Consider the following 143536-nt stretch of genomic DNA (forward strand, 5'->3'; position numbering starts at 1 on the left):
GTCTTGTTGCCAAGTTACCTCATTGGCATCTGGTGCCATGGTGATGGTTGTCATGGTTACGTCTTCAGGAAGGTGGAAGTTCTGATAAGCTCTGACGCATTCTGGAATCTTCACCACTGAACCAGTCCAATAACTCGAGAGCTTGAGACCGTGGCAACATGAAACCGTACCCCGCCCTTATCCAATTAAAAAACCTTATCTTATCACCTCAGATGAAGTTAGACAGATTAAACAGCTCTGTGAAATGCATCAACTTAAACTTAATACAGCCTCAAGTTTGTGTTTTCACTTCCTCTCCAGATCCCTCCCCAGCCCACGGCCCCGCAGGCAGACTGCTCCTCTACACCTCTAAAAGACTACGACACGTTCCCTCCATCCCTTCCTCCATCCTTCCCTCCTCCGCAGAACCCCGGCCGCATGCTGGACGACTCCTTCTTCGAGCCTCCGGACCAGCCCCTCCCCCAGCCCCCGTCTCAGGCCGCCACGGACCTCCGGATGCACCTGGGCCTTAAGTCCACTGGCAACTATGTGGACTTCTACTCTGCATCCCGGCCCTACTCCGAACTCAACTACGAGACCAGCCACTACCCGGCTTCACCTGACTCCTGGGTCTAAAGACAGGAGTCACAACTTAACCCGGGTCCTGGAGAGATACAGGCTGGTGTAGGGTTTAGCTCCAGCCCAACACTAACATACAGCACACCTGATGTAAGGTGTAATGAACCGTTGATTTGAGGATATCAGGTTTATTAGTGCTGGGCTGGAATAAAAGCCTGCACAGTCCTGTAGCTCTCCAGGATTGAGAGTGAAGAACACTGGTGTAGAGTAAGTTAGGGGTGCGAGGTTAATGTTAGTAACCAATGGCAACAGGGATTGAGGGGGGTAGTGGAGGGGGGGTGCCAGGGGGTTGTGAGGGGTTGAGGTGTAAAGAGAGACTGTGCATGTGCATGAATACCACAAAACATTTTTCTGCCAGTTCAGTTTGTTCAAAGCTTGTTCCACTGGGAAAGTGAGTGGATGGATGAGAGAGAGAGAGAGAGAGAGAGAGAGAGAGAGAGAGAGAGAGAGAGAGAGAGAGAGAGAGAGAGAGAGAGAGAGAGAGAGAGAGAGAGAGAGAGAGAGAGAGAGAGAGAGAGAGAGAGAGAGAGAGAGAGAGAGAGAGAGAGAGAGAGAGAGAGAGAGAGAGAGAGAGAGAGAGAGAGAGAGAGAGAGAGAGAGAGAGAGAGAGAGAGAGAGAGAGAGAGAGAGAGAGAGAGAGAGAGAGAGAGAGAGAGAGAGAGAGAGAGAGAGAGTCCTTGAAGAGAAGAAGCGAATGATGACGGAGGGCTCTTACCTCTGGAGGTGGAACGCTTGACTTTCAAAAAAGAGGAGAGGAGAGGAGGAGTGGAGAAATGGAGGAGAGGAAGAGTGGTGAGGGTTTCTTGGCAAGTGGGATGAAAAGCAACAGAACAGAGAAGGGAGAGAGGGATGAGTGGAATCCATCAAGCATAAGACAGGACTGGATGTTTACAGGATAAACAAAGGGGGCAGCTTTCCACCCGTTCATTACATTGACTTCTGACTTTCAACGTCAATCAGAGCTTCTACCTTTCTATTGAATGTCCTCTGTTCAAGAAGACTCTTCCAGACTTTTAAGTTTTTATTTTCACATCTTTTTAATTTGTACTTTTTGAAGTTGTGGATGTATAGTATTTTGGTGTACAGTACAGTACAGTGACAGTTGACCTGGGTGGTATTGTGTATAATACACATCTTGTCACTACCGACCGAACGACTGACCGGCCACTGGATGTTTATAGTAACAGAATAGAGACTGAGAAGAAAACACTTCCCACTGGGCACACCACGTCATTTCAATGTGGATATTTGGTTAAGACATTGATCAATGAGATTACAACCCATATTCACCCACTCAAAAAGACAGCCAAAAGTTAGTTGAATGTCCAATGTGTTATTACTGTGCTTTCAAACATCTAAATTCACAACCAAATTCCAATGGAAAAACAATGTCTGATTTTTGGTTTAGTTGTCACCCAAATGTCCATCAATGCGGTTTCAACCATTTTAAAGCACAGCAAAGTTCAAATGGGAATACAATGTCAGATATTTTGTTTATTTATACAACAAATTAATGTGTTATCACTTATCACTGTGCTTCATCTAATTACATTAAAAGTACGTGTGCAAGTGATCAATGCCGATCGAGATTCTACCAGATTATTACAACAACTGTGAAGATCTCCGCAGACCTGCGACCAGCTATGCATGCTATCTTGAACACGCACGCTTTATATGATGACATAAGAAGACATGTATAGTTACAGTAACCTCAAAATGTGGCCATGGATGTGTTACTACTTTTAAGGTTAAATGTTACATTAGTTTGTAAGATAGCCTTATCTTAAGGCTATTTACTGTTTTATAAAAGTAATATTGAATTATGTTTGGTTGACCAAGCAACCAAATATCAACATTTAAAGGAGATGTATCTACTTGCTTGGATAGTTCCATCTGAACCACTGGCTTAATCTTTAACTTTTTATTTTCGGTTGAGTTGATGACTTGAATCCAACATATAATTTGTAACTTGTCGACAAGTTAATAGGCTATTTATTGTATTTCAAAAGTGATATTTAATTGTGTTTGGTTGTTAACGCAACCAAATATCAACATTTGAAGATTTATCTTCTGCTTCGATAGTTCCATCTGTGCCACTGGGACTGCATTTAATCGGATCAGCTGTGAAAAAATAAGAACGTGAAAAGATCTGACGTGATTGGTCATAAGACCAATTAGTGGAAAACAGATCAGAATTGGGATGCCTGTGTATTTTTTTTTTTACATTTCAGTAATTCTTATCCAGAGCAACTTACAGTTAGTGAGTGCATACATATTTATTTTTTCATACTGGCCCCCCATGGGAATCGAACCCACAACGCTGGCGTTGCAAGCACCACACTCTACCAGCTAAGCTACATGCAGCCTGACTTAGTCTGGCTTTAACAATTAATAACTGTTGGATTCACGTCTCCACCTCAACCATAAATCAAAGTTTACAGAATAGGGGTAAATAAATAAAGTTTGATTTGATTTAGTCCTATTCTTTAACTTAGATTTTTGGTTGAGATGGAGACGTGAATCCAACATATCAATTATTAATTTGTAGATCAACCGGAATTAAAGACAGACTATGTCAGTGGCACAGATGGAACTATCCAAATAGAAGATACATCTCCTTCAAATGTTCATGGTTGCGTTGACAACCAAACACAATTCAATATCATTACATTTTAAATCAACCAGACCTTGAAACCCTAGGCCTATTGTATATTTTTAGTTGAATTCTGAGTTGAATTGAAACAATAGTTGTTGATGACTTTGCAAATGCTATATAGGCCTAAATAGCATTATTGATGATATATTAGTGATTAAGTATGGTCACATTTCAACTGTTACGTCAAACCTACCCTTTGGAATGACTTCGCTACCAACAGTGAATCTATTTAGTTTTTAAGTGGAGATTTCTCAACAATCATTCTCACGATAGCACATTGGTAATAGTCAGTGACAAATATTGTAGCTAAGCAGGGACGGGCTTGCTTAAAACCCTGGATGAGAGACCAACGGGTAGCTGTAGATAGATAAATTCTCCAGTAGGAGGTGCTGCCCTGCCTGTTTTTTTTTTCTGATAGTGAATATAACGTTGAAGATCTGATGTTGTTTTAAAAGTAAAAATGTTATACAAGGTTTGTCTATGTTGACATTTGGGTACCTGATGATCTAATTCTGTGGATGAAATTTCAGCCTCAAAACAACAGTAATATTGATACTGTATTTTCCACGTAGATTCCACGTCACAATATGTTGACAAATTACGTCGAAACAACGTTGATTCAACCAGTTTGTGCCCAGTGGGTTTGAAACAATGTTCAATGATCACTGTCTCCCCTTTCCAACCCACGTCTGTTCCAACAGCCAGAGAGATGTTGGTCTGTTCTAACAGCCAGAGAGATGCTGGTCTGTTCTAACAGCCAGAGAGATGTGAGTCTGTTCTAACAGCCAGAGAGATGTTGGTCTGTTCTAACAGCCAGAGAGATGTTGGTCTGTTCTAACAGCCAGAGAGATGCTGGTCTGTTCTAACAGCCAGAGGGATGTGAGTCTGTTCTAACAGCCAGAGAGATGTTGGTCTGTTCTAACAGCCAGAGGGATGTGAGTCTGTTCTAACAGCCAGAGAGATGTTGGTCTGTTCTAACAGCCAGGGAGATGTGAGTCTGTTCTAACAGCCAGAGGGATGTTGGTCTGTTCTAACAGCCAGAGAGATGCTGGTCTGTTCTAACAGCCAGAGAGATGTTGGTCTGTTCTAACAGCCAGAGAGATGCTGGTCTGTTCTAACAGCCAGAGAGATGTGAGTCTGTTCTAACAGCCAGAGAGATGTGAGTCTGTTCTAACAGCCAGAGAGATGTTGGTCTGTTCTAACAGCCAGAGAGATGTGAGTCTGTTCTAACAGCCAGAGAGTTGTTGGTCTGTTCTAACAGCCAGAGAGATGTGAGTCTGTTCTAACAGCCAGAGAGATGCTGGTCTGTTCTAACAGCCAGAGAGATGTGAGTCTGTTCTAACAGCCAGAGAGATGCTGGTCTGTTCTAACAGCCAGAGAGATGTGAGTCTGTTCTAACAGCCAGAGAGATGCTGGTCTGTTCTAACAGCCAGAGGGATGTGAGTCTGTTCTAACAGCCAGAGAGATGTTGGTCTGTTCTAACAGCCAGAGAGATGTGAGTCTGTTCTAACAGCCAGAGAGATGTGAGTCTGTTCTAACAGCCAGAGAGATGTTGGTCTGTTCTAACAGCCAGAGAGATGCTGGTCTGTTCTAACAGCCAGAGAGATGTTGGTCTGTTCTAACAGCCAGAGAGATGCTGGTCTGTTCTAACAGCCAGAGAGATGTGGGTCTGTTCTAACAGCCAGAGAGATGCTGAGTCTGTTCTAACAGCCAGAGAGATGCTGGTCTGTTCTAACAGCCAGAGAGATGTGAGTCTGTTCTAACAGCCAGAGAGATGTTGGTCTGTTCTAACAGCCAGAGAGATGTTGGTCTGTTCTAACAGCCAGAGATGCTGGTCTGTTCTAACAGCCAGAGGGATGTGAGTCTGTTCTAACAGCCAGAGAGATGTTGGTCTGTTCTAACAGCCAGAGGGATGTGAGTCTGTTCCTAACAGCCAGAGAGATGTGAGTCTGTTCTAACAGCCAGAGAGATGTTGGTCTGTTCTAACAGCCAGAGAGATGCTGGTCTGTTCTAACAGCCAGAGAGATGTTGGTCTGTTCTAACAGCCAGAGAGATGCTGGTCTGTTCTAACAGCCAGAGAGATGTTGGTCTGTTCTAACAGCCAGAGAGATGCTGGTATGTTCTAACAGCCAGAGAGATGTGAGTCTGTTCTAACAGCCAGAGAGATGTGAGTCTGTTCTAACAGCCAGAGAGATGTTGGTCTGTTCTAACAGCCAGAGAGATGTGAGTCTGTTCTAACAGCCAGAGAGTTGTTGGTCTGTTCTAACAGCCAGAGAGATGTGAGTCTGTTCTAACAGCCAGAGAGATGCTGGTCTGTTCTAACAGCCAGAGAGATGTGAGTCTGTTCTAACAGCCAGAGAGATGCTGGTCTGTTCTAACAGCCAGAGAGATGTGAGTCTGTTCTAACAGCCAGAGGGATGTTGGTCTGTTCTAACAGCCAGAGGGATGTTGGTCTGTTCTAACAGCCAGAGAGATGTTGGTCTGTTCTAACAGCCAGAGAGATGCTGGTCTGTTCTAACAGCCAGAGAGATGTGAGTCTGTTCTAACAGCCAGAGAGATGTTGGTCTGTTCTAACAGCCAGAGAGATGTTGGTCTGTTCTAACAGCCAGAGAGATGTTGGTCTGTTCTAACAGCCAGAGAGATGCTGGTCTGTTCTAACAGCCAGAGGGATGTGAGTCTGTTCTAACAGCCAGAGAGATGTTGGTCTGTTCTAACAGCCAGAGAGATGTTGGTCTGTTCTAACAGCCAGAGAGATGTTGGTCTGTTCTAACAGCCAGAGAGATGTTGGTCTGTTCTAACAGCCAGAGAGATGTTGGTCTGTTCTAACAGCCAGAGAGATGCTGGTCTGTTCTAACAGCCAGAGAGATGCTGGTCTGTTCTAACAGCCAGAGAGATGTTGGTCTGTTCTAACAGCCAGAGAGATGTGAGTCTGTTCTAACAGCCAGAGAGATGCTGGTCTGTTCTAACAGCCAGAGAGATGTTGGTCTGTTATAACAGCCAGAGAGATGTGAGTCTGTTCTAACAGCCAGAGAGATGTGAGTCTGTTCTAACAGCCAGAGAGATGCTGGTCTGTTCTAACAGCCAGAGAGATGCTGGTCTGTTCTAACAGCCAGAGAGATGTTGTTCTGTTCTAACAGCCAGAGAGATGTGAGTCTGTTCTAACAGCCAGAGATATGTTGGTCTGTTCTAACATCCAAAGGGATGTGAGTCTGTTCTAACAGCCAGAGATATGTTGGTCTGTTCTAACAGCCAGTGAGATGCTGGTCTGTTCTAACAGCCAGAGGGATGTGAGTCTGTTCTAACAGCCAGAGAGATGTTGGTCTGTTCTAACAGCCAGAGGGATGTGAGTCTGTTCTAACAGCCAGAGAGATGTTGGTCTGTTCTAACAGCCAGAGAGATGTTGGTCTGTTCTAACAGCCAGAGAGATGTTGGTCTGTTCTAACAGCCAGAGAGATGTTGGTCTGTTCTAACAGCCAAAGGGATGTGAGTCTGTTCTAACAGCCAGAGAGATGTTGGTCTGTTCTAACAGCCAGAGAGATGTTGGTCTGTTCTAACAGCCAGAGAGATGTTGGTCTGTTCTAACAGCCAGAGAGATGCTGGTCTGTTCTAACAGCCAGAGAGATGCTGGTCTGTTCTAACAGCCAGAGAGATGTTGGTCTGTTCTAACAGCCAGAGAGATGTGAGTCTGTTCTAACAGCCAGAGAGATGCTGGTCTGTTCTAACAGCCAGAGAGATGCTGGTCTGTTCCAACAGCCAGAGAGATGTTGGTCTGTTCTAACAGCCAGAGAGATGTTGGTCTGTTCTAACAGCCAGAGAGATGTGAGTCTGTTCTAACAGCCAGAGAGATGCTGGTCTGTTCTAACAGCCAGAGAGATGCTGGTCTGTTCCAACAGCCAGAGAGATGTTGGTCTGTTCTAACAGCCAGAGAGATGTGAGTCTGTTCTAACAGCCAGAGAGATGTTGGTCTGTTCTAACAGCCAGAGAGATGTTGGTCTGTTCTAACAGCCAGAGAGATGTTGGTCTGTTCTAACAGCCAGAGAGATGTGAGTCTGTTCTAACAGCCAGAGAGATGTTGGTCTGTTCTAACAGCCAGAGAGATGTTGGTCTGTTCTAACAGCCAGAGAGATGTTGGTCTGTTCTAACAGCCAGAGGGATGTGAGTCTGTTCTAACAGCCAGAGAGATGTTGGTCTGTTCTAACAGCCAGAGAGATGTTGGTCTGTTCTAACAGCCAGAGAGATGTTGGTCTGTTCTAACAGCCAGAGGGATGTTGGTCTGTTCTAACAGCCAGAGGGATGTTGGTCTGTTCTAACAGCCAGAGAGATGTTGGTCTGTTCTAACAGCCAGAGAGATGTTGGTCTGTTCTAACAGCCAGAGAGATGTGAGTCTGTTCTAACAGCCAGAGAGATGTTGGTCTGTTCTAACAGCCAGAGAGATGTTGGTCTGTTCTAACAGCCAGAGAGTTGTTGGTCTGTTCTAACAGCCAGAGAGATGCTGGTCTGTTCTAACAGCCAGAGAGATGCTGGTCTGTTCTAACAGCCAGAGAGATGTTGGTCTGTTCTAACAGCCAAAGGGATGTGAGTGACTAGCAGTATGGTCTGTTCTCTGAGCATGTGAAGTTGTTTTGTGGAAACTAAATAAAAAATGTCAGTCCGAAGCGGTTCAAGACCGATTACAAGACCGATTACATCATTCCACACTCCTTACTGACAAAGTGCTTTTTCACTGCCTAAACAATAAGATGTAGATATTTCAAATAGATGTTTTTGATTCTCCGTTTCCACACTTTATTTTGAAGATATAGTGTTTAAAAGGTTCTGAATGAAAACATATTTTACACCTTTACATGATACAACCAGTCCGTTCTACAATAATCAACGTTCTGCATTCTAAGATGCGTCAGGTAGCCTGGCGGTTAAGAGCGTTGGGCCTGTAACTGAAATGTTGCTGGTTCGAATCCCTGAGCTGTCTATGTGAAAAAATCTGCAATTCTGCCCTTGAGCAAGGCACTTAACAACAACTGCTCCCCGGGCGCTGATGATGTCGATTAAGGCAGCCCCCTGCACCTCTCTGATTCAGAGGGGTTGGCTTAAATGCAGAAGACACATTTCAGTTAAACGCATTCAGTTGTACAGCTGACTAGGTATCCTTTTTCCCTACCAGGTTCTACGTACCACTGCTGTACATTAGAGAGAGAAGTGACATTGTGCCAATCTTTGCCCTCTCTGGTTCCAGTCCTGGACTGGAGGATGTATGGGACTCTCAGTTTACAGACGACCATGACCACTGGCCCATCATTCCCTCTCATGTTTGTAACTGTGTTTTGATGGGAGTAAGCTATACAGTACAAAGAGGTATCACTATAGAAATGGGTACGTACGTCCCCTTCTCAAATGTACAGATCTGCCTAGGTTAGTTGAGCGTATACTGTATGTGTGCGTGCGTGTGTGTGTGTGTGTGTGCATGTGTGCGTTTGTGTGTGTGTGTCTCTCGATCATTGTCTGAAGGAAGAGGCATCCCTCCAGATAAGTCAGATTTCCCAAGGTAAAAATCACTTGACTGACATATCCATAGAGAATGTATGACAAATCTATATATAGATATTATAGAATTTTTATGTGCAGGTGTCGGTGTCATTAAAAGCAACAACATTTTAAGGAGAAAAGACTTGTACGATATGACTCTGTTCACTTGACTGTACTGATGATGATGATGATGATGATGATAATAATGATGAAGATCAAACCCCTTGTTTTGAGAAGACTGCTTTGCTCCAATATCCACACTAGCATATCAGTCATTGGCGATGTATTGGCCATGGATTCTAAGTAGGTTGCTAGCTAGTGTGGCTATTGGAACGTATCCTAACAGAACCCAGCTGATGATAATGATGATGTTGACACTATGGTGTGAGGTGTGTTGTCGTGTGTCCTGGCTTATTAGAAGACCCTACTAAGTATAGAGGCTACCTTTAACACCATGTAAATAAAATACTATTTGCAATCTATTGTACCTATTCAACCTTTATTTCACCAGGTATGTCATGGAGAACATTTTGAATGAATCACATTTTATTCATTATTTGAGTGCTATTTCAAAGTCATATGTCACTGAGCTTTCAAGAGAACTTGAAAAGCCAAGGTCAACAGTGACAATAAAAAACTACCTTGATGTTAGAAGAACCATTGAGTTGCCAGGGCATAAGTACAGAGGATGATTTGACAGTTATTTCATCATTTTAACCCAACCTGGGCGTATCCTTTTTTTTTAAATCACATCCTACCATGTTAGCCTGGCTGACGTGACTCACAGCGAAGGAGCGCTGTGACACTGCCCACTGGACACAGACGTAAATTCAACATCTATTTCATTGAAATGACATGGAAACAACGTTGATTCAACCAGTGTGTGCCCAGTGGGTGGTCTGGACAGGAGGCCGTTGTAAATGCAGTATTTGTGCATAAATGTGCCCCTGAATGTGCTGAACATTGATTGGTTCTCTCAAACATTTATTTATTTCATGGGGTTTTTGACCTCACGTTGTTTGGATTTGAAAATTCAACAGTTGTATTGGAAGGGGGTGGCGCTCGGGGGTTGTGTGTGATTGTCCATGTGGATGTTTGAGTGAGAAAGACAGCGAGGAGAACCAATCAGTATAAAAGCACATCCCCTTCATTATCAACATATCGTGCTGACAACATCAACATAGCCTTTCCAGACTGAAGTCAGGAGGACTTCGAGTTCTGTGTTAGCCAGACTAACCACATGAACCCAGATCCAATAGTTATGTGTTAGCCAGACTAACCACATGAACCCAGATCTAAGAGTTCTGTGTTAGCCAGACTAACCACATGAACCCATATCTAAGAGTTCTGTGTTAGCCAGACTAACCACATGAACCCAGATCTATAGTTATGTGTTAGCCAGACTAACCACATGAACCCAGATCTAAGAGTTCTGTGTTAGCCAGACTAACCACATGAACCCATATCTAAGAGTTCTGTGTTAGCCAGACTAACCACATGAACCCAGATCTAAGAGTTATGTGTTAGCCAGACTAACCACATGAACCCAGATCTAAGAGTTCTGTGTTAGCCAGACTAACCACATGAACCCAGATCCAATAGTTATGTGTTAGCCAGACTAACCACATGAACCCAGATCTAAGAGTTCTGTGTTAGCCAGACTAACCACATGAACCCAGATCTAAGAGTTCTGTGTTAGCCAGACTAACCACATGAACCCAGATCTAAGAGTTCTGTGTTAGCCAGACTAACCACATGAACCCAGATCTAAGAGTTCTGTGTTAGCCAGACTAACCACATGAACCCAGATCTAAGAGTTCTGTGTTAGCCAGACTAACCACATGAACCCAGATCTAAGAGTTCTGTGTTAGCCAGACTAACCACATGAACCCAGATCCAATAGTTATGTGTTAGCCAGACTAACCACATGAACCCAGATCTAAGAGTTCTGTGTTAGCCAGACTAACCACATGAACCCATATCTAAGAGTTCTGTGTTAGCCAGACTAACCACATGAACCCAGATCTAAGAGTTCTGTGTTAGCCAGACTAACCACATGAACCCAGATCTAAGAGTTCTGTGTTAGCCAGACTAACCACATGAACCCAGATCTAAGAGTTCTGTGTTAGCCAGACTAACCACATGAACCCAGATCTAAGATTATGTTGTAGATCCTCATCATTAAAGCTGCGGTATTTCTCTGCTACCTCTGTGTGTGTGCATTCGTGCACCTGCCTGTGCATGTGTTCTTGTCTGCGTGTGCGCATGCGTGCATGTGTGTGTGTGTGTGTTGCAAACAAAATCTCATAGTTTCCCTTCGAATTTTGATGTATTATGGATGAACGTCTATTTTTGAGATGTATCCAGCTGAAAATAGCTGCCAGGTCAGTATACGACGTCCATCCATGTCTGAGGAGATGAAGTGGAAACCAGTCACTAGGGGCAACAGTGAGCGCTGTTACCTTTAAGTAGGGTTCGGTTTTGCTATGGTGTTGTGGACAAGGATGGCGGATGGGCACTCAATAACTGTAAGTGGCTCTGGATAAGAGCGTCTGCTAAATGACTAAAAATGTAAAAATGCTATAGACAACCCCTCTAACTATCCTTCTACTCCTCCATGCTGTCACCTTTGATTCCTTTCATCATAGAGGTACAGATGTATGACATTAATTTGACCCGTGTTGTCAAAGCAGAATAATCCTGCAGCAACAGGATTTGAATGTTTAGTCCATAATGTTGCTTGATCGGTGGTTAGACTATTATCTGGCCAAAATTAGGCTACATAAAAAGTGCAATACTGTTAATATAATTGTGTGTTAGTGAGGGGTTTTCAGTGAATCTATTCAAGTCCTGCGGCTCAGGAAAATTGTAATTGACAACAGAGTGATCAAATTAAGATCCTACACCTGTAGGTTCCCGTTCACAAAGCCAGCCTGGACAAGTGAAATAAGGATGTAGTGACAATTGACTGGAACTAATTTCCTCAGGCTGTGTGAAATGTAGTGCTTTGTAATAACTCTATTATCACGATTATTACCCTTCACAATAAGTAGAAAAGTTAGACTCTACCAGAGAAAAAAGTCCCACAGTGGATGGGTGGTGGTACGTAATGTGGCATGAAATAGCTTTTCAATTTCACCTCCATTTATGCCTCCGTTCTAATATGGCAGAGACAGACATAGCTGGGGACGTGGTACTGCACCGTTCTGTTCCTCTCTGCTCTGCTCGGCCGCCTTTGTCCATCCAGACGTGGTAAAAACCTTGGGCATAGAGGTATGTGTGGGTGTGCGTGCGTGCGCGTGCATGTGTGTGAGTGGTGGTTCACTCTGGAGGGTTTGGCACGAAAATCTATTTCTGATTAAACAAAGATGAGCATTCAGCAGTGTGCCTCAGATACAGACAGACAGACAGATCTCAGACAGACCCAACACAATGATGTACGAGGAACATACATCTCATCCGCTTTAGGAGCGAGGGAGGGAGAAAGATAGATAGATACATAGAGAGAGAGCGTCAGGGAGGGTGCAAGATGGAGGGAGGCAGAGAGAGAGAGAAGGGGGAGAGAGGAAGAGGTAAAGAGCGTGTGAGAGAGAGAAAGAGAGAAGAGAGGGTAGCTGAGAGAAGGGAGACGAAAGGGGAGAAGATGGGAGAGAGAGAGAGAGAGAGAGAGAGAGAGAGAGCGAGAGAGAGCGAGAGAGAGAGAGGAGCCCAGACTGCTCTGAGTGATTTATTTAGGGCCGTGTTAGAAACCCTGACAGTTCAATTTGAGCTCTGCCTAGGTACCTGGCGTTGGGCGGATACAAGGGGAATGATTAATGTTGCTGATGAGCTAAATTCAAAACCTCCAGTGTGTGGAACAGCAACATGAATGGAACAGGATAAATAGTGGTAAACAACCCTGCTATGCACCGCACCTAACCTGAGTAACCTGTGACTGGCAGGGAATGGTTTGGACCTAAACAGCCGTTGTAGACACATAGTAGGCCTACTGTGTCTCATACGTCTATTGCCTTGTGAATATAACACAATGAATATGACTCCATTTCATCATTGTGTCCCTCCCTCCCTCTCCTCCTCCCTCCCTCTCCTCCTCCATCCCTCTCCTCCTCCTCCCTCCCTCTCCTCCTCCTCCCTCCCTCTCCTCCTCCCTCCCTCTCCTCCTCCTCCCTCCCTCTCCTCCTCCTCCCTCCCTCTCCTCCCTCCCTCTCCTCCTCCTCCTCCCTCCCTCTCCTCCTCCTTCCTCCCTCTCCTCCTCCTCCCTCCCTCTCCTCCTCCTCCCCTCCCTCCCTCTCCTCCTCCCTCCCTCTCCTCCTCCTCCATCCCTCTCCTCCTCCTCCCTTCCTCTCCTCCTCCTCCCTCCCTCTCCTCCTCCTCCCTCCCTCTCCTCCTCCCTCCCTCTCCTCCTCCTCCCTCCCTCTCCTCCTCCTCCCTCCCTCTCCTCCCTCCCTCTCCTCCTCCTCCTCCCTCCCTCTCCTCCTCCTTCCTCCCTCTCCTCCTCCTCCCTCCCTCTCCTCCTCCTCCCTCCCTCTCCTCCCTCCCTCTCCTCCTCCTCCTCCCTCCCTCTCCTCCTCCTTCCTCCCTCTCCTCCTCCCCTCCCTCTCCTCCTCCCTCCCTCCCTCCCCTCCCTCTCCTCCTCCTCCCTCCTCTCCCCCTCCCTCCCTCTCCTCCTCCTTCCTCCCTCTCCTCCTCCTCCCTCCCTCCTCCTCCTCCTCCCTCCCTCCCTCCCTCCCTCCTCTCCTCCCTCCCTCTCCTCCCTCCCTCTCCTCCTCTCCTCCTCTCCTCCTCCTCCTCCCTCCCTCTCCTCCTCCTCCCTCCCTCCTCCTCCCTCCCTCCTCCTCCTCCCCTCTCTCTCCTCCTCCCTCCCTCTCCCTCCCTCCCTCCCTCTCTCCCTCCCTCCTCCTCCCTCCCTCTCCTCCTCCTCCTCCCTCCCTCTCCTCCCTCCCTCCCTCCCTCCCTCCCTCCCTCCCTCCCTCCCTCCCTCCCTCCCTCCCTCCCTCCCTCCTCCCTCCCTCTCCTCCTCCTCCTCCCTCCCTCCTCCTCCTCCTCCCTCCCTCTCCTCCTCCTTCCTCCCTCTCCTCCTCCTCCCTCCCTCTCCTCCTCCCCCTGCTGCTCTTCCTGCTGGAACACACAGAGGCACACACCATGAGGTGTCCTGTCAGGTAGAATCCCCTCACCCTGAATGAGGCATGGCAGTACAGTAGAGTGTTACCCAGCGGAGACAAGGATAGACAGTTATTCTTTAGTGTTGTAGCAGCCGCTGTCTTCGGTTTTAGCCTGCAGAGGGAGGGAGAAAACCTCATCTCCCTCCTCCAGAGAAAGAGAGCGAGAGAGAAAGCATGTGTTCTTGTCAGAAGCAGCATATCACTCACCAGTGACATCCCCATTCTGTCTCTCTGTAAACTTAACCGTCACAGAGAGATCTCAGAGGCACATGCACAAACACACACACAGTAATAGCAATAGTTCTAGGACTTTTTCTTTAGCTGTGGTCGGAAACCCCCAGACACAGAGAGACCTCTTATTACCTCACATTATATATGTTTATAAACTGGGTGGTTCGAGCCCTGAATGCTGATTGGCTGACAGCCGTGGTATACCACGGGTATGACAAAACATGTATTTTTAATGCTCTGATTATGTTGGTAACCAGTTTATAATAGCAATAAGGCACCTCTGGGGTTTGTGATATATTGCCAATATACCACGGCTAAGGGCTGTATCCAGGCATGTTGCGTCGTACGTAAGAACAGCCCTTAGCCGTGGTATATTGGCCATATACCACACCTCCTCGGGCCTTATTGCTTAAATATATATACAGTATATACACTACATGATCAAAAGTATATGGACACCTGCTTGTCGAACATCTCATTCCAAAATCATGGGCCTTAATATGGAGTTGGTCCCCCCTTTGCTGCTATAACAGCCTCCACTCTTCTGGGAAGACTTTCCACTAGACGTTGGAACATTGCTGTGGGGACTTGTTTCCATTCAGCCACAGGAGCATTAGTGAGGTCGGCACTGATATTGGGCGATTAGGCCTGGCTCACAGTCGACGTTCCAATTCATGCCAAAGGTGTTTGATGGGGTTGAGGTTAAGGCTCTGTGCAGGCCAGTCAAGTTCTTCCACATCGATCTCGACAAACCATTTCTGTATGGACCTCGCTTTGAGCACGGGGGCATTGTCATACTGAAACAGGAAACGGCCTTCCCCAAACTGTTGCCACAAAGTTGGAAGCACAGAATCATCTAGAATGTAATTGTATGCTGTAGCCTGAACCATGTAAGACAGCCCCAGACCATTATTCCTCCTCCACCAAACTTTACAGTTGGCACTATGCATTGGGGCAGGTGGCGTTCTCCTGGCATCCACCAAACCCAGATTCATCCGTCGGACTGCCAGATGGTATAGTCTGATTCATCACTCCAGAGAACGCGTTTCCACTGCACCAGAGTCCAATCGCAGTGAGCTTTAAACCACTCCAGCTGACGCTTAGCATTGCGCATGGTAGTCTTAGGCTTGTGTGCAGCTGCTCGGCCATTAAAACTCATTTCATGACGCTCTTGACAAACAGTTATTGTGCTGACGTTGCTTCCAGAGGCAGTTTGGAACTCAGTAGTGCGTGTTGCAACCGAGGACAGACGACTTTTACGCTACGCGCTTCAGCACTCGGCGGTCCCGTTCTGTGAGCTTGTGTGGCCTACCACTTCGCAGCTGAGCCGTTGTTGCTCCTAGATGTGTCCACTTCACAATAACAGCACTTACAGTTGACTGGGGCAGCTCTAGCAGGGCAGAAATTTGACGAACTGACTTGTTGGAAAGGTGGCATCCTATGACGGAGCCACGTTGAAAGTCACTGAGCTCTTCAGTAAGGCCATTCTACTGCCAATGTTAGACTATGGAGATTGCATGGCTGTGTGCTCTATTTTATACACGCGTCAGCAACGGGTGTGGCTGAAATAGCCGAATCCACTCATTTGAAGGGCTGTCTACATACTTTTGTATATGTATATATATATATATATACTGTTGGATAGAGATAACATAGTGTTTTCGACTGATAGGTCCTTCTACACACACACATTGTTGGATAGAGATAATGTTTAGATGAGCACTCACCCACACGACTCTTTATAGAAAACAGGGTTTACACAAGGTATTTCTCAAGGCTGCATTCCACCCTCTGGTGGCCATATGCAAGCACACATACTCTATACCAGGACGGCTCATAATGGCTGGAATGGAGCAAATGGAATGGCATCAAACACATGTAAACCATGTGTTTGATGTATTTGATACCATTCCACCCCAAACCACTCCAGCCATTACCATGAGCCTGTCCTCCCCAATTAAGGTGCCACCAACCTCCTGTGGTATACACACACATTATACACACATATACACACTCATATATATATATATATATATATATATATATATATATATATATATATACACACACACACAAGTGACTTTTTCCACATTTTGTTGTGTTACAGCCTGAATTTAAAATTGATTAAGTTTAGATTTTTTGTCACTGGCCTACACACAATCCCCCATAATGTCAAAGTGGAATTATGTTTTTAGAAAATGTTTACAAATTCATTAGAAATGAAAAGCTGAAATGTCTTGAGTCAAGGATTTAACCCCTTTGTTATGGCAAGCCTAAATAAGTTCAGGAGTACAAATTTGCTTAACAAGTCACATAATAAGTTGCATGGACTAATAGTGTTTAACATGATTTTTGAATGACTACTTCATCTCTGTACTCCACACATACAATTATCTTGAAGGTCCCTCAGTCAAGCAGTGAATTTCAAACACAGATTCAACCACAAAGACCAGGGAGGTTTTCCAATGCCTGGAAAAGAAGGACACCTAATGGTAGATGGGTAAAAATAAAACATTGAATATCCTTTTGAGAATGGTGAAGTTATTAATAACACTTTGAATGCTGTATCAATACACCAAGTCACTACAAAGATACAGGCGTCCTTCCTTCCTCAGTTGCCGGAGAGGAAGGAAACCGCTCAGGGATTTCACCATGAGGCCAATGGTGACTTTAAAACAGTTACAAAGTTTATTGGCTGTGATAGGAGTAAACTGAGGATGGATCAACAACATTGTAGTTACTCCACAATACTAACCTAATTGACAGAGTGAAAAGAAGGAAGCCTGACTCAGGAGGTTGGTGGCTCCTTAATTGGGGAGGACAGGCTTGTGTTAATGGCTGGAGCGGAATCAGTGGAATGGTATCAAATACATCAAACACATGGTTTCCATATGTTTGATGACATTCCATTCGCACCGTTCCAGCCATTATTATGAGCCGTCCTCCCCTCAGCAGCCTCCACTGAAGCCTCTACAGAATAAAAATATTCCAAAACATGCATCCTGTTTGCAACAAGGCACTAAAGTAATACTGCCAAAAAAATTTGCAAAGCAATTAACTTTTTGTCCTGAATACGAAGTTTTATGTTTGGGGCAATTCCAATACAACACATTACTGAATATCACTCTTCATGTTTTCAAGCATAGTGGTGGCTGCATCATGTTATGGGTATTCACCTTTCAGCAGGACAATAACCTAAAACACAAGGCCAAATCTATGCTGGAGTTGCTTACCAAGAAGTGACGGAGTTACAGTTTTGACTTAAATCTACTTGAAAATCAATGGCAAGACCTGAAAATGGTTGTCTAGCAATGATCAACAACCAATTTGACAGAGCTTGAAGAATTTCTAAAATAAGAATGGGCCAATGTTGCACAATCCAGGTGTGGAAAGCTCTTAGAGACTTACCCAGAAAGACTCACAGCTGTAATCGTGGCCAAAGGTGCTTCTAAAAAGTATTGACTTGGGTGTGAATACTTATGTTAATTAGATATTTCTGTATTTCATTTTTTATAAATTTGCAAAAATATATATAGAGAGAGAGAGACAGAGAGAGAGAGAGAGTGTGAGAGAGAGAGAGAGAGAGAGAGAGAGAGAGAGAGAGAGAGAGAGAGAGAGAGAGAGAGAGAGAGAGAGAGAGAGAGCGAGAGCGACAGAGAGACAGAGAGAGAGCGAGAGAGAGAGAGAGAGAGAGAGAGAGAGAGCAAGAGAGAGAGAGAGAGAGAGAGAGGGAGAGGACATGCTATGTGCACACTGCCCACAAAATGAAGTGGAAACTTCCTGCCAAATGTATGACCATATTAGAGACACATACTTCCCTCAGATTACACAGACCCACAAAGAATTCAAAAACAAATCCTAGTAGGATAAACTCCCATATCTATTGGGTGAAATACCACAGTGTGCAATCACAGCAGCGAGATGTGTGACCTGTTGCCACAAGAAAAGGGCAACCAGTGAAGAACAAACACCATCGTAAATACAACCCATATTTATGCTGATTTATTTTCCCTTTTGTACTTTAACTAATTGCACATAATATGACATTTGAAATGTCTTTATTCTGTGTAATGTTTACTGTTAATTTTTTTGTTTATTTCACTTTTGCTTATTATCTATTTCACTTGCTTTGGCAATGTAAACATATGTTTCCCATGCCAATAAAGCCCTTAAATTGAAATTGAATTGAATTGAATTGAGAGCGAGAGAGACGATTGCCTGCTTGTATCTAACCATGGGGAAATCTTTATTCTGGCACCTGCCCCATCCCCTACCACGCTCCCGACGTCAGACTAAACTTTACTTTCCTATTGGTCTGATATTTTCTCTGTCGTCATCACGCACCGTTGCCAAACAAGAAGCCACGTTGACGAACTGGACTGACTGCTGTTTACCGTAGAAAAGAAGAGGAATATCTATCTATCTAAACGAGTGTTTTCACGCCTCCGATAGACATTGGTTAGATATGTCTTCGCCGCCGAAGGAAAAAATCGAGACCAAAGGAGGACACCTCCCGGCTGGTATTGAACATTATGTTGCTTTTTTACAGCACAAGCAACATCGCTTGTGTTTTCACGGTTCAACCGACGTATCACTGTATCTGCATTAGGCCTTTGTCAATAATTGCATTTGACAACGTTAGTTAGATACACACTATCCAAGTAGACTAACGTGTGTACTCTAACGTGCTGCTGTTGAACAAAATATTATAGTTTAGCTACTAAATCAATATGTTTTCCTGTTGTTAGGTCCTATTTCCCGGATGACGTGCAATATTGTAGTTAAACGGATACATGTGGTATATGGCTTAATCTTGCAAGACAATTTGATACACGTTGCCAATGCTAGAATGACTTAGTGCCATTAAAGCTATATCTTTGATTATAGCCTAGTATCGAGGAAGCTACCGTTTAAAGTCTATGTGGGGGAATCTGATAACGCATAAGGAGTACGTGGACACAAAGTATGGCACAATAGTATGTCATAATTGCCAGAAGATACCGATTACACAGCTGCACTGGGGTCGGAACGCAATCATGGTTACATTAAGACACCATGGAGCCGGTGCAAGATATGGGTCGAAAAACATACCTCAATGCAGGAATTTAATTAGCCCTTGATCATGACTCTCAATTCCATTACATTACACATAAGAGTCATTGGACAAAGGTGTCTTCTGTACAGGGGAGTTTTGTTAAGAGCCGTGACTCTCTGAACATTAACACGGGTACGGTTTTGGAAGCATACGTACCTTATCTTACATATCAGCTTGAAATAATTATCAAAAAAACCAAAGGTTAAATTGATAGACACCTTTTTAAAATGTTAGGGTTCCCACATGGCCACATTTCCATGTTACAGCGCTTGTTTACGGAAAACAGAAGGAAGACAGAGTGGATTACCTGTGCTAATTAGCTATGTGTGTCTCCGAACACCTGTGCTGTGTGTAAACGAAGGCAGACAGCACAAATGTGTTGTCACTGAAAAAATACTGTAGACCACGACTGTGTTAAAAGACACTACAGTAAGTGTGTATTTTGCATTTGTAGAAAATATTTTGATGTGATATGAAAGTAGAGGGATTTATGTTTCTAGAACCGTATTGAGAATCGATTCACGTTTAGATGGAGTATTTGGGTTCGATTCCCAAGGGGGACCAGTACGAAAAATGTAAGCCTATGCACACACTAGTGTAAAGGCATCCGCATGCTTCCCAGCCGAAACATTTCGGAAGAGTTTGTGCATATACTATCACGACAATTTCTGACGTTGTTGTTCGTTTTGGACTTAAGCAAAGTTTTTTTTTGGGGGGGGGGTTGTTCGGGCACACACGTTTTTTTTCTTGAGGCCGAAGTCAGTAACCGAAGTCTACGCCCCTTAGTCAGTGATTGGTCAACAGTAGGGATTCTTCAATACATTTTTTATTTATTTATTTAATTCTTATTTTACCAGGTAAGTTGACTGAGAACACGTTCTCGTTTACAACAACGCCCCGAGTCTTTGTCATTCAATGAGAGATGACTCGCTTTCATACAATTTTTTAAATTGAGAAATACTTCACCAAACATCTTAGATGTAAAATTGCGTGACTAAGATCTTCTCTGCAAAAACATCAAAATTAATGACAGATTTATTGAGTTATCTTAAATTCATTTGGACTATTTTGAGGAAGTGTATACTGGCTACGGCGTCTCAAAATGGACAAACAATACTATTGCTGCTTTTTTCTCGTTTTTCAAACGAAGGTATTTTAAGGGAGTATGCGAGCACACTCGTTCGGTTCGCCTAAGGCGCCAGCCGAGTTCGGCTAGGCTCCAGCCGAACTGAAGCATGCTGACGCCTTAAATCGCTCTGGATTAGAGCGTCTGCTAAATGACCAACAAATAATGTATTTTAGCATGATATGACTGCAATCTACTGTATGTCCTTATATAACACTGTAATAGATTACACTGATTAGCCTGTAGCTTAGGCTATCTGATTATCTGTCTGTCTGTGGTTTATTTAACTGCTTTGGTGAAGGATCCTTTTATCTACGCTGTACCCTAATGCAGCGCTTCCCAAACTCAGTCCTCTGGACGGTTTTGCCTAGAAGGGAGACAGCTTTTGTCAAAATTGACTTTTCATAGCAGGTGTAGGAGAATTTACGCAGCAGGTTAGGAAAATTAACGTAGCTGTATGCCATCTAGACATGACCCCAAGGGGTGGACATTTTTGTGTTTTGAGTTGATTATTTCAAACAGCTGTGTAGTGCTAGGACAAAAAACTAAATGTGCACCCTCTGGGGTCCCCAGGACCGAGTTTGGGAAAGGTAACTGCTATCAGGGATCCTTGGGACGTCCCTACCCTAAACCCGAACCTTAACCCTTACCTAACACTTACCTAACCCTTAACTTAACCATTTAAAATGTCAACTTCAATGGGGTAGGGACGTCCCAAGAGTCCCGGATAGCATGGACCGTTTGGGAGATGCTGCCCTAATGTGTGTCAACGTGTATGTGGTGTGTGTTTGTTTAAAATGCAGCAGTGATGGTGTGTTAATGTGTAACCGTGCTAATTGTGTGTGTGTGTGTGTGTGTGTGTGTGTGTGACAGTGAAGGCAGGGGGGATGAGGATAGTGCAGAAGCACCAGGGAGCGGCTCCACCTGAGACCCCTCCAATCAAAGACGAGGACGAGGACTTTGTGGAGGAGCCCAGGTAACACACACACTGAACTTTGACCAGTGGCCTCTGCACAGGCCTCTGAACAGCATGCCAGAATACTCTTGCTCCTTTTATTATCAGGACTCACACAGTCCTTGTACCGAATAATGTTTCATTTTTAGAACTGGTGAGAACATTCTACAAACAACCCAATTACCCTCTAATTCACCAAATAACCCGTGATGGGCCGGTAGCGGTACTAGAAGGGAAAACAACCAGATCTGATACTATCTGTTTATTTTCATCCCTTCACTGCCAGTTGTTAACCTGAGGTCCATCTTGTTTTTCTTAGATGGTTGTTATGGCCTACTCTTTAGTGGTTTTTCTGAGCGTGTTTGAGGCTTCATTAATGTCTTCTGTCTGTCTGACGCTATACTGCCTGTTGGATACGCACCCACTAAGTTCCGCTCTGCGTCTCCACTCTTGAGCAATGTCTGTTTATACAGGTGAAATATTCCCACCACGCTACCCGCTCTGTGTGTGTGTGTGTGTGCGTGCGCGTTTCTTTGTGCGTATGTGCACGCGTGTGAGTGTACTCTGCAAAGACAACTGAACGGTTCAACAACCTGTTGAGTTTTGTGGAATCATTCAAACTCAGCTTGTCTAGTATTTTATTAGGATCACCATTAGTTCCTGCCAAGGCTGCCGCTACTCTTCCTGGGGTCCAGACGGGAACACAACAAAACAATAGTCTACATCATTAATACAATCATACAACACACAAGACATTGTGCACTATACAAATTAGGGCCTGCTCTGCTCCTTCCACCATTACAAATGTACACTGCTCCACCATTACAAATGTACGCTGCTCCACCATTACAAATGTACAATATAAAATGTACAATATTACAACAATAGAATATTGCGGTGTGTGCTGATGTTGAAGATCCTCTCTTAAGGCCCTTTTAGGCCGGTCCTTAGGAGCAAACAGGATCTGTCGTTAGGTCAGGAAAAGTAAAGAAGGCAATTGTTTTAGAGTATTGGAATGCACTCAGCAGGGTGTGACCTCAACTGAGCCTGTCTGGAGAAGACTTCCCTATTCGGGAGAGTAGTAGTCACATGATTCTCTTGACTCTGCAGTGGTCTGACAAACAACAAACTCTCTGTGATCTATTTTTACTGTACCATGTAAAGGAATTACAGTACATACTGTATAATTCTCTATAGTACTCTGGGGGAACTTTTCTCAGAGCGAGACAGACAGACAGAGAGACAGATGGTGGTAGAGGAGGAGAGTGGTTGCTGTGTGATAGCTGGATCACAGAGAGAGGCTTACCTTCCATCCTGGCCTGAAGAGGGAGGCAGCCATAATGGCTCCGGGTCCTCTCTGGAGAGATCGGAGGCGGTTGTGAAAGTGCCCGTGTGAAATGCAGTAGAAACTTGGCTCTAACCCTGGTTCTGGCTCAAGCTGTCACTCATTAATGAGCTAGTTTAGAGTGTGTGCATGTATATCCGTGTGTGTTCACCTGCTCTCGACAGTGGGCAGGTGGATTCTGTGTAGATGTGGAGCGAGGTCGCCAAGGGAACGCCTGTCACATACAATTTAGACATAAGATGGGTGGAGGGATGTGAGTAGAGATGGACAGACCGAGAGGGGGGTAGATGCACTGGGAGAGTGAACCAAGTCAATCTTCACTGTTGAAGCCAGTCAGGAAGTTGACAGTAAAGTTAACAGAGCGTTGTGTCCATGGTCAACTATGCTCTGCCACAAACACTTCCTGGTCTTCTACGACCGGTTGTACCAGTTGGGCGTAAAAAAGTTGGCCTTAAATGCTTGGTCAACATTTTTTGCACGTTCATAAAGTTTACACTGCCCGTAATGTTCACACTGGCCGTAAAGTGTACACTTCCCGTAAAGCTTACACTTCACCCATCACTTTATAAAGTCCACCATATGCATGTTTTCTAAACCAACTGGATGAATCAATAAATGATTACTGTGGGAATGAATATCACTGAATGACCAAAATATTCAAATAAAGTAGTCTAATGCCATTGAAGGCATGTATCACATTTTTTACTTACTGAAACTCCTAAAGTCATCCGTTTTAAAATTATTTAAATAATTTTGCTGCGTGTGGTCAACTATAATTTCAGCACCGTTTTGATTGGAACAGCGCCATCGCTCTGATTTGAGACAAGCATGGGGACTCGTCTCAATAGCTCAATCAATGGCAGATTTTTTTGTTTTCACTGAATCTCCATTTTGATATTTGGTTACAACTACGCTGGAAAAAGTCTGGTCTGCTCATCATTTTTAGTTAATTTTTTACCTTTATTTAACTAGGCAAGTCAGTTAGTCTCTGTGCCACTAGAGATCCTGTTTCGAATCCAGGCTCTGTCGCAGCCGGCCGCGACCGGGAGACTCATGGTCGGCGCACAATTGGCCCAGCGTCGTCCAGGGTAGGGGAGGGAATGGCCGGCAGGGATGTAGCTCAGTTGATAGAGCATGGTGTTTGCAACACCAGGGTTGTGTGTTCGATTCCCATGGGGGGCCAGTATAAAAAAAATATGTATTCACTAACTGTAAGTCGCTCTGGATAAGAGCGTCTGCTAAATGACTAAAATGTAATGTAAATGTTAAGAACAAATACCTATTTACACAATGACGGCCTACCAAAAGGCAAAAGGCCTCCTGCGGAGATACACTACATGGTCAAAAGTATGTGGATTCGGCTATTTCAGCCACACCCGTTGCTGACGTGTATAAAATCGCGCACACAGCCATGCAATCTCCATAGCCTAACATTGGCAGGAGAATGGCCCGTACTGAAGAGCTCAGTGACTTTCAATGTGGCACCGTCATAGGATGCCACCTTTCCAACAAGTCAGTTCGTCAAATTTCTGCCCTGCTAAAGCTGACCCGGTCAACTGTAACTGCTGTTATTGTGAAGTGGAAACATCTAGGAGCAACAACGGCTCAGCCGTGAAGTGGTAGGCCACACAAGCTCACAGAACGGGACCGCCAAGTGCAGAAGCGTGTAGCACGTAAAAATCGTCTGTCCTCGGTTGCAACACTCACTACAGTGTTCCAAACTGCCTCTGGAAGCAACGTCCGCACAATAACTGTTTGTCGGGAGCTTCATGAAATGGGTTTGAATTGGAATGCCGACTGCGAGCCAGGCCTAATCACCCAACATCCGTGCCTTAGATCACTAATGCTCTTGTGGCTGAATGGAAGCAAGTCCCCGCAGCAATATTCCAACATCTAGTGGAAAGCCTTCCCAGAAGACTGCTGTTATAGCAGCAAAGGGAGGATCAACTCCATATTAATGCCCAGATTTTGGAATGAGATGTTCGACAAGCAGGTGTCCGCATACCTTTGGCCATGTAGTGTATGTGGTTGTCCCGCCTCGCTAGCTTAAGATGAATGCACTAACTGTAAGTCGCTCTGGATAAGAGCGTCTGCTAAATGACTAAAATGTGAAAATGTAGTGGATTATTTTGCTCTTCACTCGCTTGGCTAACAGTAGCTTATATCCTAGCAAAAAGCCATTGAGTTGTCTGTTAATCAATCAATGTGATTTTGTTTCACCGAATCTCCTTCTGTGGGCTATATTTGGTTATTTGATCTCTGGGTGGGCACATAAGTGGAGGTGGTAGCTCATCTATCACCGATCGGACACATGTAGCATGCTATAATGTAGCATAAATCAATTGTATTATTTTGCTATTGACTCACGCATAGGCAACTCCAAAAGCCTGCTGAGGTTGTGAAATATGAACACAAACATCTCTCTCTCACTCTCTCAAAAGATACATAACTATTTATATATCATATTTTTAAGTTTAAGTAATAATAAATTAAATATATACAGGAAAATAAAAGAAAAAAGAAGTGGACCGTCGATCACTTCTCTTGCTGCTCTCTGGTTAGTCCACGTAGGCCAGAGTGGATTGCTGTTCTTCATTCACAATTAGCGATTACAGAATTATGCATCGTTCACTTCCTCTCGCTCATCAACTCGCCCAGTCTCCCACATCATACTTTACTTCATTATTTTTCTGTTATGTGTCAAATTAGTTTTGGGATGGTTTAGTTTCGAGGCAGTTATCAGGGTGATTATCAACTGGGCACGGCACGTACAACTGTCGGGAGAAGGAGCAGAGCAGGCCCTACTGTCGGGAGAAGGAGGGCAACGGGGGAAAACCATTCCAAAAAATAACATGCCCTCCTAAAAGTGGTTATAACTCCAGTTCTGTTTGTGATATTAAGATTCTATCACCGACAGTGTGTTACATAGACTTATTTAAGAAAGGTCAAGCACTGAGGGGGGCATGACTTTAACAATGGCAGAGTAATACCTTTTATATTTTTTATTTATGAGCAGTCCAAATGACCTCTTTAGCGGTTCTAGTGTTAAAGCAACTGGGATGTTATTCCATCTACTGAGGTCGGATTGAATTGATTTGAGCGTTCTGTTAAAATATTTGAAATGGGAAACGATTGGGATTCCATAAATAGAGAGAGAGTCCTCCATCTGGGTCTTGAGAGACAGTAGGGCTGATTTGGTTAGATTAATTTTATAATTTGAGATTAAGCTGGATTTATCTATGATCTTCAATGCATTTGGTAGCAATTGCGATACATTGTCTAGATATAGTAAAATATTGTCTGCGTATAATGAGATGAAGTGATCAGTAGATTTGAGGGAAACTGGTGTTATTTCCTTCCATTGATTAATTGCCTGTGCCAGGGGCACCATGGATATTAAAAATAGTAAAGGAATTTTGATCGCCTTGTCTGCTGCTTCTAGTGAGAAGTCTCCAGACTCTTCTTCTCTCTGTCGTAGCTGCGCTCCAGTTGACTGACTCAGCGTCTCAATCCCCTAATCTCAGATGAACTAGTCTTCTCACTGACCCCAGATTAACTAGTCTCCTCATTAAACTGAGTGCCTATCAGCGGACTAACACTCCTCATCTGTCTGACTGTCTGTCCCTCTCTCCAAAGATATTTCTCAGAAGTTAAGCTTCTTTTCAAAAGTGATGCCCATCCACTTTAAATGAAGTTGCGCTCATACCAGTGTAGTTACATTGTAATTACTCTAGTAATCACATGTTAACATTACTTGAAGATATGTGTAGGTACTCCAATACCAGTATACTTCAGTGAAGTGGGTCTTTGTCTGTCAGTCATTAGCCTTTGCCGAGTCCCCAACAACCAGTTGTTCCAGTATTCAGTGAAAATGGAAAGAGAGCCTGTGACGACTGTCCCCTCTAAGCTGCTCGAGGGCGCCCAGCTCCCCCCGGGACTGCCCTGCAGAAGAATTATCAGCCCAAGAGAAGCACGAGATTGAACCTCACTCAACTTTCTAGAGTTTTCCCCCTTAGTTAACACTATCAACGTTTCCCTTTTACTGTGGGAATTGTGATAGAACCAACGCAATATTAGCCACTTTCAATGCAACATACCGAAAAACAAAACGAACTATGCAAGATATTTTGTTGTAGGCAGAACGCATCGGAGTAGGATTCTATTGCATTGACAGGCATGACTCAGCCCGTACTCTACACAGACCGGTGCAGCATAAACAATCAGAGCTGCAGTAGGCCTATATGCAAATAGACCATTGCCCTATATGGATCTGTGCCATTCACTTTGAGCTGGACTGTGTTTACAGCATGAGCGATCGTGAGTAGATGCGCTTGTTTTGAGATCAAAGCGAGAGTTGCATGTAGCCACGTGTGCACGTTTGTTCATATCCTTTGCTAGTTAGTGAGTTATTAGCCCAGTTATAGATCATTTGCAGTCAGCAATGGGGGAGTGATTGCCAATAGGCAGAGGGTAGCAAAATGTGTCTAATTCTATGTAATAATGGAATGGGAATAATAATGCGTTTTATTTTGTAAAGTGGTTTCTTGCATCAAAAACAACAGCATTTTCAGTCACGTCCACGTCTGAAGGACAAGTGGTTAAAGAGCTTAATGTCAAGCCCACATGTTTTTTGAAAAGTCTCATGGAATGTAGGCCTACATTGAACAACACATTGGCTGCTACTGTAGGCTGAATGGTAGAACAGCTATTTCCATGTAAAAATGTTATGGGATGCATTTTCTCCATCGTTTTTTGATGGTCGGCCACTCTGGGAACCCTACGTTATGATCAAATAGCCACAGTAGCCAACTTGACCACTGTCTGAAACTGTAACTTCAAGCGGGTACAGCCTCAGTGTTCACAGTAAACGCACACTGGAAGTTGCACAGCATTTTCACAACGTTCAAGTTTGTGCTCAGCAGACCTGAAATTTGAGGGAACACTGCCTGTGGAATTGGAAAGAGAGCCTGTGACGCGACTTCCTCTTTTGGACGTTAACAAGGCGACACTCCATCTTAACAACTCCTCCACATTTCTGGATTGATTGAACAGTGCAGAAGAGACCGTTTCTTTTATGCCTGTTAGGTTAGTCGGTCATTAACGTCTTGACAAGGTCGCTGGTGTTGTACCAAGGACGCTAGCTACAATATGTAGGCTACCTTAAGTCTCCCTGTAGCCCTGCCCAAACTTCCAGAGGTGGAGGCTGAGGACAGCATTTTACCTCCGGTAATAGTTCTGCTGTTACACTAGACCGGACTCGTTTCTCATGTCAAGGTCCATGTCCACCTCGGGATAATTCTCTCTCTCTGTGTCTCTCTCTCTCTCTGTGTCTCTCTCTCTCTCTCTGTGTCTCTGTCTCTGTCTCTCATATCCTCCCTCTTCCCTCCCCTCTGCTGTGTGAGTTGCAGTGTAGAGCCAGACCAGTATTAATGGTAGTCATTTAGCAGGTTGGCAGGCAGGTCCACAGCACTGTGGCTGAGCTCTCTCTCTCTAGCTGCAATCTCTCCCTCTGGAGTTTATACTAGGCCAGGGTGTTCCTTTCCTTAAAACACACACTCACTGTTCAATGGGATCAAACAGAAGCGATTTCTGTTCCTGTCTTTGTAACATCCTGAAAGAGAAACTCCAAAGTCGCTGGTCAGTGTTTTGACATTGACACTGGCATACATTCATTTGGCATTTCATCTCAACAAAATGTGATTTTGTCTCGTCAAAGTATTGACATTGAGATAGAGGTTTGTTTTTGAACCCCTCTCTCTTTCTGTCTCCCTCTAGCCCACCAAAGCCCACCGTGGTCGTTTCGGGAGTGGTTACAAAGGTAAGGGGTTACAAAGGTGGGACCTTGACAGGGTCAGATAGGACGGGGTGGTTCCTAATGTCATGTTAACTCTGGACACACAGATTGTTGCAGAGAGATCCCAGATATCACCTCAGGCAAAATTCGTATTAAACCCCCCCCCACCAACACACACACACACACACACATATACACACACATATACACACACACCTTAGCCTACCCTACCCCCCTAGAATATTCTCATTTACCCCCCTGCCCCACCCCTTGCCACTCACACGCCATACTTACCCCCCATCTAAGCTCACCCCCCTGGGGTTCCTACGTACTATCTGTACCATTTATCCTCTATCTGTGTGTTATCACACCCGCAGACTGCGAAGGCCCTTTACCTCTCTAGCTCTACCCCCAGTCTTGCCATTTATCCTCCAACACACCTGCAGGCTGCGACAGGCCTTAAATAAAGCCTGGTGAACCAGTGAGCAGCTGAAGAGATTACTTTATATTCTCCTACTGAGATGACCTTGGAGAGGGGAGCTACATCTCCCTGATAAAGGCTAGCCTTACCGCATCTGTTGAGGTTTGGTAAACTAGGGGTTAACACTGTCTAAATTCCACTCAATAATATTGCATTCCTTTGGTGAGAGATCTCTCTCTCTCTTTCTCTCAAACCCTAATTTTCTCTCTTTCTCCCTGCTTTACTTGCTTTTCTGGTTGCCAGCTAATTTAATTCTGCGTCATTAAAGTGGCAATATGTAACTTTTTGGGCAACCCAACCAAATTCACATAGAAATCGGAGTTATAGATCTGTCATTCTACTTGAAAGCAAGTCTAAGAAGCGGTAGATCTGTTCTATGTGCGCTATTTCTATGCTTCCCGTTCTCAAGTTTTTTACTTTCGGTTTTGTATACCAAACAGCTGAAACAACAATATTTTTGCTTATGGAAAATATATTTCACAGCGGTTTAGATGGTACAATGATTCTCTACACTATACTATACTGAACAAAAATATAAATGCAACATGTAAAGTGTTGGTCCCATGTTTCATGAGCTGTAATAAAATATCAAAGAAATGTCCCATACGCACAAAAAGCTTATTTCTCTCAAATTTTGTGCACAAATTTGTTTACGTCCCTGTTAGTGATAATTTCTCCTTTGCCAAGATAATCCATCCACCTGACAGGTGTGGCATATCAAGAAGCTGATTGAACAGCATGATAATTCCGACTTCTTCACCTGCGGGATTTTCTGAGACCAGCCACCCGGACAGCTGATGAAACAGAAGAATTACTGTCAGAAACCGTTTTAGGGAAGCTCATCGGTGTGCTCGTCGTCCTCACCAGGGTCTTGACCTGAATGCAGTTGGGCGTCGTAACTGACTTCAGTGGGCAAATGATCACCTTCGATGGCCACTGGTACACTGGAGAAGTGTGCTCTTCACAGATGAATCCCGGTGTATGGCGTTGTGTGGGCGAGCGGTTTGCTGATGTCAACGTTGTAAACAGAGTGCCCCATGGTGGTGGTGGGGTTATGATATGGGCAGGCATAAGCTACAGACAACGAACACAGTCACATTTTATCTATGTCCATTTTTTGTTTGTTTTTCCTTTTGTATTGTACCCCCTTTTTACCCCCAATTTCAATCTTGTCTCATCGCTGCAAATCCCCAACGGGCTCGGGAGACGAAGGTCGAGTCATGCGTCCTCCGAAACATGACCGCCTTACCGCGCTTCTTAACACCAGACCGCGTAACACGGAAGCCAGCCGCACCAATGTGTCGCAGGAAACACTGTTCAACTGACGATCGAGGTCAGCCTGCAGGAGCCCGACCCACCACAAGGAGTTGCTAGAGCGTGATGAGTCAAGTAAAGCCCCCCTGGCCAAACCCTCCCCTAACCCGGATGATGCTGGGCCAATTGTGCGCCCCCCTATTGGACTCCCGATCACGGCCGGTTGTGATGTTTCCCGGGATTGGGATGCTCTGGATCGACGTGTACAACATTGTGTTCCAGTTCCCGCTAATATCTTGCAACTTCGCACAGCATTGAAGAGGAGTGGGACAACATTCCACAGGCCACAATCAACAGCCTGATCAACTCTATGCAAAGCAGATGTGTTGCGCTGCATGAGGCAAATGGTGGTCACCAGATACCTACTGGTTTTCTGATCCACGCGCCTAGCTTGTTTTTAAGGTATCTGTGAACAACAGATGCATATCTGTATTCCCAGTCATGTAAAATCCATAGATTAGGACCTAATTTATTTATTTTAATTGACTGATTTCCTTATATGAACTATACAGTGCCTTCTGAAAGTATTCAGACCCCTAGACTTTTTTCGCATTTTGTTATGTTACAGCCTTATTCTAAAATGGATTTAAAAAATAATCTTCATCAATCTAAACACAATACCCCATAATGACGAAGTGAAACAGGTTTCTATACATTTTTGCAAATGTATTAAAAATAAACAACAGAAAGACATTTACATAAGTATTCAGACCCTTTGCTATGAGACTTAGGGAGGTGACCAAGAACCCGATGGTCACTCTGACAGAGCTCCAGAGTTCCTCTGTGGAGATGGGAGAACCCCCCACGCTGACCCTCAACACAGGGGTGTGTGCTTAGTCCCCTCCTGTACTCCCTCTTCACCCACGACTCCAACACCATCAAGTTTACTGACGACACAACGGTGGTATGCCTGATCACCGGCGACGATGAGACGGCCTACAGGGATGAGGTCTGTGACCTGGTAGTGTGGCACCAGAACGAAAACCTCTCCCTCAACATCACTAAGACCAAGGAGATGGACTACAGGAAACAAGGGGCGAGCTTGAAGAATTCTTTAAAGAATAATGTGCAAATATTGTACAATCCAGGTGTGCAATGCTCTTTGAGACTTACCCAGAAAGACTCACAGCTGTGATCGCCACCAAAGGTGATTCTAACATGTATTGACTCAGGGGTGTGAATACGTATGTACATTTCTGTATTTCATTTCAATCAAATTGCAAAAAAATCAAAAAACATGTTTTCACTTTGTCATTATGGGGTATTGTGTGTCGATGGGTGTGAATTTTTTTGTTTTTATCCATTTTGAATACAGGCTGTAAAAACAAAATGTACACTGTCTCTACACAAAAGCACACCCACTCACATACAATTATAATATACGCTTCTGCTACTCTGTTTATCATATATCCTGATGCCTAGTGCCTTGCAAAAGTATTCATCCCCCTTGGTGTTTTTCCTATTTTGTTGCATTACAACCTGTAATTTTAAATGGATTTTTATTTGGATTTCATGTAATGGACATACACAAAATAGTCCAAATTGGTTAAATGAAAAAATAACTTGTTTCAAAAAATTCAAAAAAATTAAATAACGGGAAAGTGGTGCGTGCATATGTATTCACCCCCCTTTGCTATGAAGCCCCTAAATAAGATCTGGTGCAACCGATTTACCTTCAGAAGTCACATAATTAGTTAGATTGCACACAGGTGGACTTTATTTAAGTGTCACATGATCTGTCACATGATCTCAGTATATATGCACCTGTTCTGAAAGGCCCCAGAGTCTGCAACACCACTAAGAAAGGGGCAAAACAAAGCAAGCGGCACCATGAAGACCAAGGAGCTCTACAAACAGGTCAGGGACAAAGTTGTGGAGAAGTACAGATCAGGTTTGGGTTATAAAAAAATATCAGAAACTTTGAACATCCCACGGACCAGGCAAGGAGGGCATTAATCAGAGAGGCAACAAAGAGACCAAAGATAACCCTGAAGGAGCTGCAAAGCTCCACAGCGGAGATTGGACCACTTTAAGCCGTACGCTCCACAGAGCTGGGCTTTACGGAAGAGTGGCCAGAAAAAAGCAATTACTTAAAGAAAAAAATAAGCAAACACGTTTGGTGTTCACCAAAAGCCATCATGGGAAAATCTAAAGAAATCAGCCAACACCTCAGAAAAAATAATTGTAGACCTCCACAAGTCTGGATCATCCTTGGGAGCAATTTCCAAACGCCTGAAGGTACCACGTTCATCTGTTCAAACAATAGTACGCAAGTATAAACACCATGGGACCACGCAGACGTCATACCGCTCAGGAAGGAGATGAATGTACTTTGGTGCGAAAAGTGCAAATCAATCCCAGAACAACAGCAAAGGACCTTGTGAAGATGCTGGAGGAAACGGGTACAAAAGTATCTATATCCACAGTAAAACGAGTCCTATATTGACATAACCTGAAAGGCCGCTCAGCAAGGAAGAAGCCACTGCTCCAAAACCGCCATAAAAAAGCCAGACTACGGTTTGCAACTGCACATGGGGACAAAGATCGTACTTTTTGGAGAATTGTCCTCTGGTCTGATGAAACAAAAATAGAACTGTTTGGCCATAATGACCATCGTTATGTTTGGAGGAAAAAGGGGGGTGCTTGCAAGCCGGAGAACACCATCCCAACCGTGAAGCACAGGGGTGGCAGCATCATGCTGTGGGGGTACTTTGCTGCAGGAGGGCCTGGTGCACTTCACAAAATAGATGGCATCATGAGGAAGGAAAATTATGTGGATATATTGGAGCAACATCTCAAGACATCAGTCAGGAAGTTAAAGCTTGGTTGCAAATGGGTCTTCTAAATGGACAATGACCACAAGCATACTTCCAAAGTTGTGGCAAAATGGTTTAAGGACAACAAAGTCAAGGTATTGGAGTGGCCATCACAAAGCCCTGACCTCAATCCTATAGAAAATGTGTGAGCAGAACTGAAAAAGCGTGTGCGAGCAAGGAGGCCTACAAACCTGACTCAGTTACACCAGCTCTGTCAAGAGGAATGGGCTTAAATTCACCCAACTTATTGTGGGAAGCTTGTGGAAGGCTACCTGAAACGTTTGACCCAAGTTAAACAATTTAAAGGCAATGCTACCAAATACTAATTGAGTGTATGTAAACTTCTGACCCACTGGGAATGTGATGAAAGAAATAAAAGCTGAAATAAATCATTCTCTCTACTATTATTCTGACATTTCACATTCTTAAAATAAAGTGGTGATCCTAATTGACCTAAAACCGGGAATTTGTACTAGGATTAAATGTCAGGAATTGTGAAAAACTGAGTTTAAATGTATTTGGCTAAGGTGTATGTAAACTTCCGACTTCCGTTTGGTTTTCGCCAGGCGTAATGGGACCCATCTCGTCCAAAAAGTTGACTCAAGTTTGCCAAAAAGCACCTGGATGATCATCAAGACTCTTGAAAGAACCTTCTATGGACAGATTATTCAAAAGTATATCTTTTTGGACGACATGGTTCCAGTAATGCCTGGCGAAAACCAAACTCTGCATTCCACAGTAAGAACATCATACCAAACGTCAAGCATGGTGGTGTGGGGATGCTTTGCTGCCTCAGGACTTGCCTTAATAGATTTACATTTAACATTTTAGTTATTTAGCAGACGCTCTTATCCAGAGCGACTTACGGGAGCAATTAGGGTTAATTGCCTTGCTCAAGGGCACATCGACAGATTTTTCACCTAGTCGGCTTGGGGATTAGAACCAGCGACCTTTCGGTTACTGGCACAACGCTCTTAACCACTAAGCTACCTGCCGCCCCATAATAGAAGGAGCCATAAATTCTGCTCTGTATCAGAGAATTCTACAGGAGAATGTCAGACCATCCGTCTGTGAGCTGAAGCTGAAGTGCAGCTGGGTCATGCAGCAAGACAATGATCCAAAACACACAATCAAGTCTACATGAAAATTGCTAAAAAAAACTACAAATTGGAAGTTTTGGAATGGCCTAGTCAAAGTCCAGACCTAATCCCAATTGAGATGTTGTGGCAGGACTTGAAACGAGCAGTTCATGCTTGAAAACCCACACGTCACAGAGTTAAAGCAGTTCTGCATGGAAGAGTGGGCCAAAATTCCTCCACAGCGACGGGAGAGACTGATCAACAACTACAGGAAGCATTTGGTTGGAGTCATTGCAGCTAAAGGTGGCACAACCAGTTATTGAGTGTAAGGGGGCAATTACTTTTTCACACAGGGGAATTGGGTGTTGTATAACTTTGTTTATGAAATAAATGAAATAAATATGTAATTGTTGTGTTATTACTTTATCCAGATGTCTATGAAATATGATCTATAATTAAGCAACAAGGCCAGAGGGGTTGTGGTGTATGGCCAATATATCACGGCTAAGGGCTGTTCTAATGCACGACGCAACGCGGAGGTGCCTTATTGCTATTATAAACTGGTTACCAACGTAATTATAAAAAAAATTGTCATACCCGTGGTATACGGTCTGATATACCACGGCTGTCAGCCAATCAGCATTCAGGGCTCGAACCACCCAGTTTATAATTTACAATATGAGTGAAATATCTTTCCTTCCAAATGTTTTTTTTTATTATTAAGTATGTTAAAAATCAGCTTTTCTGTGTTGGAATGGTGTGGGCGTACCCCAACAACAGAATGGTGTGGGCGTATACCGGTCATTAAAAATATTCATGCGAGTAGACCACCGATTGGCCAGCTCATCCTCTCTTTGAGATACAAGTTTGAGGTGGGTTTTTTTTAAAGTGTTTTTTTTCTCCAATTAATGCTTTGGCCACAAATACGAATATGGGATGGGTCAACAACATTATTTGGGTATGAGTTAACAGAGTATGAGATTTTCACTGGACAGTTACATTATGACTTTCCGGAACAAACACAACATAGACCATCAACACAGATTTCCCTATAGAGTTTAGACTGTACGCTAGTGACCTGGAGAATTGATACAGACATTTTATCGTACCAGCTCCAGTTGAGTATAAGGGGGTTCAGAGTGATGAGATGCCCAGATATAGGCTTCCTAACCTGGGTAATGAGGTGTCTGTCATCCCCCTGGCTCCCTGGCTCCTAGGTCTAATAGATCATCTGTCTAAACTGTTTTCAATAGGAGTTGTGGTCATAAACTGCATCCATTATCTGACCAAAAAAGAGATGGCCTTCATAAACATGGTAAAACACAGACATGGCACGTAAATAAGAGCGTCTGCTAAATGACGTAAATGTAAAACACTGCAGTTTTGCCTGTTGTGTTTGCGTGTGTTTGAGTGTGTGTGTGTCTGCCTGCCTGCCTGTGTGTGTGTCTGCCTGCCTGTGTGTGTCTACCTGCCTGTGTGTGTGTGTGTGTGTGTCTGCCTGCCTGTGTGTCTGCCTGTGTGTGTGTGTCTACCTGCCTGTGTGTGTGTGTGTATGTCTGCCTGTGTGTGTCTACCTGCCTGTGTGTGTGTGTGTGTGTGTGTCTATCTGCCTGTGTGTGTCTACCTGCCTGTGTGTGTGTGTGTGTCTGCCTGCCTGTGTGTGTGTGTGTGTGTGTGTGTGTGTTCTCTATATTGCCCTGTTAATCCTTCCTAGGGATTTGAAGCTGGTGAGTCACTCCGAGGCCAGCACAACTCTGTTCTCTATAACCTCAGATAATCTGACTTCACTACTGTAACTACACAACTCTGTTCTCTATAACCTCAGATAATCTGACTTCACTACTGTAACTACACAACTCTGTTCTCTATAACCTCAGATAATCTGACTTCACTACTGTAACTACACAACTCTGTTCTCTATAACCTCAGATAATCTGACTTCACTACTGTAACTACACAACTCTGTTCTCGATCGCCTCATGCATATTCTAATCTGTTATTTGACCTATACGTACAAGTGATAGACACTACATGGAGGAGCACTAAGGACAGTATCATGTAAACAGCATCTATAGGGCTCTGGATAAAAACTCTGGAATCAGATTGAGGAAAATATGAAGATTAGAGGTTTAAAAAAAAAAAATGCATTTCAAGGAATTCTGAGAGATTGTGCTGTGTGCACGTGTGTGTGTGTGTGTGTGTGTGTGTGTGTGTGTGTGTGTGTGTGTGTGTGTGTGTGTGTGTGTGTGTGTGTGAACGCCTGTATTCTGTAACACAGCTGTACTTAGGGTCTGTGTGGTTGTGTTCCCAGGGTGATAAGGACTTCACCCCGGCTGCAGCCCAGGTAGCTCACCAGAAGCCCCAGCCGTCTATCACCAAGATGCCACAGAACCAGCACCTCACTCAGCACATCCATCAGCCCCGCAAGTGAGGCTACCGCCAAGCTTACCCTCCCTCCACTAACTCTGCTACCACTGGCCCTGCAAGTAATCACCCCAAACACAGATCTACGATCAGTTTTGTGTTTAGTCCCGCCAACGCTTAAGTAAAGATTTGAGGAAGGGAAGTTGATCCTAGATCTGTGCCTAAGGGAAAGCCAACGCAATGTCCTCAATGGACCACAGCAGCCTACCGACCAACCAATCACAAGCCAGAGATGAGCTCAAGCTCCCGCCTTCCCGCCACAATTGTCCTCACAGACCAAAGTAGCCAGAAAGCAGCTTCTTAAGCCTGCAACCCACCAATTATGTGCCAGAAAGCAAACTGAAGGAAACCGTGTGGAACCATAGAAACAGAAATCAACTAATCAAAGAACTACATAACCCAATCAATCAAGCATGCACCCAATCACCATAAGTGCTCAGGTTACCAGGGCAACCCCTGTTAAGCATTCCATATGATTTCATCTCTTCCTCGTTCTGAGGTTCTTAGTTCATAGAAGGTTGTCATCATAGAGAATGACAGAGGCCTCTAGGGGCCAAAAGGCTGTATTAACATGGGCAGAGCCATTGAGGGCTTCCACCATTTTAATGTAGTCAACTGGGTGGGACTTCCAACTTCATTGGTTGATCCCTCCTGGTGACCATGTTGGAGTCATGTCCAACCGCGTCATCAGGAGGGATCAGCCAATCGTGAAGAAGAAGAAAATTGAGACCCCCACACACACACACACACACACACCATTCCCTTTTATGTCAAGTGTCGTTCATGTCAGCACTACATTTCAGGGTTCCAGGTAAAGAAACTGTTTGCCAAGAAAGAGTAAAGAGTTTATTTAATGAAGTTTAAAGAAGGATTTTTAGTTTATAAAGTGTACAAATCCTTCGTCTGTGACTGGACTTAGGCATTAGGTGTGGTTGTCATAATAAATAAAGATGTAACTTTAAAGTCATTGTTTTATGTCTTCAATGTTACTGCATGTATTATGTCATTTTGTATTGTCCATGAACAAACGTTGTATATTAACCTTAGTGATCTGCATATACACTAATATTATACACATACCATAATATTATACTACACACACCATAATATTATACTACACACCATAATATTATACTACACACCATAATATTATACTACACACCATAATATTATACTACACACACCATAATATTATACTACACACCATAATATTATACTACACACCATAATATTATACTACACACACCATAATATTATACTACACACCATAATATTATACTACACACACCATAATATTATACTACACACCATAATATTATACTACACACCATAATATTATACTACACACCATAATATTATACTACACACACCATAATATTATACTACACACCATAATATTATACTACACACCATAATATTATACTACACACCATAATATTATACTACTACACACCATAATATTATACTACACACCATATTATTATCTCCCCCTCCCCTCTCTCTACTCTCCCCTGCTTCCCCCCTCCCTCTCTCTACTCTCCCCCTCCCTCCCCTCTCTACTCTCCCCTGCCTCCCCCTTCCCCACCCTCTCTCTACTCTCCCCTGCCTCCCCCTTCCCCTCCCGCTCTCTGCCCTACTTTACCTCAACCACATTGCCTATAGCTGTCCAGTCCTCTCACATCTACATAAGGTGCTAAGTAGCTAGAGGTTGTGGGAAAGAAGTGCAGGAAAGAGAGGTGTTTAGAAGGAAAGGGAGAAGTGTTGTGTCTGTTCTTGCTCCCCCTCCCCCCTTGACCCCTCACTGTCTCTGGACCAGGAGTTAGCACACATATTGTTGTGTCAGACAGCATTAGCTCACTAGACCAGGTGAGTCCTGGGATGATACGATACAAGCTAGCAAAAGCATTACACTACCAGATCAGCTGTGCTATTATAATTCCCCAAATAATACATTTCAAATGTATATTTTGTCGTGCACGTTTTGACATGTCCTTGTAGGGTTTATGTATGATTGAGTGCTTCTGTTGATTTGAACAATAATACCCTACTTTTGAACTAATTATATGATGTTGTTTTAGCTAGTGTTACCATCAGCCCTCCAGGCTCTATGCCAGTTTATTGTATACATGTTAGCTTCTATCACCTGGTGGTGTGCTACGTGACATTAGCATCTGCCTGTGCATGGGATCTCTAGTCAGGTACACGCATGTTCGCGCTCATACACACACACACACAGACGCGCATGGGCTCAGGTAAACACAAAAACACACTTGTGGTCCTCTATCATCTCTATCATATCTCTATCATCGCTCTACAAGCCAGTTTATATTGTTGGTGAACACATAGGATCCAAAATGGCATCAGGACTCCTCAGACTTCCCGCTGTTAACCCCCTAATCCAAACTCTAGCTTCATCTCTACATCCCGGTTCAACCCTAACCCTAACCCTTAGCTTCATGTCCACATCACGGTTCAACCCTAACCCTAACCTCAACCCTAACCTTGCCTTTGACCCTAGCCGTGAAAGCGATTACAACAGTCTCTCTGGTCAAGGCCTGCATGTTTCTTTCCACAGGGCTATCTGATAGGGTGACTGTAGGTGACCTCGACACAGACCTCTGATACTGATACTATGTCCTAATACTCTTCTTTCCCTTCATGAGCACTGATACTGAAGGACTAAATACTGGATAAAATAGTTGTCATGCTTATTTCTAAAGCCTTATCATGGCCATTTTCTAAATCAGTGATTATATGTTTGTCTTTTTATAGTGAGAGTGAATTTTGCCTGGTCTGCAGTACCCCTGTCCCCCAGCAGAGTGTGCCAGTCTGAGTTTCCCAGCCCTGCTATGCGTTTGGGAATGGTTAAGGATTGGGTTTTGGCTAATCTCATCCTAGATATGCGGTTAGGAGGTGGATTTGCAGAGGGAGATTTGCCAGGCTGACAGAATTGCTGACCACGTCGCAGGGTTTATAATCTCAGGTGATTATCTCAGACCGCTTCTGTTCATAACAGTGATCTCAATATTATTTTATGGCTCTCTGTCTACAGCCTATCCCTCTCCCTTCATAACAATGGGTTTTACATGACTGTTTTCACTGGTACTTCCAGTGCCTTCAGAAAGTATTTATACCCCTTGAGTTATTCTTTTTTTTTTTCAAGTGTTACAGCCTGAATTAAAATGGATTAACTGTTTTAAAGTCACCATTAGCCTCATGGTGAAATCCCTGAGCTAGGAAGAGCGTCTGTATATTTGTAGTGACTGTGTGTATTGATAAAACATCCAAAGTGTAATTAATAACTTCACCATGCTGAAAGGCATATTCAGGCTGTTTATTTTTTACCCATCTTCCAATAGCTGCCCTTCTTTGCGAGGCATTGGAAAACCTCCCTGGTCTTTGTGGTTAAATTTGTGTTTGAAATTCTTTGCTCGGCTGAGGTACAGAGTGTACAGAGCAGGGGCGGTGTGTTCAATAGGGCGATATGGGCGACGCACTGCCAAACGGGAAAAGGAAGGGATTTTTTTTCTAATCAATTATATCACGGCAACAGTAGTTATCAGTGTTGTAATGTCCAATCAGGCTAAAGTCGTGCTTCAAATGGCTCCCCCCCCTTTTGGGGCGATTTCAGTCAGGTTGAAAATCGCCCAGAAGTCTGTCATAGACTCCCATGTAAAATCTATTTTTTTCAAATTTCAGAGCTTTCAATACAATCTCTATGGGTGTCTGAGGGCTTGCACTTACGCGCTTTCGTCATACGTAACGTAACCATGAACGTAACTAAGAAAAGAGCGGATTGTGTCTTTGAAAGAAGTTCCTTTTTGTCGGCAAACAAATGAAGATAAATTGGCAACGAAACAATTAGGACCTCCCAGACCAAATTTAATAATTCAACAGGTTTCTACTAAAGGCGGAAAGTCCTACACCCGAGGATTTTCCAAAAATTGGTACGAACGAAAAAATAACATTGCCACTCAACTGGATGAGGGATACAGGCTAGCTGTCCGCCACCACAACGATGAGGTTAGTGTTGATAATCACAAGTTTACTGGAGAACTGAGACCAAGTAGAGACTTTGGACAGGGTGGATATGGTATAATAAAGGCAGTTTATTCAGAGGTAAAGATATCTGGAATCGCGTGCACGGACCCGTTCGTCAAACTCTTAGGGAGCTATACATTAAGCCCCATTACTTACCATATCAGATAAGAGAAATTGCTGCAGCTACATATATTTTACATCCTGGCCCTACATAGTTCACTATTTGCATCACTTACCAAAATATTACATGTGGTCATATATGCTTGGAAAGTGGAGATGCCATAGAACGTCAAAAAAGTAAACATTGCTGGAGACACATTGCCGTTTTGGAGAAGACATCGCGTTTGCTAGCGAAGAGATTTGTTGTGGCAAATGAACTTGGGCTGGGAATTGCCAGGAACCTCACGATAAGATATATGCATTGCGAGTCTCATGATTCTATACGTATTGCGATTCGATACTGTGATTTTATTGCGCACCATATGTCTGTTGCAGAGGGATCAGAAAGCCATGAGAACGAGTTTTGATCAGTCATGGAAATAAAAGTGCTGAAAACAAATTGTCTCCCAATGTGAAAAGATTGAGAACAAGCTATGAAGGAACAATAATGGTGTTTTGGTGCAGGTACAGCCAACTAGCGCTAAAATATTGCGATATTGTCAATACAGTATATCGTAAAGTATCACTATGTAACTCGATTTCTTTCACCCCAATCCCTCAAATTAACGGTAAATAACTGAATTGTTTGCCCCACATTTAGCTAAGATGATTAGCTAGCCAGCTAAAATGTTTTATTTAGTTAGCAGTCGCATCTACAATAGTTTACTGTCAATAACATGTCTCCAAAAATGACGTGGTGTCTCCAATTGTGTTGACATTTTACAATTGCGATGCGCATCCATGAGTATCCACTTTCTGTAGCTCAGCTGGTAGAGCACGGCGCTTGTAACGCCAAGGTAGTGGGTTCGATCCCGGGACCACCCATACACAAAAATGTATGCACGCATGACTGTAAGTCGCTTTGGATAAAAGCGTCTGCTAAATGGCATATTATTATTATTATTATTATTATCTGAAGAGAGCCCCGAAACATTGTGTGCAGACATTTTATGCAATAAATGAAGTAGGTTGAATCTAGTAGTTCTGATCTTCTGATTGGTCCTGATGAGTTGGGCGAGGTCCCCTCCAGGCTACTGTCACTGTTGCATTGGCTCTGAGTCGGGTTCTCTGTCTTCAAATGTTCAGCCTAAGAGAGGGGATTTTTGTGTGTGTGTGTGTGTGTGTGTGTGTGTTTAACAGTGATGATGTGTGTGTGTGTGTGTGTGTGTGTGTGTGTGTGTGTGTGTGTGTGTGTGTGTGTGTGTGTGTTTAACAGTGATGATGTGTGTGTGTGTGTTTGTGTGTGTGTGTGTGTGTGTCCTCAGAGCAAGAACTCGTGAGTTGGAAGAACTGAGAGGCCTATGGCGTGGGTGTTGTCCTTGGCCACCTGCTGACAAGGCTGACAAGATAGGACCCTTTTGTCCATTGTTATTGGATAGGAACAGAACTTATAACCAGCTCCTGACCTAAATAGATCTTAGCACAACATTTTACTCAACATATCATATTCCATATTCACTATAACAAATATATTTACTACGACATTAGCAAGAACCGCCACATCCTCAGCCGGCTAATCCAGGTGTGTGAAGTTTTGCGGAGTGTTTGAGTTAGCTTTGCGAGGCAAAGATGAAACTGAGGGCTCCACCAACCCTGGTAAGCCAACACTTTTGAGATCAGTCAATAAATGCTTCTGGTATTGACTTATATGCTGCCCCTGTCTTCATGTTGTTGCTGGACATATCTTTTTTAAAATGTGTGTAGGTCACCTAAATCATCAGAAAAATTGCCCCCCCTGAGAATTTTTTCAGGAGCCGCCACTGGTACAGAGATGAGGTAGTCATTCAAAAATCATGTTAAGCACTATTATTGCACACAGAGTGAGTCCATCCAATTTATTATGTGACTTGTTAAGCAAATTCTTACTCTTGAACTTATTTATGCTTGCCATAACAAAGGGGTTGAATACTTATTGACTCAAGACATTTCAGCTTTTCATTTTTAAATAATTTAAAAAATATATCAAAAAACAATCATTCCACTTGGACATAATGGGGTATTGTGTGTAGGCCAGTGACACAAAATCTCAATTTAATCTATTTTAAATTCACGCTGTAACGCAACAAAATGTGGAAAAAGTAAAATGGTGTGAACACTTTCTGAAGGCCTGCATCAGGAAACTTTGCAGCTGGTACTTATGCAGCTGGTACATATCAGGAAACTATGCACCTGGTACTTATCAGTAAGCTATGCACCTGGTACTTATCGGGAAACTATGCACCTGGTACTTATCAGTAAACTATGCACCTGATAGTTATCGGGAAACTATGCACCTGGTACTTATCGGGAAACTATGCACCTGGTACTTATCGGGAAACTATGCACCTGGTACTTATCGGGAAACTATGCACCTGGTACTTATCGGGAAACTATGCACCTGGTACTTATCGGGAAACTATGCACCTGGTACTTATCAGGAAACTATGCACCTGGTACTTATCAGGAAACTATGCACCTGGTACTTATCAGGAAACTATGTGATACATTTTTTACGTTTCAGAAAGAGTCACTCACCCTCACAGACACAAACAGTAGAGCGCATTGCAATCCAGTTGTGTTTTTATTCACCATAAACAAGAACATTGTAGAATACATGACCTGGATATTGCTGGTCCCCTTGTGGTTCCATTACCACTCAAACAAACATACATACAAACCATGTGAATCCGTTTTGTGAATTCGTACAACAGTGTGGCTTCCTGAGAGAAGTGTACACTTGTTCAATAAATATATATATTTTTTAATTACTCGTATAAGCAGAGAGTTTAGAGAGTTTCATCCATATTCAGTCCATTCCTTTTAAATCCATGAGGGGCAGCGAACCAGTGCATACTTGGGCAGACACAGAATTGACCTGGAGTGTTTGTGATATGTCTGGGGGCGAGTCGAAATATGCACTTCCAAATGTTCCGTTTCAGAATACCTCCCTTGAGGCAGCATTTTAGTTTTACACTCCTGCTGCCTAGCTTGCTCCATTTATTTACATAAAATATTTTTGGGCCAACCACTGCCCCCCGGTAACTCCATAGCAACTTATCACCATGGCTATTAGACACGTTTAAAGATGGCACCTAAAGCCTGTATTGTCTTTGGGGTTCTCACTGTGAAATTGTCTTCTCTTCAATCCCTACCATAATAATATTATATTATATTATATCAAGGCTTTCCAGTTGCTATTTGTGTTCCTACCTCCTGGCTATTATTTTCATCGATTATATTCTATTCAATTTCTCAACCAAGAATACACATAAGTGTTTGTAATAAGCGCACGATGAAGGTGCTCATTGATGCTGATCTGAGGTCAGTGTAGCAATACTTTGATCTCATTCATAACATGTAAACGTTTCAGGATATAGTTCCAGTTTTCCCCCATATGATAGATAATATTGCTCTAAGACTTTTTTTCATTCACATTCTCAAAATATGCCTACTTTAGTAGAAAATAAAAAGTTTATGTATAGTATACTCATAATAAAAAATACCTGATGAGGTACAATCTATATGCAAAATACATTCACAGAATTAAAAAAGCTTTCAAAAAGCCAATATAAAGTAGCCGCCATTTCAACATATCAAAGCACAGTGCCTATCTAAAAATAAACATATTGTTCAGTCAAATGCCTTTGGTTACAAAATAAAGCTTATCATATGTGTATCTCTGACGATAAGTCAGTTTGACTTGCTGGTAGGCTTACTCAATGGTTTTATAGGATCCACAATATTTTAACCCTTTATATTTGTCCCATTCTAACCCTTCCCGAAGCGTATAGTGTCGTCATTTTAGGCAATAACGTTTCAATTTGTGATGTGTAAGATATATTAGTGAGACATGATCTGTCCACAGTCAGGTCATATGGGTTTGTAACCTGGGTGAGTGCCAGGTAATACAGAAATCACACTATAAAAATACTGCAGATTTTATAAATAAAATGCATTACAAAATAAAGCACTGTGACTTACTCCCCCCAAAAGCTAATAAATAGGAAAATAAGACATCAAACATTTCAAGTATCAAACCCCCTCTGAACTGCTACCTAGGCAACAGTGGAGGACAGGGTGGAGTGACATCACTTCCTCCTGTGATGTCATTTCCTCTTCCTGGCAGCCAGGTGCCGTTTCGTGGCCACCTCCACCCTCCTCCTCTCTGCCTCCTCCGCTCTCTTCCTCTCCTCCTTCAGTTCTTTATACCTCCACTTGGGGAGCTGCAGGAAGTTGCCCCCTCCGTCTTTAAAGCTGCTCTTCCTGTGGACCCTCTCAGGTTCATAGGTTGGCGTTGGGGCCTTAGAGATTCTCACCTTGGGAATGGACAGCCCCGGCCGCACACTGCTACGCCTCACCATACCCAGGGGCAGCAGGCTAGTCTTCCGCAGGGCCATGGAGGAAGAGGCCCCAGCCCCAGACACCGTACCCAGGGTAGGGTTAGCCGTGGTGGGGTTTTTGTTCTGCTGCGGCAGGCTGGACCGCCGGCCCTTTGGAGGTTTGGGCACCAGAGTGACCCGTGAGTTCTGGAAGAGTTTGCGGTGGTTGTCGAGCCTCTCAGGGTTCTGGGTTTTCAGTTCTTTGGTCCGTTGGCGTCGGAGGATCTCTGGGACGGAGTAGCGACGTTTACCCACGCAGGGCGGGCTTGCCGGACACACCTGAAGAGCAAGTACAAACAGGTATATATAAGAGGGAGTGGGGGTGAGCAATGAGAACATAAAGACAGAGAGAGAGAATGAGAGAGAAAGAGGTTAAATACAGTAGAAGTGAGAGGAATGTTTCTAACTCACCGTGGAACAAGCCATCGCCACGAAGGGGCTCCCCAGAGCTGTTGTCACGGTGACTAGGTGATCTAAGACTCCTTCGTCGTCAGGCTCTGTGATGTTAGCGAATGTCAGAGCATTCCGTATGGTGTCTGATATATACTGCATACAGCCTCGAGGCTCCCGGGCCTTAGATACTAAAGAAGCCAGCTGGGGCCACTCTGAACTGGAATACAATACAATTACATGAATATAATGATTTAGCTAGTAATAGTAGTAGTACTGTATGAAGTATGTCTAGCTACCACAGCCTCAGGGCTCTGGGCCTTAGCTATTAGAGACACCAGCTGGGACCACTCTGGACTGGAACAATTATATCAGATTAGGAAATAATACGATTGGAAGAATAACAATATTAAATTATATCGATGACATCGTATAATGATAATTAGAGTCGTTTTCATCATCACCACCATCATCATCATCACCATCATCATCATCATCATCAAGTTTAGTCCACCTGTATGCGTCACACAGTTGATAAGGACAGGGTCTGGAGTGGAGGCGTGTCATGGCCCAGGCGGTGTCGTAGCGTCCTGTGAAAAACGCCCACTCTCTGGAGGTCAGCTGACGACCAAAGTCCCTCGCCTCCATGTCAGCTCCTTACAGAGGAGACAGAGAGGAGGAGATGGAGGAGAGAGGAGGGGAGAGAGGAGAGGGAGGAGAGAGGAGGATAGAGAGGAAAGGAGAAAAATGTATGACGACATCCTTCAGATGTCACATTGCACCCTACTGGTAGATGTCATTTCTGCTTTAAGTTACTGTTTGAAGTTAAATATTATTGAAATATAAATGATCAAATATATGTTAAAGTTAGTTAAATATAAACAACATGAATTTGTTTGTCCATCTGTGTAATTACCTGCTAGCATCAGGGCTCGTACACACTCCACCCTGCCCTGCATAGCAGCCTTCATCAGAGCAGTGAAGCCATGGCAGTTCCTCCTCTCTATGTCCAGACCAGGGAAGTAGTTCAACAGGTAGTTACTGATCATTATGTGACCTGGAGGGAGGGAGGGGGAGAGAGGGGAGGGGGAGAGAGGGAGGGGGGGGAGAGAGGGGGGAGAGAGGGAGGGGGGAGAGGGGGAGAGAGAGGGGGGAGAGGGGGGTGGGAGAGAGAGGGGGGGAGAGAGGGAGGGGGAGATGGGGGGGAGAGGGGGAGGGGGAGAGAGAGGGGGGAGAGGGGGTGAGAGAGAGGGGGAGAGAGGGAGGGGAGATGGGGGGGAGAGAGGGGAGGGGGGAGAGAGAGGGGGGGAGAGGGGGAGAGAGAGAGAGAGAGAGAGAGAGAGAGAGAGAGAAGAGAGAGCGAGAAAGAGAGAGAGAAAGAGAGAGAGAGAGAGAGAGAAAGAGAGAGAAAGAGAGAGAGAGAGAGAGAGAGAGCCTTGTGAACCTTTTTGAAATGGCAGTGTCTGTGTGTTTGCATGCGTGTGTGTGTATATCTGTGGGTTTGTGTGTGTCCTACCTGCCTGTGCAGCTGTGATGAGGGCGGTATTCCCCTCCGTGTCCTGCCAGTTGACATCCAGGTGACAACACTGAGCCAACGCTATGACAACGTCAACATAACCCTGGTAACACGCTACCATCAACCCCGTCTGAGAGAGAGAGAGAGAGAGAGAGAGAGAGAGAGAGAGAGAGAGAGAGAGAGAGAGAGAGAGAGAGAGAGAGAGAGAGAGAGAGAGGGAGAGAGAGAGAGAGAGAGAGAGAGAGAGAGAGAGAGAGAGAGAGAGAGAGAGAGAGAGAGAGAGAGAGAGAGAGAGAGAGAGAGAGAGAGACTGTTTAAAAGGCTACCTCAGACACGGACGGTCACAAGTGTTTTACTGTTCTGTCTTCTACAGCTCTGATTCTCCCTCCCACCCTGTAGCACTGGGGTGGTTACTCCTGTTCTGGGAAGGCCTGTGTGTGTGTGTGTGTGTGTGTGTGTGTGCGCGTGCGTACATGCTTTCAGGCGTTTGTGTGCCTCCATGCCTGCCTGCATGTAAAAGGTGGTTCCTGAATAGACCCATCTAGTTGACAGTACTAGGAGATGTATGAAGATGGCTGAATGAGAAGTTCTGTTCTGATGCTTAACTGGGGAAACATCATATGAGATCCAAGCCAGTGTCAATGAGGTTAGACAACAACGGGAGGCCTGTATGTACGGTCCAAAACCAATATCATACAGTCAACATTAAATCAGTTTTGTTTGCTGTTAAAAGATGAGTGGAGAGAGACAAAGGAGAGGAGAGGAGATGGAGAAAGAGAAAGGATAGAAGAGGTATTGGGAACAAAGGAGAGGGGTAAAGGACAGCAGAAGGGCAGCAGGTAGCCTAGCGGTTAGAGAGGCGAGCCAGCAACCGGAGGGTTGTCAGTTTGAATCCTGGGTCTGACTGTGGAAATAATCTGTTGGGAAGTGAGCTGGCAACTGGAGGGTTGTCAGTTTGAATCCTGGGTCTGACTGTGGAAATAATCTGTTGGGAAGTGAGCTGGCTGCTGGTGTCAAATCCTAGATGCCATCGACTGCCATTGTGCCCTTGAGCAAGGGACTTAACCCCCCACACCAACTGCTTTATGGGCACCCAGTGTGGCAGTCCTCTGCTCCAACCTCTATATGTATGTAACAGTCTCCTGCTCCAACCTTTATATGTATGTAACAGTCCCCAGCTCCAACCTCTATATGTATGTAACAGTCCCCAGCTCCAACCTCTATATGTATGTAACAGTCCCCTGCTCCAACCTCTATATGTATGTAACAGTCCCCTGCTCCAACCTCTATATGTATGTAACAGTCCCCTGCTCCAACCTCTATATGTATGTAACAGTCCCCTGCTCCAACCTCTATATGTATGTAACAGTCCCTGCTCTAACCTCTATATGTATGTAACAGTCCCCTGCTCCAACCTCTATATGTATGTAACAGTCCCCTGCTCCAACCTCTATATGTACAGTGGGGAAAAAAAGTATTTAGTCAGCCACCAATTGTGCAAGTTCTCCCACTTAAAAAGATGAGAGAGGCCTGTAATTTTCATCATAGGTACACGTCAACTATGACAGACAAAATGAGAAAAAAAAATCCAGAAAATCACATTGTAGGATTTTTAATGAATTTATTTGCAAATTATGGTGGAAAATAAGTATTTGGTCAATAACAAAAGTTTCTCAATACTTTGTTATATACCCTTTGTTGGCAATGACACAGGTCAAACGTTTTCTGTAAGTCTTCACAAGGTTTTCACACACTGTTGCTGGTATTTTGGCCCATTCCTCCATGCAGATCTCCTCTAGAGCAGTGATGTTTTGGGGCTGTCGCTGGGCAACACAGACTTTCAACTCCCTCCAAAGATTTTCTATGGGGTTGAGATCAGGAGACTGGCTAGGCCACTCCAGGACCTTGAAATGCTTCTTACGAAGCCACTCCTTCATTGCCCGGGCGGTGTGTTTGGGATCATTGTCATGCTGAAAGACCCAGCCACGTTTCATCTTCAATGCCCTTGCTGATGGAAGGAGGTTTTCACTCAAAATCTCACGATACATGGCCCCATTCATTCGTTCCTTTACACGGATCAGTCGTCCTGGTCCCTTTGCAGAAAAACAGCCCCAAAGCATGATGTTTCCACCCCCATGCTTCACAGTAGGTATGGTGTTCTTTGGATGCAACTCAGCATTCTTTGTCCTCCAAACACGACCGAGTTGAGTTTTTACCAAAAAAGTTCTATTTTGGTTTCATCTGACCATATGACATTCTCCCAATCCTCTTCTGGATCATCCAAATGCACTCTAGCAAACTTCAGACAGGCCTGGACATTTACTGGCTTAAGCAGGCGGACACGTCTTGCACTGCAGGATTTGAGTCCCTGGCGGCGTAGTGTGTTACTGATGGTAGGCTTTGTTACTTTGGTCCCAGCTCTCTGCAGGTCATTCACTAGGTCCCCCCGTGTGGTTCTGGGATTTTTGCTCACCGTTCTTGTGATCATTTTGACCCCTACGGGGTGAGATCTTGCGTGGAGCCCCAGATCGGGGGAGATTATCAGTGGTCTTGTATGTCTTCCATTTCTAATAATTGCTCCCACAGTTGATTTCTTCAAACCAAGCTGCTTACCTATTGCAGATTCAGTCTTCCCAGCCTGGTGCAGGTCTACAATTTTGTTTCTGGTGTCCTTTGTCAGCTCTTTGGTCTTGGCCATAGTGGAGTTTGGAGTGTGACTGTTTGAGGTTGTGGACAGGTGTCTTTTATACTGATAACAAGTTCAAACAGATGCCATTAATACAGGTAACGAGTGGAGGACAGAGGAGCCTCTTAAAGAAGAAGTTACAGGTCTGTGAGAGCCAGAAATCTTGCTTGTTTGTAGGTGACCAAATACTTATTTTCCACCATAATTTGCAAAGAAATTCATAAAAAATCCTACAATGTGATTTTCTGGAATTTTTTTCCTCAATTTGTCTTTCATAGTTGACGTGTACCTATGATGAATATTACAGGCCTCTCTCATCTTTTTAAGTGGGAGAACTTGCACAAATAGTGGCTGACTAAATACTTTTTTGCCCCACTGTATGTAACAGTCCCCTGCTCCAACCTCTATATGTATGTAACAGTCCCCTGCTCCAACCTCTATATGTATGTAACAGTCCCCTGCTCCAACCTCTATATGTATGTAACAGTCCCCTGCTCCAACCTCTATATGTATGTAACAGTCCCCTGCTCCAACCTCTATATGTATGTAAGAGTCCCCTGCTCCAACCTCTATATGTATGTAACAGTCCCCTGCTCCAACCTCTATATGTATGTAACAGTCCCCAGCTCCAACCTCTATATGTATGTAACAGTCCCCTGCTCCAACCTCTATATGTATGTAACAGTCCCCTGCTCCAACCTCTGTATGTATGTAACAGTCCCCAGCTCCAACCTCTATATGTATGTAACAGTCCCCTGCTCCAACCTCTATATGTATGTAACAGTCCCCAGCTCCAACCTCTATATGTATGTAACAGTCCCCTGCTCCAACCTCTATATGTATGTAACAGTCCCCTGCTCCAACCTCTATATTTAGGTGCGTCTTTTGGCGGTTGGGATAAAGCAGTAGTCACATTTTGGTTGGTCACTGTTTACAATTTACGAATAAAGTCTCCTCTTAATCTTAGTCTTAAAAGAAAACCAGAAGGAGTGCAGCTCCCGAGGGCCTGTCTAACAGCTATAATCCTGACTGAGATGGAGCGTGCGTTAGCCTGTATTAACTTGCAATCAAGATTAATGAGAGGTGATGGTTTAAAACAACAGGTCAAGCGTTTGCATGTATGTATGTACGTGTGTGTGTGTGTGTGTGTGTGTGTGTGTGTGTGTGTGTGTGTGTGTGTGTGTGTGTGTGTGTGTGTGTGTGTGTGTGTGTGTGTGTGGAGGGAGGGAGGGAGGGTATGAGACAAGCCTATAGAGTGCTGAGCTAAAAATAACGCCAGACATGGCTCAACCCTGAACCAATCAGCCTGAGAGGTACTTCCAGGGAACCACTGTGTGGCTGATTTAAGTGATTTGTGTGGCGTATAATCAGGAATTCATGGCATAAGAGAGCAGTGAAATTGTTCACTGGTGTCTAAGTTCTACGTGAGACGATGGCTGTGTGTGTGAAATATTGCCTTTGCACATACAGTACCTGGCCATACAAATAGCTGAAGTTTTGATGTTTTAAATGTAAGGCACAGGTGCAGGCTTGTTCTTAAAGCAGATTAATTTGTGTGTCCTTCCCAAATCCTAATCTGTTCTGTAGTGGATTGAAGTTGCCCCCAGCTCTCGCACTATGTTCTGCATAACTGTGTAGCGGCTTCAAAAGGATCTGAATGTTTTTTTGTTTTTTTTAATGCACTTAAAACTGTTATAAATAGATTCATAATAATAATACATTTTATTTTAAGTGCTTTTCAAGACACCCAAAGTAACTTAACATACAAGATAATCAGCAGGTTTAAAAGCTATAAAATCACACATTAAAATAAGTAAGTATATAACAGAACACTAAACATGATGACAGACTAACCATGGAGAACACTAAACATAAGGACAGACTAACCATGGAGAACACTAAACATGATGACAGACTAACCATGGAGAACACTAAACATGATGACAGACTAACCATGGAGAACACTAAACATGATGACAGACTAACCATGGAGAACACTAAACATGATGACAGACTAACTATGGAGAACACTAAACATGATGACAGACTAGGCATGGAGAACACTAAACATGATGACAGACTAACCATGGAGAACACTAAACATGATGACAGACTAACCATGGAGAACACTAAACATGATGACAGACTAACCATGGAGAACACTAAACATGATGACAGACTAACCAGGGAGAACACTAAACATGATGACAGACTAACCATGGAGAACACTAAACATGATGACAGACTAACCATGGAGAACACTAAACATGATGACAGACTAACCATGGAGAACACTAAACATGATGACAGACTAACCATGGAGAACACTAAACATGATGACAGACTAACCATGGAGAACACTAAACATGATGACAGACTAACCAGGGAGAACACTAAACATGATGACAGACTAACCATGGAGAACACTAAACATGATGACAGACTGACCATGGAGAACACTAAACATGATGACAGACTAACCATGGAGAACATTAAACATGATGACAGACTAACCATGGAGAACACTAAACATGATGACAGACTAACCATGGAGAACACTAAACATGATGACAGACTAACCAGTGAGAACACTAAACATGATGACAGACTAACCATGGACAACACTAAACATGATGACAGATTAACCATGGAGAACACTAAACATGATGACAGACTAACCAGTGAGAACACTAAACATGATGACAGACTAACCATGGAGAACACTAAACATGATGACAGACTAACCATGGAGAACACTAAACATGATGACAGACTAACCATGGAGAACACTAAACATGATGACAGACTGACCATGGAGAACACTAAACATAAGGACAGACTAACCATGGAGAACACTAAACATGATGACAGACTAACCATGGAGAACACTAAACATGATGACAGACTAACCATGGAGAACACTAAACATGATGACAGACTAGCCATGGAGAACACTAAACATGATGACAGACTAACCATGGAGAACACTAAACATGATGACAGACTAACCAGGGAGAACACTAAACATGATGACAGACTAACCAGTGAGAACACTAAACATGATGACAGACTAACCATGGAGAACACTAAACATGATGACAGACTAACCAGGGAGAACACTAAACATGATGACAGACTAACCAGGGAGAACACTAAACATGATGACAGACTAACCAGTGAGAACACTAAACATGATGACAGACTAACCATGGAGAACACTAAACATGATGACAGACTAACCAGGGAGAACACTAAACATGATGACAGACTAACCAGTGAGAACACTAAACATGATGACAGACTAACCATGGAGAACACTAAACATGATGACAGACTAACCAGGGAGAACACTAAACATGATGACAGACTAACCATGGAGAACACTAAACATGATGACAGACTAACCATGGAGAACACTAAACATGATGACAGACTGACCATGGAGAACACTAAACATGATGACAGACTAACCAGGGAAGTGAACTAGACAGAGGATGGAAAGCTAAGGCAACAGAGAATCTGGGTAAGCCTGTGTGAAGAGGTGTGTCTTTAGTGTGGATGACATTATTTTATAAAGTGCATGTGTCACAGGTTTCCATATCCAAGGTTGTTGGATCATGTTTTAAATGTTGTAAGATTTGGCTTTATTTGTTAGCAACAGTGCAAATCCTTCATCCACAGAACAAATTCAAGGTCTAAATCGGCTAATTTTGAAGATATGCGTTGATTAAAAGACAGCAGTCTCGTGTTCATACTGTTTTGCCTGGAGCAACGCCCTTATCCCAACCCTGTTGTGGAAACATTTAGTTTATTCCCTGTTTTACCCTCAATTGTTATACAAGTTACAAATGTTTGCTGTTTTTGAGACAGATAACATCTATTTGATGAGCAGGTGGTAAAACAACATGTCTAATCATACATTTCCTAGAACAAAAAATTACAGGTGGCCAAAATGCCAGAACACGGGAATTAAAAAAAGTATAATTACAAAACACAAATCACGACTAGAGAGACACCACAACACTACAAAAAGAGAGACCGTGTCAGCAACACATGACAACACAGCATGGTAGCAACACAACATAGTAGCAACACAACATGACAACACAGCATGGTAGCAACAACAACACAGCATGGTAGCAACACAACATGACAACACAGCATGGTAGCAACACAACAACACAACATGGTAGCAACACAACATGACAACACAGCATGGTAGCAACACAACATGACAACACAGCATGGTAGCAACACAACATGACAACACAGCATGGTAGCAACACAACATGACAACAGCATGGTAGCAACACAACATGACAACACAGCATGATAGCAGCTCAACATGACAACACAGCATGGTAGCAGCACAACATGACAACATAGCATGGTAGCAACACAACATGCCAACACAGCATGGTAGCAACACAACATGACAACAACATGGTAGCAACACAACATGGCAGCAGCACAACATAGTAGCAGCACAAAACATGGTACAAACATTATTGGGCACAGACAACAGCACAAAGGGCAAGAAGGTAGAGACAACAATACATCACACGAAGCAGCCACAAGTGTCCGTCAGAGTGTCCATGACTGAGTCTTTAAATGTAGAGATGGACATAAAACTGTCCAGTTTGAGTGTTTTTTGCAGCTTGTTCCAGTCGCTAGCTGCAGCGAACTGAAAAGAGGAGTGACCCAGAGATGTGTGTGCTTTGGGGACCTTTAACAGAATGTGACCGGCAGAACAGGTGTTGTATGTGGAGGATGAGGGTTGCAGTAGGTATCTCAAATAGGGGGGAGTGAGGCCTAAGAGGGTTTTATAAATAAGCATCAACCAGTGGGTCTTGTGCCAGGTATACAGAGGAGTATAGAGTGCACTGAAATCTGCCCTATAAGGCGCATTGGTGGCAAATCTGATGGCCGAATGGTAAAGAACATCTGGTCGCTCGAGAGCACCCTTACCTGCCGATCTATAAATTACGTCTCTAATCTAGCATGGGTAGGATGGTCATCTGAATTAGGGTTAGTTTGGCAGCTGGGGTGAAAGAGGAGCGATTACGATAGAGGAAACCAAGTCTAGATTTAACCTTAGCCTGCAGCTTGGATATGTGCTGAGAGAAGGACAGTGTACCGTCTAGCCATACTCCCAAGTACTTGTATGAGGTGACTACCTCAAGCTCTAAACCAGGGATCATCAACTAGATTCAGCCACGGGCCGATTTTGTCTTGAGCGGATGGTGGGGCCCAAACAGATTTAATGTTTGACTAAAACATGCAAATGAAACCACCCGCGGGCAAAATTCGGCCCGCATGCCACCAGTTCGGGAACCCTGCGAGAACCCTCAGAGGTAGTAATCACACTGGTGCCAAGATCTACCGCTCATATTTTTTTTTTAAACATCACTTCAAAAACATAAGCCAATGCAACATTAACCTATTAAAAACAGTGAGGTTTGTGCAGTAGGCTATAGGCCCAGTACATTATCACTGCATACACTTGAATTGCCCTGCCAATGTTGTTCATAGTCCATTTGGAAATTATATTTCAAAATGTTAGGTATATGATCACACTGGTAATATATCATTTGTTGTATTACTTGTGAGGCACAGCTGAGTGAGCATAATAGTTTGCTTTTTAACATTTTACCGGACTTATGGCCTGCATCTGATTGGTCAGTCTGAGGGGAGGGAGGGAGCTGCCTCTCACCCGACTCACCGTCCCTCCTCTCTCCCTCCGCTGAGAAAAGGGGACACAGTCTTCCAGCTGATGACGAAACTCAAGTGGCACTGCATTATTTCTGCCTATGCACCAATTCATGTTGCTAATCCTATGACCAGAGAAAGTAAAATATTCCACGATATAAAAAAAAGACACAAGCCGCAAATAATAACAACGCAAGCTTATCGAAACGCGCATTTTATGGCTTATAAAACTGTTGAACAATGTGTTGACAGTGCTGAATAACAACTTAAAGATGAACTTACTCATAAAAACAGCAGCTCTTTGATGTATTCGTTGAGTCTCTCTCTAGCCATAGTTTTAAACGTTTTGTGGGTTCAAGGTTTCTTTTTACAGTCTATGTCGCGAGGAAACTGAGCAGACTCTGTGATCTCAGCTATCTGATTGGCCAGCGGTAGATTTATAGGTGCACTCGAATTGCTCTCTGGGCCTACCGGGTAGGCAGAATTCTACCTTCAGACACATGAAATGGTTCAAAATGGGAACACTTTGTCTTCCCGGCGATAGGGCTGCTGAATCAAGTGCACCTACCGTCAACAGCGTGAAACGAATAAAAACCATAGGAACGCAAGGCTTATCGTTGGGTTTTTTACAGAAATGTTTGGTGATCAACTAGGAATGGCTACCGTTTTAAAAGCTTTGGCCAAGTCAATACAAAATAGCAGCACATCATGGCTTAGAGTCAAGGGCAGTGGTGACATCATTTAGGACCTTTAAGGTTGCAGTGACACATCCATAAACCAGATTGCATACCAGAGAGAATACTATAGACATCAAGAAAGCCAGTCAGTTTTTCCCAACACTTTTGATAAACAGGACAAGATAGAAATTGGCCTATAACAGTTAGGATCAGCTTGATCTCCCCCTTTAAATAAAGGACGCACTGTGGCTGCCTTCCAAGCGCTGGGATCCTCACCAGAGAGGAGAGACAGGTTAAAAAGGTCAGAGACAGGCTCTGCGGTGATAGGGGCAGCAACCTTAAAGAAGAAAGGAGCTAAACCATCTGACCCAGATGGGGTTTTTTGGGTCAAGTTTAAGGAGCTCTTTTAGCACCTCAGTGCTACGCCTGCAGGGAGAAGCTGTGTAGCGGGGTAGGGGAAACGAGGGAGGAGCATCAGGGCTAGTCACATTAGATACACTACCAGTCAAAAGTTTGGACACACCTACTCATTCAAGGGTTTTTCTTTATTTTTGCTATTTTCTACATTGTAGAATAATAGTGAAGACATCAAAACTATGAAATAACACATTTGGAATCATGTAGTAACCAAAAAATTGTTAAACAAATCAAAATACATTTTATATTTGAGATTCTTCAAAGTAGCCACCCTTTGCCTTGATGAAAGCTTTGAACACTCTTGGCATTCTCTCAACCAGCTTCATGAGGTAGTCACCTGGAATACATTTCAATTAACAGGTGTGCCTTGTTAAAAGTTAATTTGAGGAATTTCTTTCCTTCTTAATGCATTTGAGCCAATCAGTTGTGTTGTGACAAGGTAGGGTTGGTATACAGAAGATACCCCTAATTGGTAAAAGACCAAGTCCATATTATGGCAAGAACAGCTCAAATAAGCAAAGAGAAACGACAGTCCATCATTACTTTAAGACATGAAGGTCAGTCAATAAAGAAAAACCCTTGAATGAGTAGGTGTGTCCAACCTTTTGACTGGTACTGTATTTAGGTGATATATAGGTGGAGGTCTTAAGGTCAATAGGGTCACTGAGTGAAACTACTCCGCTCTCAGCCCCACAGGTACACACACACACACACACACACACACACCCAAGACGCTGATACACACACACACACACACACCCAAGACGCTGATACACACACACACACAGAGAGCTGGCGAGAGAGAGAGACCCAGTGCCAGGGAGTAATCTGGGAATATAGAGAGCCAGAAATAGAAAAGCTTAGCCCTATCAGAGAGAGAGAGAGAGAGAGAGAGAGAGAGAGAGAGAGAGAGAGAGAGAGAGAGAGAGAGAGAGAGAGAGAGAGAGAGAGAGAGAGAGAGAGAGAGAGAGAGAGAGGGAGCGTAGGAGAGACTAAACCGAGACAGAAGGAGAGAGGGACTGCCACTGCAGACACACACAAACACATACACACGCACACACACTACTCTGTCAAGAAACAGCCCGGTGTTGAGACATCCACAGGTCACTGAGGTGTGTTTGTGTTTAAGGCATACAGTGTGTTTAACTTTGAAGCCTGTCCTCTAAAAAAATGTATTATGTTGATTGTTAAGAAACGTCCCATTGTCCCTCCTGTCAGTCTGTCAGTCTCTAGGGGTTTAGAGCAGTGGCGGTCGGTGCCGTTTAAGATGAGGGAGAATTATTAATTTTTTCTATGAGCATGGCCTTATTTCTATTACAGCATATTGGATGACTGTCATTCATATTCCATTCACCCAGCTCAATGTAACATCGATAGGTTTAGGTTATTACATGATACTCAAATTGTCCCTGTACCCATCATGAGGTTGCTACAACCTAGCCAATGAATGAAAGTTTACAACGCAGGTGCACATGTCGAGAGAATTTTGAGTAATCAAGGTGACAGACAGTGACACATTCAATACCGCCTTGCACACTCTTGCCTGCATCTAGCTGATATTGGGTGTAATCATTAGTTAAACAGTTGCAAACGAGGTCTTCTATCGGACAAATTCAGGTATGTTTATCCCTGTTTCGTTCCATTTGCTTCTGTTTAAGAAAAGTTCTAGCGTTGGATAGCCATAGCCAGCTAGCTAACATAGCATCCCTCTCTGTTTGAGCCAGTGTTTGAGTAGGCTAAACTAGCTAGCTGCATTTGCTAGCTAAGTGAAAGTGAAAGTAAAAAAACTTACAACCAAATATCTCTCTCGCTCTCTCCTGCTTCTCCTTAAGTTTGGAAGAAATTAATTTGTTGAAAACTGTTCAACTATTGTTTTTCTCTCTCTTTGAGCCAAGTACTCACCACATTTTATGCACTGCAGTGCTAGCTAGCTGTAGCTTATGCTTTCAGTACTAGATTCATTCTCTGATCCTTTGATTGGGTGGACAACATGTCAGTTCATGCTGCAAAAGCTCTGATAGGTTGGAGGACGTCCTCCGGAAGTTGTCTTACTGTGTAAGTCTATGGAAGGGGGTGAGAACAAGGAGCCTCCTAGGTTTTGTGTCAATATACCCAGAGGAGGACAGAAGCTAGCGGTCCTCTGGCTACACCATGGTGCTAATGTTGAGGGTACTATAGACCTTCATTGCAAAAAAGTGTGTTTTAATAAATTATTTGGTGACGTGAATATATTTTGTATAGTTTTATCTAAAAATGATTACTTTTTTAATGTTTCACTATTTTTGTTTTTATGAAATTCACTGAGGATGTCCTCCCCTTCCTCTTCTGAAGAGCCTCCTCTGGTTTAGAGGTTATCTCTGTCATCAGGGTTGTGTCCAGTCCAGAGGATGACCTTTAACCCCCTAGACAGGATGTTGACTGTGTACTGTTCCTGTATGGTACCATATTACTGTACCATGTGGCCTGTTCATTGTTCCTTGTCTTCAACTGACCAGATTCCAATGTTCAATTGTACAACTTCTAAACTACAGCAATAGCAAACAGAATTCTATATGTGTTACTCGTTCCTTTAATATTTAAACTGTTTAAAAATATTAAACAGATTGTTGCTGAGAGCCTCACTCTGGCCTTGGTAACACCAGAGGACATGAGATGGGAAGTACGTCACACAGAGAAACACAAACCCAAAACAGAGCATTGTTGACAGTATGACAGATAGCTAAGGTCATCATTACTGATCTAAGAGATCATTTCACAGATGAAAAAATGGTCCCTTGTTTCTATGACTAAGCAAACTGAAAGCACATCTCAAACCCTAACCCCTAACCTACACACTCAAATAGTACAACTGATGCACAACCATTGTGATAAAACAGTTTTTCTGTACAAAACTAATCACACAAGCATTACTGTGTAAACATATTTGTGTAGACATTCTCTCAATTGAATCACAAAAATATCAGTTGTATCACAAACATTGTGTGCAAATGCGTTGTACATCAGTTTTACAACCTGAGTGTCTAAGGGGCCTCTGTGTGACAGGAACAGGAAGAATAGTATTTGTGTCTTACAGAACAGCAGGCAGGAGACAGGAGTGTGTCCCAGTGTAATGAACAGGAGACAGGAGACAGGAGTGTGTCCCAGTGTAATGAACAGGAGACAGGAGTCTGTCCCAGTGTAATGAACATGAGACAGGACTGTGTCCCAGTGTAATGAACAGGAGACAGGAGACAGGGTGTGTCCCAGTGTAATGAACAGGAGACAGGAGACAGGAGTCTGTCCCAGTGTAATGAACAGGAGACAGGAGTGTGTCCCAGTGTAATGAACAGGAGACAGGAGACAGGATTGTGTCCCAGTGTAATGAACAGGAGACAGGAGACAGGATTGTGTCCCAGTGTAATGAACAGGAGACAGGAGACAGGAGTGTGTCCCAGTGTAATGAACAGGAGACAGGATTGTGTCCCAGTGTAATGAACAGGAGACAGGAGACAGGATTGTGTCCCAGTGTAATGAACAGGAGACAGGAGACAGGAGTGTGTCCCAGTGTAATGAACAGGAGACAGGAGTGTGTCCCAGTGTAATGAACAGCAGGCAGGAGACAGGAGTGTGTCCCAGTGTAATGAACAGGAGACAGGAGACAGGAGTGTGTCCCAGTGTAATGAACAGGAGACAGGATTGTGTCCCAGTGTAATGAACAGGAGACAGGAGACAGGATTGTGTCCCAGTGTAATGAACAGGAGACAGGATTGTGTCCCAATGTAATGAACAGGAGACAGGATTGTGTCCCAGTGTAATGAACAGGAGACAGGATTGTGTCCCAGTGTAATGAACAGGAGACAGGATTGTGTCCCAGTGTAATGAACAGGAGACAGGATTGTGTCCCAGTGTAATGAACAGGAGACAGGATTGTGTCCCAGTGTAATGAGTTTATCATACACTCTTAAAACTAAGACTGTCTTCCTCCATCCATTTCTCTCTTCCCCCCTCTCCCCCCTCTCCCCCCTCTCTCTCTCTCTCTCTCTCTCTCTCTCTCTCTCTCTCTCTCTTCCAACTGTATATATCCACACACACTCCTCTCCTCACATACAGTCCTGAGTGCTGTAATTCCCATGAGAATTCTTCCACATGCAGCATTGATGAGGAATTCAGGCACAATGCCACCAACACACTCTCACACACACCAACACACACACTCACACTCACACACACACCCACAAACACAAGGAGCATTGATGGGGAATGCTATACAGAATGGGGTGAGATGGGGTAGCAGGCACAGGGCCAGGCTGAGAGACACATCCAGTCGGCATCATTCCGATTCCGATGATGTAGTTCCCGCTCTTCCTCCCTCAGGCCCTGTGACCTCATCATTGATTACACACAGAGAGAGGACTGCATGAACACTTCACTGTACAATCTGATAAAGGCCCCGATACAGCGCACTGACAGAACAAGTGTGTGTGAGTGTGTGTGTGTGTGTGTGTGTGTGTGTGTGTGTGTGTGTGTGTGTGTGTGTGTGTGTGGTTGTGGTTATCTGTGTCTGTTTATGCAACTGTCCTTTGCATTAAAAAGCAAAACAACATACAGAGGTGAAGACTTAAAGGGTAGTTTGTCTTTAGTGGCTTTGAGTGTCTGAGTGTGAAAGGCAGGAGGGCCCCACTGCTTGTTTCCAGCCAGTTCGTCTTAGGTCTCTGTGTTGTGTAGGCTGTGGTTAGAAAACATCTGGTGAGTCATAATGACAGTTAAAACACCAGGTGGATCGTAACATGGATAAACATTGATAAACAGCTTGGTATGCTAGCTGTCTCTTTGCTTTGCATTGTCTAATCAAATGTACAGTATTACTATGATTTATATAAAGCAGTTATTGAGTTGTAATGTGTCGCCAGACAGCCTGTAGGCCTAAATGATAAAACTCTTCTCATAAGTCTCTCTAAAATACGGTCTTAACAGGCCCTTCATTTGACAGTAGATTCATATGAGAAAGTCAGTAAGCAAACCTATATTACACTGACTCTCTCACAATTACCATAAATCCATCCACACACACAAACACATCCACACACACACACATACATACATACAAGACTAGCTGTTCTGCTGACTGTGAGAGACTCAGTGTTTTCCTGTTGCTGTAATTATGACTAGCAGAGCTCCAGGCACCTCTCTCTAAACCCATAAACCCTGGGCAGACACACACACACACACACACACACACACACACACACACACACACACACACAAGTCACACACACACGGACGTGAGAGGAAATGAAATTAATATGGGCATTATATCAAATAACTTGAATAAAACAAGGAACTGGGTAACATACAGTATGCCCATGTAATGTTTCAACCCTTTCCATTAACAGGCAACCAGCTTAATAACAAAACAAACCCGTAATGCTCCAGCCCGTGCCCCAGGCACCAAGGGAAACACAGCACTTCCTCCTAGATGTGGGCCTGACTCGGATTCTCCTTTGGAACAAACTACATTAGCAACTCAGCTCAGCTGGGATGGAAGGATAGGTTTAACTTTGGGATACAAAGTTCCTCATGACTCTGAAAGTTTGAATATCTGCCACAGTGGTCAAGATATATGGATAATCTGAATACTGTTGTAGTGGCTGACATGTTCTTTAAATTTCTCTAAAATGTTATGTTTAACCACTGTGACATAAATGTGCGAAATGCCCAAGTGTTCCTCCAACAGACGTGCAACAGTTGATCACTTTGGATACGCACTTTGACCGTGCGTAATTACGCACAGATGAGTTCGCACCTCACGCACCATTGTGTCCAAAACTATTGTGTCCAAACGACCTAATTATATCTTCCTAATCTCCAAACGCACAACAAGAGGAGCAGCCACTGGATATAAATGCATTAGAACAGAACACTTTCCAAGGAAACTATTTGACACTGACCATATGGGCACATTGAACTCGACTTACCCTGTTGTTTTTATCCGTCTCCCTCACCTCCGCCTCCCTCACACCTTGTCGGATCATGATCCGGACTATCGTGGCGTTGTTGGTGCAGCACGCCTGGAAGAACGACAGCGGCTCGGGGCTCTGCGGAGAGGGGGTCCGCTCGTTGTCCGCGAACGCATCGTCAGGTGGGTAGAATGAGTCGTCCGAGGCGATACTCTTGGTGTCCGGTAATAACGAGAAATCGTCGTATTCCTCATAGTTATCCTCCCCGTCTCCCTCAGACTCACAGGACCCGAGGTATGAGTCGTCGTCTGATAAGGAAGGCGGTTCGTCGGTAATGGTCGGGTGTACCTGGGCGAAAGGGCTGGCGCCTTTGGGGCTCTGCTGCTGCTGGTGCTGTTTGACACGGGCCGTAGTAGAGGAGCCACCTCCGTCTCTCTCGTCCGTGATCAGAACCATCTAACCCCCAAGGTGGCTGTCCTCCTCTGGGGGAAGAACGATGAATGTGGGCTGGCGCACTTGGACGTTTTTGCCAACATCAACGCGGATTATGAGTTTAACTTTGTAAAGAGCCTGGAAATGGAATGAAAGTGAAGGTTTAGCAACTAGTTTTGACGTAATCCAACAGGCCAACTGCTGCTCCTACTCCGTTGGGGAATATTTCCCGGTTAATATTGCAACTCCATCATCCCGCATTCCGTGAGAAATGAACATCAAATCATATTTCTGCGCTCTCCCTGGAATACCAACCTAGGCTACACGGGGTTGTAGCCCACATCCGACATTAGAAGATTATTGTTTTTGTTCATTTTAATTCAACAGTCAAACGTCCTCCTTGCCTAAGCAAATCAAACCGAGAGAGTTCCGCCGATTTGTAATGTCATCATCGAGATGAGAAAAAATTGCGGTCCTCATTTAGGGCAGAAAACAGACACGCAGTACAGAAATTAAAAGTACCACACACACCAAGCCAATGTAGAATAGAGAAACAGGCACACCATAAACTTTCCCAAAATCCGATTAGTTTCGTAGCGTACAACCCCCCCCTCTCTCTCCAACTCTCTCTCTCTCTCTCTCTCTCTCTCTCTCTCCCCCCATCCCTCCCTCCCTCCCTCTCATTTCGTTTGAGCAGATTAAAATGGGGCAAATCCATCGCGAGCATCAGAGCCAGGGGCGTTTCTAGGATTTGAAGACATTCCGGGTTTAGCCCAAAGCCCGTCCTGAGGCATTTTGATTTGATTAACACTTTTTTGGTTACTACATGATTCAATGTGTGTTATTTTATAGTTTCGATGTCTTCACTATTATTCTACAATGTAGAAAATTTTAAAAAATAAAGAAAAACCCTTGAATGAGTAGATGTGTCCAAACTTTGGACCAGTACTGTATATTCTAAAATTATATTATACAACAGGCTACATGTTGGTACCAACATTCATGCAGAAATGATCATGAAATAATAAAAAAATTGTGCTTCGGTAGGCTACCTAAAAAAACATAGCACTACACCACTTCTTATAATACATGTAAAACAATTGCCGTGTGTCGTCTACTGATAATTTCAGCACCGTTTTGACAGTGTCATTGCACTACTTTGAGACAAGCGTTGGGGACACATTTTGGATAAATTGAGGCGAGTGCTCATCATTCGTCTAGCAATTGAAAGCAATGCAGATCTTCTCTACACACACACACAATACATTAGGCCTATAGCCTACCTGATGAGCTTCCCTGATGTTTTCCTGAACTTTCCAATACTTTTCTGATGCATTTCAGTCACTTAGCTTACTGATGCGATTACACATTTTTACACTTTTCCCATAGGCTATTCAGGTAATTTGACATATTTTCTTATTAGCCTTATGAACATTGAAACTGTGCTACAATGGTTAAAAAGGTCATTAGGCCTACATCGTTTCTATAACAATATAGCTGAAACCACTATTGGTGTCATTGACTTAGCCTACTGAATGTATTTTATTTTAACTGTAGGCTACTGGCTGATAGATTATTTTAAATATTATTGTAACAGTAGACCTAGCTATGCAATAACCTCATATGGGGTTACTGAACACAATCCATGGAAGAAAGCATAGCCAAGGAAGGGGTGCTGGAAGTCCTGCAGATAAATTGAAATAAATTAGCAAAATTGCAGTATATAATTACTCCTGTCTATACAGAAATAAATGAAATCATTGAAAATACTACACCAGAGAGAATAATTTTGCCACAGAGGCTCAATGGCTTCTTATTTTTTTTAATGCTGTGGATTGTGTTTTGTCACATCAAGAAGGAGAATCCCGTAATTGGGCAGCCTGCGCTGAAAATATCAAACAGATTATTTTTGAGTTGTGGGCAGCTGTCATTATGGCTGTCAATGAACAGCAGGCAGCAGCTAAAATGTATTTCGCAATATTTCAAAATACAATAACACTTTGGATAAGTAAGTGCCACTGGAAAGTTGGTGGACAATAATTTCCTCATTTAAGACATGGGCCGTTTGCTTTATTGATCTCAATATGTCAATGTCAGAGTATCCTGTCATTTTGGTAATTTGTGTGGTATGAAAAAATATTATTGTAATGTTTCCAGTCATGTCCCTACCTTCAGGCTATGCTCAAACCCTACACCCCAACCCGAGTGCTCCGTTCTGCCACCTCAGGTCTCTTGGCCCTCACACCCCTACGGGAGAGCAGCTCCTGCTCAGGCCAGTCCAAGCTCTTCTCTGTCCTGGCACCCCAATAGTGGAACCAGCTTCACCCTTAAATTAGGACAGCTGAGTCGCTGCCCATCCTCTGAAAACATCTGTAACTCTAACTCTTGAAACAGTATCTTAAATAAACCTCCTCCTCACCGCCAAATAAAATAATATACGTGTTCTGTCATTGTTAGGATGATTCATACTGCGAAAGAAAAAGCACAACTTCTGAGCAGTCATTCTAAAGTAAAAAATAAAATAAAAAGATTCCAGAAAGAACACCCATTTTCTCTTTCTTGGAAACGCAAATGAGATGACTTGTAAAGTTTTGGTGATGTAATCACAACCATAGAAGTTCCTCTTTCATGGAATCCCCTACATGATCTCAGTGCTGACTGACTCAGCCATTCAATCAAAACAGTTACAACAGTTCGGCGGTCCTCTGTAGCTCAGCTGGCAGAGCATGGCGCTTGTAACGCCAAGGTAGTGGGTTCAATCCCCGGGACCAACCATACACAAAAATGTATGCACGCATGACTGTAAGTCGCTTTGGATAAAAGCGTCTGCTAAATGGCATATTATATTATTATTATTATTAGTTCAACCAATATCCTTCCTTGATTCAACCACACATTTTTCACATTTCCACACTTGCAGAACAATAAATGTGAGCAGGCCATTATTCTAGCTAGTCCACCAAACTGACTATTGATTCACAGACCTATCCAGGGCTGCTTACCAAACACTATCATGTTTAATATGGTCCCATCCCACTGGGCACACACTGGTTGAATCAACATTGTTTCCACGTAATTTCAACAAAGTTGATCATGGAATAGATGTCTGTGCCCAGTGGGATCCTCTCATGATGTCAGTCCCAGGGCCAGCCAGTGGTGTTGTGATTTTTAAATGGCCTCTGGATCTGTGCATCTGCTAGAGAGTCTCTCCTCTCTCGGTGTGTGTCTGACCCTAATCAGTCCCTGGCCGGCCCCAGCAGCCTCTCAGTCGGTCTGCAATGTAGCAGTACATAGCTAATCAGATGAATGGCAAGGCTGTTAAGTGTTCAGTTCAGCAGGCCTGTTTTCTCCTGATGCACAACAACAGTATCCAACCTGGGATTTAAACAAGTCTATACATGCTCTTTCTCCCTGCAGACCTCTCAATTCATTTATTTGACCACAGAGCCTACACAACACCTTAAAAGGTATAGAGCTGGCCAAAGTTCAGATGTCTGGAAAAACCCTTTAACCAACCATTCCCTTCCCTGAAATACCCTGTGATGCAGTGTGTATCTGTGTGTTTGTACAGGTCTCTATGAGTGGTTTCCCCTTTTACCATAAAGCACCAATCTGCTGAGTATTAATAGGTTGATTAGCAGCTCTTGAACCGAAAGGTCAATCATTTAATTGGCCAGAGCAGAGGACACGAGGTAGACACTAAAGGAGGGAGGGAGGGAGAGAGAGCAAGAGAGAGGTGGAAAGAGAGAGTGCTTGTTAAATCGGGTGAATTAAATAGCATTTATTTAGCCTTCCGAGTAGCAAAAAGCAAATTCTAATCACAGAGCAACTCCCCTTCATTAACACAAGTTGTTTGTATGTGTGCGTACTCGCTCACATCCATGCTGTGTGTGTACCATTTATTAAAAGACAGCCTTCAAATACTATAAAACAACTTTATTCAGGCTAAGTGGATTGATAATGCCCGGAACCAAAGTGCAAGTAAATAAATAGTCCTTAAGAGGGGACATGGATACAGACACACACATACTGTCGTATCATAGACAGGCAAAAGGCAGACAGGTCTTTGAATGAGTCCTCCTGTCCTGGGTCCTACTCAGTGCAGTCTGTGGGTCTGGAAAAAGTCATGTCCACAATACAGAAAACATTATAATTCAGGACAGGGAAAATGGGATATTGCTCTTGGGGGTATAAGTCATCAATTCCAATGCTGTTGGAATGGAGGATGATGACAGAAAAGCAGGAATGACTGGTTTCAGGAAAAATCACATTTCAGGAAAAATCACATCCCTGAAGTTAGATGGCTGCACCATCCCTCCTTGGCATTCCCTAGATGAAAGAGAGAAAGAGGGGAGAGGTCTTAATAAAAAATTAAAATAATGTTGCTATAGAGGAGAAAGAGGGACCTTGCTGTATTGTTAGCTGGGACCTACCCTGACAGCATGTTGCCAGGGACAAAAGCTGTTTTCCCTCATCTTTCCCTCTCTCTTCTGGTCCAACTCTTTCTTTGTTACTGCAATCCCTTTCTCTCCTCCTGTTCAATCTCCCTCGTTTCTCACTCCATCTCTTCTCCCCGAGGGCTTTGTGTTATCTATGTCCACTTGTTCTCTCTCCCTTTCTTTCTTTCTTTCCCTCCCTCCCTCCACACTATTATGTGATAGCATCACCTCTCTAGAGATGTTATTTCCCAGAGTCAGGCTGCAGTTAAGTAGAGGCTGCTGTTGTGCAACACATTCTTCTCCAGGCCCACAGCATCAACACAGCTACACACATAGACTGGCACTGAGGTCTATGGGGCCTTGTGAACAAGCTACCTAAGGATGATGAAGAGACTAGCATAGCATAGAAGGGAAAAGTGGATTACCAGTCCATTTGAAAACAAAATAAAAAAGTCCTGGTCACGAAATAACGTATACAACTTTCCGTAGCCCACAGTCCTAGCCTGGACCCCATAGATGGGGGCTGAAGGGGGGGTTTAGTTAGGAGAAGAAGGATTCTGGTGTCCCCCCCCCCCCTCCCCCGCCAAACACTCCAGGAAACATAAAATCCCCCTGATCTTATTTCCTGACCTGACTTGTGTCCTGGCTATGTCGCTCCAACTCACACAGCATGGCCCCCTCATGTTTTACAACTGGACCTATCCAGAGTTAGCTGAACACACACACTACCACCGGTTAGGACCTATAGTACAGTGACTACACACTACTACTGGTTAGGACCTATACTACAGTGTATTATGGTTACATCCCTTCATTTGGGAAGATAAAGAGGAAAACCCTACTCTGCTTTGTCCTAGCTGTGCTACTGTGTGTTTGTAAACTTGTTCTCTGATGGTGTGTGTTTGTGTGCATGTAAAGTGTTCCCTGTCAGAGGTTTGTGTGTGTGTGTGTACTGTCAGAGTTGCAGTGCGTGTGTTAGGGATTTAGAGATTTCCTCTCAGTGAGTTGGCTGCTGTTCAGGTTTGGCATCATACTGCATTCTGTCTCAGAAGCCAGCCAGCCAGCCATCACCTCACTACGAGGTGAGTGTGCTCCCCAACAATGTGTGTACCTTTGGCATCATGATGAGGTTTTTTGGCATCATGATGAGGTTTGTAAGCAGCACGCTAAAGGCGTCCGCATACATAGGTTTTGTTTGCTCCTAGCAGAACTCGGCTAGAGGAAGTGAACGTCTGTGCTCGCATACTCCCTAAAGACATTCGCCGTATCAACAACATATCCAGAAATCTGCCATTCATTTTGACGTTTGTGCCGAGGAGGACTTAGTCGCGCAATTTTGCATCTAACTACGATGTTTTTATGCAGTATTTGTGAAAAAATGTGCATGGAAAGTAGTCATCTCTCGTTTACTGACAACAAACACTTCATTGAAGAATCCCTACTGTTGACCAATCACCGACGAAGGGGCGTAGACTTCGGCTACTGAATTTTGGCTTGCCTCAAGAAGAAAAATGGTGTGCTCGAACACCCAAAAAAAATAACTGCCGAACGCAGCCGAACACCAAAACAAACAAAAACGTTACAAAATGTCGGCATAATATATGCGCGAAGCCGCAAACTGTTTCGACTGGGATGCATACGGTAAACTTTACCCAAACCTCCCCATAACCTAGCATCTAGAGGTCAGAACCACAGCTGTATGATGAAATCACCCTATCCCCAAATCCTAACCTTAACCAATAGGGGTAACATTTACCAATACCCTTTTCTGCTCCTTCACTCCATCATTGTCAAGAGCCAATCAGATCAAATTAGTACTTTACCTAAAAGAGCCAGCAGCCAATTAAATCACAGGATTACCTAACCAATCACTGCAAGGAACACATCAGATTACAGAGTTCATCAAGCGCTGCCAGATCATAGGTTTATTAAGCTGCGCTGCCAATAGCCAATCGGATGACAGGGTGTTGTGAGGTAGGGCGTTCATTACATTAGCGTCAGGGAAAGGCTAGCCAGGGAACTAGATTAACCCAATGAAACCCTGGCACAGATTCAAGAAACACTTTGTCTGGCACGAACACCCCACATAGGTTGCGACATGCTAGAAAGGCGATCTAACTAGAGTGCCAGACAGGCTGATAAACAACTCAAACACGGGCACATTCTCCAGAGTCACCCATCGCTCAAAGACTTTGCGTCTAACCCTCCCCTGATATGCTCTAGGAGGGGTTGCAATATCAGAGACCGCGTCGTGCACAATGTGTTCCTGAATCCTGCGCCCTCTACCTGGCTCCCAGGTGTCGTAGTAAATATATAATGTTATAGCTTGGTCTGACTAAAATCTTGTGCATGACCCATCTTGTGTTGGGCCTTTGTATTTAATACAATGCACAAAGACTTCTATCTTGTCGGCCTTATCAGCAGGTGGCTATGGACAACACCCACGCCATAGGTCTCTCAGTTCTCCCAACTCACGACTTCTTGCTCTGAGGACATACACACACACACCCCCACACACACACACATATACACACACACACACACACATCATCATTGTTAAACATACACACACATACACACACACACACACACACACACACATACACACACGCACACACACACACACATCATCATTGTTAAACATACACACACACACACACACACACACACACACACACATACACACACGCACACACACACACACACACACATCATCATTGTTAAGCACACACACACACAAAAACCCCCTTCTCTTAGGCTGAACATCTGAAGACAGAGAACCCGACTCAGAGCCAATGCAATGGAGGTGACCTCGACCAACTCATCAGGACCAATCAGAAGATCAGAACTACTAGAATCAACCTACTTTATTTTATTGTATAAAATGTCAGCACACAATGTTTAGGGGCTCGCTCTCTCAGACATCTCCCTACGAGATTGACGAACGGGTCCGTGCACGCGATTTACAGATATCTTTACCTCTGAATAAACTGCCTTATATTATACAATTATCCACCTTGTCCGAAAGTCTCTACTTGGTCTCCGTTCTCCAGTAAACTTGTGATCATCAACACAGGTCCCCTTAAATGGGTTCTACCGCTGCGGTCATTGTACACATTGTTCCAACTCAAGTGACAAAAGTATTCTATCACCCACGCTCAGTTAAAGAATACAAGATAAAAGACTTCATAAATTGTACAGTAGTACAACATGTTTTTTACATGCCCAAATGCACGTGGGCTTGTTTACATTGGTCAGACGAAACACACGCACTAAATAAGAATAGCTGAACACAAAACAGCACCATAAATATGGACTGCGCGGCATTACGCAAATGCCAATCATGGCTCAGCTTCTACCTTGAAATTCTGGGGAATTGAGAAAGTTCCTTTCCTCCAGAGGTGGCAAGATAGTGAGGAAATTGTTAGAGGAACTTTGGATCGACTGCTTAGATTGCGTCGAGACAAAACGTCTGAATGAACAGCTCTTTCTGATATTTTTTGTAAATATATTTTTCTTTGTTTATTTCTGTCTTTTGTTATTCAACTGGAATGTAGGTGTAGGAATCTTGAATGATGATCATACTCTTGTTTGAATAACCTGTGTAGTTGCTACTACTACTGACATTATTGACTGACATGACGATATGCTAAATGACGTAAATGTAAAATGTAAATGAATAGAACACTCCCCTGCGAGGGTATATAGGTGCCTCCCACATTTTTACAACTCAAGGTTCTGATGAAGGTGATTCATGCTGAAATGTAAACCTATTGGTTGTTTCTTCCAGATTTACCCGGCAACAGAGTGCTCCTTTTTTATTTATTCTCCTGGATAGTCACCGGTTGAAGTATCCTGGGGTAAGGAATGATAGTCACCAGTTGAAGTATCCTGGGGTAAGGAATGATAGTCACCAGTTGAAGTACCCTGGGGTAAGGAATGATAGTCACCAGTTGAAGTACCCTGGGGTAAGGAATGATAGTCACCAGTTGAAGTACCCTGGGGTAAGGAATGATAGTCACCAGTTGAAGTATCCTGGGGTAAGGAATGATAGTCACCAGTTGAAGTACCCTGGGGTAAGGAATGATAGTCACCAGTTGAAGTACCCTGGGGTAAGGGAATGATAGTCACCAGTTGAAGTACCCTGGGGTAAGGAATGATAGTCACCAGTTGAAGTACCCTGGGGTAAGGAATGATAGTCACCAGTTGAAGTACCCTGGGGTAAGGAATGATAGTCACCAGTTGAAGTATCCTGGGGTAAGGAATGATAGTCACCAGTTGAAGTATCCTGGGGTAAGGAATGATAGTCACCAGTTGAAGTACCCTGGGGTAAGGAATGATAGTCACCAGTTGAAGTACCCTGGGGTAAGGAATGATAGTCACCAGTTGAAGTACCCTGGGGTAAGGAATGATAGTCACCAGTTGAAGTACCCTGGGGTAAGGAATGATAGTCACCAGTTGAAGTATCCTGGGGTAAGGAATGATAGTCACCAGTTGAAGTATCCTGGGGTAAGGAATGATAGTCACCAGTTGAAGTACCCTGGGGGTAAGGAATGATAGTCACCAGTTGAAGTACCCTGGGGTAAGGAATGATAGTCACCAGTTGAAGTACCCTGGGGTAAGGAATGATAGTCACCAGTTGAAGTACCCTGGGGGTAAGGAATGATAGTCACCAGTTGAAGTACCCTGGGGTAAGGAATGATAGTCACCAGTTGAAGTATCCTGGGGTAAGGAATGATAGTCACCAGTTGAAGTACCCTGGGGTAAGGAATGATAGTCACCAGTTGAAGTATCCTGGGGTAAGGAATGATAGTCACCAGTTGAAGTATCCTGGGGTAAGGAATGATAGTCACCAGTTGAAGTACCCTGGGGTAAGGAATGATAGTCACCAGTTGAAGTATCCTGGGGTAAGGAATGATAGTCACCAGTTGAAGTATCCTGGGGTAAGGAATGATAGTCACCAGTTGAAGTATCCTGGGGTAAGGAAAGTTTTTTTGGATTTTCAAGTCCGTCAGTCGAGCAACTGGGCAGATGTAATCTGGGCTGCAGCGCGTTTGGGTATACCTTTTTTCCATTGTTCTAACTACAGTGCCCTCAGTAATTATTGGGATTTTGAATAATTGTTTCTTCTTTTGGCTCTACACTTCAAAACTTTGGAAATCAAGCAATGACTATGGGGTTAAAGTGCAGACTGTCAGCTTTAATTTGAGGGTATTTTCATCCATATCGGGTGAACCGTTTAGAAATTAGAGCACTTTTTGTACATAGTCCCCTCATTTTAGGGGAGTAAAAGTATTGGGACAAATTCACTTATGTGTGTATTAAAGTAGTAAAAAGTATTTGGTCCCATATTCATAGCACACAATGACTATATCAAGCTTGTGACTCTACACATTTGTTGGATGCATTTTCTGTTTGTTTTGGTTGGGTTGGGTTTCAGATTATTTTGTGCCGAATAGAAATGAATAGTCAATAATGTATTCTGTCATTTTGGGGTCACTTTTATAGAAGCACAAATATCATACCCCCAAGACATCACCATTACAATAACAGGGTAGGTTAGCATTTATATGTACTTTAATACACATAAGTGAATTTGTCCTAATACTTTTGCTCCCCTAATACGGGGGGGACTATGTACAAAAAGTTATGACATTTCTAAACGCTTCACCTGATATGAATACCCTAAAATTAAAGTTGACAGTCTGCACTTTAACCTCATAGTCATTGTTTGATTTCAAATCCAACCTTTTGGAGTATAGAGCCAAAAGAAGAAAACATGATTCACTGTCCCAGTAATTATGGAGGACACTGTATGTAATCCACTACATGTGTAATGAGAGCGTTTCGATACATTGTAAAACTGAGAGATGTAGTAATATTTCCTCATCATACATGACGACTGTATGGGAAAGAGAGAGAGAGAGATTAGTCTGTTTTGATTCCTGTGTTCCACCACTGTACTGATGTGTTCTCTGGCTTTCACTACCACAGACAGGAAATACGCTGTGTCTTACAGCATGTGTTACTGTGTACTAGTCTACTAGTGTGTGTTTTAACTAGGCCCCAGAGCATCTGTTCAGAGCTGTCTCATTCACTAGCCTTATCAGTGTTGTATTGCTGAGAAGACCAATGATACAAACACTTTATCTCCATTTCACAAGAGCTGACAATCTCTGTCTCTCTCTCTCAGACCATCTCACTGGCTAAATGAATATGCCAAGTGGAAAGAGAATGCAACAGGCCCTTCGTTGATAAGCCATGAGAATGACGAATTAACTATCGACTAACCTGTCAGGGCAGGAGTGGTTCTCATTGGATCCAGTGATACTAACCTACATCCACACGCAGTACAGTCCACCTTCCATGTTATATCACAGCAACTCTCCGTCCCATATAACAATAAGATATGAACCTGGAGAGGATTCCGTTTGGGGAAATAATTAAAGCAACTGGGTATCACTACTGTACATATCTGAGCTTTAACAGGAAATACAACTACTGATCCCATGGGGATTTAGAGAAGACCATTTATTTGTAGAATAAGTAGTAAAGCCAATTTCTTCCTGCTACTCTGTTTCTTCCTCCTCTTCCTGTCCCTTTCGTCTCTCCCTCTCTCATTATCTACATTTTTTGCGGCTGTAGAAGTTGGCCAGCTGAATCATGCCATTCTGCTTGGTGCTGTAGACCACAAGAAACACACATAGTAAAGCAGAGAGAGAGGTAGAGAGAGGTAGAGGTCGAAAGAGAGAGAGGTAGAGAGAGGTAGAGGTAGAGAGAGGTAGAGGTAGAGGTAGAGAGAGAGGTAGAGAGAGGTAGAGGGAGGTAGAGGGTTAGAGGTAGAGAGAGGTAGAGGTAGAGGTAGAGAGAGAGGTAGAGGGAGGTAGAGGGAGGTAGAGGGTTAGAGGTAGAGAGAGGTAGAGGTAGAGAGAGGTAGAGAGGTAGAGGGGTAGAGAGAGGTAGAGAGGTAGAGAGGTAGAGAGGTCGAGAGAATGAACAGAATCATCTAGAATGTCATTGCATGCTGTAGCGTTAAGATTTCCCTTCACCTGGCGTTTTCTTATTTATTTATTCAATTTAATTGCACAGGTCTGTCAGGTTGGGGAGGTAGCAAGGGGCATTGCTGATGTTCATCTCACATTAAGCATATACAGTGCCTTGCAAAGTATTCATCCCGCTTGGCGTTTTTCCTATTTTGTTGCATTACAACCTGTAATTTAAATGGATTTTTATTTGGACTTCATGTAATGGACATACACAAAATAGTACAAATTGGTGAAGTGAAAATAAATAAATAAACGTATTAAAAAATACATCTAAAAAATAAATAATGGAAAAGTGGTGCGTGCATATGTATTCCCCCCCCTTTGCTATGAAGCCCCTAAATAAGATCTGGTGCAACCAATTAGCTTCAGAAGTCACATAATTTGTTAAATAAAGTCCACCTGTGTGCAATCTAAGCGTCACATGAGCTCAGTATATGTACACCTGTTCTGAAAGGCCCCAGAGTCTGCAACACCACTAAGCAAGGGGCACCACCAAGCAAGCGGCACCATGAAGACCAAGGAGCTCTCCAAACAGGTCAGGGACAAAGTTGTGGAGAAGTACAGATCAGGGTTGGGTTATAAAAAAATATCCGAAACTTTGAACATCCCACGGAGTACCATTAAATCCATTATTAAAAAATGGAAAGAATATGGCACCACAACAAACCTGCCAAGAGAGGGCCGCCCACCAAAACTCACGGACCAGGCAAGGCGGGCATTAATCAGAGAGGCAACAAAGAGACCAAAGATAACCCTGAAGGAGCTGCAAAGCGCCACAGCGGAGATTGGATTATCTGTCCATAGCACCACTTTAAGCCGTACACTCCACAGAGCTGGGCTTTACGGAAGAGTGGCCAGAAAAAAGCCATTGCTTTAAGAATAAAATAAGCAAACACGTTTGGTGTTCGCCAAAAGGCATGTGGGAGACTCCCCAAACATATGGAAGAAGGTACTCTGGTCAGATGAGACTAATATTGAGCTTTTTGGCCATCAAGGAAAACGCTATGTCTGGCGTAAACCCAACACCTCTCGTCACCCAGAGAACACCATCCCCACAGTGAAGCATGGTGGTGGCAGCACCATGCTGTGGGGATGTTTTTCCCATCGGCAGGGACTGGGAAACTGGTCAGAATTGAAGGATTGTTGGATGGCGCTAAATACAGGGAAATTCTTGAGGGAAACCTGTTTCAGTCTTCCAGAGATTTGAGACTGGGACGGAGGTTCACCTTCCAGCAGGACAATGACCCTAAGCATACTGCTAAAGCAACACTTGAGTGGTTTAAAGGGAAACATTTAAATGTCTTGGAATGGCCTAGTCAAAGCCCAGACCTCAATCCAATTGACAATCTGTGGTATGACTTAAAGATTGCTGTACACCAGCGGAACCCATCCAACTTGAAGGAGCTGGAGCAGTTTTGCCTTGAAGAATGGGCATAAATCCCAGTGGCTAGATGTGCCAAGCTTATAGAGAGCCCAAGAGACTTGCAGCTGTAATTGCTGCAAAAGGTGGCTCTACAAATTATTGACGTTGGGGGGGGTGAATAGTTATGCACGCTCAAGTTCTGTTTTTTTTGTCTAATTTCTTGTTTGTTTCACCCAAAAAATATTTTGCATCTTCAAAGTGGTAGGCATGTTGTGTAAATGTTGTGTTGTTGTTTTTAATCGCACTGCTTTACTTTATCTTGGTCAGGTCGCAGTTGTAAATGAGAACTTGTTCTCAACTGGCTTACCTGGTTAAATAAAGGTGAAATAAATAAATAAAATAAAATAAAAAATGATACAAACCCCGAAAAAAATCCATTTTAATTCCAGGTTGTAAGGCAACAAAATAGGAAAAATGCCAAGGGGGTGAATACTTTCGCAAGCCACTGTAGGGCTTTCACATGTTATAGTTCCTCTTTAGAGCGAGGTAGAGAGAGGTAGAGAGAGGTAGAGAGAGGTAGAGAGAGAGAGAGGTAGAGAGAAAGGTAGAGAGAGAGGTAGAGAGAGGTAGAGGTAGAGAGAAAGAGGTAGAGAGAAAGGTAGAGAGAAAGAGAGAGAAAGGGGAGGTAGAGAGAAAGGTAGAGAGAAAGATCAGCAGTTTCTCTTGTTATGTCAGTCACTCAATTAGCCCATGTCAGCTAACGTGCCCAGGGGCCCTGACCTCCAGGGGGCCCCAATTGATTTTGTTAGCCACTCTCACTCAGATATCATATTAACATGGCATAAGTCATGGCAAAATGTGTAGAATTGTAGGAAATTAGCGAGAGTGTAGATCAATAGAGAGAGTGTAGGGTAGTGTACCACTCACACAGGCTCCTGCAGGCTGCTTAGGAAGCTGTCTATCTGGTCCTGGGGGATCTCTCCATCCAGGTGGGCCAGGTAAGTGTACAGCCCTACGAACGTATCAAAGGGGATCCTCGCCGCTCCACCCTCCTCATTCTCCGTCAGGATCTCACACGCATACTTCAGGGCACTGATGATGGTCTGAACACACATACAGGGCGCACACACACACAGGGAGCACGCACGCGCATTCACACACAGGGAGCTCACGCACACACACACACACACACACACACACTTCAGAAAAGCCTGGGCCATCAAGACAGTACAATACTGCCATCATGTGGAATTTGCAAGAACTACACCACAGTTTCTCTCTGGAGACTGAGACAGATATCGGAGCCAGGCACTCACCCCTCCCAGAGCGCTGCAGCCCAGGGCGAAGAACTGCATCCAGTGGATGTTGTCGCTGAAGTTCCCCAGGGCCAGCAGAGTGTCCAGCTGCTCTGAGGGCAGACACAGACCCTTCCACTTCTGCTGCAGCTCCTCCTTACCGATCGTCTCCTTAGGGGCCAGCTACATTCACATGGACAGAGAGGAGGGAGAAAGAGGCGGGAGACAGATTTATTTTTACAACAATAGAAGCCAGCGACATACAGGGAGCGAGAGAGGTACCTTAATATCCTACCATAGAGGAGGAGAGGATGGGAAGGTTTGTGCAGGACTTTCAGCACACCTGGGATCAATGTGTCAGTCAGTGAGTACCTGTTTGTGTAGGACCTTAAGCAGGCCTGGAGTCAATCCAGTATCAGTCTTCTGTGTGGCGACAGGCATCTCCAGCCTATCCTTGGCTGGCAGAGTGTCTCCTTTGGACAGGGCAGAGAAGTACCTGATAGAACAGAAACATTTCAACGGAACAATAATTGTACTTTACCCTGGCCATTATCCCTGCTCAGCAACTGGGTAGTTACAAGCACCTGAACCATACAAGCTGGCCTCTCTTGGTAGTACAGTCACATCCAGGGAGGCTGTACTTACGCTGCAGACCACTGTAGTATGTCATTGGGTTGAGTTCTGATTGCAGCTTTGGTGAACTGTTTGAGAATGTCTGGTAGTTCTGGGGGGATGTTGATTTGCTGTGCACAGTACATAGTATCTGGAGGAGGCATTGCTGGGAAATATAGTGGATATTAAATGTTATTCATAGTTTTCAAGATGTGATAATCAATCTAACATTAGTATAAACTATAGCCAATGTTTTGTGCCCATCATTACAGCAGACAATATTGTAAAAGACGAGCTAACGTTAGCTAGCCAACCACAAAAATGAGATGACAGCCTAACGTTTAGCAGACATAAAAGATGGCTGACAAAGTCGTATCATCAATTTAGTTACTACAAAAACTCTTACCTGAATACTGAATCGAGTATCTTGCTTGGTGATAAAAAATAAATAAACAAGAGAGTTAATTTGCTAAAACGATATAAAAAGTTGATTTGGTTTAGGGACCGGACAACTTCATTTTCAATCCATAGCAATTTAACGTTTGCTGCCAACGTCACATAGCAACAGGAACCCTCGATGATTGGACCAGAAAGATGTAATTACTTTGTTCAACCACTGGTTGGCATTGCAAACAAAGGCAAACAGCAGAGCATCTTTCCAAACAGTGTTGCCAATTTAGCGACTTTGTCGCTATATTTAGCGAGTTTTCAGACCACTCTAGCGACACATTTTCAAAAAAGCGACTAGTGACAAATCTAGCGACTTTTTCTGGTGTTATTGGAGACTCTGACTTGAAAGCACGTATCGTTCTTACTCTTCTCAACGAGCAGCGAGTGCTGCCGTGGGGCCCGTCCCCGTCCCCGTCCCAGTCCCAAAGCACTCCCCACCCCAGTCCCAAAGCACTCCCCACCCCAGTCCCAAAGCACTCCCTACCCCAGTCCCAAAGTACTCCCCACCCCATCCCAAAGCACTCCCCACCCCAGTCCCAAAGTACTCCCCACCCCATCCCAAAGCACTCCCCACCCCATCCCAAAGCACTCCCCACCCCATCCCAAAGCACTCCCCATCCCCGTCCCCACCCCAGTCCCAAAGCACTCCCCATCCCCGTCCCAAAGCACTCACAGGCTGCCCAGTTCTCGCGCAGCAGTCCCTCCCAGCTGCAGTCAGAGCAGGAGATGTTCACCCCTCCACATATGAATCCTGCATGCAGGAAGCCGCAGCTGGCTGATCCCGCCCTGGCTTATATTCATGGCGGGATGTAAATGTAGGGTGTTTTTTACTCACGTTTTGTCTCTCCCACGACATTACTCCTCTCTCCTACAGCGTCCATCACAATTACATGCACATGGCCAATTATGCAAATTATTTCTATGTGGAAACTGAAATGGTCTATTCATTCCTTTTCCATTTTAGCAGACGCTCTTATCCAGAGCAATTTACAGTAGTGAGTGAATACATTTTCATACTTTTTCGTACTGGTCCCCTTTGGGAATCCAACCCACAACCCTAGCAACTGAGTCACATCATCACATCACATCGTCACAAACCACTTGATGTCTTAATGTACTCAATTACTGTATTGTGCATTGTTTTTCTTCATGGTGATAGAAGGTCTACAGGTACAAACCTAGATGACCAGCCTATGTACATTTACATTAAGTGGTTTGTAGGGATGGTAAATTAATACAGCACAAGTGGTTGTTTTCCATGTTTTTTGATCAAGAAAAATATTTAATTTGATGTGGATGTTTTATCTTAGCCCATAACTTTGCACCTTTTTATGTAAATGTTTGAGGACAGGGTTTTGTTCTTTCTGGATTCTATTAGAATGACAATTGCAGAGAAAGGGACAGGGCAACTATTAAAATTCCAACTATTGAATCCTGCAAGAGACTATTCTTAATTATATAACTACCTTTTTTGCCAAAGTGGAGATGCAGTTTTTTTTGTTTGCGCTCCAGAAGTCTATAATCGGTCCGCTAATACTAGTAAAGGCCCAGTGCACTACTTTTGTGAACAAATATTTTCAAAAATTACTATTTTTTCCTTCTTCTGATTTTTGCTGCGGCTATGGCCTTATGGCTTGGGGGTAGAAGCTGTTCAGGGTCCTGTTGGTTCTAGACTTAGTGCACTGGTACCGCTTGACATGGGGTAGCAGAGAGAATAGTCTATGGCTTGGGTGGCTGGAGTCTGAATTTCTTGGGCCTTCCTCTGACACCGCCTGGTATAGAGGTCCTGGATGGCAGGGTGCTTGGCCCCAGTGATGTACTGGGCCGTACTCACCACCCTCTGTAGTGCATTGTGGTCGGGTGCCTTGCAGTTGCTGTACCAAGCGTTGATGCAGCCAGTCAAAATGCTCTTAATTGTGAAGCTGTATAACTTTTTGAGGATCTGAGGGCCCATGCCAAATCTTTTCAGCCTCCTGAGGGGGATAAGGTGTTGTCGTGCCCTCTTCACGACTATGTTGGTGTGTGTGGACCATGATAGGTCCTTAGTGATGTGGACACCGAGGAACTTGAAGATCTCGACAAGCTCCACCACAGCCCCATCGATGTGGAGGGGGGCGTGCTCGCATTGTCTTTTTGACATTGAGGGAGAGGTGGTTGTCCTGGCACCACACTGCCAGGTCTGTGACATCCCTATAGGCTGCCTCATCGTCATCTGTTCAGGCCTACCAATGTTGTGCAATCCGGGGTCCTTGGGACTTACCTACCCTAAACCCTAACCAAATACATTTATAACTAACCCTTGTTCCTTGTTTATTTATAACTAATATATTATTTTTTATAACTAACCATAGCTTCTTGTTCCATCTGTGCCCTAACCCTAACCTTTTACATTTAAACATCAACGGGTTGACATCCCAAGGATACCGTTTACCCTTGATACATGGACATCCTCTGTCTGCTCAGAAGAGAAACATTTAAACAAAAACACAGACATACAAAGGCAAAGAATCATCAACATCAATACTTTTATTATTAAACTGCTGTTTGAAAATACAAGTTTACCCTTATCACCTCAGATGAATAGAAAATATAATGGCATCACTATTTGGTAACAGAGAATCAGAATAGACAACTGAAAAGCAGACCGCAATAGAATCATCCTCCACCCACCCTACAACAAGACAATGGTCTATTGACTGAGACGCACACACAATTCAGTTCTGGTACAGAGGTTATTTCCAATTATGGTTATGAACAATCCCTTTCAGGTTCTAACTTGTACGGAGGGCCATGTGGGACATTCAGCATGGCCAAGTTCTCTCCCTTACATGCACGCACACACACACACACACACACACACACACACACACACACGTCGCACACGCAACAAACACACTTACAGAGTGTATAAAAAAACGAAAACAAACAATCATGATGAAACAATAATGAGGTTTAAAAATAAAACACAGGCAATGAAACTTCTCCAAATGTGCTGATCGGTTTCAACTGTTTGTTGAAACTAGTTACTAGCTAGTTATACCTCTCTACTCCCTCCATCCTGCTCCTACCTCACCCCCTCCCTCGAACCCTACGCTCCCCGTCTGATATAAACATAGAGATCTGGGACAGACTGTTACCCCCGCCACCACCACCTCCCCTGGACAGCTCTAGAAGTCGCCCTTAGGCACAGATCTAGAGTAAACGTACCCTCCCCAAAACCATCTAAGATGGACCCATTATACAAACCTGGACAGTTCTGGAAGTCACAGATCTAGGATCAGCTTACCCTCCCCAAATCCTAACCGTAACCCCACCGTCCCCTTTGCTCCTCAGTCTATCTCTTGCCCCTCTTGTTTCCCACCGGGGGCTTCTTGAGCTGCAGCAGTGGACCTCCCGTGCCGAAGCCCGTGGCGGGAGGGTTGGAGACGCCAAACGTCAGGCCTGCAGACGCGTTGAGGCCGGGGTTACTGAAGTTAAACCCTGAACTACTACTGCTGCTACCAAAACCTGGAGAGAGAGAGAGAGAGAGTGAGTATGCTCACAGGGTGTGTCTGCTGAGACTCCCTCAAGAGAGCTTGCACGAGGTGAGGTGAGGTGTGGTGTGGTGAGGTGACGTGTGGTGAGATGTGGTGTGGCGAGTGTGTGTACCTGCGCTCAGGCTCCCTCCCGAGGGCTTGCTGGCGGAGGAGAAACCAAATGAGCCCCCCGTCGCAACCCCCCCGAAACCTGGACCCCCACCAAACACTGCAGGAGAGAGAGAGAGAGAGAGGGGGAGGGAGCCAAACTTTAGTAAGACACACACTAACTCTGCTTCTACTACATGACAGAGGGGGAGAGTTTAGCTTCATGGACACACACACACACTAACTGCAAGGGTGTGTGAGAAAGAGAGGGAGTTAAGCCTCTGTAATGACTCACTCACAAACAGGGTATACTGAGAGTAGACCAATGAGGAAAGAGCAGCTGGTATCCAAACAGGGTATACTGAGAGTAGACCAATGAGGAAAGAGCAGCTGGTATCCAAACAGGGTATACTGAGAGTAGACCAATGAGGAAAGAGCAGCTGGTATCCAAACAGGGTATACTGAGAGTAGACCAATGAGGAAAGAGCAGCTGGTATCCAAACGGGGTATACTGACAGTAGACCAATGAGGAAAGAGCAGCTGGTATCCAAACGGGGTATACTGACAGTAGACCAATGAGGAAAGAGCAGCTGGTATCCAAACAGGGTATACTGAGAGTAGACCAATGAGGAAAGAGCAGCTGGTATCCAAACAGGGTATACTGAGAGTAGACCAATGAGGAAAGAGCAGCTGGTATCCAAACAGGGTATACTGAGAGTAGACCAATGAGGAAAGAGCAGCTGGTATCCAAACAGGGTATACTGAGAGTAGACCAATGAGGAAAGAGCAGCTGGTATCCAAACAGGGTATACTGATAGTAGACCAATGAGGAAAGAGCAGCTGGTATCCAAACGGGGTATACTGAGAGTAGACCAATGAGGAAAGAGCAGCTGGTATCCAAACAGGGTATACTGAGAGTAGACCAATGAGGAAAGAGCAGCTGGTATCCAAACAGGGTATACTGATAGTAGACCAATGAGGAAAGAGCAGCAGGTATCCAATGAAGAGAGTAAAGCATAGAGACCCACACCACACCACAGCTACAGGCAGACTGTTTCAGCCCTAGATGGTGAAGAGCTTAAAAACTCAACACATCCATTCCCTAATACTGCCACCAGTCCTACACACGAGGAGGGGGAAGAGAGGGTGAGGAACAGAGGGAAGAGAGGGTGAGGAACAGAGGGAAGAGAGGGTGAGGAACAGAGGGAAGAGAGGGTGAGGAACAGAGGGAAGAGAGGGTGAGGAACAGAGGGAAGAGAGGGTGAGGAACAGAGGAAGTTAGAGAGAGAAAAAGAAAGAGATCAAGAGATGGTGAGAAACAGGGGGATAGTAAAAAGCAGGAGGAAGAGATAGATGGATGGGGATGAGAGGTAGTACCTCCGAGGCCTGATGAGCCCAAGCTAGAGCCCACTCCCGAGGCAAAGGGGTTTCCCAAGCCAGACCCCAGGGGCGCCTGGCTCCCTGAGACAGACAGAGAGAACACAGCTTACTCCTCTGTACTAAGAGACTGTCTGTTACTGAAGTCAAGTTCCCCCTCTCCTCTGCAATGTCAAGTGGTGGTATTGGCTGAGAGTGTGAACAGGACCCTGTGGATTAGTGCTTCTATATTACAGTTCATAAGACTACGGTAGTCTTCTCAGACTTCACTAAGCCCAAACTCATCTCCTCCCAACACTAACCTTATGATCACATCTAAGTTGTACCTCTTGATGTACCTAATCACTACAGATAGGCTATTTATTAGTGATAATGTAACTATGCGACTGTGGATAAATTTTCACAGATCAAATGGTAAAGGGCAATTCCACGGTAACAGAGTGATGCTGAGACTCAGATTTTTCTAAATGGATGTCAAACAAAAAACAATGATAGCAAAGTTAAACAAACCATACAACTCTATGCACACGGACGACTTTTAACCATTTCCACTAAACATTTTACAAAAAGGCATTGACAGTGCATTCGGAAAGTATTCAGACCCCTTCCCTTTTTCCACATTTTGTTACGTTACAGCCTTATTCGAAAATTGATTAAATTAATTTTTTGCCTCATCAATCTACACACAATACCCCATAATGAGAAAGCAAACAGGTTTTTTGAAAACTTTGCAATTAAAAAACTAAAACACTGAAATACCTTAACAAAAGTATTCAGACCCTTTGCTATGAGACTCAAAATTGAGCTGATCTGGAATGGCACACACCTGTCTATATAAGGTCCCACAGTTGACAGTGCATGTCAGAGCAAAAATCAAGCCATGAGGTCGAAGGAATTGTCCGTAGAGCTCCGAGACAGGATTGTGTCAAGGCACAGATCTGGGGAAGGGTACCAAAACATTTCTGCAGCATTGAAGGTCCCCAAGAACATTCTTAAATGGAAGAAGTTTGCAACCACCAAGACTTCTTAGAGCTGGCCGCCCGGCCAAACTGAGCAATCGGGGGAGAAGGGCCTTGGTCAGGGAGGTGAACAAGAACCTGATGGTCACTCTGACAGAGCGCCAGAGTTCCTCTGTGGAGATGGGAGAACCTCCCAGAAAGACAACCATCTGCAGCACTCCACCAATCAGGCCTTTATGGTAGAGTGGCCAGACGGAAGCCACTCCTCAGTAAAAAGGCACATGACAGCCCATTTTGAGTTTGCCAAAAGGCACCTAAAGGACTCTCAGACCATGAGTAACAAGGTTTTTTGGTCTGATGAAACCAAGATTAAACTCTTTGGCCTGAATGCCAAGCGTCACGTCTGGAGGAAACCTGGCACCATCCCTATGGTGAAGCATGGTGGTGGCAGCATCATGCTGTGGTGATCTTTATCAGCGGCAGGGACTGGGAGACTAGTCAGGATCAAGGGTAAGATGAACGGAGCAAAGTACAGAGAGATCCTTGATGAAAACCTGCTCCAGAGCACTCAGGACCTCAGACTTGGGCGAAGGTTCACCTTCCAACAGGACAACGACCCTAAGCACACAGCCAAGACAATGCAGGAGTGGCTTTGGGACAAGTCTTTGAATGTCCTTGAGTGGCCCAGCCAGAGCCAGGACTTGAACCCAATCGAACATCTCTGGAGAGACCTGAAAATAGCTGTGCAGCGACGCTCACCATCCAACCTGACAGAGCTTGAGAGGATCTGCAGAGAAGAATCTCCCCAAATACAGGTGTACCAAAGTTGTAGCGTCAAACCCAAGAAGACGAGCTGCCAAAGGTGCTTCAACAAAGTACTGAGTAAAGGGTCTGAATACTTATGTAAATGTGATTTCAGTTATTTATTTATTTTTAAATTAGCACACATTTCTACAAATCTGTTTTTGCTTTGTCATTATGGGGTATTGTGTGTAGATTAATGAGGGGAAAAAACAATGTAATCAATTTTAGAATAGGGCTGTAACAGAACAAAATGTGGAAAAAGTAAAAGGGTCTGAATACTTTCCGGATGCACTGTACTTGAACAGTTCAGAAGCAGTGGAAATTGTCAAGTCGTCCTTGTGCATAGAGCTGTATGGTTTGTTTAACTTTGCAATCATTGGTTTTTGTTTGACATCCATTTTGGAAGAATCGGAGTCTCAGCATCACTCTGGTGTGGTAGAAACATGGCTGCTAGTACTTTCACTCTGAACCTCAGGGCACCAGTCTTGTTTCTTTTTAGCGGTTCTCAAATTTGATTTTAGAGTTGCAGCCTCAGCTATCGTATTAGTTAATTATCTTAGATCTAATTGGGTTTTCTAAAATCTGTGATTTACCAGTCAAAAAGAAACAAGGACAAGGTCGCTCCTTTAAAAACTGATTTATTGTCAAATGAAAGTAATTCCACTTACATAAAACAGACACAGTTAAAGGACACAACCGATTGTTATTCCTAGCTGCTATGGTTGTATTTGATACGTTTTCAAGGTTCAAGATTCCAAGAGTGAAGGAACTAGCATGTGCCAGAAAAAAAATGCATCGCAAACAATTATTAATATGTCAAGTTTCAAAAAGGCACACAGTATTATATAGTGTCAGATATATGCATCATCAACAACAACAAGCATTGGAGATATATATACAGTGGGGAGAACAAGTATTTGATACACTGCCGATTCTGCAGGTTTTCCTACTTACAAAGCATGTAGAGGTCTGTAATTTTTATCATAGGTACACTTCAATTGTGAGAGACGGAATCTAAAACTAAAATCCAGAAAATCACATTGTATGATTTTTAAGTAATTAATTTGCATTTTATTGCATGACATAAGTATTTGATCACCTACCAACCAGTAAGAATTCCAGCTCTCACAGACCTGTTAGTTTTTCTTTAAGAAGCCATCCTGTTCTCCACTCATTACCTGTATTAACTGCACCTGTTTGAACTCGTTACCTGTATAAAAGACACCTGTCCACACACTCAATCAAACAGACTCCAACCTCTCCACAATGGCCAAGACCAGAGAGCTGTGTAAGGACATCAGGGATAAAATTGTAGACCTGCACAAGGCTGGGATGGGCTACAGGACAATAGGCAAGCAGCTTGGTGAGAAGGCAACAACTGTTGGCGCAATTATTAGAAAATGGAAGAAGTTCAAGATGACGGTCAATCACCCTCGGTCTGGGGCTCCATGCAAGATCTCACCTCGTGGGGCATCAATGATCATGAGGAAGGTGAGGGATCAGCCCAGAACTACACGGCAGGACCTGGTCAATGACCTGAAGAGAGCTGGGACCACAGTCTCAAAGAAAACCATTAGTAACACACTACGCCGTCATGGATTAAAATTCTGCAGCGCACGTAAGGTCCCCCTGCTCAAGCCAGCGCATGTCCAGGCCCGTCTGAAGTTTGCCAATGACCATCTGGATGATCCAGAGGAGGAATGGGAGAAGGTCATGTGGTCTGATGAGACAAAAATATAGCTTTTTGGTCTAAACTCCACTCGCCGTGTTTGGAGGAAGAAGAAGGATGAGTACAACCCCAAGAACACCATCCCAACCGTGAAGCATGGAGGTGGAAACATCATTCTTTGGGGATGCTTTTCTGCAAAGGGGACAGGACGACTGCACCGTATTGAGGGGAGGATGGCTGGGGCCATGAATCGCGAGATCTTGGCCAACAACCTCCTTCACTCAGTAAAAGCATTGAAGATGGGTCGTGGCTGGGTCTTCCAGCATGACAACGACCCGAAACACACAGCCAGGGCAACTAAGGAGTGGCTCCGTAAGAAGCATCTCAAGGTCCTGGAGTGGCCTAGCCAGTCTCCAGACCTGAACCCAATAGAAAATCTTTGGAGGGAGCTGAAGGTCCGTATTGCCCAGCGACAGCCCCGAAACCTGAAGAATCTGGAGAAGGTCTGTATGGAGGAGTGGGCCAAAATCCCTGCTGCAGTGTGTGCAAACCTGGTCAAGACCTACAGGAAACGTATGATCTCTGTAATTGCAAACAAAGGTTTCTGTACCAAATATTAAGTTATGCTTTTCTGATGTATCAAATACTTATGTCATGCAATAAAATGCAAATTAATTACTTAAAAATCATACAATGTGATTTTATGGATTTTTGTTTTAGATTCCGTCTCTCACAGTTGAAGTGTACCTATGATAAAAATTACAGACCTCTACATGCTTTGTAAGTAGGAAAACCTGCAAAATCGGCAGTGTATCAAATACTTGTTCTCCCCACTGTGTGTGTATATATATATATATACACACACACACACACACACACACACACACAACCGGTCAAAAGTTTTAGAACACCTACTCAGGGTTTTTCTTTATTTTTTACTATTTTCTACATTGTAGAATAATAGAAAACATCAAAACTATGAAATAACACATATGGAATCATGTAGCAACCAAAGTAAAAAATATATATATTTTATAGTTGCGATTCTTCAAATAGCCACCCTTTGCCTTGATGACAGCTTTGCACACTCTTGGCATTCTCTCAACCAGCTTCATGAGGAATGCTTTTCCAACAGTCTTGAAGGAGTTCCCACATACGCTAAGCACTTGTTGGCTGCTTTTCCTTCACTCTGCAGTCCGACTCATCCCAAACCATCTCAATTTGGTTGAGGTCGGGGGATTGTGGAGGCCAGGTCATCTGATGCAGCACTCCATCACTCTCCTTCTTGAAAAAATAGCCCTTACACAGCCTGGAGGTGTGTTGGGTCATTGTCCTGTTGAAAAACAAATGATAGTCCCACTAAGCCCAAACCAGATGGGATGGCGTATCGCTGCAGAATGCTGTGGTAGCCATGCTGGTTAAGTGTGCCTTGAATTCTAAATATATCACAGACAGTGTCACCAGCAACGCACCCCCACACCATAACACCTCCTCCTCTATGCTTTATGGTGGGAAATACACCACATCGCGTCTCACAAAGACATGGCGGTTTGAACCAAAGATCTCCAATTTGGACTCCAGACCAAAGGACAGATTTCCACCAGTCTAATGTCCATTGCTCGTGTTTCATGGCCCAAGCAAGTATCTTCTTATTATTGGTGTCCTTTAGTAGTGGTTTCTTTGCAGCAATTCGACCATGAAGGCCTGATTCACACGGTTTCCTCTGAACAGTTGATGTTGAGATGTGTATGTTACTTGAACTCTGTGAAGCATTTATTTGGGCTGCAATTTCTGAGGCTGGTAACTCTAATAAACGTATCCTCTGCAGCAGAGGTAACTCTGGGTCTTCCATTCCTGTGGCGGTCCCCATGAGAGCCAGTTTCATCATTGCGCTGGAGGGCTTTTGCGACTGCACTTGAAGAAACGTTCAAAGTTCTTGAGATTTTCCGGATTGACTGACCTTCATGTCTTAAAGTAATGATGGACTGTCGTTTCTCTTTGCTTATTTGAGCTGTTCTTGCCATAATATGGACTTGGTCTTTTACCAAATAGGGCTATCTTCTGTATACCCCCCCTACCTTGTCACAACACAACTGATTGGCTCAAACGCATTAAGAAGGAAAGAAATTCCACAAATTAACTTTTAACAAGGCACACCTGTTAATTGAAATGCATTCCAGGTGACTACCTAATGAAGCTGGTTGAGAGAATGCCAAGAGTGTGCAAAGCTGTCATCAAGGCAAAGGGTGACTACTTTGAAGAATCTCAAATATATTTTGATTTGTTTAACACTTTTTTTGGTTACAACATGATTCCATATGTGTTATTTCATAGTTTTGATGTCTTCACTATTATTCTACAACATAGAAAATAGTAAAAAGAAAAGAAAAATCCTTGAATGAGTAGGTTTGTCCAAACCTTTGACTGGTGAAATATATATATATATATATATATATATATATATATATATATATATATATATATATATATATATATATATATAGAGTAAACACATTGTTCTAAACAAATGCACTCTGAATCAGAGTGAAGATGAGGGGTGTGTTCAGTGATGTGACGTGTTCTATAAGTTGCAGATAGAAATGTAATGAATAGAGCCTACATGATTCCCTATTCTACATGAGAATCATATCACCTCTAAACAGAACACATTTCTATCTGAACATTCTGTAACGTCAAACCCTCCAGAACAGGCATCTGTGTTAGTAAACTGATCCAGTAGGGAAACTACACCCCCCCAGTCAATACCACCAGTGTTGAACATACTACATCCCAGAGCACCTCCCCTGGCTCTATGTAGCTAGCCCTGAGTCTGAACACCGAGTGGAGGGACAGTCTCTCAGCCAGTCAGTCCAACCACTACCAGTCTTCTGACCTCATAGAAGCCCTCAAAAAGTCCCAAGATTCATCAGTCCAGTTAGCCATCACTGTTACACTAATGGAAGTCTGCCATCTGCAGCAGCCCTATGAGTTTCAGAACCAATCACAGAGTTCCAGAACTAATCTACGAGTTCCAGTTCCACATTATCTACTCATTCTAGAATATTCAGAGTTCCAGAGTGGTTCTGGAACGTTAGCGTGAGATGGTGGACAGACAGACAGGTCAGTCCAGAGCAGCAGTTGGTTAATCTCAGAGCACAAATTGTCACTCGGAATACAGAAAAATTCTGATTCTTGGCACTAATGATCCCACTGCCCTTCCCCAAGCAGTCGGTACGAGCAGCAAGTTCACCGTCTCTCCCCTGCTAAACTAGCGAGTGGTGTATTAACACTGAAGCCCTTCTATTAAATAGAATGGATCATGAAACTAAAGAAAACTAGGTTCCCTCTGTACAGACTGTCATCAGCCCCTCTGCTATCTATTTCCTTGGGCTAGCTAGGCCTACATGGTAGAGCGCCCGCCAGTGTTAAATAGTGTGTGTAGGAAATACTGTTAAAATCACAATCATTATCTCAAAAGGTTATTGTACAATGCATAGTGATAAATTCAAAGTCGGATGGACTGTCAGGTAGAAGTGTGTGTTTAGACCAGGAGTGTCAAATTCCACGGAGGGCCTAGTGTCTGCATGTTTTTGGTTTGTCATTTCAATTAAGACCTAGACAACCAGGTGAGGGGAGTTCCTTACTAATTAGTGACCTTGATTCATCAATCAAGTACAAGGGAGGAGTGAAAACCCGCAGACACTCGGCCCTCCGTGGAATGAGTTTGACACGTGGTTTAGAACAGTGGTTGCCAACCTTTTTCGGTTACTGTACCACCAACTGAATTTTGCTCTGCCCGGAGTACCCCCTCATGTGCATTTTACCAGTAACCCTATGGACTCCGTGGAGTCTTCTCAAGTACCCCCTGTGGATAGTCCAAGTACCCCTGGTTGGGAACCACTGGTTTAGACCAGTGCTGCCCAACCCTCTTCCTGGAGATCTACTGTCCTGTAGGTTTTCAGTCCTACCCTCTTCCTGGAGATCTACTGTCCTGTAGGTTTTCAGTCCAACCCTCTTCCTGGAGATCTACTGTCCTGTAGGTTTTCAGTCCAACCCTCTTCCTGGAGATCTACGGTCCTGTAGGTTTTCAGTCCAACCCTCTTCCTGGAGATCTACTGTCCTGTAGGTTTTCAGTCCAACCCTCTTCCTGGAGATCTACTGTCCTGTAGGTTTTCAGTCCAACCCTCTTCCTGGAGATCTACTGTCCTGTATGTTTTCAGTCCAACCCTCTTCCTGGAGATCTACTGTCCTGTAGGTTTTCAGTCCAACCGTCTTCCTGGAGATCTACTGTCCTGGAGGTTTTCAGTCCAACCCTTTTCCTGGAGATCTACTGTCCTGTAGGTTTTCAGTCCAACCCTCTTCCTGGAGATCTACTGTCCTGTAGGTTTTCAGTCCAACCCTCTTCCTGGAGATCTACTGTCCTGTAGGTTTTCAGTCCAACCCTCTACCTGGAGATCTACTGTCCTGTAGGTTTTCAGTCCAACCCTCTTCCTGGAGAACTACTGTCCTGTAGGTTTTCAGTCCAACCCTCTTCCTGGAGATCTACTGTCCTGTAGGTTTTCAGTCCAACCCTCTTCCTGGAGATCTACTGTCCTGTAGGTTTTCAGTCCAACCCTCTTCCTGGAGATCTACTGTCCTGTAGGTTTTCAGTCCAACCCTCTTCCTGGAGATCTACTGTCCTGTAGGTTTTCAGTCCAACCCTCTTCCTGGAGATCTACTGTCCTGTAGGTTTTCAGTCCAACCCTCTTCCTGGAGATCTACTGTCCTGTAGGTTTTCAGTCCAACCCTCTTCCTGGAGATCTACTGTCCTGTAGGTTTTCAGTCCAACCCTCTTCCTGGAGAACTACTGTCCTGGAGGTTTTCAGTCCAACCCTAACTTAGCGTATCTGATTCAGCTAGTTAAGGTTTTGTTGAGCAGCTAATAAGTAGAATCAGGTGTGTTAAATTAGGGTTGGACTGAAAACCCACAGGACGGTAGATCTCCAGGAAGAGGGTTGGATGGAAAACCCACAGGACGGTAGATCTCCAGGAAGAGGGTTGGATGGAAAACCCACAGGACGGTAGATCTCCAGGAAGAGGGTTGGATGGAAAACCCACAGGACGGTAGCTCTCCAGGAAGAGGGTTGGACTGAAAACCCACAGGACGGTAGCTCTCCAGGAAGAGGGTTGGACTGAAAACCTACAGGACAGTAGATCTCCAGGAAGAGGGTTGGACTGAAAACCCACAGGACGGTAGATCTCCAGGAAGAGGGTTGGACTGAAAACCTACAGGACAGTAGATCTCCAGGAAGAGGGTTGGATGGAAAACCCACAGGACGGTAGCTCTCCAGGAAGAGGGTTGGATGGAAAACCCACAGGACAGTAGCTCTCCAGGAAGAGGGTTGGACTGAAAACCCACAGGACGGTAGATCTCCAGGAAGAGGGTTGGACAGCCCTGGTTAAGACTATACAATGATCATTACCAGCTAAGGCAGTCAATGTTCTGTCTACAATGCAAATGCATTCATACAGACACACACACACACACCTGGCCACTTTAGCAACCAGAGCCTGCTATTATTGCTATGACAACTCCATGGTAATTTAAGATACTGCCATGGTTACAAAAAGGGATTAATTTCTTTAACACTTCAAATCTTCAACTGAAATTAAAACACCAAATGACCTCTTCTGTATGACCTGTACAGTAAGTCAGCGTTCCCCAACTCCGGTCCTCCAGTTTTCCCCAACAGTACATATTTTTCTTATGGCCCCAGACAAGCACACCTGATTCTACTTGTCAACTAATCATCAAGCCCTTGATAAGTTGAATCAGGTGTTTTTGTCCCTGGCTACAACAAAAATGTGTACTGATGGGGATACTGGAGGACCGGAGTTGGGAACCGCTGCAGTATTTGACACTATATTATTTTAACACTAGACAAGGGCTGTCCAACCCTCTTCCTGGAGATCTACTGTCCTGTAGGTTTTCAGTCCAACCCTCTTCCTGGAGATCTACTGTCCTGTAGGTTTTCAGTCCAACCCTCTTCCTGGAGAACTACTGTCCTGTAGGTTTTCAGTCCAACCCTCTTCCTGGAGAACTACTGTCCTGTAGGTTTTCAGTCCAACCGTCTTCCTGGAGATCTACTGTCCTGTAGGTTTTCAGTCCAACCCTCTTCCTGGAGAACTACTGTCCTGGAGGTTTTCAGTCCAACCCTAACTTAGCATATCTGATTCAGCTAGTTAAGGTCTTGTTGAGCAGCTAATAAGTAGAATCAGGTGTGTTAAATTAGGGTTGGACTGAAAACCCACAGGACGGTAGATCGCCAGGAAGAGGTTTGGGCAGCCCTGCACTAGGCTATACACCCCTCAAACTCAACTCTGGACCACGAAGCCAGTTCCACTGTGTTTTCCATTGTTGCCCTCTAATCAGGGACTGATTTAGATCTGGGACACCAGGTGTGTGCAATTAACTATCAGGTAGAACAGAAAACCAGCAGGCTCCGGACCTCGTAGGGTAAGAGTTGAATACCCCTGCTATACACCAGGGGTGTCAAACTCATTCCATGGAGGGCCCAGTGTCTGCAGGTTTTTGGTTTGTCATTTCAATTAAGACCTAGACAACCAGGTGAGGGGAGTTCCTTACTAATTAGTGACCTTAATTCATCAATCAAGTACAAGGGATGTGCGAAAACCTGCAGACACTCGGCCCTCCGTGGAATGAGTTTGACATGTGCGATACACTGTCAGTCTAACTTCTAAGTGTGTATCAAGGCAGACTGCTACCACATAGTGAAAGCAACTTCACTGTTTTAGAAAACACACACTGTGGTCCTCATTTAAACCAGTTTGTACAATCCCCCTAAAAAAACAGTTGACCCAATTTTCGAACTAAACCGATTTTGGACACCTAACGGATGACAGATCACACTCACTTGGCACCACCACATTATACCACTCCATACTAAGATATTTTATTCTCAATAAAACCAAACTATTTCAGCTACACAACAAAGTACCGTCATTAAATATATATTAAAATTGAGACTGAACCCAAAGACATTGCAGCCTCCAGGTTCAGTTATTTAAAGGATTATATTCTAGAGTCTGTCTGGGACAGATCTGAGAGCTGTGAATGAGTACTACCTTTCCGTCTCATCTCCAGTAATCTCCACACGCTTTCATTTTAGTTCCCATCCCTCCTTTTCTCCAGTAGAGGAAAAAGCCCCACTGAGGTAATGCTAAGTGCTTCTCTTGAATTGGAAATGTTTTTTTTTTTTGCATATCCCAACTCTTCTCAAGAGAAGGGTCACGGCCAAGGTATGCCATTATCAAGTAGGGTCCGATTTTTCACCTTTCCAGCTTGGGGATTCAAACTAGCGACCTTTCGGTTACTGGCCCAACGCTCTAACCGCTGGGCTACCTGCCGAATAATGGTTGCTAGGTTTCTGGACAGGCATTTTCAACGAAGAGCCTGCTAGAGACACTCATGATAACTCCACACACCTATAACCTATAGCGCCAAACCACAGGGGAAATAACTGAAAAGGGTTTGGCGCTTGCTATGCTGCTTTCAGATGTTCTTCTTCTGATCCTCCAGCTCTCCGGAGAAAGAAAAGAAACCAAACAAAAAGTTTGGCTACATTGCTTTTCATTCTCCTCTATCCCCCTCAGTCTCCCTCCTCCCCTCCCTCTGTCAGACTGAAGGGTTGGTAAGGTGAAAGGTCAAAGATGAGGGGTCAGGGTTCTAGAACTTGAAGGCGGAGTTCAGACCTGGTCCGGGCTGCTGCTGGCTCAGCGTGGCTGCCATGGCGACCGCTGCCGCGTTAGGGACACTGCTGAACGGGGCGGGGCCGATGGTGATGCGTGGGGCGCTCTTCCACTTCTTACTGGCCACCCGCTTGGACTCAAAAACATCTGTGGAGTCCTCCAGGAAGGCCCGGCGGTATCCCAGGTACTGCTGCTTCAGGATCTACCACAGAGGAAGAACCTCAATCACTTCATCTCCAGACACCACGGAGAATGAACCTCAATCACTTCATTCAAAATACTTTATTTCTGTAGCTCTTGATGATTTGTCACAGAGCAGTCAACAGTGATGTTGTTAGTGACCTGGAGGACTTACCTTGACGTTCTCATGTACTGACTGGAGCTGAGCAGCCAGACACACAAACGTCTGGTACAACTTCTGCATGGCCAGCGACAGATCTATACACACAATACAAAGACAGAAAGACACAAACACACACAGTATGAAGAGTCATGAGTCTATGTGTCTCACCCTGTGGTGTGAAGTGTGATCCACTGCCTTGTGTAGAGAGGTGTGTGTCTCACCCCGTGGTGTGAAGTGTGATCCACTGCCTTGTGTAGAGAGGTGTGTGTCTCACCCTGTGGTGTGAAGTGTGATCCACTGCCTTGTGTAGAGAGGTGTGTGTCTCACCCTGTGGTGTGAAGTGTAATCCACTGCCTTGTGTAGAGAGGTGTGTGTCTCACCCTGTGGTGTGAAGTGTGATCCACTGCCTTGTGTAGAGAGGTGATTCTCCAGTTCCTCTATCTGCTGTCTGTACTGCTGCAGCTGGACCTCAAACTGATCCACTAAACACCGGAAATAACTACACACACACACAGACAGACAGACAGACATAAAGAAAGAGAGACAGAGACAGAAAGACAAACAGAAAGAGAGACAAACAGAGAGAGAGAGAGACAGGATTCAACTTATTAGGGATAAAATGCAGTTCATGAATCTATGTGGTCCTAAAGCAAAAAGGGCTATGGTAAGTTCAGGGGGATATAACAATGATGGTGATGGGAGTTCTCACTCATAGGGAGCTGCGTTTTCGTGTTGGAGTCCAGGGGGAGTCTTCTGAGTCCGCAGAGCTATGTCTGCATTCTTCAACTCCTAGACGGGGGACGGGGGACGGGGAGAAAGAGAAGACCATCAAGACCAGCAACACTAAAAGGGAAAATGTGTTTTGATCCTGAATTCCTCAAAGGACAATGTGACCTCAGTGAGTGTGTACCTGTGCGGTCTCCATCTTCAGTTTGTCTATAGCCAGGGCGTTTCTCTGTAGTCCCGAGGAACTGACAGACAGCAGCTGTTTGAGACTCTTGATGTCATCCTGAACCTTCAGCATGGCTTTAGAAGACATCCTGCTGATCTCCTCATGAACCTCCTTCTGCTCCTTCACAAACTTCCTACAGGACGGTAGAAATGACCAAAGATATTGTTAGAGATGTGCGTAGACACACGCACATGATGACGCACGACTTCTTCACTTACTGAAAGTGGTCTACATCCTGACAGATGACTGGAGGCAAGTTTTCATCTTTCAACGCTTTACTGTCCCTGAAAGAGAGAGCCAGAAACCCATTATGACAACCATAATTAGCAACTACAATCAGTCATTGGTCGCACTGTGGACTCTTATTGGTCCAGACAGGTGTCAGTCAGTAGGACTTACTGTGGGCTGGCCCCTGATGATTTGTCGCTCTTCTTTTCTGAGGAGATGCTGAAGTCAACTCCGCCCAGTCCAAGGCTGGGGGCCGCTGAGACCCCCGTGGAGGTAGAGACCAGGGAACCTAACATCAACCCCCCTGATCCGAGAGTGGTCTGGGCCAGACCTGGAAACACACACAAGGGTTAACACAAATAAACATGCTGACACAAACACACATACAGAAACACAACCACACAAATGTGTTAGTCCCATACAAACCTAACGCTAACCCCAGTCCTCCCAGAGTGGACTGGCCCAGACCTAAGACCAACACATAATACAAAGTGTGACAAACACACCAAAAGTATTAGAAAAAACAGACAGATCATACACTACCTCTAAATAAGGATAGTAGTGACAGATACAGATAAGAGATAGGGGGATGATGAGTGACCCAGAGACAGAGAGAGATGTAGTTAACTAACCAGTAGGAGTCATGTTAGAGGACAGATAGAGATGTAGTTAACTAACCAGTAGGAGTCATGTTAGAGAACAGACAGATAGAGATGTAGCTAACTAACCAGTAGGAGTCATGTTAGAGGACAGACAGATAGAGATGTAGTTAACTAACCAGTAGGAGCCATGTTAGAGAACAGACAGATAGAGATGTAGCTAACTAACCAGTAGGAGTCATGTTAGAGGACAGACAGATAGAGATGTAGTTAACTAACCAGTAGGAGTCATGTTAGAGGACAGATAGAGATGTAGTTAACTAACCAGTAGGAGTCATGTTAGAGGACAGATATAGATGTAGTTAACTAACCAGTAGGAGTCATGTTAGAGGACAGACAGAGAGAGATGTAGTTAACTAACCAGTAGGAGCCATGTTAGAAAACAGACAGAGAGAGATGTAGTTAACTAACCAGTAGGAGTCATGTTAGAGGACAGACAGATAGAGATGTAGTTAACTAACCAGTAGGAGTCATGTTAGAGGACAGACAGAGAGAGATGTAGTTAACTAACCAGTAGGAGTCATGTTAGAGGACAGACAGATAGAGATGTAGTTAACTAACCAGTAGGAGTCATGTTAGAGGACAGACAGATAGAGATGTAGTTAACTAACCAGTAGGAGTCATGTTAGAGAACAGACAGATAGAGATGTAATTAACTAACCAGTAGGAGTCATGTTAGAGGACAGACAGATAGAGATGTAGTTAACTAACCAGTAGGAGCCATGTTAGAGAACAGACAGATAGAGATGTAGTTAACTAACCAGTAGGAGTCATGTTAGAGGACAGACAGAGAGAGATGTAGTTAACTAACCAGTAGGAGCCATGTTAGAAAACAGACAGAGATGTGTAGTTAACTAACCAGTAGGAGTCATGTTAGAAAACAGACAGAGATGTGTAGTTAACTAACCAGTAGGAGCCATGTTAGAGAACAGACAGATAGAGATGTAGTTAACTAACCAGTAGGAGCCATGTTAGAGGACAGACAGAGAGAGATGTAGTTAACTAACCAGTAGGAGTCATGTTAGAGGACAGATAGAGATGTAGTTAACTAACCAGTAGGAGCCATGTTAGAGGACAGACAGATAGAGATGTAGTTAACTAACCAGTAGGAGTCCTGTTAGAGGACAGACAGATAGAGATGTAGTTAACTAACCAGTAGGAGTCATGTTAGAGGACAGACAGAGAGAGATGTAGTTAACTAACCAGTAGGAGTCATGTTAGAGGACAGACAGATAGAGATGTGTAGTTAACTAACCAGTAGGAGTCCTGTTAGAGGACAGACGGATAGAGATGTAGTTAACTAACCAGTAGGAGTCATGTTAGAGAACAGACAGATAGAGATGTAGTTAACTAACCAGTAGGAGTCATGTTAGAGGACAGACAGAGAGAGATGTAGTTAACTAACCAGTAGGAGTCCTGTTAGAGGACAGACAGATAGAGATGTAGTTAACTAACCAGTAGGAGCCATGTTAGAGAACAGACAGATAGAGATGTAGTTAACTAACCAGTAGGAGTCATGTTAGAGGACAGACAGAGAGAGATGTAGTTAACTAACCAGTAGGAGCCATGTTAGAAAACAGACAGAGATGTGTAGTTAACTAACCAGTAGGAGTCATGTTAGAAAACAGACAGAGATGTGTAGTTAACTAACCAGTAGGAGCCATGTTAGAGAACAGACAGATAGAGATGTAGTTAACTAACCAGTAGGAGCCATGTTAGAGGACAGACAGAGAGAGATGTAGTTAACTAACCAGTAGGAGTCATGTTAGAGGACAGATAGAGATGTAGTTAACTAACCAGTAGGAGCCATGTTAGAGGACAGACAGATAGAGATGTAGTTAACTAACCAGTAGGAGTCCTGTTAGAGGACAGACAGATAGAGATGTAGTTAACTAACCAGTAGGAGTCATGTTAGAGGACAGACAGAGAGAGATGTAGTTAACTAACCAGTAGGAGTCATGTTAGAGGACAGACAGATAGAGATGTGTAGTTAACTAACCAGTAGGAGTCCTGTTAGAGGACAGACGGATAGAGATGTAGTTAACTAACCAGTAGGAGTCATGTTAGAGAACAGACAGATAGAGATGTAGTTAACTAACCAGTAGGAGTCATGTTAGAGGACAGACAGAGATGTGTAGTTAACTAACCAGTAGGAGCCATGTTAGAGGACAGACAGAGAGAGATGTAGTTAACTAACCAGTAGGAGTCATGTTAGAGAACAGACAGAGATGTGTAGTTAACTAACCAGTAGGAGCCATGTTAGAGGACAGACAGAGAGAGATGTAGTTAACTAACCAGTAGGAGTCATGTTAGAGGACAGACAGATAGAGATGTAGTTAACTAACCAGTAGGAGCCATGTTAGAGGACAGACAGATAGAGATGTAGTTAACTAACCAGTAGGAGTCATGTTAGAGGACAGACAGAGAGAGATGTAGTTAACTAACCAGTAGGAGCCATGTTAGAGAACAGACAGAGATGTAGTTAACTAACCAGTAGGAGCCATGTTAGAGAACAGACAGAGATGTAGTTAACTAACCAGTAGGAGTCATGTTAGAGGACAGACAGAGAGAGATGTAGTTAACTAACCAGTAGGAGTCATGTTAGAAAACAGACAGAGAGAGATGTAGTTAACTAACCAGTAGGAGTCATGTTAGAGGACAGACAGAGAGAGATGTAGTTAACTAACCAGTAGGAGTCATGTTAGAGAACAGACAGATAGAGATGTAGTTAACTAACCAGTAGGAGTCATGTTAGAGGACAGACAGATAGAGATGTAGTTAACTAACCAGTAGGAGTCATGTTAGAGGACAGACAGATAGAGATGTAGTTAACTAACCAGTAGGAGTCATGTTAGAGGACAGACAGATAGAGATGTAGTTAACTAACCAGTAGGAGTCATGTTAGAGGACAGACAGACAGAGATGTAGTTAACTAACCAGTAGGAGCCATGTTAGAGGACAGACAGATGAGAGATGTAGTTAACTAACCAGTAGGAGCCATGTTAGAGGACAGACAGAGATGTGTAGTTAACTAACCAGTAGGAGTCATGTTAGAGGACAGACAGATAGAGATGTAGTTAACTAACCAGTAGGAGTCATGTTAGAGGACAGACAGAGAGATGTAGTTAACTAACCAGTAGGAGTCATGTTAGAGGACAGACAGATAGAGATGTAGTTAACTAACCAGTAGGAGCCATGTTGAGAGGACAGACAGATAGAGATGTAGTTAACTAACCAGTAGGAGCCATGTTAGAGGACAGACAGATAGAGATGTAGTTAACTAACCAGTAGGAGCCATGTTAGAGGACAGACAGATAGAGATGTAGTTAACTAACCAGTAGGAACCATGTTAGAGAACAGACAGAGAGAGATGTAGTTAACTAACCAGTAGGAGTCATGTTAGAGGACAGACAGATAGAGATGTAGTTAACTAACCAGTAGGAGCCATGTTAGAGGACAGACAGAGATGTGTAGTTAACTAACCAGTAGGAGCCATGTTAGAGAACAGACAGATAGAGATGTAGTTAACTAACCAGTAGGAGTCATGTTAGAAAACAGACAGAGAGAGATGTAGTTAACTAACCAGTAGGAGTCATGTTAGAAAACAGACAGAGAGAGATGTAGTTAACTAACCAGTAGGAGTCATGTTAGAGGACAGACAGAGAGAGATGTAGTTAACTAACCAGTAGGAGTCATGTTAGAGAACAGACAGATAGAGATGTAGTTAACTAACCAGTAGGAGTCATGTTAGAGGACAGACAGATAGAGATGTAGTTAACTAACCAGTAGGAGTCATGTTAGAGGACAGACAGATAGAGATGTAGTTAACTAACCAGTAGGAGTCATGTTAGAGAACAGACAGATAGAGATGTAGTTAACTAACCAGTAGGAGTCATGTTAGAGGACAGACAGAGAGAGATGTGTAGTTAACTAACCAGTAGGAGCCATGTTAGAAAACAGACAGAGATGTGTAGTTAACTAACCAGTAGGAGTCATGTTAGAAAACAGATAGAGATGTGCAGTTAACTAACCAGTAGGAGCCATGTTAGAGAACAGACAGATAGAGATGTAGTTAACTAACCAGTAGGAGCCATGTTAGAGGACAGACAGAGAGAGATGTAGTTAACTAACCAGTAGGAGTCATGTTAGAGGACAGATAGAGATGTGTAGTTAACTAACCAGTAGGAGCCATGTTAGAGGACAGACAGATAGAGATGTAGTTAACTAACCAGTAGGAGTCCTGTTAGAGGACAGACAGATAGAGATGTAGTTAACTAACCAGTAGGAGCCATGTTAGAGGACAGACAGATAGAGATGTAGTTAACTAACAGAGGAGCAGGTGGACAGATAGGTAGTCATGTTAGAGGACAGACGGAGAGAGATGTAGTTAACTAACCAGTAGGAGTCATGTTAGAGAACAGACAGATAGAGATGTAGTTAACTAACCAGTAGGAGCCATGTTAGAGGACAGACAGAGATGTAGTTAACTAACCAGTAGGAGCCATGTTAGAGGACAGACAGAGAGAGATGTAGTTAACTAACCAGTAGGAGTCATGTTAGAAAACAGACAGAGAGAGATGTAGTTAACTAACCAGTAGGAGTCATGTTAGAGGACAGACAGAGAGAGATGTAGTTAACTAACCAGTAGGAGTCATGTTAGAGAACAGACAGATAGAGATGTAGTTAACTAACCAGTAGGAGTCATGTTAGAGGACAGACAGATAGAGATGTAGTTAACTAACCAGTAGGAGTCATGTTAGAGGACAGACAGATAGAGATGTAGTTAACTAACCAGTAGGAGTCATGTTAGAGGACAGACAGATAGAGATGTAGTTAACTAACCAGTAGGAGTCATGTTAGAGGACAGACAGACAGAGATGTAGTTAACTAACCAGTAGGAGCCATGTTAGAGGACAGACAGATAGAGATGTAGTTAACTAACCAGTAGGAGCCATGTTAGAGGACAGACAGAGATGTGTAGTTAACTAACCAGTAGGAGTCATGTTAGAGGACAGACAGATAGAGATGTAGTTAACTAACCAGTAGGAGTCATGTTAGAGGACAGACAGAGAGAGATGTAGTTAACTAACCAGTAGGAGTCATGTTAGAGGACAGACAGATAGAGATGTAGTTAACTAACCAGTAGGAGCCATGTTAGAGGACAGACAGATAGAGATGTAGTTAACTAACCAGTAGGAGCCATGTTAGAGGACAGACAGATAGAGATGTAGTTAACTAACCAGTAGGAGCCATGTTAGAGGACAGACAGATAGAGATGTAGTTAACTAACCAGTAGGAACCATGTTAGAGAACAGACAGAGAGAGATGTAGTTAACTAACCAGTAGGAGTCATGTTAGAGGACAGACAGATAGAGGTGTAGTTAACTAACCAGTAGGAGCCATGTTAGAGGACAGACAGAGATGTGTAGTTAACTAACCAGTAGGAGCCATGTTAGAGAACAGACAGATAGAGATGTAGTTAACTAACCAGTAGGAGTCATGTTAGAAAACAGACAGAGAGAGATGTAGTTAACTAACCAGTAGGAGTCATGTTAGAGGACAGACAGAGAGAGATGTAGTTAACTAACCAGTAGGAGTCATGTTGAGAGAACAGACAGATAGAGATGTAGTTAACTAACCAGTAGGAGTCATGTTAGAGGACAGACAGATAGAGATGTAGTTAACTAACCAGTAGGAGTCATGTTAGAGGACAGACAGATAGAGATGTAGTTAACTAACCAGTAGGAGTCATGTTAGAGGACAGACAGATAGAGATGTAGTTAACTAACCAGTAGGAGTCATGTTAGAAAACAGACAGAGAGAGATGTAGTTAACTAACCAGTAGGAGCCATGTTAGAGGACAGACAGAGAGAGATGTAGTTAACTAACCAGTAGGAGCCATGTTAGAGGACAGACAGAGAGAGATGTAGTTAACTAACCAGTAGGAGTCATGTTAGAAAACAGACAGATAGAGATGTAGTTAACTAACCAGTAGGAGCCATGTTAGAGAACAGACAGATAGAGATGTAGTTAACTAACCAGTAGGAGTCATGTTAGAGAACAGACAGATAGAGATGTGTAGTTAACTAACCAGTAGGAGCCATGTTAGAGGACAGACAGAGAGAGATGTAGTTAACTAACCAGTAGGAGCCATGTTAGAGGACAGACAGAGAGAGATGTAGTTAACTAACCAGTAGGAGTCATGTTAGAAAACAGACAGAGAGAGATGTAGTTAACTAACCAGTAGGAGCCATGTTAGAGGACAGACAGAGAGAGATGTAGTTAACTAACCAGTAGGAGCCATGTTAGAGGACAGACAGAGAGAGATGTAGTTAACTAACCAGTAGGAGTCATGTTAGAAAACAGACAGAGAGAGATGTAGTTAACTAACCAGTAGGAGCCATGTTAGAGGACAGACAGAGAGAGATGTAGTTAACTAACCAGTAGGAGTCATGTTAGAGGACAGACAGAGAGAGATGTAGTTAACTAACCAGTAGGAGCCATGTTAGAGGACAGACAGAGAGAGATGTAGTTAACTAACCAGTAGGAGCCATGTTAGAGAACAGACAGAGATGTGTAGTTAACTAACCAGTAGGAGCCATGTTAGAGGACAGACAGAGATGTGTAGTTAACTAACCAGTAGGAGCCATGTTAGAGAACATACTGGAACCCAACGATAGACCTGTGGAAGGGGCTGTACTCGCGGCTACACCCCCTAGGTTGAGAGCAAATCCTGTAGCTCCTTGATGTGGAGTGGTGGAGGTGAGGACGGAGCCTAGCGTCAGTCCTGCCCCTGTGGGGGCCGAGGCTGCTGCAGTGAGGGAGAAGGGTTGGGCCGAGGCAGACGGTTTATTGAAGGCCATACTGAAGCCTGTGGTGGGGGCTGTAGAGGTTGCTGGGACACCTGGGAGAGACAACAGAAAAGAGTGAGGTTAAAGGTAGATTCAACCGTATGACATCATCGCACACAGACATCAACGAGAACAAATTCATCTGCAGAGACTGCAACTATTGGTTTGTCACGCTAAGGCTCAAATTGGGATCAGCCAATGGTAGGCGTGGAAGTCATGACAGATGTGTAGCTACGTTGACAGAAAACTCACCTAACGTAAAGCCTTGGGTGGGTGCCGCAGCTCCTGTAGCAAAACAAGAACAACTCCATAACTACAATAATCACCTACACATAAATCTATGTGATGTCTGTGCATTTCTTTGTGCTTTGGTGGAAGAAACAACAAGCATGAGGCAGGTCTGCAGTGGGAGAGATACAGGCAATATTGAAACGTGTGTGTACATACCTGAGGCAGGAGTATTAAAGGAGAACCCCCCAGTAGGTTTCTGTGCGAACAGGGACCCCCCCAGGCCCAGAGAAGAGGTGGTGGTGGTGGAGGCTGGGGTGGGGGCTGCAGTACCCAGAGCTCCACCCAGAGTAAACCCACCCATACCTGCTGTAGCTGGAGTACTAGGAGAGAGTGAGGAGACAATAAGAGGGAATGAGAGGGAGGAGAGAAGTACAAAACATTACATGACTATGCAGTATGCCTCACCTTTTACTGACATATTACAGATGTTATGTCACTGTCACAAACAATGTCTATCTGCGCTGATGTTGAATGGGTATAGTAAGGATGGCATAGCAAAGCCCCAAGTCTAAAACCCACACTGATAATAAACAATCACACAGACTCTCTCTCTCACAAACACACACACTTTCAGATGAGAAACACAACAAGTAGTTGACGTATCCATAACACGTGGTAGTTAGCCGTTGATCAAGACTCTCAGTTCCATTACACATAAGAGTCATTGGAGGAAGGAGTCTTCTGTAGGGGGGTGTTTTGCGGTACGGTTTTGATAGTATAAGGACTTTATCTTTCATATCATCTTGAAATAATTTTCTAAAAAGAAAAGGTTAAATTGATACACCTTTATAGGGTTAGGATTCCCACATAGCCATATTTCCATGTTACAGCGCTTGTTTACGGAAAACGGACGGAAGACAAGAGTGGACTACCTGTACTAATTAGCTATTTGCGTCTCCTAACGTCTGTGGCAACGGAAGACATATGCCACAAATGTTGTCACTGAAAAATACTGTCGCTGCAACTGTTAAAACAGTAAGTGTGTATTTTGCATTTGTGAAATTATTGATATGAAAGTAGAGGGATTTATGTTTCTAGAACCGTACAGCATTTGAGAATAGACTCACGTTTAGATGGAGTATTTGGCTGTTTTGGCTTCCACTCCAGAGCCAATTCGGCATTTAGACAGAACATGGTCCTTGGACTAAGGAGTAACGTTATGCTCTTTTAATCCAATATAGTTAACTAGGAAACTACTTAACGTCACCATTTTGACAGTGGGGTTTATTACTATTGCTCCTGGATAGCTAACGTTAGCTAACTACCTAGTTGGTAACAATCCATGCTGGGTAAGTTAACGACGCTGAGTCGACATAGGTATGTTGGAGATAAAATCAGCTAGTTACGTCAGCCGTGACTAACAATTCTTACCTGGCAGCGGCTCCAAACGAAAACCCTCCGCCAGTGTTCGTGGATCCAGACCCGAAATTAAAGCCTGACATTTTATTTTAACAACAGGCCAATATTTTAATCTAACTTTAGTTAGCCGGTTGTTCGCTAGCTAGCTTTGAGATAAAAACACCCGCGTGGAGGCCCAGTCTGACACTGGTGTTATGAAATCATGGTAAACAAACAAACCACTATACGGCTATTTCAACTCACGCTTAGTAACGTATAACATTTTACCGAGATCTGAAACTTAAATAGTCAGTTATGCACATAAACAGCACTAAAATGTTGAAACGTTCCTTCTCGACAGGTTTTCTTATTTCCGATGCCGCGCTTTACCCCGGAATGTAGCTATATTTTCGGTTACAGTGGCCTGCTAGGATAGTGATGTCTGGAGGATTTAGCAGATTGGACGGTCATGTGGGGACATCTAGCGTTTGAGAGTGGTAATGACCACAATGTAATTTTCTCATAATGTGTGTGAAGTTGTAAAAATGTACTTAGATAATTTGAGAACGGGTTTTTAAATTATTTAGTGTGTTAATAAATATTACAACAAAAATGGGAAAGAACGTCCTCTGACTTGACTCAAAACAACTGGGAACCCGGAAAAATAAGATGTCAAATCATGACGTCAGTCAGTGATCTTCAGGTCGGAGCTCTAGAAAGAGGCCCGAGTTGGATGACGGTTTAAATCGATTTTTCCCAGTCGGAGCTCGTTTTTTCCGAGTTGCCAGTTGTTTTGAACGCGGCATGTCCCATAATGTCTGGTGTGTTTGTAGTCCGTGGCGGAGAAGTACGCCCAAGCAGGAAGCGCTGTGAAGAACCGATAGCTAGCATCTACTGAAAACATACACAATCGTGAACGGTCAACGAATGCCGGTAACAAAGTTTAAAAAAGCGATCAAGTAACATCAGCTTGCCGCACCTTGATAGTCGATGTGCGAGCCATATCACCGGTCAACTGTTTGAATCGTTGCATACACTGACAGCGAAATGGAACATATCCGAACGCCAAAGGTAAGAAACCGAACGTTAACTAGTGTAGCAATTATTTTTTACCACCCAGCAAAACATTTCACATGCATGTTATGTAGTTAGCTAGCTAACTATAATGACTTGCTATGCAATAACGAATGGTCTAACTGTACGTCGCTCTGGATAAGAGCGTCTGCTAAATGACTAAAATGTAAATGTAAAAACGGTGCGTTGACAGTGGTGCCCAAATAGATATAGGGTTATATTGCAGGGCTAGCCAGCCAGCTATCTAACTTGATATTAATTGTAGTCAGTCTTGTTTTGTTTCCAAGAAAAGCGGATTCTGCTGCACGGCCTGGTCTTTAGAATGGCCTATATGATGGTCTTTAGAATGGCCTATATGATGGTCTTTAGAATGGCCTATATGATGGTCTTTAGAATGGCCTATATGATGGTCTTTAGAATGGGCGGAATGGTCAATTAGGCTCGCGTTTTGGGTGGTGATTCAGAACAGGATAGAGAGAGCGACTCGGAGAAGCCACTGTGGACATAGATAACTAAAACACTTCATCACGTAACTCTGTGGAGACTGCCTTCTTGGTATACACTTGGTTATCTCTCTCTATGGCGCTTGACAACTGTGTGATGTGCTGGTCGCTGTGCCAGTGACCTGTTTTTGTAGCGAGCCGCCTCTTGCTTCTGTTTGTCCTCCTTGGCACAAACACGATATTAGATTTATTAGACTAGCTTGCATGTTTCCTGATAATGCATTTAGTGTGACGGATCATGGTGCCACCACTACGTCAAAGGAGCAAGCAAAGTTGACAATGTTTTCTTCATGCTATAGTGAGTGACAGACGTCATCATAGCCACTGTTTTCTTAGGCTCAAAGCTTTCATGTTGATGTCAAAGTATATTTCTGGTGTAACTTAATAAAAAGCCGGGTTGAAGAGCCACCTCAAAGTCCTTTGTAGGGAATTTTTTCCATCAGTAAAGTGCTGCCTGAAGATCAGCGTCTCGTCAACACTTAAAAAAATTACTTCCGGGCCACGGAATTTCAAAATAAAAATCCCCCATGTAATAGTAGAAATGTGTCAATAGCTTGTATTTCTTCATGATATATGAAAAATAATTGTGTGAACATTAACAATGATTCATATTTGTTCATATTTAAGTGACATTTGCATTAAATATGGATTTTAAAACATGTTCCAAGGTCAAATAAATGCCCCCAATGCGAATCAATAGCAAAAACTATTCTGGGTGCAGCAGTAAAAGTGTTGTAGGGAATACTCAGTACAACAAGGTGCTGGGGGCAGAGGCCAAAAGACTGCAGATGGGGAAAAACCCCTGCAGGCAACCACACCCATCCTTTCACCTGAACAAAACAAAGAAGTGTGTCTGTTGAACTGACACTTGTAGGGTGTGGTTGTTTTGTTCAGGTGACACGGTGGGTGTGGTTGCCTGCAGGGGTGTTTCCCATCTGCAGTATTTTGGGCCTCTGCCCCCAGGACCCTGCTTGAACTCTTAAAGCACACAGACAGTCAACCCCTGATTATTTCCAAATATTTGGTTAATTGTTGCGCTAAACTGGATCATGCAGATATCCGGACCGGAGCAAGGAAATATAATGTATTCAGTTGGGATGGCAATGCACTTACTTAAATGGTAAACAGAACACACTGAGTCATCAGCTTGACTTCAGGCCCGTCAACAACCGTTTTTTCCCTCATCCTCTTTTTTCCATCTCCTTCAGTCTAACACACACACACACACACACACACACATTCACACACACACACACACACACACTTCCTGTTCTTCTGTTTTCTGCCAGACCTTGACTGAGCTGACTGATCGCCATCCTGTGGAGTTGCCTAGCGCCACACTGGTTGCTGGGAGACAGAGAGAGACCTTTTCAAAGAGAGGGAGAAAGAGAGAGAATAGGCTACTTGTCTATTCAGTCAAGCAGTTTTCAATGATGTCATTAAAGTGAGACATAACCTACAGGGTGTGAAGACAAAAGGTTACAGAGTTAAGTTAGCCTAGTTATTCATCTTCTAACCAGTCAGTCAATGTTCTACTGACATTCAGGCTGTGGCAGTGTTAGCGAGGACATGGTAGTACGTATTTTCCAATACTAATGCATGGTATACAAAGTGCATGGTATTTTCCAATACTAATGCATGGTATACAAAGTGCATGGTATTTTCCAATACTAAAACCATGTAATTACTACTTTGGAAGGACATTCCATAGAGCAAGTCAAAACATACAACTATCTGGGAGTTTTGGTGGATGAGAAGTTGAGCTTCACCACCCATGTAGAGAACCTTATCAGGAAACTGAGGCTGAATATTGGGTTTTATTACCAGCACAAAGCGTGTTTTTCCTTTACCACCAGAAAGGAGTTGATTCGTTCTTCTTTTCTCTTTGTGTTGGATTATGGTGATACTATTTATGTGCGAGCCTCAAGCTCTACACTGAAGGCTCTTGACTCTGTGTATCATGCAGCCCTTTGTTTTGTCACCAATCAGAGACCATTGTGATCTCTACAGTGCTGTTGGGTGGACATCACTAGCAACACGCAGGCTCAAACACTGGTACATTCTTATTTAACAGGCCATTTTAGGAAAACTGCCATTGCATCTATTCTCTCTTCTAGCTCGAAATGAAAATGCATACAAGCTCAGATCTCAATCTTGTTTTATGCTAACAGTCATGAAAATTTTAACAGAGCATGGAAAAAGGTCCTTTCATTACTCAGCCCCCTGGTGTTGGAATTCCCTTCAAGCCAACCTTAAACTCCAGGACCGGGTGTCCCTGGAGGAATTCAAAGGACAAATGGATGAACAGGTTGTTGAGACATGTAGTTGTTTCTAGTTGTCACCTGATGTCACTAGTTTGCGTTGCCTTCTGGAAGGAAGCGCGTTTTGCTTTACAAACACCATACACTGTTTGTTTGCTGTTGTATTTCTGCTGTTGCCAGTATCTTTTGTCTGTGTTGTCCGTTTTGTCTTACTTGTAAAACATATACAGTTGAAGTCGGAAGTTTACATACACCTTAGCGAAATACATTTAAACTCAGTTTTTCACAATTCCTGACATTTAATCCTAGTAAAAATTCCCTGTCTTAGGATCACCACTTTATTTTAAGAATGTGAAATGTCAGAATAATAGTAGAGATTTGTTTAAGCTTTTATTTCTTTCATCACATTCCCAGTGGGTCAGAAGTTTACATACACTCAATTAGTATTTGGTAGCATTGCCTTTAAATTGTTTAACTTGGGTCAAATGTTTCGGGTAGCCTTCCACAAGCTTCCCACAATAATTTGGGTGAATTTTAGCGCATTCCTCCTGACAGAGCTGGTGTAACTGAGTCAGGTTTGTAGGCCTCCTTGTTCGCACATGCTTTTTCAGTTCTGCCCACACATTTTCTATAGGATTGAGGTCAGGGCTTTGTGATGGCCACTCCAATACCTTTGACTTTGTTGTCCTTAAGCCGTTTTGCCACAACTTTGGAAGTATGCTTGGGGTCATTGTCCATTTGGAATACTTATTTGCGAACAAGCTTTAACTTCCTGACTGATGTCTTGAGATGTTGCTTCAATATATCCACATAATATTCCTTCCTCTTGATGCCATCTATTTTGTGAAGTGCACCAGTCCCTCCTGCAGCAAAGCACCTCCACAGCATGATGCTGCCACCCCCGTGCTTCACGTTGGGATGGTGTTCTTCGGCTTGCAAGCCACCCCCTTTTTCCTCCAAACATAACGATGGTCATTATGGCCAAACAGTTCTATTTTTGTTTCATCAGACCAGAGGACATTTCTCAGAAAAGTACGATATTTGTCCCCATGTGCAGTTGCAAACCGTAGTCTGGCTTTTTTATGGCAGTTTTGGAGCAGTGGCTTCTTCCTTGCTGAGCGGGCTTTCAGGTTATGTCGATATAGGACTCGTTTTACTGTGGATATAGATACTTTTGTACCTGTTTCCTCCAGCATCTTCACAAGTTCCTTTGCTGTTGTTCTGGGATTGATTTGCACTTTTCGCATCAAAGTATGTTCATCTCTAGGAGACAGAACGCGTCTCCTTCCTGAGCGGTATGACGGCTGCGCGGTCCCATGGTATTTATACTTGCGTACTATTGTTTGTACAGATGAACGTGGTACCTTCAGGCGTTTGGAAATTACTCCCAAGGATGAACCAGCATTTTTAAAAGATTTTCCTATGATGTCAAGCAAAGAGGCACTGAGTTTGAAGGTAGGCCTTGAAATACATCCACAGGTACACCTCCAATTGACTCAAATGATGTCAATTAGCCTATCAGAAGCTTCTAAAGCCATGACATCATTTTCTGGAACTTTCCAAGCTGTTTAAAGGCACAGTCAACTTAGTGCATGTAAACTTCTGACACACTGGAATTGTGATGCAGTGAATTATAAGTGAAATAATCTGTCTGTAAACAATTGTTGGAAAAATTACTTGTGTCATGCACAAAGTAGATGTCCTAACCGACTTGCCAAAACTATAGTTTGTTAACAAGAACTTTTTGGAGTGGTTGAAAAACAAGTTTTAATGACTCCACCCTAAGTGTATGTAGACTTCCGACTTCAACTGTATATATTTTTATCTTAGCCCCCGTCCCCACAGGAGGCTTTTTACCGCTTGCCGTCATTGTAAATAAGAATTTGTTCTTAATTGACTTGCCTGGTTAAATAAAGGTTAAATAAATAAAAATAGGGAGAACATTTTCTCTCTGTCTGTGTGTGTGTGTGTGTGAGAGAGACAACAAGTGTACAGTTAAAATGAGCAAAAAACACACATTTCTTTCCACAGGGCCGTGGGGTGAGACAGGAATGCAGTTTAAGCCCCACCCTCTTCAACATATATATCAACGAATTGGCGAGGGCACTAGAACAGTCTGCAGCACATGGCCTCACCCTACTAGAATCTGAAGTAAAATGTCTTCTGTTTGCTGATGATCTGGTGCTTCTGTCACCAACCAAGGAGGGCCTACAGCAGCACCTAGATCTTCTGCACAGATTCTGTCAGACCTGGGCCCTGACAGTAAATCTCAGTAAGACAAAAATAATGGTGTTCCAAAAAAGGTCTAGTTGCCAGGACCACAAATACAAATTCCATCTAGACACCATTGCCCTAGAGCACACAAAAAACGATACATACCTTGGCCTAAACATCAGCGCCACAGGTAACTTCCACAAAGCTGTGAACGATCTGAGAGACAAGGCAAGAAGGGCCTTCTATGCCATCAAAAGGAACATAAAATTCGACATACCAATTAGGGTCTGGCTAAAAATACTTGAATCAGTTATAGAACCCATTTCCCTTTATGGTTGTGAGGTCTGGGGTCCGCTCACCAACCAAGAATTCACAAAATGGGACAAACACCAAATTGAGACTGCATGCAGAATTCTGCAAAAATATCCTCTGTGTACAACGAAAAACACCAAATAATGCATGCAGAGCAGAATTAGGCTGATACCCACTAATTATCAAAATCCAGAAAAGGGCCGTTAAATTCTATAACCACTTAAAAGGAAGCGATTCCCAAACCTTCCATAACAAAGCCATCACCTACAGAGAGATGAACTTGGAGAAGAGTCCCCTAAGCAAGCTGGTCCTGGTGCTCTGTTCACAAACACAAACAGACCCCACAGAGCCCCAGGACAACAACACAATTAGACCCAACCAAATCATGAGAAAACAAAAAGATAATTACTTGACACATTGGAAAGAATTAACAAAAAAACTGAGCAAACTAGAATGCTATTTGGCCCTAAATAGAGTACACAGTGGCAGAATACCTGACCACTGTGACTGACCCAAATTTAAGGAAAGCTTTGACTATGTACAGACTCAGTGAGCATAGCCTTCCTATTGAGAAAGGCCGCCGTAGGCAGACCTGGCTCTCAAGAGAAGACAGGCTATGTGCACACTGCACACAAAATGAGGTGGAAACTGAGCTGCACTTCCTATCCTGCCAAATGTATGACCATATTAGAGACACCTATTTCACTCAGATTACACAGACCCACAAAGAATTAGAAAACAAACCCAATTTTGATCAACTCGCTTATCTACTGGGTGAAATACCACTGTGTGCAATCACAGCAGCAAGATTTGTGACCTGTTGCCACAAGAAAAGGGCAACCAGTGAAGAACAAACACCATTGTAAATGCAACCCATATTTATGTTGATTTATTTTCCCATTTGTACTTTAACTATTTGCACATTGTTACACTGTATATAGACATAATGACATTTGAAATGTCTTTATTCTTTTGGAACTCCTGAGTGTAATGTTTACTGCAAATCACAGCCACTCCAAAGCTCTTTTACATACACAGCTGTAATTATAATTGCCAGCCTTTCTTTCTGGTTGAGTGGCTAATGGTCTGCTTGTTGTATAACTGACAACAAGTACTGTGTCTGATTGACACCTCTATATAGATTGTCAGATGCGTATCCTATTTCATTACTCTGTGGGTGGGGGGGGGGGATCATTGTTTACCTGTGATCTAAACGTTGTTTACCTGTGTGTGTACTTGTACAGGTGGAGCAGGTCCGTCTGTTGGACCGCTTCAGTAACAAGTCGACCAGCGGAACGCTGCACCTGACGGCTACACACCTCATCTTCGTGGAGAGCAATGCCACCGCCGCACAGGAGATCTGGGTGAGAAGGACCTTTTTATTCAATGCAGAACACACCTTATCTCACACAGAGCTCTGAATTCAGAATGTAGGACTTGCTTTAGCTACACCCCATCTACAGCGCACTTTGATACGGAGGTGTTTTGATTGGGTGGGTGTGTTGTCTTGAGTCAGATCTCTGGTTTATGGAGTTACGGTCTACAGTGTGATTTCAACAGAGAAACTGCTGCCAGAGTTCCTACACACTTCCTTCCTCTTCTACTGCTGAGCACAGGGACAGTTTGTGTGTAGGAGTTAATGTGGTAGCTGGCAGTCAGCCAGTCAGAGTGAGGAGCCAGGCACAATTTTCCTCCAGGTCATAAAATATTGAAGAAAGGTTGAAACCGTGTCTGACTCAGATCAGGTGAGATCAGCATTTTAAGTCTCTCTCTCCTCTCTTCGCTCTCTCTCAATTTAAGGGGCTTTATTGGCATGGGAAACGTATGTTAACATTGCCAAAGCAAGTGAAATAGATAGTAAACAAAAGGGAAATAAACAATCAGAAATTAACAGTAAACATTCCAAATATTATATTATTGCTATGTACAGTGTTGTAACAATGTGCAAATAGTTGAAGTATGAAAGGGAAAATAAACAGATACAATAGGTTGTATTTACAATGGTGTTTGTTCTTTACTGGTTGCCCTTTTCTTGTGGCAACAGGTCACAAATCTTGCTGCTGTGGTGGCACACTGGTATCTCACCTAATAGATATGGGAGTTTATCAAGATTGGATTTGTTTTCAAAGTCTTTGTGGGTCTGTGTAATCTGAGGGAAATATGTGTCTCTAACATGGTCATACATTTGACAGGAGGTTAGGAAGTGCAGCTCGGTTTCCACCTCATTTTGTGGGCAGTGTGCACATAGCCTGTCTTCTCTTGAGAGCCAGATCTGCCGATGGCAGCCTCTCTCAATAGCAAGGCTATGCTCATTGAGTCTGTACATAGTCAAAGCTTTACTTAATTTTGAATCAGTCACAGTGGTCAGGTATTCTGCCACTGTGTACTCTCTGTTTAGGGCAAAATAACATTCCAGTTTGCATTTTTTTTGTTGATTCTTTCCAATGTGTGAAGTAATTATTTTTTAGTTTTCTCATGATTTGGTTGGGTCTAATTGTGTTGCTGTTGTGGGGCTCTGTGGGGTCTGTTTGTGTTTGTGAACAGAGCCCCAGGACCAGCTGGCTGAGGGAACACTTTTCCAGGTTCATTTATCTGTAGGTGACGGCTTTGTTATGGAAGGTTTGGGAATCACTTATTTTAGCAGATTTTTTTTCTGGATTTTGATAATTAGCGTGAATTGTCCTAATTTTGCTCTGCGTGCATTATTTGGTGTTTTACATTGTACTCTGAGGATGTTTTTGCATAATTCTGCATGCAGCGTGTCAATTTGGTGTTTGTCGCATTTTGTGAATTCTTGGTTGGTGAGTGGACCCCAGACCTCACAACCATAGAGGGCAATGGGTTCCATAACTGATTCAAGTATTTTTTGCCAGATCCTAATTGGGATGTTCTTTTGATGGCAAAGAAGGCCCTTGCCTTTTCTCTCAGATCGTTCACAGCTTTGTGGAAGTTACAGTTGAAGTCCGAAGTTGCAAACCGTAGTGTGGCTTTTTTATGGCGGTTTTGGAGCAGTGGCTTCTTCCTTGCTGAGCGGCCTTTCAGGTTATGTCGAGATAGGACTCGCTTTACTGTGGATCTACAGTGGGGAGAACAAGTATTTGATACACTGCCGATTTTGCAGGTTTTCCTACTTACAAAGCATGTAGAGGTCTGTAATTTTTAATCATAGGTACACAAAAACTGTGAGAGACAGAATCTAAAACAAAAATCCAGAAAATCACATTGTATGATTTTTAAGTAATTAATTTGCATTTTATTGCATGACATAAGTATTTGATCACCTAACAACCGGTAAGAATTCTGTCTCTCACAGACCTGTTAGTTTTTCTTTAAGAAGCCCTCCTGTTCTCCACTAATTACCTGTATTAACTGACATGTTTGAACTCGTTACCTGTTAAAAGACCTGTCCACACACTCAATCAAACAGACTCCAACCTCTCCACAATGGCCAAGACCAGAGAGCTGTGTAAGGACATCAGGGATAAAATTGTAGACCTGCAATTGTAGACCTGCAATAGTGTGTTACTAATGGTTTTCTTTGAGACTGTGGTCCCAGCTCTCTTCAGGTGATTGACCAGGTCCTGCCGTGTAGTTCTGGGCTGATCCCTCACCTTCCTCATGATCATTGATGCCCCACGAGGTGAGATCTTGCATGGAGCCCTAGACCGAGGGTGATTGACCGTCATCTTGAACTTCTTCCATTTTCTAATAATTGCGCCAACAGTTGTTGCCTTCTCACCAAGCTGCTTGCCTATTGTCCTGTAGCCCATCCCAGCCTTGTGCAGGTCTACAATTTTATCCCTGATGTCCTTACACAGCTCTCTGGTCTTGGCCATTGTGGAGAGGTTGGAGTCTGTTTGATTGAGTGTGTGGACAGGTCTTTTATACAGGTAACGAGTTCAAACATGTGCAGTTAATACAGGTAATTAGTGGAGAACAGGAGGGCTTCTTAAAGAAAAACTAACAGGTCTGTGAGAGCCGGAATTCTTACCGGTTGTTAGGTGATCAAATACTTATGTCATGCAATAAAATGCAAATTAATTAATTAAAAATCATACAAAGTGATTTTCTGGATTTTTGTTTTAGATTCCGTCTCTCACAGTTGAAGTGTACCTATGATAAAAATTACAGACCTCTACATGCTTTGTAAGTAGGAAAACCTGCAAAATCGGTAGTGTATCAAATACTTGTTCTCCCCAATGTAGATACTTTTGTACCTGTTTCCTCCAGCATCTTCCCAAGGTCCTTTGCTGTTGTTCTGGGATTGATTTGCACTTTTCACTCCAAAGTACGTTCATCTCTAGGAGACAGAATGCGTCTTCTTCCTGAGCGGTATGATGGCTGCGTGGTCCCATGGTGTTTATACTTGCGTACTATTGTTTGTACAGATGAACGTGGTACCTTCAGGCGTTTGGAAATATCTATTTTCTGAGGTCTTGGCTGATTTCTTTTGATTTTCCCATGATGTCAAGCAAATAGGCACTGAGTTTGAAGGTAGGCCTTGAAATAAAGGCCTCCAATTGACTCAAATGATGTCAATTAGCCTATCAGAAGCTTCTAAAACCATGACATCATTTCTGGAATTTTCCAAGCTGTTTAAAGGCACAGTCAACTTAGTGTATGTAAACTTCTGACTCACTGGAATTGTGATACAGTGAATTATAAGTGAAATAATCTGTCTGTAAACAATTGTTGGAAAAATTACTTGTGTCATGCACAAAGTAGATGTCCTAACCGACTTGCCAAAACTATAGTTTGTTAACAAGAAATGTGTGGAGTGGTTGTAATACGAGTTTTAATGACTCTAACCTAAGTGTATGTAAAATTCCGACTTCAACTGTACCTGTGGTGCAGAGGTAGGTATAGTTTTTTTTGTGCCCTAGGGCAACAGTGTCTAGGTGGAGTTTGTATTTGTGGTCCTGGCAACTGGACCTTTTTTGGAACACCATTATTTTGTCTTACTGAGATTTAATGTCAGGTCCCAAGTCTGACAGAATCTGTGCAGAAGATCTAGGTGCTGCTGTAGGCCCTCCTTGTTTGGGGACAGAAGCACCAGATCATCAGTAGACATTTGACTTCAGATTCTAGTAGGGTGAGGCAGGGTGCCGCAGACTGTTCTAGAGCCCTCGCCAATTCGTAGTTAAACATTTTGAAGAGGGTGGGGTTCAAGCTGCATCCCTGCAACATGTGTCCTGTCGGGTGTCATGGTCGGTCTGTCGGGTGTCATGGTCGGTCTGTCGGGTGTCATGGTCGGTCTATCGGATGTCATGCCTGTTTTGTGTTCCCCTCCAGATCCTACACCACCACATAGCGTCAGTGGAGAAGCTGTCGTTGACCACCAGCGGTTGTCCTCTGGTCATCCAGTGTCGTAACTTCAGAGTGGTCCACTTTGTGGTCCAGAGAGAGCGAGACTGTCACGACATCTACAGCTCACTGCTCAGACTGCTACGACCAGGTACCGTGTGTGTGTGTGTGTGTGTGTGTGTGTGTGTGGGCGTCTGTGTCTTTGAATGTCAAGTGAAGTTTCAAAAGAATGTTGACATTTTTCTCTCTCTCACTCTCCCTCCTCTCCCTCCCTCCCTCTCTCTCCTCCCCCTTCTCCTCTCTCTCCTCCCCCCTTCTCCTCTCCCTTCTCTCCCCCTTCTCCTCTCTCTCCCTCCCCCCTTCTCCTCTCTCTCCTCCCCCCTTCTCCTCTCTCCCTCCCCCTTCTCCTCTCTCCCTCCATAGTATCCTATGAGGAGCTCTATGCGTTCTCCTACAACCCCAAGCAGAACGAGCAGCAGAGAGAGGAGGGCTGGCAGCTCATCGACCTGGGGGCGGAGTTTGAGAGGATGGGCGTCCCCTGCGACCAATGGCAGCTCACTGACGTCAACAGGAACTACAAGGTGGGCGGGTCTATCAATAGAAAAAAAGAAGAAAATGTTAGATGTTTGCTATGTCCAGAAACAACTTTGGTGTCTCCAGATCTAATGGAATAGGATTGATTGGATGTTTTACAACAAATCCCATTTAATATTCCCTTTCATTGTGTTGTAGATATGTGAGACGTATCCCAGGGACCTGTATGTGCCCATCACAGCCAGTAAGCCCATCATCGTCGGCAGCTCCAAGTTCAGGAGCAAAGGACGCTTCCCTGTCCTCACATACTTCTACCAGGAGAAGAAGGTAACACCTAACCCTTACCATACCCAGCTTCATCCTAACCCTTCCCCCTAACATTTTACCTACATCCCAAACCTACATATAACCCAGTGGAGGCTGCTGAGGGGAGGACGGCTCATAATAATGGCCGGAACGGCGCAAATGGAATGGCATCAAACACCTGGAAACCATGGAAACCATGTGTTTTGATGTACATTTACATTTACGTCATTTAGCAGACGCTCTTATCCAGAGCGACTTACAAATTGTATTTGATACCATTCCACTGATTCCGCTCCAGCCATTACCACGAGCCCGTCCTCCCCAATTAAGGTGTCACCAACCTCCTGTGATATAACCCTAAAATATCGTCTGTTCGTATGTGTGGCTAATCGGTGTGCTCTGCGCTTGTCTCTGTCCCCTGCAGGCGGCGGTGTGTCGGTGCAGCCAACCGCTCTCTGGGTTCAGCGCGCGATGCCTGGAGGACGAGAGCATGCTGCAGGCCATCAGCAAAGCCAATCACAACAGCCGATTTGTCTACGTCATGGATACCAGGCCCAAGGTACCCAATCCTGACATGGCTAGCTAGCTCCTCCCACAGAAGTATGTGGACATTCTCAGTCCCTCTGTTTCTTTCTGTTAATCTCCCTCTCCCTCTCCCTCTCCCTCTCCCTCTCCCTCTCCCTCTCCCTCTCCCTCTCCCTCTCCCTCTCCCTCTCCCTCTCCCTCTCCCTCTCCCTCTCCCTCTCTCGTCTCCATCTCCCTCTCCCACTCTCCCTCTCCCTCTCCCCCTCTCCCTCTACCTCTCTCCCTCTCCCTCTCCGTCTCCCTCTCCCTCTCCCTCTCCCTCTCCCTCTCCCTCTCTCCAGTTGAATGCCATGGCTAACAGAGCAGCAGGTAAAGGCTATGAGAATGAAGATAACTACTCCAACATCCGCTTCCAGTTTGTGGGGATCGAGAACATCCACGTGATGAGGACCAGCCTACAGAAACTACTGGAAGGTCGGTTATGGTCATTCACTCACTCACTCACTCACTCACTCACTCACTCACCAGACACGCTCAGACTCCCTCTCTCTCTGTCTCTCTTAGTGGTGGGAAGTCGTTCTCTGTCAGTGAATGACTACCTGCTGGGCTTGGAGAGCTGTGGTTGGCTACGGCACGTCAAAGCTGTGGTAGATGCAGCCATCTTCCTCACCAAGGTAAGGCCCCTTCTGCTCTTCAGATCTAGTTAGTCACACTGATGTTGGAATGTCTTCACTGGACTACATCCAACAATGGTTACATGTTTTGATAATGACAAGGGAAGCGATTAACATCTCACTCTCTCACACATACAATTTAAGGGGCTTTATTGACATGGGAAACATATATTTACATTGCCAAAGCAAGTGAAATAAACAATACAAAATGAACAGTAAACATTAAACTCATAAAGGTTTCAAAAGGAATATACATTTCAAATGTTATATGATGTCTATATATGGGGTTATAATGATTTGCAAATAGTTAAAATACAAAAGGGAAAATAAACAGATATGGGTTGTATTTACAATGGTGGTTGTTCTTCACTGCTTGCCCTTTTCTTGTGGCAACAGGTCACAAATATCTGTCTCTCTCTCTCATCTCTCTCTCTTCCTCCATCTCTCTCTCTCTCTTCCTCCATCTCTCTCTCTCTCTCTCTCTCCTCCATCTCTCTCTTCCTCCATCTCTCTCTTCCTCCATCCTCTCTCTCTCTCTCTCTCTTCCTCCATCTCTCTCTCTCTCTCTCTCTCCATCTCTCTCTTCCTCCATCTCTCTCTCTCTTCCTCCATCTCTCTCTCTCTCTCTCTCTCTCTTCCTCCATCTCTCTCTCTTCCTCCATCTCTCTCTCTCTCTCTCTCTTCCTCCATCTCTCTCTCTCTCTTCCTCCATCTCTCTCTCTCTCTCTTCCTCCATCTCTCTCTCTCTCTCTCTCTCTCTCTCTCTTCCTCCATCTCTCTCTCTCTCTCTCTCTCTCTCTCTTCCTCCATCTCTCTCTCTCTCTTCCTCCATCTCTCTCTCTCTCTTCCTCCATCTCTCTCTCCATAGGCAGTAACAGTAGAAGGAGCCAGTGTGTTGGTCCACTGTTCAGATGGCTGGGATCGGACAGCCCAGGTCTGCTCTCTGGGAGCTCTGCTCATGGACCCCTACTACCGCACCATCAAAGGCTTCATGGTAGGTCTGTGTACTACCGCACCATCAAAGGCTTCATGGTAGGTCTGTGTACTACCGCACCATCAAAGGCTTCATGGTAGGTCTGTGTACTACCGCACCATCAAAGGCTTCATGGTAGGTCTGTGTACTACCGCTCCATCAAAGGCTTCATGGTAGGTCTGTGTACTACCGCACCATCAAAGGCTTCATGGTAGGTCTGTGTACTACCGCTCCATCAAAGGCTTCATGGTAGGTCTGTGTACTACCGCACCATCAAAGGCTTCATGGTAGGACACAACACAACTTCCCTATGCCTGTAGAGATGGTAAAAGGAATATCATTCCATAAGACTCTGTTCTCTCTCTCTCTGTGTTTCAGGTCCTCATAGAAAAGGACTGGATCTCATTTGGACACAAGTTTGCAGACAGGTGTGACCAGTTGGATGGTGACCCCAAGGAGGTGTCCCCAGTCTTCACCCAGTTCCTAGACTGTGTATGGCAGCTCACAGAGCTGTTCCCCCAGGTAGGTGTGTGTGTGTGCGACAGAATACTCACCACATAGCAGCCATCAGTGATGATGATGACAGTGATCAAGATGGTGATGGTACCGACTCTTCCTCAGGCGTTTGAGTTCAGTGAGTGGCTGCTGCTGCAGATCCATGAACATGTTCACTCCTGTCAGTACGGGAACTTCCTGGCTAACAACCAGAGACGGAGAGAAGAGCTGCAGTGAGTAACACTCCCTCACTCACTCAAGTGCTATACAGAAAAACCACAGTACACACACACACTATATACAGTTGATGTCGGAAGTTTACACACTTAGGTTGGAGTCATTAAAACTCTTTTTTTCAACCACTCCACAAATTTCTTGTTAACAAACTATAGTTTTGGCAAGTCGGTTAGGACATCTACTTTGTGCATGACACAAGTAATTTCTCCAACAATTGTTTACAGACAGATTATTTCACTTATAATTCACTGTATCACAATTCCAGTGGGTCAGAAGTTTACATACACTAAGCTGACTGTGCCTTTTAAACAGCTTGGAAAATTCCAGAAAATGATGTCAAGGCTTTAGAAGCTCTGATAGGCTAATTTATATAATTTGAGTCAATTTGAGGTGTACCTGTGGATGTATTTCAAGGCCTACCTTCACACTCAGTGCCTATTTGCTTGACATCATGGGAAAATCAAAAGAAATCAGCCAAGACCTCAGAAGAAAAATTGTAGATCTCCACAAGTCTGGTTCATCCTTGGGAGCAATTTCCAAACACTGAAGGTACCACGTTCATCTGTACTAACAATAGTACACAAGTATAAACACCATGGGACCACGCAGCCGTCATACCGCTCAGGAAGGAGACGCATTCTGTCTCCTAGAGATGAACGTACTTTGGTGCGAAAAGTGCAAATCAATCCCAGAACAACAGCAAAGGACCTTGTGAAGATGCTGGAGGAAACAGGTACAAAAGTATCTATATCCACAGTAAAACGAGTCCTATATCGACATAACCTGAAAGGCCGCTCAGCAAGGAAGAAGCTACTGCTCCAAAACCGCCATTAAAAAAGCCAGACTACGGTTTGCAACTGCACATGGGGACAAAGATCTTACTTTTTGGAGAAATGTCCTCTGGTCTGATGAATCAAAAATAGAACTGTTTGGCCATAATGACCATCGTTATGTTTGGAGGAAAAAGGGGGGTCTTGCAAGCCAAAGAACACCATCCCAACCGTGAAGAACGGGGGTGGCAGCATCATGCTGTGGGGGTCCTTTGCTGCAGGTGGGACTGGTGAACTTCACAAAATAGATGGCATCATGAGGAAGGAAAATGATGTGGATATATTGAAGCAACATCTCAAGACATCAGTCAGGAAGTTAAAACTTGGTCACATGGGTCTTCCAAATGCACAATGACCCCAAGCATACTTCCAAAGTTGTGGCAAAATAGCTTAAGGACAACAAAGTCAAGGTATTGGAGTGGCCATCACAAAGCCCTGACCTCAATCCTATAGAAAATGTGTGGGCAGAACTGAAAAAGCGTGTGCGAGCAAGGAGGCCTACAAACCTGACTCAATTACACCAGCTCTGTCAGGAGGAATGGGCCAAAATTCACCCAACTTATTGTGGGAAGCTTGTCGAAGGCTACCTGAAACGTTTGACCCAAGTTAAACAATTTAAAGGCAATTCTACCAAATACTAATTGAGTATATGTAAACTTCTGACCCACTGGGAATGTGATAAAATAAATAAAAGCTGAAATAAATTATTCTCTACTATTATTCTGACATTTCACATTCTTAAAATAAAGTGGTGACCCTAACTGACCTAAGACGGGGAATTTTTACTAGGATTAAATGTCAGGAATTGTGAAAAACTGAGTTTAAATGTATTTGGCTAAGATGTATGTAAACTTCCGACTTCAACTGTACATACTAAACTCTATCTTCTCCCACCAGACTCAAAGACAGGACTCACTCTTTGTGGGCATTTCTGTTGAGTGAGGGGCAGAACTACCTAAACCCCGCCTACTGCCCCGCCTATGCAGAGACACACCCCGTCCTCGAACCCTCCACCCTGCCCTGCCACTTCAAGTAAGAACTAGTCCTTTACCTCATCTCTCTCTCTCTCTCTCTCTCTCCTTACATCTCTCTTTCAATCTCATCTACTCTACCCTTTAGTCCTCTTTTCTCTCTCCTCTCATCCCTCTCTCTCTCTCATCCCTCTCTCTCTCCTCTCATCCCTCTATCTCTCCTCTCATCTCTCTCTCATCCCTCTCTCTCTCTCCTCTCATCTCTCTCTCTCTCTCTCTCCTCTCATCTCCCTCTCACCATCTCCCTCTCTCTCCTCTCATCCATCTCTCTCTCTCTCATCCATCTCTCTCTCTCCTCTCATCCCTCTCTCTCTCTCCTCTCATCCCTCTCTCTCTCTCTCCTCTCATCCCTCTCTCTCTCTCATCCCTCTCTCTCTCTCATCCCTCTCTCTCTCCTCTCATCTCTCTCCTCTCATCTCTCTCTCTCTCCTCTCATCCCTCTCTCTCTCTCTCCTCTCATCCCTCTCTCTCTCTCTCTCCTCTCATCCCTCTCTCTCTCTCTCTCTCATCCCTCTCTCTCTCTCTCTCTCTCATCCCTCTCTCTCATCCCTCTCTCTTTCCTCTCATCCCTCTCTTTCTCCTCTCATCCCTCTTTCTCCTCTCATCTCTCTTTCTCCTCTCATCCCTCTCTCTCTCCTCTCATCCCTCTCTCTCTCTTCTCATCCCTCTCTCTCTCCTCTCATCCCTCTCTCTCTCCTCTCATCCTCTCTCTCCTCTCATCCCTCTCTCTCTCTCTCTCTTCTCATCCCTCTCTCTCTCCTCTCATCCCTCTCTCTTCTCCTCATCTCTCTTTCTCCTCTCATCCCTCTCTCTCTCCTCTCATCCCTCTCTCTCTCCTCTCATCCCTCTCTCTCTCCTCTCATCCCTCTCTCTCTCCTCTCATCCCTCTCTCTCTCCTCTCATCCCTCTCTCTCTCTTCTCATCCCTTTCTCTCTCTTCTCATCTCTCTCTCCTCCTCTCATCTCTCTCTCCTCCTCTCATCTCTCTCTCCTCCTCTCATCTCTCTCTCTCTCCTCCTCTCATCTCTCTCTCTCTCTCTCTCTCTCCTCTCATCTCTCTCTCTCTCTCCTCTCATCCCTCTCTCTCTCCTCTCATCCCTCTCTCTCTCTCCTCTCATCCCTCTCTCTCTCCTCTCATCCCTCTCTCTCTCTCCTCTTATCCCTCTCTCTCTCTTTCTCCTCTCATTCCTCTCTCTCTACTACCTGGTGAGTGTTACTCCTTATTTTCCGTAATGTCTCTCTCACACTCACTCACTCACTCACTCATTCCCTCTCCTCCTCTCTCTGTCAGGTTCTGGAGGAATATGTACCACCAGTTTGATCGTTCCATGCACCCCCGTCAGTCTGTCCTGAAAAACGTTCTCACCCTGAAAGAGAGCAACCACCAACTGGAAGACACAATAAAAGAACTGGAGGCTGTGAGTACCCTCTCCTTGTTCTGTCACTCACTCACTGACTCTCTCTCTCTAACTCTCTCGCTCTCTCTGTCTCTGTCTCTCTCTAACGCTCTCTCTCTAACGCTCTCTCTCTAACGCTCGCTCTCGCTCTAATGCGCTCTCTCGCTCTAACGCTCTCGCTCGCTCTCGCTCTAACGCGCTCACTCTCGCTCTAACGCGCTCTCGCTCACTCTCGCTCTAACGCGCTCTCGCTCACTCTCGCTCTAACGCGCTCTCGCTCACTCTCGCTCTAACGCGCTCTCTCTAACGCTCGCTCGCTCTAACGCGCTCTCGCTCTAACGCGCTCGCCACTCTCGCTCTAACGCTGCTCTCGCCACTCGCTCTAACGCGCTCTGCAACGCCGCTCTGCCGCTCGCTCAACGCGCTCTCGCTACGCTCGCTCGCTCTAACGCTCGCCGCTCTAACGCTCGCGTCTCTAACGCTCGCCGCTTAACGCTCCTCGCTGCTCGCTCTAACGCTCTCGCCGCTGCTAACGCTCGCTCGCTCTAACGCGCTCGCTCTAACGCTCGCTCGCTCTAACGCTCGCTCTCGCTCTAACGCTCGCTCTCGCTCTAACGCTCGCTCTCGCTCTAACGCTCGCTCTCGCTCTAACGCTCGCTCTCGCTCTAACGCTCGCTCTCGCTCTAACGCTCGCTCTCGCTCTGCTAACGCTGCTCGCTTAACGCTCGCTCGCTCTCGCTTAACGCCGCTTCGCTCTAACGCTGCTCTCGCTCTAACGCTGCTCGCTCTCTAACGCTGCGCTCTCGCTCTGCTCTAACGCTCGCTCTCGCTTTCTAACGCCGCTCTCGCTCTCTCTAACGCTCGCTCTCTCTCTAACGCTCGCTCTCGCTCTCTCTAACGCTCGCTCTCGCTCTCTCTAACGCTCGCTCTCGCTCTCTCTAACGCTCGCTCTCGCGCTCTCTCTAACTCGCTCTCGCGCTCTCTCTCTAACGCTCGCTCTCGTGCTCTCTCTAACGCTCTCTCGCTCTCATTACCTAGTCTAACCCTGTCTCTTCTGTCTATCCCTCCAGAGACTACAGAAGCATGGCATCAGCCCCCCCACCCCAGACCCCCAGACCCCCCCTAGAGACCAACGCACCCTCCCTCTCCACACGCGGCCCCACTCCCTCATCCTGGGAGCCCCCCTCAGCCAGAAGGAGGCGCAACATCAGGAGGAGGAGGAGGTGGGAGAGGAGGCGACAGAGTGCTGCAGTGACACAGAGCGGACAGTAGAGGGCAGAAGCGGTACAGAGCGCAAGGAGAGCTACGGAGACCTGCAGGGGATATACGGGGCTAAGGTGGAGCCCGCTGTGGTCAGCCTGGAGTTTGGAGTGGCGCGCATGACATGCTGAGGCATTGTGGGATACTGGAATGGAGGAAGAGATGAGAGACTGAGCGATGGGGTGACTGAAGGACGTGTGTGTGTCTGTGCGTTGGTGTGATTGCGTGGATGTTCGGCCATATTCCTATGTAGGTGGATGAGGTGGTACTGTATGTCTGTAATGTACGTCTATGGAAAGCGAAATGGCATTTACTGCACTTAGAAAGGCTTGTTTTTTTATGAATGTTGAAAAGCACTAAAGATAATAAATGAAAAGATGAAACAATTTGTTCTGTCTATGTATTATTCAACTCAGTAACTAAAGCTCTGTAGGACCTGTTCCAGACATCAGACTGTCTGCTCTGATCTCTTGATGTTTAAACCATCAGATTCTGCCCTTCATCCAACAGCTACCCGATTTAGTTGTGAACATCCCATATTTAATGATCTCAATATTGAGATCCTCCAAATAGGGCCACGGCCCAGTACAGATTTTAGTCCTAAAACTCTTCCATCCTCTGTCAAAGCCAGATCAACTTTGGATAACCCTGTTTTAACATGTGGATGGCATGATTCCACTTTAATCTGAATGATGATGTGTGCTTAATGCCGATTTTGCTGCATCATGTCCAAGTCCAACATTCAGCCATGGACATGGCATGATGAGATAATCCCATTGGCTCTCTTGCATTGATCGGATAATCCAATTGGTTAGCTCCGTTTGACTGGATGAGGTCATGACCCCATTTTGAGGTCATTGCCATGGTAAATCTGGGGTCATGGAACACTAGAGGGGTCACACGGGGTCAGCAGGAGAGCAAAGAGGCTGTGTGTGTGAGACAGTTCACAGAAAGAGCCTGTCAATCCATCAAAGTTATTAACCAATCGGGCCCAGTTTCTAAGAGGAGACACATCGGCCTTCAATTTTCCAAAGATTTTTCTGACATTTCTAGACTGTTTAATCGATGAAAACAGACATCGTTCCCTGACATCCAGCAGGTTGTCGCTATAACTCACCGTGGCGACAGCAGTCAATAGGACAGTCACCCGTTGCTTTTAGCCATTCGTCATCATGGTGCATCTGACCTCTTAACAGACCCCTGGCCACTATCAATATAGGACTAGGCTAACAGAGCCCTGGCCACTATCAATATAGCACTAGGCTAACAGAGCCCTGGCCACTATCAATATAGCACTAGGCCCTCCTTGATTTCCCTTGGGCCCCTGGGACCAGTGGAGCCTCACTACAGTGTAGTGTTATCATACTATGGCCCATGCTGAGAGGTCAGGACATTGCTGTCCCCCAGCAGTCGCTACAGTAGTGTAACGGGGTTAGACCGGCTGGAATGGACTCATACAGCTGGACCTGAACCATTTCTGTCCCTATGAACAGCATACTGGAGGAACGCTGTATAACCTCACACACTAGGCTACAGATGGTGTGTATGGTCGTTTTAAGGCTTTATGAGCTGTGTATATGTGCATTTTGAAGTGTGAGTGTGAACTTACAGTGCATTCTGAAAGTATTCAGACCCTTTTACTTTTTCCACATTTTGTTACATTACAGCCTTATTCTAAAATGGATTGAATAAAAACATTTCCTCAGCAATCTACACACAATACCCCATAATGACAAAGCGAAAACAGATTTCTAGACATTTTTGCAAATGTATTACAAATAAAAAACAGATACCTTATTTACATAAGCCCCTTTGCTATGAGACTCGAAATTGAGCTCTGGTGCATACTGTTTCCATTGATCATCCTTGAGATGTTTCTACAATTTGATTGGAGTCCACCTGTGGTAAATTCAATTGATTGGACATGATTTGGAAAGGCACACACCTGTCTATATAAGGTCCCACAGTTGACAGTGCATGTCAGAGCAAAAACCAAGCCATGAGATTGAAGGAATTGTCCGCAGAGCTCCAAGACAGGATTGTGTCGAGGCACAGATCTGGGGAAAGGTACAAAAACATTACTGGAGCATTGAAGGTCCCCAAGAATACAGTGGCCTCCATCATTTTTAAATGGAAGATGTTTGGAACCACCAAGACTCTTTCTAGAGCTGGCTGCCCGGCCAAACTGAGCAATCGGGGAAGAAGGGCCTTGGTCAGGGAGGTGACCAAGAACCTGATGGTCACTCTGACAGAGCTCCAGAGTTCCTCTGTGGAGATGGGAGAACCTTCCAGAAGGACAACCATCTCTGCAGCTCTCCACCAATCAGGCCTTTATTGTAGAGTGGCCAGATGGAAGCCACTCCTCAGTAAAAGGCACATTACAGCCCGCTTGGAGTTTGCCAAAAGCCACCTAAAGGACTCTGACCATGAGAAACAAGATTCTCTGGTCTGATTACACCAAGATTGAACTCTTTGGCCTGAATGCCAAGCGTCACGTCTGGAGGAAACCTGGCACCATCCCTACGGTGAAGCATGGTGATGGCAGCATCATGCTGTGGGGATGTTTTTCAGCGGCAGGGACTGGGATACTAATCGGGCTCGAGGGAAAGATGAACGGAGCAAAGTACAGAGAGAGCCTTGATGAAAACCTGCTCCAGAGCGCTCAAGACATCAGACTGGAGCGAAGGTTCACCTTCCAACAGGACAACGACCCTAAGCACACAGCCAAGACAACGCAGGAGTGGCATCGGGACAAGTCTCTGAATGTCCTTGAGTGGCCCAGCCAGAGCCCAGACTTGAAACCAATCAAACATCTCTAGAGAGAGCTGAAAATAGCTGTGCAGCGATGCTCCCCATCCAACCTGACAGAGCTTGAGAGGATCTGCAGAGAAGAATGGGAGAAACTCCCCAAATACAGGTGTGCCAAGCTTGTAGCGTCATACCCAAGAAGACTCGTGGCTGTAATTGCTGCCAATGGTGCTTCAACAAAGTACTGAGTAAAGGCTCTGAATGCTTATGTAAATGTGTTATTTCAGTTTTTTGTTTTTAATAAATTAGCAAAGATTTCTACAACTGTTTTTGCTTTGCCATTATGGGGTATTGTGTGTAGGTTGATGAGGTAAACATTTATTTTAATCCATTTTAGAATAAGGCTGTAACGTAACAAAACGTGGAAAAAGTCAAGGGGTCTGAATACTTTCTGAATGCACTGTCTGTGTGTGTGTATTTACTATGTCACAGTGTGGGTAGAGTGTATCTGTCAGTTCATAATATGTATAGCTGCTCTCTGTTCATTACAGGAACTACATAACCCCCCCCAGGATTACTCCTTGTGTTATCACACACACACAGGTTTAGTCTAATCCTGCCCCAGCCACACTGGGGAGACAGTCCTCTAGGAGTCCCTACCCCCCACAACCCTCACTACAGGACACCTGGGGCTACAGACCAGTGTGTTCTCTCAGTCTGCATGCACATGTCTGTGTGTGTATATATATTGTGTGTGTTCTTAATTCTGCATTAGAAGAAGGGTTATACTTTGTGTAGTGTATGGTGCATATTGCAGAGCAGAGGATATGACCTGTTAAATCCCTAAAATCTGTCCTTGGACAGATGTTTGTCTAATAAGGTAGATATGAACAACGTGGCAGTTCATTGGCCTGATCCATCCAACAACCATTACCATGCCAACCACTCACACTCCACTGTGCTTCAGCCGGTCAATGAATTGAGTCCTGGTTCCTCTCTAGGTTTCTTCCTAGGTTTTGGCCTTTCTAGGGAGTTTTTCCTAGCCACCGTGCTTCTACACCTGCATTACTAGCTGTTTGGGGTTTTAGGCTGGGTTTCTGTACAGCACTTCGAGATATTAGCTGATGTACGAAGGGCTATATAAAATAAAAAATAAAATTGATTGATTTGGTCTGAATACACTCTCTCTCTCGCAGGTAGGCACGCACGCACATGCACACGCACGCACGCACGCACACACACACACAGTAATACTCTATAATGTCCTCTAACTGTACCATTTAGTGACGAGATCTACCCAGGGGGCCTGTGAAAACACACTCAATGAGAGAGAGACAGAGACAGGGAGTAACATACTATTTTCACACCCACATGAATTGTATACAACAACCTTGGTTCAGTTCAACCATGGAAATATAACCTTTCAAGTGTGTGTCTCAAGGTTCCTGTTCCAGACAGAAAAACGGACAGTAAACCCTACCTGGCCTGGTAACATGGCCTCCAGGCAGGCAGACGACTTGACCTGGTAACATGGCCTCCAGGCAGGCAGACAGACGACTTGACCTGGTAACATGGCCTCCAGGCAGGCAGACGACTTGACCTGGTAACATGGCCTCCAGGCAGGCAGACAGACGACTTGACCTGGTAACATGGCCTCCAGGCAGGCAGACAGACGACTTGATCTGGTAACATGGCCTCCAGGCAGGCAGACAGACGACTTGACCTGGTAACATGGCCTCCAGGCAGGCAGACAGACGACTTGACCTGGTAACATGGTCTCCAGGCAGGCAGATGACTTGACCTGGTAACATGGCCTCCAGGCAGACAGACAGACGACTTGACCTGGTAACATGGTCTCCAGGCAGGCAGACGACTTGACCTGGTAACATGGCCTCCAGGCAGGCAGACAGACGACTTGACCTGGTAACATGGTCTCCAGGCAGGCAGATGACTTGACCTGGTAACATGAACTCCAGGCAGGCCTGGGTCAGCTCTATGTTTTGTTTGTTTTGTTTTAGGCATTTAGCAGACGCTCTTATCCAGAGCGACTTACAGGAGCAATTAGGGTTAAGTGCCTTGCTCAAGGGCACATCGACAGATTTTTCACCTAGTCGGCTCGGGGATTAGAACCAGCGACCTTTTGGTTACTGGCACAACGCTCTTAACCACTGAGCTACCTGCCGCCTATACCTGCCTCTATCTATCAGAGTTGGCTGGGAAGGAGCAAAAGAAGATCTGCCTCAACGCTTCACTATGTGGAAGCCCTTGTGTGTGTGTGTGTGTGTGTGTTGGTTGCCCCCAGTGTGTAAATGCAGACATTGTTTGATAGCAATGAGGTGGAAAAGGGGTCCCGTGCCTCAAAGCTAGAAAAGAAGAGAGGAGGAGAGGGAAGGAGGGAGGAGCGAGGGGCTGAAAGGAGGTCGGGTTCTTAGGGGGATTGGCGGAATAGAAAAAGACAAGAAACATGTATTAAAAAACGACAGAGATCATCTAGGAAGCAGAGATAAACGACAGAGATCATCTAGGAAGCAGAGATAAACGACAGAGATCATCTAGGAAGCAGAGATAAACGACAGAGATCCTCTAGGAAGCAGAGATAAACAACAGAGATCATCTAGGAAGCAGAGATAAACAACAGAGATCATCTAGGAAGCAGAGATAAACGAAAGAGATCATCTAGGAAGCAGAGATAAACGACAGAGATCCTCTAGGAAGCAGAGATAAACAACAGAGATCATCTAGGAAGCAGAGATAAACAACAGAGATCATCTAGGAAGCAGAGATAAATGACAGAGATCCTCTAGGAAGCAGAGATAAACGACAGAGATCATCTAGGAAGCAGAGATAAACGACAGAGATCATCTAGGAAGCAGAGATAAACGACAGAGATCATCTAGGAAGCAGAGATAAACGACAGAGATCATCTAGGAAGCAGAGATAAACGACAGAGATTACCTAGGAAGCAAAGATAAACGACAGAGATCATCTAGGAAGCAGAGATAAACGACAGAGATCATCTAGGAAGCAGAGATAAACGACAGAGATCATCTAGGAAGCAGAGATAAACGACAGAGATCATCTAGGAAGCAGAGATAAACAACAGAGATCCTCTAGGAAGGAGAGATGACTTAGAATCTGTGGAAGAAACTACTTTGTTGAGAGTGAGAGAACGAAGCAGAATCTGTGAAAGAAACAGACATTTGTTGAGAGAGAGAGGATTGGGTAATATACTATGCACAAGACAAAAAAGTGTAAACCCCAGGTGATGTATGGGGTCATTTCAACATTCTTCTTCACAAGAGAGACAGTGTTTGGGTGTTGTCTTTTGGCTATCGTATTGGACACTTGGTCCTTGACTCCATATGTGACAGGGTTAGGGGCCATATGTTGTATAAAGCCGGGCCAAACTCTACTCGAGGCATGTCTGCAGTCCGGTGTATGTGTGTGTGTGTTGAGAACATTAGCAATGCTGAAATATTTATCTAAATCTATATCCCTGCTTTATCCTCTAGATACCGCTGATCAACAGATCTGCTCAAATCTCTCTCTCTCTCTCTCACACACACACACACACACACACACATGCATGAACACACACACAAAATGAAGAAAAAAACACTAACTATACAACTGAGTCTTCTAATCTAAGTGGGATTTGAGAGGCTTAGTTTTGTTACTTAAAGTGTTTACCTCTGCATACACACACACACATTATCATGTAAGGTCTGTATCAGTCACACATTCATCAGCAAACACTAGCTAATTTGTCTCACATACTATTGAAATCTCTCACAAAAACATACACACAACCACATACAATAGTGCAGCACAAGTCCTCTCTCTCTCTCTCTCTCTCTCTCTCTCTCTCTCTCTCTCTCTCTCTCTCTCTCTCTCTCTCTCTCTCTCTCTCTCTCTCTCTCTCTCTCTCTCTCTCTCTCTCTCTCTCTCTCTCTCTCTCTCTCTCTCTCTCTCTGTGTGTGATGGGAGGAATACATCTGGGGCGTGAACATAGATAAATAAATAAAGGAGAGAAAAGAAGAGAGGGATCCATGGTGCTGGTGGGGAGGGAGAGAGGGAGGGGGGGGGGTATATTGAGGGTGGAGGGGGAGAGAGAGAGAGGCATGGGCAGGCCGCCAACCCTGACGAAAGCTGCTTAGCGCAACCAGTTGCCATGGATACAGTCAGGGGCAGCACCTTGCGTGTGTGTGTGTGTGAGAGAGAGAGGGAGGGAAAACCAACAGGCAAGCGTCAGACAGAACCAGTGAGGAAGCGAGAGAACACCAGGCTGCAGGACAGAGAGAGACAGAGGGAGACAGCCGGAGCATTAGAGTGATAGAGCGATAGAGTGATAGTGATAGCTAGAAGATGGAGGTTCAGTCAGAATGCCTGGAACCTCCTCCACATCCACCTACACCTCCATGCGACCCCCAGCCGCCAGGGAAGATCAACAAAGCAGCCTTCAAGCTGTTCGGAAAACGATGCTCTGGAATGGCTGGATTCTTCTCCTTCAGGAACAAAGGGACCAACGGGAACGGGAATTCTGAGAACGGGAATTCTGAGAATGGGAATTCTGTGAATGGGAATACTATGGGGGCGGCTAACGAGCTCGTCAGGAGTAAAACGCATGATGGACTAACGAGCTCGGAGACAGACGGACAGATAGGGGAGGAGTCCGGAATATCAGAGGCGGGACAGGTGAGGTCTCTCAGCAAATCACTGAGCTTCTTTTCGCTGCTCAGACGAGGAAGTGTAAGAGCCAATGAGACTACAGGGTTTGGGAGAAGGGGGAGGGGTTTAAAAGGCTTCTTCAGTAGTATGAAATGGCGGCGGAAGGAGAAAGTGACGGAGGTAGAGGTGGAGGTAGCGGAGGCAAGGGAGATGAGAGAGGCGGATGTGATTCTAACAGAAGAAGTGAAAGACATCACTCTGACCCTCGAACCCCAGCCCCGCCCACCCCAGGAGGATCATGGGAGCTCGGAGGCTGAGCAAAACACAGAATCGGCAGGAACCTCTCCCGTCAACAACGCCACGACACCACTCACGCACTCTATCGCCATGACGATAAACCTGTCAGAATTCCCCTATACGCCATCCCCTTCTCCTCTCTACTCAAAACCCAAAACGTCAATTTCCTCTGTAACAGCCACCCCCCCTCTGGATCGGTGTGACCCCACCTCTGAACCCTCAGTGGACCGGCTCTGTTCACTCCTCTTCACTGACGTCACCTCACTCAAGAGCTTCGATTCGCTGACGGGGTGCGGTGACATCATCGCAGACGCAGATGAGGAGGGAGCAGGAAATGGGGGAGGAGGAAATGGAGGAGTAGGAAGTGCCACTAGCAGTAGCAGTGGGGAAGGAGGGGGAGGAGGAATACGAAGCTCCATTTCTACCCATGTCACCCCTTCCACCCCCTCCCCCACCTCCGCCCCTACCCCCCTCCCTGCCAGGGCACGGCTGATGCCCTCTCACTCTGCCCCGACTCAGCAGCCCTGTGGCAGCAGCGTGGTGGCCTACATGGGGGGTGGGGAGGAGATGGCCAGCCCTGATGGGGTGGATGACACAGACATGCAGGGGCTCTGGCACATGCTCCCCTCTGGGGGAGAAAACTCCCCCACCCTCCTCCGACCCAACTCTCACCTGGCTCCCCCCAGGGGTACAGAGCGGAAACCCCCCCAGGTCAAGTCTCTGGGACTCAGCAAGATCCCTGTAGTGGGGGGAGGAAGGGTGACTAAACTCCCCACTCATGCCGCTTGTCAAACCTCCTTGCCCAATGTGAAGGAGACTAAGGAGGAAGTCCCGCCCCAACAGGACGTCCCGGCTCTTAGGGATGAGGGCTACTGGGATACGCCCTCTGCAACCCCCACAGCAACGCCTGACAACGGCTTCCTACGGAACCAGAGGCTTGGCCTATCGTGTGACAGCTGCTCTGGCAACGTGCTCTACGACCTCTACAACGAGGAATTGGACAGATCTGATGAAGAGGATGAGGAAGAGGATCTGACGAGTACTCCTTCCACCTCCGCTTGTGAGTACAAACTCAGACCTCTGTCCCGGACTAGTCCTCCTTTCTCTTCCTCCTCTTCCTCTTTCCACTCGATGAAGGGAAGCACTAGCCTTCCCCACGAGTCCAAAATCCCTCTTAGTGTCAGACAGACCACACCCCCTCACTCTGTGAGCCAATCAGCTATTTTCCCTGTCCTCGCAACCACTCCTCCCTTTGACACACCCACCCATGCCCCTCCCCCAACCCGGTCCAGAATCCCTTTCTCCAAGGTGCCAGTCCGTCGCCCTGGGAACAAGGCTGGCAACACTACACAAGGGCCAGCCCCCAGGAAGTAGCTCTGGACCAGGCAGCCATGAACTTTGGTGTCTTTGGACTAAACTTGTGTACACCATCACTGGTCTTATGTGTAAGACATTGCTGGACTGGTGGATTGTGGAAGGCATCAGACAATGATAGACACTGGAAATAAAGTGAGAATAGCTTTAAAACAACACTCCCATTGGATCCTAGTGTGTCACAAGAAAACTCAAAAAGCTTTGGGTGGCAAAAAAAGTTTGACATATTGTAACCACTGAACATGTGTTCAACATCACTGGACGTGTGTGTACAACATCACTGGAATTATGTGTATGGGACAAGAAACTTCGCAATGCTTCAAGTGGGGGAAGGGAGGGCACCGAAAGGTTTGGGATCCACTTTTTTAGACAACTCTCAGCGCTTCCTGACCAGATGGATATGTACTTTATGGTCACGGAATTCAACTGCACTACACACCGCTAGGAAGGACCAGAGCACCTTTCACACCACTAGGAAGGACCAGAGCACCTTTCACACCACTAGGAAGGACCAGAGCACCTTTCACACCACTAGGAAGGACCAGAGCACCTTTCACACCACTAGGAAGGACCAGAGCACCTTTCACACCACTAGGAAGGACCAGAGCACCTTTCACACCACTAGGAAGGACCAGAGCACCTTTCACACCACTAGGAAGGACCAGAGCACCTTTTCCTTTTCTCTTCAAGTCCTTTTATCTAAAACACAGATTTTTATACGATACGACGTGTTTAATCTAACGACGGCTTAATCTAATTAAACAGTTTGGAATGTGTCATCATCTAATCTGTAACTAATTACCTCCTAATCCCAGACTACAATCCCAGAGTGTCAATCCTAAATCTGCATATATAACTTTGTCATGCCATTTAGCAGACGCTTTTATCCAAAGCGACTTACAGTCATGCCGGTGGATTCTGGTGGGAGGAGCTATAGGAGGACAGGCTCATTGTAATGGCTGGAATGGAATAGAGTCAAACTTGTGGTTTCCATATGTCTGATACCATTCCATTTATGCCATGCATTACAATGAGCCCATCCTCCCACCAGTAAGTCATACATGCATATTATACTTTTTTTAATGATGGGTGGTCCCAGGAATCAAACTCACTATCCTGGCATTGCAAGCGCCATGCTCTACCAACTGAGCTACAGAGGACCACCGTCTTCTAAAACCTGTTTGGTTGTACTGTTGACTATTTTTCTCCCAGTGCTAAAGTACCAGTGGATGGCAACGATTACAACATTGCTAAAAGCAATCAGAGATTACTTATGAATGTTTATTTATTAAGGTATACATGGAGATCACAGGATACAACACCTCACCTTGCCAGTGAATGTAACCAAGAAACGTCACAAAAACATCCTTAGTGAAACATAAACACACACATGCTCCTCTGGACCAGATGGACTCCACCACTCAAACGAACAACTACTGTACTGTGATGACCTTGCACTGCAATCTGGGAAAACAGCTGCAGGTTCAATCTCTCTGGGATTTACAACTATAACAAATCAACTAATGGAAAACTGGAAAACTGAACACTCCTCTCTCACTGCATGAGGTGCCTGGAACACAGAGCACTAGGATCAGGAAACACTGTCTACACTGACACACACACATACACACATACACACACACACACACACACACACACACACACACACACACACACACACACACTCACACACACACACACACTCACTCACACACCACGTCAAGGACTCTCTTTCGTACCAACCCTGGATTACTTTCTTCTCTACCAGGACACAATAATACAATGCTTTTTTTCTACTGAGTACTTTGTTCTTCACTGGTTTTCATACTGTTTTTTTTTATAGGACAACGTTTCATTAGACACCGCAACCAACCTTGACTGTGAACACACCAGCTACTTAGTGGGCCTTTGTTTTTGTTTCTGATTTATGAAGGGGGTGGGGGACGAAGCTTACCTGTGGCATACATTCAGGAGTACACTTCACCCCCCATCCCCCAATCAGGAGTACACTTCACCCCCCATCCCCCAATCAGGAGTACACTTCACCCCCCATCCCAATCAGGAGTACACTTCACCCCCCATCCCCCAATCAGGAGTACACTTCACCTCCCATCCCCAAATCAGGAGTACACTTCACCCCCATCCCCCAATCAGGAGAACACTTCACCCCCATCCCCCAATCAGGAGTACACTTCACCCCCATCCCCCAATCAGGAGTACACTTCATCCCCAAATCAGAAGTACATTTCATCCCCAAATCAGGAATACATTTCACCCCCATCTCCAAATCAGGAGTACACTTCACCCCCAATCCCCAAATCCTGGTACAATTCACCCCCCATGCCCAAATCAGGAGAACACTTCAACCCCCATCCCCCAATCAGGAGTGCACTTCACCTCCCATCCCCAAATCAGGAGTACACTTCACCCCCATCCCCCAATCAGGAGAACACTTCAACCCCCATCCCCCAATCAGGAGTGCACTTCACCCTCATCCCCCAATCAGGAGTGCACTTCACCCCCATCCCCCAATCAGGAGTACACTTCACCCCCAATCCCCAAATCCTGGTACAATTCACCCCCCATGCCCAAATCAGGAGAACACTTCAACCCCCATCCCCCAATCAGGAGTGCACTTCACCCTCCACCCCCAAATCAGGAGTACACTTCATTCTTCATCCACCAATCAGAAGTACACTTCACCTCCCATCCTCAAGTCAGGAGTACACTTCACCCTCCACCCCCAAATCAGGAGTACACTTCACCCTCCACCCCCCAAATCAGGAGTACACTTCACCCTCCACCCCCCAAATCAGGAGTAACTCTCCACCAAAAGGATTCACCCTCACCCCAAACAGGAAAACACTTCACACTCTTGTTCTCTCGTCCTGCTGTTAATCTATACCATCAGGAGTTACAGACCTATAGACAATGAGATCTGAATGCAGCATGACATCGTTCTTAGCCCCACGTCTACCTACCTACCTATCTGTCTGTCTGTCTGTCTGTCTGTCTGTCTGTCTGTCTGTCTGTCTGTCTGTCTGTCTGTCTGTCTGTCTGTCTGTCTGTCTGTCTGTCTGTCTGTCTGTCTGTCTGTCTGTCTGTCTGTCTGTCTGTCTGTCTGTCTGTCTGTCTGTCTGTCTGTCTGTCTGTATGTCTGTCTGTCTGTCCCTGAGTTTTACAAAGATGGGACCCACGAGCTTCGGGAGCAGCTCAGAGACGTCCTAAAAGACAGTTCTAAGAAAAGAAGAGTGTTTATTTCTGTCTCTTTTATCAACACTTGTTGGCTCCTATTTGACTCTAAATACATCCTTCCTTCTTCACTTCCTCATGTGGATTGCTAAAATGTATCCAATTACAGTGCATTCGGAAAGTATTCAGACCCCTTGACTTTTTTCCACATTTTGTTACGTTACAGCCTTATTCTAACATTTATTAAATTGTTTTTTCCCCTCATCAATCTACACACAATACCCCATATATTTTTTTAACAAATGTATTAAAATAACAAAACTGAAATATCACATTTAAATAAGTATTCAGACCCTTTACTCAGTACTTTGTAGAAGCACCTTTGGCAGCTATTACAGCCTCGAGTCTTCTTGGGTATGACACTACAAACTTGGCACACCTGTATTTGGGGAGTTTCTCCCATTCTTCTCTGCAGATCCTCTCAAGCTCTGGAGCAGGTTTTCATCAAAGATCTCTCTGTAACTTTGCTCCGTTCGTCTTTCCCTCGATCCTGACCAGTCTCCCAGTCCCTGCCGCTGAAAAACATCCCCACAACATGATGCTGCCACCACCATGCTTCACTGTAAGGGATGGTACCAGGATTCCTCCAGACGTGACGCTTAGCATTCAGGCCAAAGAGTTCAATCTTGGTATCATCAGACCAGAGAATCTTGTTTCTCATGGCCTGGGAGTCCTTTAGGTGCCTTTTAGCAAACTCCAAGCAGGCTGTCATGTGCCTTTTACTGAGGAGTGGCTTCTGTCTGGCCACTCTACCATAAAGGCCTGATTGGTGGAGTGCTGCAGAGATGGTTGTCCTTCTGGAAGGTTCTCCCATCTCCACAGAGGAACTCTGGAGCTCTGTCAGTGACCATCGGGTTCTTGGTCACCTCCCTGACCAAGGCCCTTCTCCCCAGATTGCTCAGCTTGGCCGGGCGGCCAGCTCTAAGAAGAGTCTTGGTGGTTCCAAACTTCTTCCATTTAAGAATGATGGAGGCCACTGTGTTCTTGGGGACCTTCAATCCTGCAGAAATTTTTTGGTACCCTTCCCCAGATCTGTACCTCGACACAATCCTGTCTCGGAGCTCTACGGACAATTCCTTCGACCTCACGGCTTGGTTTTTGTTCTGACATGCACTGTCAACTGTGGGACCTTAGGGACCCTTTGTGTGCCTTTGCAAATCATGTCCAATCAATTGAATTTACCACAGGTGGACTCCAATGAAGTTGTAGAAACATCTCAAGGATGATCAATGGAAACAGGATACACCTGAGCTCAATAGCAAAGGGTCTGACTACTTATGTAAATAAGGTATTTCTGTTTATTATTTTAATATATCTGCAAACATTTCTAAAAACCTGTTTTCGCTTTGTCATTATGGGGTATTGTGTGTAGATCGATGAGGAAAAATATAATTAAATCCATTTTAGAATAAGGCTGTAACGTAACAAAATGTGGAAAAAGGCAAGGGGTCTGAATACTTTCCGAATGCACTGTAGAGAAGTCAGTGATGACTTTTTGAAGGGGAACAAGGTAACATTTTTAGAATATTCTCTGCATTCTCTGTTCACCATCTTATCCTAAATCTGGGCAACACATTTCACTACAGTGGAAAGTATTATCCATTATTTGTTTTATTTATCTTTCTTTCCCTCTGTTAATGGTGTGAATATCTTTGTTTTCTTTCCTGTTTTCATATTTAATGAATAAACCGCTAATAGTGAGGATTCTGGCTCAGTGTGTTAGCATCCATTTCAGTCGACTACTAGCATTTTACGTTTTAATCATTTAGCAGACGCTCTTATCCAGAGCGACTTACAGTTAGTGAGTGCATACATTTTCATACTGGCCCCCCGTGGGAATCGAACCTACAACCCTGGCGTTGCAAGCGCCATGCTCAACCAACTGAGCTACACGGGGCCTTGATACACCCACACACACACACACACACACACACACACACACACACACACACACACACACACACACACACACACACACACACACACACACACACACACACACACACACACACACACACACACACACACACACACACACACACTGACACACAGACAGACAGACAGACAACCTAGTATGGCCCTGTGAGAGTCAATAGTCAGATTAATGAGAACCTCTGTGTCTCATGTTTACTGTATGAGCAGCCAGTCCAGAACAGAGCAGAAGATGTAATGTGTACGTATAGAGTTCTAGAGTTCCCCAAGGAAACTTCACCCGCATAAACTTTTTTTATTTCCCATCAATTTCCCCATCTCTCCCCTCTCTCTCTCCCTCCACTCTCTCCCCCTCATCTCTCTCCATCTCTCCCGCCTCATCTCTCTCCCACTCTCTCTCTACCGCTCTCCCTCTCTCTCCCTCTCTCTCCCCCTCATCTCTCTCCCTTTCTCTCACCCTCTCTTTCATCTCTCTCCCCCTCATCTCTCTCCCTCTCTCTCTCCCTCTCTCTCCCCTCCATCTCTCTCATCTCTCTCCATCTCTCCCGCCTCATCTCTTTCCCTCTCTCTCCCTCATCTCTCTCCCTCGCTTTCCCCTCTCTCTCTCCCTCTCATCTTTCTCATCTCTCTCCCTCTCTCTCCCCCTCATCTCTCTCCCTCTCTCTCCCTCTCTCTCTCTCCCTCCTTCTCTCACCCCTCATCTCTCTCCTTCTCTCTCCCTCTCTCTCCACCTCATCTCTCTCCCTCTCCCTCTCTCTCCCCTCCATCTCTCTCCCTCTCGCTCCCCTCCATCTCGCTCCCTCTCGCTCCCTCTCTCTCTCTCTCCATCTCTCTCCCCCTCATCTCTCTCCCTCTCTCTCTCCCTCTCTCCCCTCCATCTCTCTCATCTCTCTCCATCTCTCCCGCCTCATCTCTTTCCCTCTCTCTCCCTCTCTCTCCCCCTCATCTCTCTCCCTCGCTTTCCCCCTCTCTCTCTCCCTCTCATCTTTCTTATCTCTCTCCCTCTCTCTCCCACTCTCCCTCCCTCTCTCTCTCTCCATCTCTCTCCCTCTCTCCCTCCTTCTCTCCCCCCTCATCTCTCTCCTTCTCTCTCCCTCTCTCTCCACCTCATCTCTCTCCCTCTCCCTCTCTCTCCCCTCCATCTCTCTCCCTCTCGCTCCCCTCCATCTCGCTCCCTCTCGCTCCCTCTCTCTCTCTCTCTCTCTCCATCTCTCTCCCCCTCATCTCTCTCCCTTTCTCTCTACCCCTCAGAGGAGAAGACTGAGGGGTAGGGAGGAGAGGACTGAGGGGTATGGAGGAGAGGACTGAGGGGTATGAAGGAGAAGACTGAGGGGTAGGTAGGAGAGGACTGAGGGGTATGGAGGAGAAGACTGAGGGGTATGGAGGATGGACTGAGGGGTATGGAGGAGAGGACTGAGGGGTATGGAGGAGAGGACTGAGGGGTATGGAGGAGAAGACTGTGGGGTAGGGAGGAGAGGACTGAGGGGTATGGAGAAGACTGAGGGGTATGGAGGAGAAGACTGAGGGGTGGAGAGGAGAAGACTAAGGGGTAGGGAGGAGAAGACTGAGGGGTATGGAGGAGAAGACTGAGGGGTGGAGAGGAGAAGACTAAGGGGTAGGGAGGAGAAGACTGAGGGGTGGAAAGGAGAAGACTAAGGGGTAGGGAGGAGAAGACTGAGGGGTGGAGAGGAGAAGACTAAGGGGTAGGGAGGAGAAGACTGAGGGGTGGAAAGGAGAAGACTAAGGGGTAGGGATGAGAAGACTGAGGGGTGGAGAGGAGAAGACTAAGGGGTAGGGAGGAGAAGACTGAGGGGTGGAAAGGAGAAGACTAAGGGGTAGGGATGAGAAGACTGAGGGGTATGGAGGAGAAGACTGAGGGGTGGAAAGGAGAAGACTAAGGGGTAGGGATGAGAAGACTGAGGGGTGGAGAGGAGAAGACTAAGGGGTAGGGATGAGAAGACTGAGGGGTGGAAAGGAGAAGACTAAGGGGTAGGGATGAGAAGACTGAGGGGTGGAAAGGAGAAGACTAAGGGGTAGGGATGAGAAGACTGAGGGGTATGGAGGAGAAGACTGAGGGATGGAAAGGAGAAGACTAAGGGGTATGGAGGAGAGGACTGAGGGGTGGAGAGGAGAAGACTGAGGGGTGGAGAGGAGAATAATGTATGCGTGCGTGCATGTGTGTGGTTGAGAATATGCATAATTTAGAAGAATTATACCTGCATGATTATTCAGGTCAGACTGTTCTGATGATGATGACGATAATGAAGATTACGATGAAGATGATGACAATGATGATGATGATGATGTACTTAAGCAATAAGGCACGAGGGGGTGTGGTACATGGCCAATATACCACGGTAAAGGGCTGTTCTTAAGCACGACGCAACGCAGAGTGCCTGGATACAGCCCTTAGCCGTGGTATATTGGCCATATACCGCAAACCCCCGAGGTGCCTTATTGCTATTATAAACTGGTTACCAACGTAATTAAAGCAGTAAAAATACAGCCAAACAGCATTCAGGGCTGGAACCACCCAGTTTATAATAGATAATATAGTATTTTGGAGAAAACCATGAGGTAGCAATGATAGCAGTTCTCTCCTCCTGTCATCTTTTCCTCCATCATTAAATATCCAGAGGAAACTAGCCTTGCTTCTATAAAACCTCACCACTGATTGTCCCCTGAGTGTGTGTGTGTTTGTATATTCAACAACGTGGATGCATACATGTGTGAATGTGTGTGTCCGTGCATGCATTCCCGTTTGTGTGTGTGTGTGTGTGTGTGTGTGTGTGTGATTGAGGCCTATTCCAAAAAGCTGCACCCCACATTTCACAGGGCAGCCTCACCACAGATGTTTCCTTGGCAACCCCACTAGGTCATCCAATGCGAAGAGGGGGCTGGGCAAGGAGGGAGGGCGCTGACACAAAGAATCTGTGAGACCTGATTGGAGTTGGACTGGTGCAGTCACACACACACACACACACACTTCAGAGCTGTTTTGTCTTGTAGTAATGTGGTGCCTGCCTGTATTTCCTTAAACCTTTAACAATTTTACATTTACATTTTTGCAGACACTCTTATCCAGAGCAACTTACATGAGCAATTAGGGTTAAGTGCCTTGCTCAAGGGCACATCGACAGATTTTTCACCTAGTCGACTCAGGGATTAGAACCAGCGACCTTTCAGTTACTGGCACAACACTCTTTAACCACTAAGCTACATGCCGCCTGCGACAATACATGCCATTGAAAAATATAAATATTTCGTAACATATTTTTGTCAGTAGGTACCCAACAGGAGGTGGTGTGTTCGACACAGTCACTCATATAGATATAGAGGTCTATAGAGCCTGTCTGAACACCTGCTCTTTCCATGACATACATTAGACTGACCAGGTGAATCCAGGTGAAAGCTATGATCCCTTATTGATGTCAGGGGAGGAGACAGGTTAAAGAAGGATTTTTAAGCCTTTGAGACAATTGAGACATGTATTGTGTATGTGTGCCATTCAGAGGATGAATGGGCAAGACAAAATATTAAACGCCAAGAACTGTAATGCTGCTGGGTTTTTCACGCTCAACAGTTTCCCCTGTGTATCAAGAATTGTCCACCACCTGAAGGACGTCCAGCCAACTTAACACAACTGTGGGAACGTTTGGGTTCAACATGGGCCATCATCTCTGTGGAACGCTTTTCGACACCTTGTAGAGTCCATGCCCCAACAAATTGAGGCTGTTCTGAGGGCAAACCGAGGGGTGCAACTCAATATTAGGAAGGTGTTCCTAATGTTTGGTATACTCAGTGTAAATATGAAAACAGATGGGAGTACTCACAGATCTGGAACAGACAATACAGCACATACTGTAAGTGCTGCTGATAGTGTGCGATTTACTGTGTGCATCTGAATCAACATAAGTCGTTTTTCAGCTTCACGTGGGCCAGTTTGACACGTTTCTTAGCTTCTCAAATGACAGAAAGTGGCGCCTGAAAAGGAAAAACTTTTACAACATGTGCAACTTATCGTGTGCATTTGTACATTTGTACCGTAGGGATGGCGTGCATCTGAGTGTACCTGTGCGCGCCGGTGTGTGTCGGAAAAGGTAGGTGGTTTCAAAAACTGTACAAGAAAGAGAATGGTAGGCGAATCCAGTACCACTCTATTTAAATGGACAGTCCATTGATATTCTACTGAAAAGATGTTAGCATTGTCAGAAATGCTACAAAAAGGTAGAACATCGTTGTTTTTTATCGGGCAGAAATGTGCACGTGAGAGCGGTAAATAAAAACTGTTGCACCTACAAACGTATTCAGTCCAAATGGATCTAAATCTTATGGCCACCTTATGGAT

At 44.5% G+C, this 143536-nt stretch overlaps 8 protein-coding genes across 13 annotated transcripts in view; 5 read left to right on the top strand and 3 right to left on the bottom strand.

Moving 5' to 3' along the window:
* The window catches only part of LOC121569333 (catenin delta-2-like), a 461200-nt gene extending 460327 nt beyond the window's left edge, over nt 1–873 (top strand). Inside the window, exon 25 of the mRNA XM_041880205.2 lies at nt 301–873. Coding sequence (XP_041736139.2) covers nt 301–615 — 315 coding nt within the window. The 3' untranslated portion in view covers nt 616–873. The remainder of the gene's footprint in view (nt 1–300) is intronic.
* Nucleotides 874–18533: 17660 nt separating this feature from the next.
* LOC121569332 (death-associated protein 1) lies at nt 18534–37275 on the top strand. Its single transcript, XM_041880204.2, has 4 exons — nt 18534–18710; nt 21285–21387; nt 28487–28529; nt 36507–37275. The coding sequence occupies exons 1-4, from the start codon at nt 18656–18658 to the stop codon at nt 36624–36626; spliced, it is 321 nt and encodes a 106-aa protein (XP_041736138.1). The 5' UTR covers nt 18534–18655; the 3' UTR covers nt 36627–37275.
* Nucleotides 37276–43342: 6067 nt separating this feature from the next.
* On the bottom strand, nt 43343–63518 carry LOC121569331 (ankyrin repeat domain-containing protein 33B-like). Its single transcript, XM_041880203.1, has 6 exons — nt 62527–63518; nt 47084–47213; nt 46484–46624; nt 46082–46223; nt 45589–45787; nt 43343–45456 (listed from the first exon to the last, which is right to left on the bottom strand). The coding sequence occupies exons 1-6, from the start codon at nt 62962–62964 to the stop codon at nt 44905–44907; spliced, it is 1602 nt and encodes a 533-aa protein (XP_041736137.1). The 5' UTR covers nt 62965–63518; the 3' UTR covers nt 43343–44904.
* A 3337-nt stretch (nt 63519–66855) lies between these two features.
* LOC121569330 (ropporin-1-like protein) lies at nt 66856–78270 on the bottom strand. 2 transcript variants are annotated; one of them, XM_041880201.2, is made up of 6 exons: nt 78102–78270; nt 77729–77861; nt 77456–77579; nt 77105–77266; nt 76716–76891; nt 66856–67269 (listed from the first exon to the last, which is right to left on the bottom strand). In XM_041880201.2, the coding sequence occupies exons 2-6, from the start codon at nt 77857–77859 to the stop codon at nt 67206–67208; spliced, it is 657 nt and encodes a 218-aa protein (XP_041736135.1). In that variant the 5' UTR covers nt 77860–77861; nt 78102–78270; the 3' UTR covers nt 66856–67205. The 2 variants fall into 2 exon arrangements, with proteins under 2 accessions (XP_041736135.1, XP_041736136.1); XM_041880202.1 differs by lacking the exon at nt 66856–67269 and adding an exon at nt 73894–74060 and having other exon boundaries at nt 78102–78269.
* A 2378-nt stretch (nt 78271–80648) lies between these two features.
* On the bottom strand, nt 80649–105542 carry LOC121569329 (nucleoporin p58/p45). Of its 4 annotated transcripts, none has more exons than XM_041880196.2 (15): nt 105022–105542; nt 103807–103970; nt 103612–103644; nt 103146–103412; nt 96276–96317; nt 96021–96180; nt 95840–95905; nt 95580–95754; nt 95379–95458; nt 95050–95168; nt 94682–94764; nt 94330–94528; nt 83146–83229; nt 81794–81889; nt 80649–81652 (listed from the first exon to the last, which is right to left on the bottom strand). In XM_041880196.2, the coding sequence occupies exons 1-15, from the start codon at nt 105090–105092 to the stop codon at nt 81480–81482; spliced, it is 1812 nt and encodes a 603-aa protein (XP_041736130.1). In that variant the 5' UTR covers nt 105093–105542; the 3' UTR covers nt 80649–81479. The 4 variants fall into 4 exon arrangements, with proteins under 4 accessions (XP_041736130.1, XP_041736134.1, XP_041736132.1 ...); XM_041880200.2 differs by lacking the exon at nt 105022–105542 and adding an exon at nt 104718–104897; XM_041880198.2 differs by lacking the exon at nt 96276–96317 and having other exon boundaries at nt 105022–105528.
* Nucleotides 104351–125305, top strand: LOC121569328 (myotubularin-related protein 6). 2 transcript variants are annotated; one of them, XM_045221393.1, is made up of 14 exons: nt 104351–104625; nt 112597–112716; nt 116645–116807; nt 117080–117237; nt 117389–117517; nt 117921–118055; nt 118363–118495; nt 118586–118695; nt 119564–119689; nt 120047–120190; nt 120290–120396; nt 122128–122262; nt 123552–123678; nt 124728–125305. In XM_045221393.1, exons 1-14 carry the CDS (start codon nt 104575–104577, stop codon nt 125046–125048), a joined length of 1959 nt encoding a protein of 652 aa, XP_045077328.1. In that variant the 5' UTR covers nt 104351–104574; the 3' UTR covers nt 125049–125305. The 2 variants fall into 2 exon arrangements, with proteins under 2 accessions (XP_045077328.1, XP_045077329.1); XM_045221394.1 differs by lacking the exon at nt 104351–104625 and adding an exon at nt 105719–106059.
* A 6601-nt stretch (nt 125306–131906) lies between these two features.
* On the top strand, nt 131907–135063 carry LOC121570180 (APC membrane recruitment protein 2-like). Its single transcript, XM_041881676.2, has one exon. The coding sequence runs from the start codon at nt 132031–132033 to the stop codon at nt 134002–134004; it is 1974 nt and encodes a 657-aa protein (XP_041737610.1). The 5' UTR covers nt 131907–132030; the 3' UTR covers nt 134005–135063.
* On the top strand, nt 135035–137052 carry LOC123491271 (splicing factor 3A subunit 2-like). The gene is made up of 3 exons (XM_045221544.1): nt 135035–135054; nt 135938–136820; nt 136863–137052. Exons 1-3 carry the CDS (start codon nt 135035–135037, stop codon nt 136944–136946), a joined length of 987 nt encoding a protein of 328 aa, XP_045077479.1. The 3' UTR covers nt 136947–137052.
* The last annotated feature ends 6484 nt before the right edge of the window (nt 137053–143536 follow it).

The sequence above is a fragment of the Coregonus clupeaformis genome, chromosome 7, assembly GCF_020615455.1.
Source record: "Coregonus clupeaformis isolate EN_2021a chromosome 7, ASM2061545v1, whole genome shotgun sequence".
NCBI lineage: Eukaryota > Metazoa > Chordata > Actinopteri > Salmoniformes > Salmonidae > Coregonus > Coregonus clupeaformis.

Coding starts and splice junctions, on each gene's coding strand:
- LOC121569332 (XM_041880204.2), top strand. CDS start 18,656: ATGTCTTCGCCGCCGAAGGAAAAAATCGAGACCAAAGGAGGACACCTC. Junction 18,711..21,284: donor AGGAGGACACCTCCCGGCTG/GTATTGAACATT, acceptor TGTGTGTGACAG/TGAAGGCAGGGGGGATGAGG. Junction 28,530..36,506: donor TTTCGGGAGTGGTTACAAAG/GTAAGGGGTTAC, acceptor TTGTGTTCCCAG/GGTGATAAGGACTTCACCCC.
- LOC121569331 (XM_041880203.1), bottom strand. CDS start 62,964: ATGGTTCTGATCACGGACGAGAGAGACGGAGGTGGCTCCTCTACTACG. Junction 46,625..47,083: donor CATCACAGCTGCACAGGCAG/GTAGGACACACA, acceptor CCCTCCCTCCAG/GTCACATAATGATCAGTAAC. Junction 46,224..46,483: donor ACGAGCCCTGATGCTAGCAG/GTAATTACACAG, acceptor CTCCTCTGTAAG/GAGCTGACATGGAGGCGAGG.
- LOC121569330 (XM_041880201.2), bottom strand. CDS start 77,859: ATGCCTCCTCCAGATACTATGTACTGTGCACAGCAAATCAACATCCCC. Junction 77,267..77,455: donor TTAAGGTCCTACACAAACAG/GTACTCACTGAC, acceptor ATGTGAATGTAG/CTGGCCCCTAAGGAGACGAT. Junction 67,270..76,715: donor AGCAGCCTGCAGGAGCCTGT/GTGAGTGGTACA, acceptor TCTTTCATCTAG/GGAATGCCAAGGAGGGATGG.
- LOC121569328 (XM_045221393.1), top strand. CDS start 104,575: ATGCCACAAATGTTGTCACTGAAAAATACTGTCGCTGCAACTGTTAAA. Junction 118,056..118,362: donor TCATGGATACCAGGCCCAAG/GTACCCAATCCT, acceptor CCCTCTCTCCAG/TTGAATGCCATGGCTAACAG. Junction 120,191..120,289: donor TCACAGAGCTGTTCCCCCAG/GTAGGTGTGTGT, acceptor ACTCTTCCTCAG/GCGTTTGAGTTCAGTGAGTG.
- LOC121569329 (XM_041880196.2), bottom strand. CDS start 105,092: ATGTCAGGCTTTAATTTCGGGTCTGGATCCACGAACACTGGCGGAGGG. Junction 103,971..105,021: donor TCGTTTGGAGCCGCTGCCAG/GTAAGAATTGTT, acceptor ACTCTCTCCTAG/TACTCCAGCTACAGCAGGTA. Junction 96,181..96,275: donor AGGACTGGGGTTAGCGTTAG/GTTTGTATGGGA, acceptor GTGTGTTTCCAG/GTCTGGCCCAGACCACTCTC.
- LOC121570180 (XM_041881676.2), top strand. CDS start 132,031: ATGGAGGTTCAGTCAGAATGCCTGGAACCTCCTCCACATCCACCTACA.
- LOC123491271 (XM_045221544.1), top strand. CDS start 135,035: ATGAGCCCATCCTCCCACCA. Junction 135,055..135,937: donor ATGAGCCCATCCTCCCACCA/GTAAGTCATACA, acceptor TGATTTATGAAG/GGGGTGGGGGACGAAGCTTA. Junction 136,821..136,862: donor CCCTCCACCCCCCAAATCAG/GAGTAACTCTCC, acceptor CACCCCAAACAG/GAAAACACTTCACACTCTTG.